This window comes from Aptenodytes patagonicus, chromosome 5 (genome assembly GCF_965638725.1).
Source record: "Aptenodytes patagonicus chromosome 5, bAptPat1.pri.cur, whole genome shotgun sequence".
In the NCBI taxonomy this organism is placed as follows: domain Eukaryota; kingdom Metazoa; phylum Chordata; class Aves; order Sphenisciformes; family Spheniscidae; genus Aptenodytes; species Aptenodytes patagonicus.
Window position 1 is genome coordinate 76699826 of NC_134953.1, and position 110111 is coordinate 76809936.

At 40.8% G+C, this 110111-nt stretch overlaps 2 protein-coding genes and 1 long non-coding RNA gene across 6 annotated transcripts; 1 reads left to right on the plus strand and 2 right to left on the minus strand.

Annotated features, from left to right (window-relative positions):
• Nucleotides 1-26368: 26368 nt before the first annotated feature.
• On the minus strand, nucleotides 26369-32001 carry LOC143160202 (uncharacterized). The gene is made up of 2 exons (XR_012995349.1): nucleotides 31932-32001; nucleotides 26369-31546 (listed from the first exon to the last, which is right to left on the minus strand). It is a non-coding gene; the product is annotated as an uncharacterized LOC143160202 (long non-coding RNA).
• A 74-nt stretch (nucleotides 32002-32075) lies between these two features.
• Nucleotides 32076-68470, plus strand: ABCD3 (ATP binding cassette subfamily D member 3). Of its 2 annotated transcripts, none has more exons than XM_076337778.1 (23): nucleotides 32076-32237; nucleotides 46415-46451; nucleotides 48588-48689; nucleotides 50296-50384; nucleotides 51292-51361; nucleotides 52203-52300; nucleotides 53523-53646; nucleotides 54626-54682; nucleotides 55881-56023; nucleotides 56391-56460; nucleotides 56916-56985; nucleotides 57110-57207; nucleotides 57286-57377; nucleotides 57928-58016; nucleotides 58093-58165; nucleotides 59242-59305; nucleotides 59711-59788; nucleotides 59882-59947; nucleotides 60050-60139; nucleotides 60365-60484; nucleotides 60931-61035; nucleotides 62421-62477; nucleotides 63246-68470. In XM_076337778.1, exons 1-23 carry the CDS (start codon nucleotides 32122-32124, stop codon nucleotides 63321-63323), a joined length of 1986 nt encoding a protein of 661 aa, XP_076193893.1. In that variant the 5' UTR covers nucleotides 32076-32121; the 3' UTR covers nucleotides 63324-68470. The 2 variants fall into 2 exon arrangements, with proteins under 2 accessions (XP_076193893.1, XP_076193894.1); XM_076337779.1 differs by having other exon boundaries at nucleotides 48591-48689.
• Nucleotides 68471-76855: 8385 nt separating this feature from the next.
• F3 (coagulation factor III, tissue factor) lies at nucleotides 76856-83851 on the minus strand. Of its 3 annotated transcripts, XR_012995350.1 has the most exons (7): nucleotides 83740-83851; nucleotides 82390-82504; nucleotides 80110-80294; nucleotides 79522-79703; nucleotides 79237-79396; nucleotides 79058-79129; nucleotides 77992-78058 (listed from the first exon to the last, which is right to left on the minus strand). XR_012995350.1 is itself a non-coding variant. In XM_076337781.1 (6 exons), the coding sequence occupies exons 1-6, from the start codon at nucleotides 83813-83815 to the stop codon at nucleotides 77919-77921; spliced, it is 855 nt and encodes a 284-aa protein (XP_076193896.1). In that variant the 5' UTR covers nucleotides 83816-83851; the 3' UTR covers nucleotides 76856-77918. The 3 variants fall into 3 exon arrangements, 2 of the variants coding, with proteins under 2 accessions (XP_076193896.1, XP_076193895.1); XM_076337781.1 differs by lacking the exon at nucleotides 79058-79129 and having other exon boundaries at nucleotides 76856-78058; nucleotides 83743-83851; XM_076337780.1 differs by lacking the exon at nucleotides 79058-79129 and having other exon boundaries at nucleotides 76856-78058.
• Nucleotides 83852-110111: the final 26260 nt, after the last annotated feature.

Consider the following 110111-nt stretch of genomic DNA (forward strand, 5'->3'; position numbering starts at 1 on the left):
CATCCAACACGATAGTTTGCTTGCAACGAACAATCAGTTCGCTCAATGAACGATCAGTTATTAGGCAAATAGTGAAGACCGGGGAAATAAAAATAGTACAGTGTCTCAACAATGTATTCTCCAAGAATAGACACCAAAATCAAATTTGTTTTCATTAAAAATGCTGAATTTTCCTGTGAGCAGCCACTGAAATCTCTAACTCATTAAGAGCCACTTGTGTGATTCTTTTAACAGGGTTTTTTTTTTCCTGATAGAGCATGTGTACACAGTGAAATAAAAGCTATAGCACATCTCTTCTACAAAAAAAACCCAAAAGCCAAAAATCTATGGAGTAAACTCTGAGTGCCTGCTTCTCCCTTCTCAGTGTTCAACAGTACTTTACTCACACAAAAGTCCCTGTGAAATGCAAGGAGAAGCCTGCCTGATGAAAGCTGCTCTACACTGCAGCTTTCAATCGCTGTTAAGAAACATTTCTAGGTAGCAGCGTTAACGTAACTAGAACTGGGAAAGCGACATCTCTTAAGAAATCAGTTCCAAAATACTGTCTCTATTCTATGTAGCTGCAGAAGTGCCAAACATTCTAGACTAGTTGGAAGACATAAATTATGAGTCTACAACTTACTGCGAGCAGTAAGAGTTCAGTACAGAGCTGGGTGTTTGTTACTATTGTTAACTGCCATGTCAACAAGGAAGCAACAGCTGAGAAGGGAACCCAATTCTAGCCACACACTGAGCATCACTATAAACAAAATTAAACAAATCACTTCAAGGCGTAACTTGGTAGAAGTTTCCACCTTCTGCTTACATTCCAGCGAGCAGAGTTCTGCTCTCAAGAAGCATTTCCATAAACCATTTCTTTCCAAGAATCTTATATACAGGCTCCTGTGAAAGGCCAACATCATTTGTATATCAGAAAACAGTTCAAGACTCAGGTCCTGTTGAAGGAAATAATGTGACATTTTTGGTAAAACAAAACCTTGCCCACAGCTACATTTTAAGTTTTAATGAACAGTCAATGAAGAACAGCTGGAACTCAAACCTGAAAATTATTTGTATGAAGTCTGAGAAAACTCAGAAAATTGTTCCCCCAGCCCCGTTGCATCTACTGCTGGTTTATAAAAGAATTTCTTTTTTCTCTCATGAGATCTCCATTTTGGCTGTAAGAAATGCCACCCACCTACCTGAGAACCCATCAAGATACCCGGATTCACACGCACTTCCTAGAACATCCTACATTTCAGCCGGTGCACCAAACGCCCTTAGGGGAGCTACGTGGGTGAAACTGCAGCAGCCACTACGTGCTGGAATGAACCTCCAGAGCCAACTGATAGAGAACAGAAACACCCCATCTCCTGCAGACATGCTTCTCACCCAGGGATCAGCCACCTCTCTCTTCTCAGTCCTGATCTTCAAGGCAGACTACTAAACACTTCAAAAGATGAGCAAGGGAAATGAAATTCATAGCTTTAGCAGGTATTAAAACCCATATTTTTTGTTTAATGGCTCATTACAATTCACCCCCAAAATAATCCTTCCATGTTTTTTAACATGATGAGCGAGGCCCCTCTCTTTTCTATAGGAGATAATCGCTTAATCACCTCTCCCCCACTAATAGTCCTCTTCTCCACTTATCTCTCCTCTATTTCACAATTATTGACTGGTTTTTTGCTCAGATGATCTAGCTGATATTTAGCCTAATGCAGAGCAGTTATTCTCAAACCTGATGCCCCCAAACTTGTTGGCTTTTTCTTTTCAGTTACATCAACCGATCTAATTTAAAACTCTCCCCGGTCTTTCCTCCTTTTCTGTAACATCCTGCCCTACTCAGGATGAGCTACATACCCTCATAAACTATTCCCCAAAAATGATGCAAGGCTGGAAGCGTGCTGTGAGAAATGCAACCGGACACAGGACAACTCCGTTTGCTAATCCTCCAGGGAAAAGGATCGCCACTGGCACGGGCAGCACCCCGTTTCCTAACTTTTAACAAGCAGTTTCTTGAAAAACTTCCACCTTAACGAGCAATTGCCAGGGAGGACAGTGGGTGGTGAGGAATGAGAGGAAAGACTGCACGGAGGAAACAACTTCCAGAACCTTCGCAGCTTGCCAAACGCAGTATTAACCAACAGTAATTACGGCACAGGGACCTGCTGCTTTGGGAGCCGGGAGGCCTGAAGCTAACCACCCCGGCTCAGTTAGCCCCACCTGCCGTACCGGTACCAGCTGGATTTAAGGGAGAGAAAGCCCAACAATTAAGGGTTAGAAGGGAAACAGGCTGTTTCTAGAGGGGACAGGAGGTTTGGCTGGGAACTGCTTGTAGGTGGTATCTTGCCAAAGGCTGTCAGCTGGGCTGTTGGTTTGATGTGCTCTGGGTAGGAGGGTTACTGCCTGCCAGCTGAGGGAGAGGTGGTGATCAAAGCTGTCAGTGCTGGATTTGCCTTGCCAGAGAAGGGGGTTGCGAGGTAGCTTCTGTCGGCTTTGTGTTTTGAATTAAGGGTTGGAAGTAGATTATAAGATACAGAGGCAGTGTTACCCAGTTTCTGGAAGTCCTCCGGATGCCAGGCCTGCGGGGTGCTGGGGGGGGGCTCCTGCTGTCGCCGGGTTTCTTTGTCGCTGCTCTGGAGCATGCCAAAATCCTTCTGAAAGCGCTGACCATTGCTGCTCTCAGCTGTAAAGCAAAAATTCCTTTATCTGTTCTTGACGGTTTTTAGTAGCTTAAGTGTTTGATAAATCAGATGAAAAACAAAAAAAATGTGTGACTAGACACTTTTCCTTCCCTCCATTTGCATAATTACTAACACAACAGTAAGTCAATTCAAATGTAGCAAATAAAACCCCTAATCCTCTATAGTTTCGTAACTATTGTTAGAGAAAAATGGAGTCTAAGTTAAAAATACTTTGCTGGAGAGAACAGTGTATTTCAGGTTGGGAGAGCAGGTAAGGTCCTTAAGTAGCAATCAAATGCACCACACGTGATTAAGCGGTTGCTACCTCCAGATCTATCCTTTTGCCTCTTCCTTCCTTCTCCTGCCTCTGATGTTGTGGCATGATTGTCCAAATCCAGTCCTGACAAAATAATCCAGGTTAAAAGAATCCCTGTGGTTAAAGGTCTTGCAGTTCACTGGGTTGATTTTGCCGAGAGAGCGAGCACGGCTTGCCTCGATGCTGGCGAACCTAAGCGTAATAGTTTGTGATGGGGTGGGGAGTTGCAACCTCACAACCCGCTTTAGGTGAAGCTGGAATCATTTTCCTTATTGTGGCTTAGGGTTTTCTGTGCTAGTCTCACAGACTCTATTTGGCTTCCATATGCAGTTTTGTTGCCAGGGATCATATTTTTATATTGGAGCCTAGACAAATAAGAGAGAGACTCAGCTAAAGATCAGCACCGTTGATACCTCAGCTGGTGTACAGTTTGTGCAGGAAGAAACTGTTTTATATTCAGTTTTTATGCCAATATATCTGTTTCAGGTACAATGATGCATGTTTTCTGTTGTTTTTTTTTTTCCCCCCACCTTAGGAGGGGGGGAAAAAAAAGGAAAAGGAAAAAAAAAAAAAAGAAGAGTTAAACCAAAACTATTCCTAGCTGCTTGCAATTATATAGGCAAAAACCTGCCTTATACTGCACTCGTAACAAGATATGTTATTCTCAGTATAGGTATCCTGATAAGAGTGTAAGTGATCCTTGTTCAATGGGTGTAGTTAAAGAATAAAGATGGCTGATAGCAGCTAGTGAGGACAATTGAGCTTATCATGGTGAATTTGAAGCATAGTGACCATGTGTGCTGTTATAACAATATATCTGAACCGCGGTTAGGGGACTGCTTAGTTATAGAGGAGGGAAAGGTGATGAACTGTGTTCTCCTGTGCATGACTAATGGCCAGTATTTGATACTTCAGGACCAAAAAGGCCTGGAAAATACAGGTTATTCTCATCATTACAGGGCAAGGTATACTTTACCCTTACTATAGCTCATAGGTAATTAAGCTCTATGCTAAAGTAGATCGATCTGATCATTCTGCTTTCTAACTACAGAGGCAGCATCTGACCATAATATTACCAAGGCTAGGAAAACATAATCCAGCTGTAACGTATGGCTGATCTGAAGTTTTACTGAATTTCATACGCTGGTCACATTACCCGAGGAAGTATTTTTTGTACGAGGAGCTCATTCAGTGGTTTTCATCTTTATAACTTGAATATCTCAGCCAAGTTCTTTCCATCATCTTCTTACCAAATTAAGTATTACAGTCTGCTTTGTGCTACAGTAGTCTTAATATTCTGTATTAATTTAGGTCTTTAAAATGACATCCCACTTTATTGAACACTGGTGAATATATATGCTAGAGGGTATCACATTAATAAAGTTGCTACAGTGATTACCATGTCTTCATAGGTTTTGAAAGTACAGTTCTATTCCCTGTCTCTTTTGGTGTTAGTGAATTCAGATCAATATCCTGAGGCAATATTGTCATGAGGATTCGGTAGCATATAACTAGATTAGCGACAAAGGTGAGCCTCAGGAGAGAGCTCTACTCCTAGTCCTGCGTAACAATTTACATAATTTGTCGGTGGTGTTTCTCATCTAAAAAAATCTGCTCGCTTCTGTCAATGATAATTATGAATGCCTCTTGATCATGAATATGAGCTTCAGACAGAGCTTCTGGGAGAGGACTCGCTACTCTAACTTTCTTATTTTACACGATCAACATTCTGTACTGGGCCAGGGACTGAGCTTTTTCACCCATCGGTATTTCCTTTCTTTCAAAGTATTGGATCTTCACTCAAGTGATATAATTACAAACAGAGGAAAGAAACATCTGTCATGCAGTTGTGAGACTTGTCAATGTGAACAGATCTGGCATAAATACATGCAAGTAGAAAAGATACAGGCAGGGGCCCTTTAAAGGGCGAGAAAGTTACTAAACACCTCTTAAATATCTTTGAGTATGCTAATCCCTGAACTACCATACAAAAACTTCAGTAAAAATAGTGAATTCTGTTCAGTTTCTGATGAAACGGTTGTAGATGCCTGGTCCCGAGGGACGACTCCTGAGCTGATCTCGGCTGTGAACCTTCCCGCAGCCTAGGTGGAGCGCCTAAATTCCTGAAGGGGATTTCCTACTGACCTTAATGGCTCTTTGCTCGGGGCACAGGTTTTTCAGCTGCGCTATAATGATGCTCCTAAATCTTCCCATTCACAATACAGGGAGCGTAGGTGCCTAATGCAGGATTCCCTGCAGGCCACGGGCTGGGACACCAAGCGTTATAGCCCATCAGTCTCTCTCTGGACTTGGCCCAGCAGTTGCTAATCCAACACCAACAGTGGTTTGTCTGTTTTGTTTTGTTCCCTGTTTTTGCTTTAAATAGTAATGATGAATCTGATTAGCTGCAAGACAGCAGATGCTATTGTAATGTAAGATGCGAGTAACAGATGTGAGAACAGACTCTGGCCTTGGTTTAAATGACATATGTTATTTATTATTATTTAAGATTTTCTTGTGCAATGGAAACCAGGTTTTCTGCTCTTCGAGAAACTCCTTACTGAATAATATGTACAAAATCAGGACCATTATTATTTTATGCATATATATAAATCTGAGAAAATAAAATTGCTGTATCTGAAAGAGCAGTATATATTTTTGAAATATGATACTGATCACAGAAGGGTTAAGTGATAAGCTAATAGAACTGATCTATTTCTGTCATCTCACCTAGGTAAAATAATCCAATGTGATACTTACGATTAAAGGTCAAGAAAGGAAGTGTGTAAAGCTCTGTTACTTTTGGTTATGTATATGGCATTAAAAATACAGAGTACAATTCACTACATTGAAAACCACAGTATTTTAACAATTTTATTCTGACAAAAGCCGCAAGTGGCTTGCACTTACTCATAGCTATTAGAAAGGAGTTTAGTTTCAGCAAATATTATTTTATAAATCTGTAGCCCTAATGAGATATTCGAATTATATATAAATAGAAAACTGCAGTATTAAATAAACAAGTAGGGGCTGGGTTATTTATTCTTACGTCCAAGTTGTCGCTGGTTCATTGGCACCTTAGCAGTATGGACCTGCGTTTGATAACAGCGTGAATGAGAGATCGAAGTTGACAGCTTTGCAAATCTAGTGAACGGAAAGGCCGCTGATGTCGCCTGAGCTATGGCAGAATGCACTCTGACTGGAGTCGCTCCTCAGCTTCCTCCTGTGAATTAACTTGTCTTGGTAGGAACGAACACGGGGGGATTCCCTGTGAGTACCCCAGCTTGCCCCGTGATTCAGAAAGACGGTGGTCCCCGCGTATGATGGGATGCCTCTGCGAGGAGACTCGGACCACGTCAGCTCAAGATGACTGCAGATAGAGTCCTTTTGCTTTGGCAGACACTGCTGGTAGCGGCTCTGGGAAGAGGAGTCTGAGTAGGTACAAGCCTACAGAGGGGCAAATTCCATTCTCCTAGAACCAGAGGTCTTTACCGAGGGCAGGCCACAAACCTGGCTGGTTCCTTCCTTGTCACCCTGATACCGCTTTGCGGAGCGGCTTTGGAAACCATCCTCTCCAGCCAGCCAGCCTCCAATTCAACATTTAGCCATGAAGCAGCATATAATCAAGAAAGCAACACTGGCAATCTTCTTTAGCGTAGGAATGTGACTCCAGCGCTGATGGAGCATTTGCCGTCTAATTTCAGTAACTTCTTCCAACCAATAGAAAAATCTCGGAGGCAGGCTTGGCTGCCAAACATTACAGGCTTTGAAGTCTGCTGGCAGGTAAAAGCTGCATGTCAGTGACCTACAAAAACATCAAAAGGTATGTCAGGGAATGCTGTTGCAAGGGCTGGAAGCTGGAAATCTAAAAGAAAATCCTCAAGATAATATTAAAGGACTTCAAAGGTAGGAGATACGTAGAAAATCAGCAACCCTGGTCCAAATCAGACAACGAACCAAAAATTTTCTCTGACTTGAGTAGAAGTTGGAAAGGAAATAAAAGGGAGAACTATGTACTGCTTTTTATGGTCACGTGTACATGTACTGTGCAAGCAACGGCTGTCTTGTCTTCAGGGTGTGTATATCAGTACGCTCAGAATATAGATATATACAGTTAATGCCTCAAAAGGAAACTAATAATTGATATCCATTTTGCATATCCAATTGCATATCTAAAGGTGCTGTATAGTATTTTTTTTATAACATAGTTTATCACAGTGTCGCGAGTGTGTAATGGTGAAAGACACCATCATTAAAGACGAGGTCCTTCACATAACCTGCCAGAATCCAAATGTGGGACCTAAAAGACTCAAAGTGAAGGCAATAATGTAGGACATTTACTCAGCTATGGATTAATCTCAATAGTATACGGCTTTTTATAATCCCTGGTACTTTATCTCTTAAGTAAGGATTTTTCAGCAATAAAAACCTAACATGAGACCATAAATTTTATGTAGAAGGGGCTTTGGAACTGGAAATAGGCAATGCTTCAAAATAAGAATGACCAGGCTGGGTAAGACCAAGAATCCAGTAAGACCAGTATCCTGCTTCTTATAATAGCTGTGAATGGATGCTTAAGGAAGATATGGAACACTGCACAGGAATATATAACACTTTCCCTGAGCTGCCAGCTGTTTGCAGCAGAGAAACTTCCTGAGCCAAACATGATTTCTGTATATCTGGTAATTCTCAGTGAATTCCTCTCCCGTGAACTTGTGTAGTTCTCTCCTGAAACTAAACTTCTAGCAAACACAACATCCTGTAGCAGGCAGTTCCCAGCTTTACAAACAGACACTGTGAAGAATTACTCCGTCCTCCCACCCCCCAAGTTTTGACATCTGAGAGTCACAGCTACTGCACCGAGATTCAGACCGGGTTTCTGAATCCGGCTCCTGCCACAAAACCTGTTCTGTGAAGACAGGCTCTATCGGAACGGGTCCTCCATCAAGGCCATTGTGCAATGAATGAAACAAATCGGAAAGGAGAAGGAAATAGCAGCAGCATATGATCTTGAACATCAAAACGACCATGTGAGGACACTTTCAGAATGCATTATAGCACACTTTGTGTGTGCTCTGTGTGGTTTACCGTGGTGCCAGAGTGCACAGGGCTGTAGTTAAAATTCCATTGATATTTTTTTTTCTTTTTTGTGAAGTTCTGTTTTCAATTTTCAGTGTGTAGCAGTGTTACCAAATACGGGAGAGGCTGCTACCACTCTGGACTTGTATCACTGCCTATGCACTGGGGATGCATAACAGAAACAGATTACTTTTTTTAATTTTTTTTTTTTTAAATTCCAGTGGTGAGCACTGATTCCCTGCAGCCTTCAGCGGAGACGGAGAAGCTTACAGGCAGGTGGTACAGCAGATCAGAATTTTCCTGCTTTTCATCCATACAATTAAAAAAAAAAAAAAAAAAAAGCTGTGAGAAGGAATGCTGTTGAATATATCAGATACAGTAAGAAGGGTTAAGCTGTTCAGATCACCTGCTGCAGATGTAACATAAACCTTTTTTTTTTTTTCTCCCCCCTTCTCCAGGAGGAAAATAAACAGTTCCCTTGTCCCTAGGGTGGTAGCAAGCCCCAACAAGGAAAAGCAGGACACATTCCTTCCTTCCTTCCTTTATAACTAGTCACTGAATTGCTCCCAACACATTCCAGATCTGGTAGGATAGCTTAATTGTTTTCACCTGGAGGCCACTGCCTGAATTCCTGTCAGTTAATATAACACCTATGGAGCGAGGCACCACAATTTCTTTCTGATGAAAGTGGGTTGCGGGCCCAGTCCCATGGTCATGAGCAGTTTCATGCAGTTCATTTGCGTATGAAGATTTATGGGTTTCCTGGGTGTAACTGTGTCTATAAAAGTTTGAGTCTGTAAGCGTCATCAAACGTAATTCCTCCCTAAAAACTTAGAACAGGTATATGAAAGATGAAGAACTGTTTATCGTAATAAGTTGTGGTTATGAGTGAAATTTTTAATTGCTTCCTTTACAATGAAAGGTCTGTATGGAGAAGGGAATGCTGCTGGTTTGCTTTCACTGGTGGTGAAATAAGGAAATTTCCGTACCAATTCATGACCAGGTGTGCAGTGTTATTCCATAAGGCAGCTGAAATTTTGCAAAGCTATTCAGACAATAATTCTTGTCACAGAACGTTATCAACCAGTACTCTGGGTCATAATTCCCCATTTCTGTAGTTCACAGATAGCCTTCACACAGAATGTCAAAAGGAGTCCCAAGATTCAAATCCTAAATCAGTAGTAAACCAGCAAGTTTATACCTTTTTCCAAACAAGTAGCTAGACAATTACACTAGAAAAATAAAAAATATTTAAGCCTACGGACTCAAAGTGACTTGTCATTGTTATGTACTTGTTCTATTCCTACCATCGTTTATGAGGTATTTTGTAATAAGCTTTGAAATCTTGCCTGTGTTGCCTGATTCTGTTCCAAGTGAAGCGAAATGTTAATGTTGTTACAGATAAAGACTCTGGAATAGCACTGGAAACAGTTGCTTCCTAGAAAACATTCTGACGGTTTGGTGAGGCATCAGGGAGTCCCACTAGACAGCATCTTACCCCAATATTGCACAGATAGCCAGAATAAGTTTCAACATAGACCAGTGATGGCTCTTTATTCATAATTCCACTGCAGAAATCAAAATACGGTAAGTAAGACCAGCAGGCCTCTAAGGCTTGAAAACCATGGTAAACGTGACTCTAAAAGAAGTAAAAATGTGCAAGACCGCAACCAGGATGATAAGCAACAGAGTGAGAACAGTAACAATTCCGTTTTTACCCATGTTTACTGATTTATAGATTTTATTGAGTGGAATAATGATTTAATGTAAGGCTTCTGACAACCAAATGAGAGAATTACGTAAGTGGGAGACAAGTACAGAGGGGAATGACAAAAAAATTTCTGAGTAAGGAAAGGCATCTGTTTTACCAATGCTATCCCGATATACCCCCAAGTGTTAACCTAACCTAAACTAGACTGAAAGCTTATATAAACCAGAGCTTTGAATTCCCATGGATAAAGAAACAAATACTGCTTTTTGAAAACTGCATATAGTTAGCATATGTTGTATACTCTTGTATATATCCTGTATCAACAAGTCTGTGTTTTGGGTTGTGTTCGGAGATACTGGAAGCTATAGCTCCCAGTCCTGTAGCTGCTTGTGATTAATTTCAGAACAAACCTGAGAGACAGAGGGGTCTTAAACATGTAGAGGGCTCCTACTAGAGTGAAATTAATGGTATCATTTTCTCCTTAAGCTCAAAAGATTACGTTCTGTGGCAAACAACAAAAAGCAGCTGACAATGTTAGTCACTTTTATTTTTACAGATCACTCTCTGGATACTCACATCAACTATTTCAGTTATATAGGCATTCTTAGGAACTTTTTTTTTCCCTTTATGTAAAGAACCTTAACATACCACAGGAAAGGGACGGAATACCTGTTTCTCAAGTGTCTTGTGCAAATATGCTTCTTCATTGCTCCCATAACTACCGAAACATTACCCGAACTAGACCAACAGTGACTTAGACTGGTTTAACTACTATGACAGCAGAAGGAACACGGTCATTAAATACACCTTTGGTAAATTAAACGAAAAATTAAGAGATCTGTCGATTATGAGCTCCGTAGTTGCACTACTAACATAATACAGGCTGCCCAGGGAAGTGGTGGAGTCCCCATCCCTGGAGGTATTTAAAAGACGTGTAGATGAGGTGCTTAGGGACATGGTTTAGTGGGCATGGTGGTGTTGGGTTGACGGTTGGACTCGATGATCTTAGAGGTCTTTTCCAACCTCAATGATTCTATGATTCTATGATTCTATGATTTCTGCACAATGTGTTTTACAGATAGTCGATAAAATCGAAGTTATGAAGGCAAAGAGGGCTACGCTGTTTCACCAGCAATAAGCCCCTACTGTACAGACGTTCCCTTCGCCCGCAGTTAGTCCACAGAGTCACCTCTAATTCACGCGTGAGATTCGGGAATCGAGATGAGATGGATACAGCTCAAGAAAATAACAAACCGAACCGTAGGATTGAAATTATCTGTCAAGATTACAGCAAATACAGATATTGCCCGCCGTTAAGTGTATAATATTGGCGTGGATTATTTCCTTTTAGCATTGGCTTTTTCAGAACGTTAATGTAAATGGCAGCCGAGGGCTTTGCAACTCTAACCTTACGGCACCATCCCGTGGCACGCTTGGTAATTGCACGACTCTCGACTGCTCTTCCAGCTGCTGCTTGACGGGCCGTGACTTTTCCACGGTGAGTGGCCCCCACTCCCTAACAGTGGTGGAGCAGAGGGTAGGTCCGAGCTTTAGTTTCACGTCTCTTTCTGCGGCTAAGTATCACATCGGCCACTCGAGCCGAGCGCTACCTTATCCGTGGGAAAGTGGTTTGAAGGGAAGGGAGTTTTCCCTGCTATCCGAAAATCGATTCAAATATGCTCCTCGACCCGTGGCTCGTATGGTTCACACAAATAAAATATAGAATTGGGAGAGGTGTGTTTGAAGAAGAAAAACTCCAATTGGATGGGCTGAAAATCTTCCGTCCCCAAATCCCGAAACAAACTAGAATAAGAAGACTGCGGGACTGGTTCCGTGGGAAATATTTCAAATAAATATATAAAGTCAGGGTGGTGTATGATTGGCAATACAGTATCTGACTGTATAAAGGAGGGAGAGGACGGAAGTGATTCATGTCTGAAAAGTCCCTGAATTTGACCCGAGTTGTCTCCAATAATTTAAAGCATGTAGCGAAGCGGTGAATAATCAGACGTAAAAGTAGACGAGATTGTATTGGATTTAGCTGGTTTTTTTTTTTCAAAAATAACATGATTTTCTAGGCAAAGACAATGTCACACACTTTATTCAAGTGAATATTAATTAAACACGTTATATGGTGCCACGCAGAAATTTATTAATGAAGCTGGCAAAGTTGATAATTTTTATAAGGATTATAATACAGGCAAGGAACTGGCTAAAAGCGGTAAGGTACTGAATGATTTTTGAACGGTGAATCCAGCTGGAAGAAAGCTATTAGATTTTAATATAGTCATTAGTGACCTGACATAACTGTTATCAGTGCTCTGTTGACAAAAAAATTAGAAGGTATCATTAATATTATGCCGAAAAACCTGGCTGATCCCAAGAAATGGAGGCATGAAACAGAATGAAATTCCACAACACAAACTATAACAACATCATACTTCTGAAGAATAATAGCAAAGAATGTGCTATAAGGAGAACACAATATTTGGAAATAGCAAACCAGATTGATCGAGTTTATACAGGGTGATGACAAGTGTGATACAGTTGTAAAAACTTCAGGATTTACTTACCACCTGAGGTATCTCCTGCAGAAATAGGAGTGACACTGGTAAGACTTTAAAATGCAATATTCAAGTAAATCAGTGTGCAGAGAAGGCACACATCACTGGCACATGTGCAGAAACGACTGCTGAGGCGACCAAGGGAAGAAAAACAAAGGCTGAGTGAGATTAGACGTGATTGTTGCATATAAATACGTTAACCAGGTAAACACCGAGGAGGGAGATCTGCTAAAGCGAAAGGGCAATGATGATGAAGAACAAACCAGTATGAACTGCCAATTTATAAATTAAGATTAGAATTTAGGAGAAAGATCCGAACCTAGAGGAGTGAGTTTCTAGAACAGATTTCCAATTGGAACATGGGAACAAAATCTTCAGTGGTGAATCTAAACAAAAGAAACGAGGTGATACAGTGCCTCCAATAACAAGAACTGGACTTGATCCACGTCTCTTCCAGGTCTATATTCTTATACTGTTATTCTGAAGATTAATTCATCATGCCTTTTTGCAAATATGACCCCAGAATGTGAATTTATTAGCTTTACACTATTTGTGTTCTAGCCGCCAATTGACTAGAAAACTTCTGAGGAGAAACCCCGACCTATACAGCATGATATCATGCATAGCACCACTCTCTCCAGCGTTAACCTTGAACAAACTGTCCTTCGGGAAATGTTGTTGAGTCTTCTATAAGCTGTCAGCCCAGCCTTACCTGTGGTGGATCAGGTATTTCCCAGATGATCCTATCAACTGGAGACTGGTTGGATGTGTTAATTTATTAGAGCCAGCTAGGAAGAAGCTGAATGCTACCTTCAAAAGGTAAGAACGTAGTTAAATAAGATATCTACACTGGAATGGCTATACAGTGAATGGTCACAAGCATAGTGCAATTTCTGGTTTTATGGCGTAGGTTGATTGAGAGTTTTGTGCTACTACTAGGTTCTTGTTTGCATTAATATTGCCTTGGAAAAGCAAACAAACAAACAAACCGAACGGAATATGTAAAGAGCTAGTTTGGCTTCCCAACCCAAGAATTCACTACCATGTATACAGTCATTTTGAGATCTTTTTCAGAACACTGTTTTTATTAATTACTATCTTGGAGGAAAACTAGAGCTATTGTATTTTGGTTGGGTGTTAGTCAAAGTATTTCTTGCTGTTGGAGAAGACTACGTAGCTTTAAAGCAAACCTTAGAGCACTTTAATCCTTATTCTCACGTTTGCTCCACTTTTCTATTAGTTCTCTTGCAATTTGTTGCTATTTTATTTTAGCTCAGGAATTCTGAAAACAGCAAATTCCAAGAGCACAAGTGAAAATATCCTCAAAATGTTAGGACTATGTTCACTGTGGGATTGCATTTTGCATTCAAAAGGAAGATTATGAACCTAGAATTTTTGGAGAAGAACCTTAACATTAGTTTGGATCATTATCCAAAAGTTTGGAAGATGAGCTAAATTTTATTGAACCAGTGAGGTATTGCTTATGTCGCCACAACTGAAGTGAATAAGGTTGGAGTCTAAGACTTGCTACTGTGAATGGGAGGTCCCATTATCCACCTCTAGAACTTCTCAGGAACGACCGTTATGACTTGGAATTACATTTGTAGGAACCTCCCCCCTTTTCTCTTTCCTCCTTCCCTAGACTTTTCTTGCTTGTTTTAACCTTTTCTTCTGAGATTTCGATTACTGCTTCGCTTCTCTCCTTCATCCAAGGTAAGAGTCAGTGCTCTGCTTTCCCTAAGATCCTATGTTAGTCAGGCATGTAATCTGTTCCGCACAGATATTCTCTTCCCAGCAGCAGAGAGAGAACAGGCTATGGTTGTGCTACATTGCTACACAAGCCTTATTTCCGTTACAAACAAAAGCTTCGGATTTTCCTTACTGAGAAGATCTTGGAAAAAGTAGAGACATATGTTTCTTAAGATGTGAAGGTCCCTCTGTAATTGGAACAATTGCTTTAAGCTGTGAGACGGCCCAGAAGATGCGCCTGTTGACCATCCATCTGAGAAACGGCAATTTCAATGGTGCCTGAAGTAAACTCTGCAAAATGTGCCTGCAAGAACTACTCCGTACTTGCGTGTCTTGATCCCTTGCCTGCTTTTAGCAATTTTATTCATCCTCCTCTTCTGCGGGACTACAGGGCTTCTTGGACTGAAAGGTATTTCAACAATACAGTCCGGACAACATAACTGCTCTGCTTCTCATTTACCCTGGTAGTCATATGAGTCAAGCCCTATGATTTACAATTTCAGATTACAAAAGTAAATATATAATAAGCTTGAAGATTAGGGCACAGGTGTTTCTGAAGGTCAAATGTGTGGCACAACTAAGTTTAGGAAAAGAATTAGGAGGATTAAGTTTACATTTCCTTTTATCATAGGATCATAGAATCATTGAGGTTGGAAAAGACCTCTAAGATCATCGAGTCCAACCATCGACCCAACACCACCATGCCCACTAAACCATGTCCCTAAGTGCTGCATCTACACGTCTTTTAAATACCTCCAGGGATGGGGACTCAACCACTTCCCTGGGCAGCCTGGTCCAATGTTTAACCACTCTTTCAATAAAGAAATTTTTCCTTACATCCAATCTAAACCTCCCCTGGTGCAACTTGAGGCCATTTCCTCTCGTCCTGTCGCTTGTTACTTGGGAGAAGAGACCGACCCCCACCTCGCTACAACCTCCTTTCAGGTAGTTGTAGAGAGCGATGAGGTCTCCCCTCAGCCTCCTTTTCTCCAGGCTAAACAACCCCAGTTCCCTCAGCCGCTCCTCATCAGACTTGTTCTCCAGACCCCTCACCAGCCTCGTTGCCCTTCTCTGGACACGCTCCAGCACCTCGACGTCCTTCTTGTAGTGAGGGGCCCAAAACTGAACACAGTATTCGAGCCTGTGCAGCCTCACCAGTGCCGAGTACAGGGGCACGATCACTTCCCTACTCCTGCTGGCCACACTAGTTCTGATACAGGCCAGGATGCCATTGGCCTTCTTGGCCGCCTGGGCACACTGCCGGCTTGCTTAGTTACAATACACAACTATTAAAGGTTTGGTCCATACTTAGTATTTGGTTACTTCTGCTGCCTGTTTATGCTATTCCCATCAAGTTAGTGTGAGATAAACTAGCGTGTGAACATTCAGTGCATTAACTAAGCTGTGATAATAACATGGAAACATGTCTTTACTTGTGGTAAAAACTCACTCTCATCTTATTTCAGATAACAGGGCCATTGGCAGTTGACATTTGACTTGGAATGACGTAATTTGGACGATTATTTACTTAATAGTTAAACTGCGTATCTTCCATTTATATATTCTGCATTAAGATGGACTGTGTGGGTTCAGTCTTGCTGAGCTGGAGCAAAGAATCCTGCCCTACCTTACAAACTGTGCCCTGCCTTATAAACTGTGCCTTGGCTGGCAGGCAGAGAGGATGAGCTTCCAGCTGTGGCTTAGGGCGTAGGTCTATGTAGGAAGGAACAGAGAATTTTTCTCACGTTGGTTAGAGACATGCAACTTTATGCCTTAAGGCTGAAGAGTAATATGATTTTTTTCCTTCTGCTAGAATGGGATAAAACTTCACTCTTTATTTTTTCCTATGAAAGAGAGATTAATTTATTTTCTGTACCAAAAAAGGAAGAAGTGTGTATATGTATCAGTGCACTTATATATACACACACATATGTATATTTGCATACCTACAGAAACTTTCACCATTTTTTTCTAAAACATGTAAAACACTGGCCTGTATAGCATGAGGGCAACTGTCCTGATGGGTATCACATTTGGACAGTTATGTACATTATATTCCCTGATGAATTCAGGTTCAAATTTTAATTTCCAGTGGACATGAGCTATACTAGAAAGCCCCAGAAGCAGTATCTTTGCATGCTGAACAAGTTAAAAGGTGTTTAACTGCAAGTACTGTCTTGAGTACTAGCAATTTAAATAACTTCTCCTAGTGATCTGGCTTTAAATGTGCTATTTATCAGCAGTATCACAAACCATTAGTAGTCGCAAGATGTAATATTAGTAAATTAGTAGCAAAAATTATTAGTAGCAGATATTAGTAGCAATATGTAATATTAGTAGTAGTAGTAGTAATAGTAATAACATGTAGTAGTAACAACCTTTCTTGGGAAAAAAAAAAAAAGTAGTAGAACACCAGCAGTCTCTTTCTATGTATGTTCATGGAGAGGAGCTTCATATTTCTTTAAAACTTTACTGTTTTCTTCACATTCTTCAGGGGTCTGCTTTCTGCCTCCTCCTCTGCTGTTATTGATCCTATGCTTATTTAACAAAAGCCTACTCGTTTCACGTTTCTGAATTTTATTCATTAAATTACACATTTTGTTACCTATTCTACTATATATTAGGAACGTATCTCTTCCTGCCTGTTCCATGCGACTGAGAGGTTTACCGTGTTAATGACCTTGTTTCCCTGGCCTTTTTCATTCCTCACATTCCATACCATCTTTGCTGAAGACCATCTGGATGATCCTGGAGGTACTGTTTTTTATGATTCTATGATCTTTAATCAACGCTGAGATCTAAAGTCTCTCTCGGTTTCCTCAATCAAATTTCAAGATCCACCACTTCTGTACCTTCTGTACAGTTCTACTGCATTCCCTATTTTCTCAGCACTAGACAAGCGTCAGCCGTTCACGACTTGCACCTTTCCCTGTTGCTTCCTACTCTGTTACCAATGCATTTCCTTTCAAAACTGTGAGTAAATTCAAATGCTTTGAGAGAGGAAGAAGGCAACTAGATCCTATCTACTGGAAGACTTTTGGATCCAAAGATTACAGATCTAAACCAACATCTCAATTATGACAACTACTGGAAGCCAGTGCATGCACTAGTGAAACACCTTTTTGCAGAAAATGTTGCTAAGTAAAGTACCTGCGTTCTGCACGTGTGTCTTCTGGAATAGTCCCAAATAAGTCTGCCACAAAAGTGGTCTAAAACTGCCCAAGAAACCTGAATTAAGGCTGTATCAGGATGCAACCTTTAATTATATGGCTTCATACGTTTTTACCACGGTACTGCTGCCTCATTCAGTGAGTAGACAGTTATTTAGTATTCATTTGTAATATAAAATCAATTTGTAATTAGTATCTAGCACGAGACTTCAATGAACACCGTCAAAATATGATACAGAATTTAAAAAAAATTATTAAATGCTAAGTATTTTAAAAAATACTATGTTTAAAGAAAGCACCTAACTGCAACCACTTTGTAACAGAGAACACTTCTGCAAATACCTCTCTGTGATATCTCGTGATAAGTATTCTGAAAATGGGAAAAATGCAATTATAGGCCAACTTTGAATGTGTTAGATAACTTACACAGAGGCAGCATCCTACAGTGATTCTGTGGCAGAGTTAAAGTGGTCGTTCAGATTATCTTATCAGCATGTATCTGCCTGAGCCATAGAACTGCCATTTTGCTTCCATCGTCACCTGCCTCATACGCTGTGTCTCAAAATTTTTGTAATGTATGACAGAGCAGGCTTGTAGGCAGCAGCCTACTTTCTTATACAATCATAATCCAGTACAGGTTCATGCACGAACTGCACCTGAACTCCCTGTCAAATGGTTCTCCTACCACGTTTCTCCCATCTCCTCCACCATAAATTGCCAGCTCAGGTACCACAGGCTCCTGGTCCAGCCAGTTCCATCTCACACCTTCTCATTAGATTTAAATTGCCCTCTTTCAACCTTTTTCTTCTCCAGTCAATTAGCTCTAAATCCCTCCTTTTTGTTTTCCTCATTAGCTCTGAGTGTCACCCTCCTGTTTTGCAACACGCATCCAGTCTGCTTTTCTTGCCTAATCATTTAATTCCCTCCCAATACCAGAATCATTGTTCAGCCTGTCTAATCTCCTTGCTCAACTGGTCTCTAGGTCCTCCTTCCACTGGCTTCCTGACCCAAGGTGGCTCAGCCTCCTTTCCTAAATACTGTCTTGCTAAGCCACTCCAGTTTCTGTAGCCCTTCTTCTCTGTTTTCTTGTCAAGCCATTGATTTTTCTTCCGCTCTCAATCTTGCCTCATCCTAATGCATTCCTTTCATCCCTTATCTGGTTTTATCCCCCTGCGTTCAGACCAGTGGGATCATTCTTAAAGCCAAAAACTGTTACCTGTGCTCAGTCCCCATGCCTAGCTGCATTTTGGTATAAAACAGCCATTACAGGAAAAGCCTTTGAGCTTGCATAGTACTTGATCAACGGCTGACTGCTTAGTCCGTACGGAGGAAGGTTGCAGAGACTTGGATAATATGATCTGTAAGGAAAATGATTGCATGGTTGCTTTACAGGGTGATGCAGTTCGCTTAGCAGCAGGAACCGTGAGGGACCTGAACATACCGAATGATGGAATCTCCAGCCCTGTTGGTAGCCCAAAGCCAAGAATTGTTACAGAAGGCATACAAATCTATTTTTCGAAAGTCAATAATTTGGCAGTGTGAAGGCACAAGTGAAAAACTTATTCAATAATGCTACATGGATATCATATATGACCTGTTATTAGTGTCTAAGAGCAGACCATTAGGATCCTAGGATGTTCAGTGTCTCTGACACGGTTCATCAGAAGGGCTGCTATAATAATTACCAACTTGTGAAACAATGGGTGGAGATAGGACTTTAATTTTGGAAACCCACTTCAAGATACCACATTGATCCTCCACCTTCTATATTTCTTCAGCTGGTGAGTGTGTAGCAAAATGGTAATTGAGTCTGAATGTTAATGAATGCAAAGTATTGCATACAGAGGAGAAATTCTCATTCTACTTTAATTCTCAAGAAAAATCTGAACTACATTGACTCAAAAAAATGATTAAGAAATACCATACTTGCCAAGGATAGAAGTTTAATGTGTAAAAAGTACTAAATAGTTTAAAAGTCCCTGTAGGGAGAGGAAGTAGGAGACGGTAATTTCCAGGAATATGCCAACAGGGAGAAGAGTTCCTCGGAGTCTAAAAATTGGACCCTCACTACTGATCTTTCACGATGATTAACTAAGAAAATAGATCTGCACACAGAATGTATTAAAATCCTTGTTCTATTATATTAGCATCCTTTCTACATTACTGTCCTGGTTTTGGCTGGGATAGAGTTAATTTTCTTCCTAGTAGCTGGCACAGTGCTGTGTTTTGGATTTAGGATGAGAACAATGTTGATAACACACCGATGGTTTAGTTGTTGCTGAGCAGTGCTGACACTAGTCAAGGACTTTTCAGCTTCTCATGCCCTGCCAGCGAGAAGCTGGGAGGGGGCACAGCCTGACCCAAACTGGCCAAAGGGACATTCCATACCATATGACGTCATGCTCAGTATATAAACCGGGGGGAGTTGGCCGGGGGGCAGGGACCGCTGCTTGGGAACTGGCTGGGCATCGGCCGGCGGGTGGTGAGCAATTGCACTGTGCATCACTTATTTTGTATATTCTTTTATCATTATTATTATTATTATTATTATTATTATTATTATTATTATTATTATTATTTTCCCTTCCTTTTCTGTCCTATTAACCTGTCTTTATCTCAACCCATGAATTTTACTTTTTTTCCCCCGATTCTTTCCCCCATCCCACTGAGGGGGGAAGCGAGCGAAGGGCTGTGCGGTGCTTAGCTGCCTGCCGGGTTAAACCACAACAGTCCTTTTGGCACCCAACGCGGGGCACGAAGGGTTGAGATAACGACAGATCTGACCAGAGCGTGTTAAGGCAAATTTGTTATAAGCATGCATTATATTGGTTTAATAGTCGCTGGTCACAACGTTGATTTATTTGCTCTCACAGTTGTCGTGCTTGCTCTCAGAGCTGTGTTCTGTAACACCTTACTTGCTGCGTGTGTTCCCTGTTGTGCTGTTTGTCACCGCTGGGAGCCGGATCAAGGATATCATTTTGCTGCACTGTGTAACACTACTGGTTTATGATATAATTATTGGTTGTGAGACTAATCTGGTATTTGTACTCAGCATTGCCGTCACCTCCGTACCTCGGGAGCCACCTCTCGGAAACTATTAATAACTACACTCTTTGCCTTTTCTCCTCGAGGAACCAATCTATTGGGAAGATGGGGCGGGGTAGGGGGCCTTTCCCCACTCCTTCACCTTCCCTTTCTCCTCCAGGGTAGTTACAACAGCTCTTGAGAATTTTGAATATCCTTGGGATGTTCAAACCAGCATGTTCCTATTGCTCTGTCTCCTGAATGTGGTTCAGGTCTTGTTTAAGGAGAAACCATTATTTAAGAATACCACCCGGAGATCTACCCCCACGACAGGCACCGCAGCTACTCCAACCCCGGCGACAGGCACTGTGGCTGAACCAGAGAACCAGCCCGTGCCGGTATCAGTCGCCCCTACACACAAGAAGAAATACACAAGAAAATCAGCTCATTTAGTAAGGGATGAAGATGAACCAGGGCCATCACGAGAACAGGAGGAGGAAGAGGCAGAACCCATGAATGAGATGGTAACCACCTGATCCCTGTCCCTGAGTGAGCTGCGAGAGATGCAAAAAGATTTCAGTCGTCATGCGGGTGAGCACATTGTCACCTGGCTGCTCAGATGCTGGGATAATGGGGCCAGTAGCCTGGAATTAGAGGGTAGGGAGGCCAAGCAGCTGGGATCCCTTCCCAGGGAAGGGGGCACTGACAAAGTGATTGGAAAAGGGGAACAAGCCCTCGGCCTCTGGAGGTGACTCCTGTCAGGTGTGAAGGAAAGGTATCTCTTCAAGGAAGATGTTATGTGTCACCCAGGCAAGTGGACCACCATGGAGAGTGGAGGTATCCAGTACCTGAGGGAATTAGCTGTGCTGGAGGTGATTTATGATGACCTGAACAATGAGCAGTTATCCAAAGATCCAGATGAAGTCAGGTGCACACGCCCCATGTGGCAGAAGTTTGTACGGAGCGCACCATCATCATATGCCAACTGATTGGCAGTGATGACCTGGAAAGACGGAGGGGGACAAACGGTGGATGAATTGGCTGGCCAACTCCGGCAATATGAAGAAAGTCTCTCTCCCTCCCTACGGGCCTGCGTCTCGGCTGTGGAAAAACTGTCCGAAAAACTGTCCCGGGAGTTCCAGCAACTCAAAGAGGTTATGTCCTACTCCCCACCTGTACGGACCAGTATCTCAGCTATTAGGAGTAAGCGTCCCTCTGCTCCAGAGAGAGGATATAGTGGATACACATCACGGGCCACCCTGTGGTTTTACCTGTGTGACCACGGAGAGGACATGAGGAAGTGGGAAGGAAAATCTACCTCGACCCTAGAGGCACAGGGACGTTGAGTTGTAAGGAAAAACAATCACAACAGGGGGGTTTTCAGGAAAATTGCTGCTCCAGTTTCCAGTGAGCAGTTCCCCAGACAGAGTAGAAGGGCTGATTTTACTTCCAATCTTAATAAAGGGACTTTTGATTCGCATTTACAAGAAGTGAGTAACGAATACTATGACCAGGACTAAAGAGGCCCTGCCTCCAGCCAGGGGGAGGAAAGGGACAACCAGGTTTAGTGGGCTGTGTGGATTCGGTGGCCTGGCACATCAGACCCACAGGGGTATAAGGCTCTAGTGGACACCGGTGCACAGTGTACCCTAATGCCATCAAGCTATATAGGGGCAGAACCCATCTGTATTTCTGGAGTGACGGGAGGATCCCAGCAGATAACTATTGGAGGCTGAAGTGAGCCTAACTGGGAATGAGTGGCAGAAGCACCCCAGTGTGACTGGCCCAGAGGCTCCGTGCATCCTTGGCATAGACTACCTCAGGAGAGGGTATTTCAAGGACCCAAAAGGGTACCGGTGGGCTTTTGGTATAGCTGCCTTGGAGACGGAGAAGATTAAACAGCTGTCTACCTTGCCTGGTCTCTCGGAGGATCCTCCTGTTATGGGGTTGCTGAGGGTCAGAGAACAACGGGTGCCAATTGCTCCCACAATGGTACATTGGCAGCAATATCGCACCAACCGAGACTCCCTGATTCCCATCCATAAGCTGATTCGTCGACTGGAGAGCCAAGGAGTGATCAGCAAGACCCGCTCACCCTTTAACAGTCCCATATGGCCAGTGCGGAAGTCTAATGGAGAGTGGAGACTAACAGCAGACTATCGTGGCCTGAACGAAGTCATGCTGCTGCTGAGTGCTGCTGTGCCGGACATGCTAGAACTTCAATACGAACTGGAGTCAAAGGCAGCCAAGTGGCATGCCACAACTGATATTGCCAACGTGTTTTTCTCAATCCCTCTGGCAGCAGAGTGCAGGCCACAGTTTGCTTTCACGTGGAGGGGTATCCAGTACACCTGGAACCGACTGCCCCAGGGGTGGAAACACAGCCCTACCATTTACCATGGACTGATCCAGACTGCACTGGAACAGGGTGAAGCTCTGGAACACCTGCAATACATTGATGACATTGTTGTATGGGGCAACACAGCAGAAGAAGATTTTGAGAAAGGGAAGGAAATAGTCCAAATCCTGCTGAAGGCTGGTTTTGCCATAAAACAAAGTAAGGTCAAGGGACCTGCACAGGAGATCCAGTTTTTAGGAATAAAATGGCAAGATGGACGTCGTCAGATCCCCATGGATGTGATCAACAAAATAACAGCCATGTCTCCACCAACTAGCAAAAAAGAAACACAAGCTTTCTTAGGCGTCGTGGGTTTTTGGAGAATGCACATTCCAAATTACAGTCTGATTGTAAACCCTCTCTATCAAGTGACCCGGAAGAAGAACGATTTCAAATGGGGCCCTGAGCAACGACAAGCTTTTGAACAAATTAAAGAGGAGATAGTTCATGCAGCAGCCCTTGGGCCAGTCTGGACAGGACAAGATATAAAAAATGTGCTCTACACTGCAGCTGGGGAGAATGGCCCTGCCTGGAGCCTCTGGCAGAAAGCACCTGGCGAGACTCGAGGGTTTTGGAGTCGGGGATACAGAGGATCCGAGGCCCGCTATAGTCTAACTGAGAAAGAGATATTGGTAGCATATGAAGGGGTTCGAGCTGCTTCAGAAGTGATCGGCACTGAAGCACAGCTCCTCCTGGCACCCCGACTGCCGGTGCTGGGCTGGATGTTCAAATGGAGGGTGCCCTCTACGCATCATGCAATTGATGCTACGTGGAGTAAGTGGGTCACACTGATCACACAACGGGCTCAAATAGGAAACCCCAGTCGTCCAGGAATCCTGGAAGTGATCATGGACTGGCCAGAAGGCAAAGATTTTTATTGCCAGAGGAGGAGGTGACGTGTGCTGAAGAGGCCCCAATGTATAATAAACTACCAGAAAATGAGAAGCAATATGCCGTGTTCACTGATGGGTCCTGTCATCTTGTGGGAAAGCATTGGAGTTAGAAGGCTGCTGTATGGAGTCCTACATGACAAGTTACAGAAACTGCTGAAGGAGAAGGTGAATCGAGTCAGTTTGCAGAGGTGAAAGCCATCCAGCTGGCTTTAGATATTGCTGACCGAGAAAAGTGGCCAGTGCTCTATCTCTATACTGACTCACGGATGGTGGCAAATGCCCTGTGGGGATGGTTGCAGCAATGGAAGCAGAGCAATTGGCAGCGCAGAGGCAAACCCATCTGGGCTGCCGCATTGTGGCAAGATATTGCTGCCTGGGTAGAGAACCTGGTTGTCAAAGTACATCACGTAGATGCTCACGTACCCAGAGTCAGGCCACTGAAGAACATCAAAACAACCAGTGGGTGGATCAGGCTGCTAAGATTGAAGTGGCTCAGGTGGATCTGGACCGGCAACATAAGGGTGAATTATTTATAGCTTGGTGGGCCCATGACACCTCAGGTCACCAAGGAAGAGATGCAACATACAGACGGGCTCGTGATCGAGGGGTGGACTTGGCCATGGACACTATTGCGCAGGTTATCCATGAATGTGAAACATGTGCTGCAATTAAACAGGCCAAGCGGTTAAAGCCCCTCTGGTATGGAGGACGATGGCTGAAATATAAATATGGGGAGGCCTGGCAGATCGATTATATCACACTCCCACAAACCCGCCAAGGCAAGCGCCACGTGCTTACAATGGTGGAGGCAACCACCGGATGGCTGGAAACATATCCCGTGCCCCATGCCACCGCCCGGAACACTATCCTGGGCCTTGAAAAGCAAGTCCTATGGCGACATGGCACCCCAGAAAGAATTGAGTCAGACAATGGGACTCATTTCCGAAACAACCTCATAAACACTTGGGCCAAGGATCATGGCATTGAGTGGGTGTATCACATCCCCTGTCATGCACCAGCCTCCGGGAAAATCAAACGATGCAATGGACTGTTAAAGACTCCACTGAGAGCCATGGGTGGTGGGACGTTCAAACATTGGGGGACACATTTAGCAAAGGCCACCTGGTCAGTCAACACTCGGGGATCTGCCAATCGAGCAGGCCCTGCCCAGTCAAAACTTTTACGTACTGTAGAAGGGGATAAAGTCCCTGTAGTGCATGTAAAAAATATGCTGGGGAAGGCAGTCTGGGTTATTCCTGCCTCGGGCAAAGGCAAACCCATTTGTGGAATTGCTTTTGCTCAGGGACCTGGGTGCACTTGGTGGGTGATGCGGGAGGATGGGGAAGTCCAATGCGTACCTCAAGGGGATTTGATTTTGGGTGAGAATAGCCAATGAATTAAATTGTATGATGTTAATTGCTATATTACACTGTATATCATCATTTTTATGGTGGCTATATGCCTTATCAACAGTATTATGGTAGGAATCACCTAGATTAATGAAGAATGAACTTTGATGAAACTCAGCAAAGTGCAGTCATGATAGAACTGGACAAGCGCAGCGATAATGGAACCAGAACTGGCTTCAGCATGCAGCAATCCAACACCACACACCACCTCTCCTGCCCTGAATGACTGTTATGACAGATGGAGCCCAAAGTCACGGACGAAATGAACTCAACGAACGTTTTAGAGGGATGGCCCATAGACTAAGGGAATGATATCTGTGTGTATGTATCAAAATACAGGAAAGGCGGTGGTGATTAATTTGGATGTGTTGGAAAGTGTGGGACCTGGGCATGAGGTAGATGGCATACAATAAGGGGTGGATACTGTCCTGGTTTTGGCTGGGATAGAGTTAATTTTCTTCCTAGTAGCTGGTACAGTGCTGTGGTTTGGATTTAGGATGAGAACAATGTTGATAACACACCGATGTTTTAGTTGTTGCTGAGCAGTGCTGACACTAGTCAAGGACTTTTCAGCTCCCCATGCTCTACCAACTGAGAAGGCTGGAGGGGCACAAGAAGCTGGGAGGGGGCACAGCCAAACTGGCCAAAGAAACATTCCATACCATGTGCCGTCACGCTCAGCACATAAACTGGGGAAAGCTGGCCGGGGGGGCCGCTGCTCGGGGACTGGCTGGGCATCGGTCAGCGGGTGGTGAGCAATTGTACTGTGCATCACCTATTTTGTGTGTTCTTTTTTCATTATTATTATTACTATTATTTTCCCTTCCTTTTCTGTCCTACTAAACTGTCTTTATCTCAACCCACGAATTTTAGGGTTTTTCTTCCTGATTCTCTCCCCCATCCCACTGCGGGGGGGAAGTGAGTGAATGTCTGTGTGGTGTTTAGCTGCCTGCCGGGTTAAACCACAACAATTACCAATGTTAAAAACAAATTATACTTTGTGTAGAGAACACATCATCATAATATGTATTTGTGGCCATAGTTTCTGGAAAACAGAAAGATGGGTCTGATGAAATTGTTATGATTTAAACCTAATGTCTGATACCTCTTGACCAAGTATGAGAGAGGGATATGACTTTTTTTGAGCAGTTATAACAATTCAAGCTTCATCACCTGGAATAAGAAGGAACCATAGCACAAATGGTGATGATGACACAGTTTTTCAAAAGTTATGTCTCTCTTGTATAAGCTAGTCTCTGCCAAATTCGAGTCTGCATTGCAAAGCATGGCAATAAAGCACAGTGACCTAAAAGCTTAGGTCATTTTCTTAATACATTGAAAGTAATTTATTTTTCCATTGCTTCATTCTCAGAAATAATTGGACCACACTGGCATGACATCTTTTATTAAAGAAATTAACATCCAAGCTGAGGCAGAAAATTTCTGCCAACTTTCAGTTTGCATCATTATAAATCAGCAAAATATAAACAGCTGAAAAGCACTACTTATAGAGGAATTGTGGGGCAATCTCCCTAAAAGAATAACAGCTCTACCTAGGAAACAGGAATTAGTTGTAAACCTGTTTGAAATGCCTTTGTTTAAATTACTGAATTCAGATATCAAACTTGACACCTTGACTTTGCAAAGATCCATTATACTGTTCATGAATGCCTTTTCAGTAAACTGTGCCTTAAAAACTTCCTTCAGTTTTTTCACTATTTGATGAAAAAGGGTTTTAACCAAGTACTATTGTAAGTACGATAGGAAGTTAACATCTATGACTTCTTGTCTTCTATTTTATGTATCTAATAAAACATAAAACAATACAATATTTGAGATCAGCTAAAAATAAATGTTGAGCAGTGAAATACCTTGGCTTTCAGATCACCGAAAGGTGTCAAGATCAAACTGAGCTGTCATTCACTTCAGGAAAAAAACTGAACAAGCTAAACAGGAACATTTAGTTTCAGTTACCATTTTTCTACCCACTCACCTAATCCAAACAAGGTAGGCAAGTGAAGCACCAAATGCTAACTGACACTGTCTGTTAAGAAATGCAGAGTACTGCATTTTGGAGGAAAAGTCTAATTCTGTATTTATTTCACACAGATTGTCCAACGATATTGACTTACGAAAGGAGTATCAGCATTTTAAGCATCAGTATGGACAGCTCAGTGAAGACATCTTTCTGTAAAACAGTCAAAACCAGAAACCAGCTAACAGGAAAAGCCAATGAAAACAGTAAGTAAAATAAAATGGAATTCTTGCTACAAATCAGTGGTTTGCTCTCACCTGAAATATTAGGTGCATTTTCTGGACCAGCAGAATATGAGTAATTATAATACTTAATGACAACAAAAATTAGGATGGATGTCAAGCACCGTACTTTAGAACTAAGAGCGTAAATGTTTGAAATTAGACTAAGATCCAGTATGAAAGCAGATGTGTGGAGTCTACACTGTCTTTCAGAGTATCTGATGCTATCCATGTACAGACAGGAGACCAGATAATTTGTGAGTCTGATCTAATAATGGTAATTCCTATGTACTTCCACATTTTCACCTGGACTTTCAAATTTATGAGCTGTGCTTATAAAAAATGATCTGTCGTCTTGTATTTTGGAAAGGCATGAGGTATTAAGTTGAGGTAAGAGTTGTTTTTATAGACGATAGATCACAGTCACATTAAAAAAACAGGTGTAAGCAAAAAATACGGTCAGAAATCAAGGAAATGCAGAAAGTAGACTTGTGTGTAGGAATTAAGCTCTTGCGGGTTATGGTCTCAATTAATAAAGGTTAGGACAAGTACTCCTATCCCCGTACAGTGGGGAAGTAAGGCAGTAATGGCACAGAAAGTTTGCAAGCGTCAATATGTTTAAAAGCCAATGCTCTGTACATCCTAAGCTTTCTAAGCATTTTTTTTCTCTACGCCCCTTATCTTCTTCTCCCCACATTATTCCCAAATTTTACTTTCTGCTCAGAAAGAGCACCTTCCCACATCTTAAGTTCCCGTAACATCCCAATCAGCTGAAGGGCATGCAAAAGGTGGGTATGAAAAGGGCAAGAACAAGAAGAGCAAACAGGAGACACAAAGAAATGGAAGCATGTCTTCTCTCTCTGTTCTGCAGATCAAAGAGATTTTATGTCCATTTCAATTTCACCCTGTAGGCCCCACTCTGAAGTTCAAACCTGTGTTATAATCAGCCTACGTTTCATGGAAGCGGAGGCTTACGGGTTTTGAGCGGCTGATACCATATCCACATTACTTCACCCACACTGGAGTTTCAAGTTGTATGAAGTGACTAAACATATAATGGTTCCCTTTGGTTGATATTAGCTGTATCGATGAGGCTGTCATTGGGAATAGTCCGTGTCATTATCCATATACACACATACACACATATATGAACTGATACATAATTAAATGTAGCTCGACTTCAGATGTATAATTTCCTTCGGTTGAAAATCAAGCAACAAACTAATACCCTGGTATAGCACTTCAGCAGAATGACAAAACCTTATCACTTAACGCTGATGACTGCATTAATAGAGCAGTTCATTAATTTCCCTGCAAACCATGCCAAATTCTACAACTAAGAGATATACCTAAGAGGTAACACAGATTTCCCAAAAGAGACCACATCAATCCCTGGAACTGTCATGCTTGCTCCACTAGTTATTAAGTTTTCAAATATCATAGTACTTTACTAACATTAAACAAGTGAACAATCTTACTGAATTTATATGGACTTAAAAATTAAGCAAGTGCAAGGCTACAGAATGGAGACCAGCACTATACAAATTACCTTCAAATTTAACTAACGTACATGGTTACAGTGTCATGATCTTACAGCTTACCTCAAGTTACATAAATTAATCTCATTCTTCTGCCATGTTTCACAACATTTGTAAATTGCTCTCCCTGATATTAATGTTTGTTACATTGGACCTACAATAAACAACATGATTTTTCATTTAATTATTAGATGATATGTTGTTCTCAGGATATAGTTGGGTGTTGTATGCCAAGTGCCAACAGCAAATAATACAGGTTTTTCCTGTTCTGAGAGAAACCAAATCAGAGCATCTTCTTATTTGTTAACCTGGACTCCATTTAAAAAAATGTATTCACATACTATTAGTGGGACAAAATATTCACTCCATAACAATTTCTTATATTCCTGACTTTGACTCACTCCTTAAAACTCAGCTGGCTAAAATCAAGATTGGCTGAGGACATGACTTGAGAATCTGAACTCTTCAGCAATTTTATTACTACTTTTTATTAAGCAGACTTTTTTTTTTTTAAGTTGTGAAATTGAAGAACTGCTTAGGCAGATACTGCTGCTTAACACTTCAGACACGGGACCATAGCCTAACACGTGCTGTTATGAGGTCTCCTGATGTCCATTATAGGGTGTTAAGGCTTCACTAGTAAATATGCCACCTTCTTCCTACAGGCTTCAGTCTTCCAGATTGCACTTTCTCATTTAAATAGCTTGCTTTCTATGGATGTTCTCACATAGCTAGTAAGAAGTTTGAACCATACCACGGACCGTATTAAAAGCACAGCTGTCAATTTGATCTTGTTTCTTCAGAGAAGCTACACACACTATTATTAATACAGGTGACAGGCGTGGTACTCTTTGCTTTGTTTTCTTCCAAGCTACCTTTCCACCTCTAGCTTTTACATTTGAGATACATTTGAATTAATGTTGCTGTTATTTGCTACCTTGGAAAACTCTCCCAGTTGACTTGTACCAAGAATACCAAGAAAACAAAACGGCTCCACTGTATAAAGTATTGAAATGCAGCAGATCTCAAATTACAGAACAAAAGGAGCTTTTGTCACAAAAACATTTGATCAGTGTGGGTGATTTTATCAAGGATACGCTTAGCCATGAGTGTTGTTGGAAACTGATGAAATAACGGATCAATAAAAACCTCATGTTTTGAACTAAGTGCCCATTTATTAATCATGCTAACAAAGTTATTCTGAAAAAAAGCAACATTCAAGAGCGGAGGCAGCAGAAGAAACAGTGGAGGACTGGATGCACGAGACAAGTTTCTTAGAAGATGATAGGTGTATGTGAAATTATTTAAGGACAAGTTAGACAAGAAATGAAACGTAATAGGACACGGTATTGGCTAGCCTTAAAAAGTGGGATAAGGACACTGCAGAAGACAAACATAGCAGAACACAAGTCATGCAGTCATGCAAACAACAAAGGTCAGCGTGGCCCAAATAGATGGACAATGTATGTAAACAAAGTTAGGCTATGTTAGATAGCTAGCTCTGTGGAAGGGTACAACCAACCTAAGCTTGGGAGGGAAGAGGACTTGTAAAGAAACGCGTAGCGATATCGCAGCGCTCTTGATCTCTGCACAGATTGAGATTAAAAGTAGCAGAAAACCTGTACTTTAAAGATTCAGTAAACCTGAAAACTTGTAGAAATTTTCATTTTTGTAATGATCTGAATATAAGCAGTTTACTTTGATGAAGAAACTACCTCTTTTTAGGTTCTTATATTTACCTACTGCCAAAGTATCTAAGATTTAAAAAACCAAGGTATTTTTACAAACATTCATTTTATAAAACAAGATTACTTTATTAATGCTGTGTGATTCTGCTGTGTATTTTTCTTGAGGATCAGAAACACTTTAAATAGTTTTTTTTTTTTTTTTCCCCAAAACACCAATGTACAGCAGATATTTTAAAGCAGGGAGATTACTGATTTGTCCAAGGTCACGGAACAAGTGCCAGAGAACTAGACTCAGTAGTCCTGACTCTAGTGCTCTAGAAAATGTGAACAATTTGGTGTTTTGAGACTCCAGCTTTTACATCAAAACATAAACTTGCCCCAGAATGCCTGATGATACCAAAGACGGGGAGCGAGAAAGAAAAGTGTACGTGGTGACTCACAATGAAGACACAGAGATTACTTCTCATCAAACCGCAGCTTCAGCCCTGCTACTCCAGGCAGACATATTTGAAAGGAACAGGAACACTCGATAAATGGACTGACCTATGCGCACACTCTTATACTACAATAACAAAAGCACAACATTCAAAGGTATTCAAGTGTTTTTAAAGGCCTGCATGAAAACCTTTTTTTAGGCTAAAAATAGATACATTGATTCTAAACGCATTTTGATCTGCATTTAAGTTTGACCAGCGAAATTGTTTTGTCATGTCAGTGTTAACCACTGCACCAATACAGGCTTTAAATACATAACCGACCAGTTCCTGTAGAAAGTACAGCCGCTTCATACACAATGCCAGGTGTCTTTCTGAGGGACGTGACCACAGGGGAAGGTCCAGTGTAAATAGTTACGCTGGCATGGGTGTTTTTGCTGGGATAGCTCGACTCGGCGAACTGTCACTAACTCTGCTGGAAGAAGCACCTGTGCGAGCGTAGCTGGTTCTGTGGGAGAAGGCTGGCTGGTACCTCCGGCTGTACCCGGCGCAGCTCTGCCCGCGACGGGGATTGTTTTCCTGGACTTACACAGGTGACAACTCCTTCCACCCTCTGCCTGAAAGTCCTCTGTGGCAGCTCCTCTCACGGCCCTAAAAAAAAAAAAAAAGGAGACAGCGTGGCAAAACTTACATCGAAGTCTCTCTTAAAGGTTTATTTGGTCTACCGTCGCCACGCTGATGCGGCATTCGTAATTCACTCAGAAATCACGCTGCACACCCCGCACAACGACCCCCCGTGGAAGCGAGCGGCCGGAGCCCCACACGGCAGGAGGTGCCAAGCCGAAGATGCCAGAGAAAATTAAAACGTAAGCTGAGGCCGCGGCGCCGGCGGGGCGCGGGGGAAGGCCCGACCTCCAGGCGAGGACAGCCGGCGGCAGGCCCGGCCCCGCTGGCGCAGGAGGAAACGCCCCTTCCATTTCGCCCGCCGCGGGGGCGCGCCCGCTGGCGTGGGAGATGGGGAAGGAGCGGTAATTACCGTCGCCGCCGTTGCACAACCTGCCCGCGCCGTCGCTCCCCAGGCGAAGCCCGGCGCGGCGTGCTGCCGGCTGTCCCGCCGGCGGAGGCGAGGCCGGGTGGGCGCCGCCCCCCTCCCGGCATTCCCTGCGCCCGTTCGGCTGGCCTCGGCTCCGCTCGGCTCGGCTGGGCTCCGCGGCTGCACTCGCGCCATGGCCGCCTACAGCAAGTACCTCACCGTGCGCCACTCCGCCATCGCCGGCGCCACCGCCGCCGCCTGCGCGCTCCTCTGCCTGCTCAACAAGCGGCGGGCGGCGGCCCAGCACGGGTGAGCGGGGAGGGCCGGGGGCCAGGCCTGGGGTGCGCGGGGCGGGAGGGGCGCCGGGGGCTGAGCCGCAGTGCGAGCGCTGGGAGGCCGAGGCAAGCGGGAGCTGTGGTCGCCCTCCTCGGCTCTCGGCCTGACGGAGGGGCAGCCCGCGTCCCTGCTGTTACGGGGCGCTGCTGCCGACACCCTCCTCCCGGGGAGGTGGTCCCTGTGGAGAGGGGCCGGGCTGCTTCCCCCTCCGGCCTCCCCTGAGGCGCAGTCGATGCCGCTCTTGCGAGTGTCCAACCGCCGCCACCTCGTTACTCCAATTATATTAGTTTTCTCCATTTTCCTGACTGTGAGCTAATATTAACGAACAGTTGACTCCTAGGGATGTCCTAGGACGCCCTATCTGCATAGGCAAATAATGGACCCCAGCTGTTGTTTTAATGCTGCCGTGTGGCAATAAGGTACACGGATCACAATTTCAGAGAGGTACCATCTGGTTACGTTGCCTGTGAGGATGCCTTGCTGGCATACGTGTGCTAGGCTGTGTATTTGTTAATCGCCTGTGAAGCACTTGGGTACCATAAAGTGTGGCAGATGAAGAATATACCTCAGACTCAATCCTTTCATGATTCGAGTGTATGTGTGGCTCTAGATTATTGACCGTAAGCTAAAGACCCGGTATGTTACAGTAGTACAGTTAGATACCGTGTAGCTGCTACAAACTTACCCTGGTGCTAGATCTCGATGGTGAAATGGACTTACTTAACAGACTTAAGTAATACCATACCTGCGATTAAGCAACAATCCAGTTTTATTTTACCTAATTCCTTTCATACACGTGGTATCTTCAAGGGCTGCTTCATGAAGTTAGGTAACTTTGTCATACAACATGTCAGAAATTGATATACTGCTAACAATTCATGCATTTGCTACCTTACGTTGTTTGCATGAGAGTAGAAACAAGATCCCAAACTGTTGCTGAGAGTTGCTCTTCTATCAAACTCCTAGGGAGGGATGATATTTTTCAGGTATCTCTGCTTAATTTAGTGAAACACTGTTGGAAAAAAGGAGAAAAGCTATATAGAAAGGCATAGAAATGGTGAGCTGTGAGAGTTACTGACTGCAGTGCAAGATTTTCACGCTTAATGCATTATAATGGTGTTTGTAAGAAAGACTAGGCTATACAAATGTTCTGGGAGCATCTACGTTTTAATTCAGATCAAGAGTATTCTTTTAAAGTGAGTCTCCCAGTTGTCCACACCTACCTCGCTCTGCCTTTATTGAGGAGTGATCTTGGAGCACGCAAACGAGATTACATGAGGATCGGAGCACATCTTCAACTGTAAATGCAAGTCCAGTGTAGTTCTGAAGTGCATTTAGTATATTCCCACTACTAGTAGCATACATTTGACAGGAGCAGGCTAGAACTTGTCCAGAGTAATCTTCCTATCCCTGAAATAAATATAATGTGGGTCCTGGGTTGTCCCCATAAACTGTTTTGCTTGCACATCTTCTGATGTTGCTGTGCAGGACTTGACAATGGCAATGCATCTATTAGCCTGAGAGTCAATATACTGAAAGTGTGAGCCTTAATGCTGAAGACTATATTTGGAATGCGTCCTTCCTGTATGAATCTTGATTTTCCTAGGTATAGTGTTAAAAATCTGAGGCATTCGTATGTATTAGGTGAACCAAACACTATTACAAGACGAGTGAGAATTGGAAAGTGGAGATAATTTATGAATTATGTTCCAGCTAATTCAGCAGTTGAATGGAGTTGAAATAGCCTGAGCTAATCCGTCCCTTTTCCTCTATCTGTACTGCAGTCTTTCTGATACCTCATCCTTTGCTGCTGTAATCTTCCTCTCTCAAGCCATTTTGCATTCTCAAATCTATTAGAAATGCAGTTGCTAAAATAAGTACCATGCTTGCAAAATTGATTGTTCCACTTGTGCCTATGTGTTGCTTTACGCTTTTGAGTCCCTCCACAGCTTAGGTCTTATTTACTCCTGGTACTGTATTGTGGCCATAGATTCCAGACTCTTAACATCCAACATTCAGTTGTTTCAATAATAGCTGTGCCGCTGCTTGAATGCTATTTTTGAGCGTGGTTTTTGCCCACTGGTCTTCGTTCTTGTCTCCATGTTTCCCCGTGAGGCAAACCTTGCCAGGAGCCTTACAGAATGCTACCTATCTAGACTAGGCAGTAGGTAAGCTACATTGCCTATACCACCAGCCTTAGACAAAGCATCCAGGTATTACCATTGCCTCATCCTCCTTTCGTTTCATTAGTTCATTTATCATTCATTTCTTAATGCTTTGTTGCTAATGTAAATTATAGCATACTTTTGGAAAGGATTGTCATTGTGCCAAATCTTTATGTATTCCAGCATAGTTGTGGTAGTATATGATGCTGACATATAATAACAAGTGGCAAACCTTTGTGCAGTAACGATAAAAATCTCCAGGGCCTAGTGTGCCCTCTAATTTCTGTGTTGTATTTCTCTCTGCCTGTTTGGGAAGAGGGAGAAGTTGGGAGGGTACGGCTGTCCTGAATTTATTTAGTTATTCCTGTGGAGAAGAATTTCACTTGCAGTCTAGGTAGTCTGGAAGAGGCGTGGTAGTGCATTTCCTGCTTGAGGTTAACTGAGTGAAGTGTGTGAGGAACAGTGGTTATTTAGTTTTATGTGTGTGAATTCCTGTGTTCACCTTGGTATATCATGCCTGAAGATGTTGTGTCATGTTAGTGTGAGATGAATTTCAGCTTCTTGAGTTCTGGAAGGTGAAATTCTAGTGTTGAGCTCCCTAAGGGCAAAGGTGAATGTTGCAGACTTGAATATAAACAGCAAAACACTGGCCTTAACATTCAAGTGAACCATGGAAGTGTTCTAGCGCAACTGTAAACTTTACCTGCAAAACTTATTCTTTCCTCACATAGTTTATTTAAGAATACACACTTAAGTATTTATGCTTAGCATATCTTATTTTGAACATAAAGTATGTATATTATATCATGTTTTCCTGGAATAACTGTCTGTTTTCTGTTTTATTTTGTGTGCTTTTTTTTTTTTTAGTTTTTGCTGGAATGTCAGCAATAGTTCAGTATCACTGCTGGCCAAAGTTGAAAAGTAAAATAACATATAAATTAAAAAATCTTCTTCTAGCAAATCAAATGTGTTTGAATGTGCAATAAAAAAGTTATCTTAGACTTTTCATGTTGTGTGTGTTACTTTTGATATAGAATAATCAGTTATAGAAATGATAACAGGAAGGAAAGAAGAGGCAACTTTCACCTACTTTGCTGCTGCCAGACAATAGGGGCAAGGTCCAGTACAACTCATATCAAGTAGTAATGTATGAATAATTAAGCTGTATGTGTTATGCTAACCTACCTTAGTAGGTCAAAGATCACTTAATTAGTGCTAACTGGATTAGTCACAGATGTTCTTCCGTAAGAGCTATTACATCACTCATCAGTTTTGAAGGATTGAGAGGTGGTATTGCTTGCACTTCAGAATATATTTTAACCACAACTTTCTAAAATCCTCCAAAGTAGAACAACATAGAGCTGTTTGCTTATAGTAACCTGTTAGTATTCCACGTTACTTCCTTGGAGTAAAGTGCGGAAAGAAAAATGCACTGTTTTTCTATTCGAGTTGCTGTCCTCAAGAAGTCTGTTTCCTTGGAAAAACTTCATTTCTTCTTGGGAGGGGGGGAAGTTGTTATATGTAAATGCAGTTATGACTTCAGTTGTAGTATTTGGGGTTTTTAGAATCATAAGAAGTTGTCTTGTTTGAAAGACTACATTATCCTGGGTATATGATACAGGAAAAACCAATCATGACTTTAATCCATCATGAGCTGTTTCTGCAAATGGAATTCCATGACTCCAGCACTGATGATCAGTGTCTGACAGTTGAAAATGTCACCTCCATTTAGAGAAATGACTCATAAATCTGTTTTAAAGACCAGTGGTTCTGGTTTTTTTTTTTTTCACTATTGAATATTGGAGAAAGATTTATAGAGTGGAAAAATGAAGGAAAACCAGCCGGTCAGGTCAATGTTCTTTGTACTTTGTCCCCCATCAGTTAAAATCAAGAAAAAAGTTTAATGCCCGAGACTTTGTCACTGAGCAAGGTCTGAAAAGACTGATTTTTTTGAAAATTTTTTTTTCAAGTAATAAAAAGTATTGAAATAAAACTTTGAACTAATCTTTACTATTTTCCTAAATGATGTTTTGTACTGTAATACAAGCACCGTCTGGTTGTGTGCAAACACAAAAGACAAATGTTTCTCTTTTAACAGCTGCTGTTACTAGGGTATAGCAGTTTGTTGCTATGAATTACTATTTTAATTGAACACAGATGGTCTCAACCTTACTGACAATGCTTGGGTGGGGATTGTAGTTCATATTTTGTGCCATATTTAAAAAAAAAAAAAAAGGCCAAAACTGTTGAAATGCTGAGACCCTCTTCACACCCCCTGCCCCTCAACCTTTACATTTCTGCTTTTCCCGTTTGGTTCACCTAAACATAGTAGTTCTTTAAACAAAGATACTAAACCCACATTAAATATAAACACTCAAAAAGATGGTAAATGCTGAAATAGGGTTATACAGTATGGGATAGTCAAAGGAAAAAAATAATGTACAACATACGTAAAATAAAATGAAGTTTTATGTGTTACCTTTCACCCACAAAAATCTAATCCCATGTCTGTTTTATGAGCTTTGGCTTGAATATTAGACATTACTGCCTCAAACAAGAAGCAGCAGAATATGCTTAAGATTTGATTGCTTCAGAAATAAAACCTTAAGGGGTGTTACATAAAGGAGCTGGATATTGTCTGTTATCCCTCTAGTGAGAATTGTTCCTGAATATCCATGTAGTTTAATATAAAGTACTTGCACAAGTGGAGAATGAACTTGGATTACTTTCAGAAAGAAGGTATTTAACTCATACAGCTTTCTGCTGGAAGAAGGGACTGAAAGGAGATAGAAGGTAATTAGGGTAAAGAGTTTGGAACTGCAAGATTAGGGAAAGGGAAGAAACAGAATGGAGTTAATAGGAAGGAATTTGTAATATATGGAAAGGTGACAAAATAAACTTTAGAATCCGCTCCTAGACACAGTGGCCTTTCCTATGGCCCAGCCATGTCCATTAGCATCTGAGAGGATATTAGGTTATGGACATTTAATTTTGTATAAATTGAACTTCTGAAACCCAAATGTTCGGCATCCCTCCTGTGGAGAGAAAAATACATTGTTCTTCCCCTACGTGTGCTTGGGGCTTTAGAGGTTAAACATGGCTAAATCAAGGGGAAAGGCTCACTTGAGTTGGGAGGTCAACAGAGTTGTTGACACAGTGTATATCAAATAGGGTTTTACACAGTTCATCTTAGGTGACGCACGACCTATGCACTTGCCTGTCACTGGGCTTCTCAGCCTTTTTCTTCTGGCAGAGTGGAAGTAGATGTTCTGCTTAGTCATCGGCTAGACTCCCCGTGAACCTACAGTTTGGAAGTAATTGATACAAGTACAATCAGAAGTGATAGACACGTGTTCAAACAGTTGGAGGAGCTTTCAAATATAACACAGGAGTTTAAACATAGCAAGTGGCAGTTGTAACTTGAAGCAAGTCATGCATTTTTATTCTGTTTTTGTGTATTTAGGATGTTACTCTCTTTTCTTAGTTTGCCTCATTTCTTTAGGTTCTGAAGATGTTTGGGTGAGCCTTGCTAGTGTACTTTGCATGAAGGGACCTGTTCTAGTTGGAGTCCCCCCTGCCTGTTTGACAAGAAGGGTGAAATTACATTGCTGCAGATTAATAGACTGCTTCCACGTATGTAGAAGCTTTAGGAGGGAACCTGTGCTGCTTTGTGAAAAGGTGGCCAGTGTCAAAAAACCTCCGAACACCTCTCTACACAACTACATTGAAGTAGGTTTATCCAGAATGTGAATGTGACTGTTCAGTCCACTACTTGCTGTATGTGCACTAGCATTAAAAAAAAAAAAAAAAAAAGACAAAATGTACAGATAGGATTACTAGAAAATGCATCTAAAATCCAATCTTGTAGAAAAATCTGCCTGGGGCTCAGAAAATCTGTCTTCAGCTGGAGGGTGTGGAGGCAGGAGAAACCAGATGACTCAGTCCTACTCCTAGCATTCAGACTGCCTTTGTTTTGGGCCCGGGTAGTTAATTAGTGGTTTCTCTCTTATTAAGTTGCATAAAATGATTGCTGTCTAAGCCAAAATCTAGTGTAAGTGTGTGTGACACTGTGAAACTATTTTCTTTTTTCACTTTGCAGGGAACTAGCTAGAAGTCTTTTTCCACTGTTACCCATGAGGGAGATCTACAGCCACAGCTCAGGCCAGAGCACAAGCTTACCAAAAAACTAATAGCTCTAAGGTTTTTCTTTACATGTTACTTTGTTATCGAGATGCAGGCTTCTACTGAAACTTAGAATTTCCTATACAACAGTTCTGCCTTGTTGCCACCTTCTCAAATGTTTGTAGAAACTTTTTGAGCTTTAGCAATGCAGAGCAACTCAGAGCCCCTGCTTGCAGTGACATAGATGTCTGTGACCTTCTCAAGAGTCCCCTTCTTGGTTGCCTGAATGCATTCCCCTTACATTATTTTTGGTTATGCTGCAACTAGCCACCAACCTAGAGCCAAGAAAATTGTGCTCTTGGTTTCTGTTTGTGCTCAGGGTGTACTGTATAAATGGGCATGCTTTTGGACTGTGCCCAGGCTTCTGAGTAAGGTTGCTGCCCTTGACCTGAAATAACTGTACTGTTGCTCTCTGTTCCTCTGTGTGGGGTATGCAATATGAAGCTGTGTCTACCAATGAGCGTGCTATGAGTGACGCTATACTTTTCTCATTATAGCTGTTATTTCTTCACACTGTAACAAGGTATGCTGTTGCATTCCATCTTCAGTCATTTGAATTGTATCCTGTCTTTACAATGTCACAGTAGTATCTTGACTGCAAAACTGACCTGAAAACTGCACAAATAATCGTGAACTATTACAAAATCATTTATCTTGTGTGTTTTTTTTTTTAAACCTGTGAAAATTGCCCAGTGCCATTCTAGAATGTAGGGTCTGCAAAATACAAATACAAAGGTTGCTTAGAGGTAACAACCCTTTGAAAAGCTCTACTTATCCCTAAAACAGATATTCTTCCTTTGCACTGTGTTGGGCAGAAGCTGGTCATCCTACTTTACAGGAGGAAGGTAGCATGACCTGAAATTTGTAGCTTTTTTTGCACTTAAGCACAACGTAACATTTTCCAACCCTTATTTCCTCTTCACCTGTCATTAAACTGGAAGTCTTGCTTATCTCTCTCTTCATCTGCAGTTCCCTGTTGTTATGCTTAGATCGGTGTAGATTGTTTCCACTGAACTTTGTTCTGGAAGGAGACAGGTATTTCTAGAGACAGTAATCCTTTAACTTTTTCCTGTTTGCTAATAAATACCACAGAACGAGTATTGCCGAGAACTTTCAGTAACTAGACTCAACGGCCTCTTGAAGTGATTTGAGAAACTGGGAAAAGCCTTTCTTCTTCAGTAGTGTTGAGAATGATCCTTTCTGAGTAACTACCAGTCGCATGTTTCTTTAGAGAGAATAGCTTCTCTGGTATGGAAATAGAGTTAAACCCAAAGACTGAGTGCTGTGACCAACACTTATTTGGAGACTGAAATTGCGTGGTATTATCATCAATTTTTCTGCCTCCCCCCTGTGCTACGCTGCTGCCCTCGAAGTAGGATCAGCTGCCAAATGCCTGTACAGAGTCCTGAAACTCTTTATTAGTTTCTTTAAAAATTCTTGCTGGTTTTGGCTGATCATGTTTCTCGGTGTTGGGGAAAGGTGTTTTGTTCTATTGCCTACTGTCTATTGGGTAAGTACTTGCCTATTTGCTTATCTTTAGTGAGTTGCTATTCAGTTACCATGCATGGATGAATGAAAAGTTTTTGGTGTAGTTGTGTCATCCCAGTACTGCTGATACCTTTCTTCACTTGTTGCATGTATGCTTGCTGTAAAAGCTCTGTGCAGTTAAATAGTGGGTAGCAGGCTACATCTGAGATGCTGCTTTTCCTGAAACTTCTTCAGGTGATACATGTCCCATTACATCTCTAGCCTGTGCGTGTTTTTTAAAAAAAAAAAAAAAAAATCACAGAATGATTTAGGATAGAAGGCACCTCGAGGTCACTTAATCCAAGTGTCTGCTCAAAGCAGGATCCACATTGAATTCAGACCAGGTTGTTGAGGGCATTGTGCAGTCAGATCTTGAAAACATCCAGTGACAGATTCCACGGTCTTTGGACAACTTGTTACAATGCTCTGTTATTGTAATAGTGGGGTTTTTTTTTAATTTTTTTTTCCTTATATCCAGTTAGAAACTCCCCGATTCAGTTCATGACTGTTGTCTCTCTTTCTTCTGCCATCTGCACATGTAAAGAGTCTGGCTGTGTCTCCTCAGTGGCCTCTTAGGTAATGGAAAGCTGCTATTAGGTTCTCCCAATGCCACCTTTTCTCCAGGATGATCAAGCCCTCTTCCCTCAGCTTCTCCTTATAGGGCTAGTGCTCCACCCTCCTGACCACCATGATGGCCCTCTGCTGTACCTGCTCAAGTTTATCAATATATTATTTTGTACTGGGGGTCCAAAACTGATCATAGTACTCCTTGTCATAAATGGTAACCTTGATAAGGAGAGTCTAAGATGGTGCTGTAGTTAAAAGTGGCTTTTCATGTACGCCTGTTGTAGTCACTGAAGGGTTAGTTTGATTTGAGTCTGACTTTAAACATCATGAACATAGAGGATCATTTTGAAAGAATGCTTTGTTTTGTTTAGCATGAAGGTAGCAGTCAGAGGAAACACCATGAAAATTGATGTAGATTAAACTCATGCTGATCTTTATATTTTGTTACCATGGATGGTCGTGGTGGATGAAAGTTGGGGTTTTTTAATTACTATTATTTTAATAGGACTAAATCTTTATAGAAGCTCCTTCTCTCCCCATCCCCAGTATAGAGGAAGGTTTTTACAGAATTACTTAGTCTAGGTATTCTGGAAGTTTATTCCGTAGATAGCTCATCTGAATCAAAAGTACTTTGTATCTCATTCTACGTGATTTGTTCTTGGCTTTGTCATCCGCATTGCTGCGGGGGGGTTGCTGCATCAACCATGGTGATCTATGGATGAAGTTCTGCCTTTGAAAATAGAACTTGACTAATTGATTGCTTTAAAATTTAAGCCTGACACTGTGGAAGTTTGGAGAAAGACTTGACTACTGTACTAGTAGTACCTGCTGAATACAAGCAGAGAGATGTCGTGGTTTAACCTCAGCTGGCAACTGAGCACCACACAGCTGCTCGCTCACTCTCCACCCCCCGCCCCCAGTGAGATGGGGAGAGAATTGGAAGAGTAAAAGTGAGAAAACGCATGGGTTGAGATAAGAACAGTTTAATAATTAAAAAAAAAAAAAAGGAAAAAAAAAATAGAATATACAAAGCAAGTGATGCACAGTGCAATTGCTCACCACCCGCTGACCGATGCCCAGCCAGTCCCCGAGCAGCGGCCCCCCCGGCCAGCTTTCCCCAGTTTATGTACTGAGCGTGACGTCCCATGGTATGGAATGTCCCTTTGGCCAGTTGGGGTCAGCTGTCCTGGCTGTGCCCCCTCCCAGCTTCTTGTGCCCCTCCAGCCTGCTCAGTCGGTAGAGCATGGGGAGCTGAAAAGTCCTTGACTAGTGTAAGCACTGCTCAACAACAACTAAAACATCGTTGTGTTATCAACATTGTTCTCATCCTAAATCCAAAACACAGCACTGTGCCAGCTACTAGGAAGAAAATTAACTCTATCCCAGCCGAAACCAGGACAGATGTATATAATTAAGATTTTTAATGCTTCCATAGAAAAAAGTAAAGAAACTATGCAGAAACACTTTTTAAGTGCTGTTTCGTCTTGGAATATTCTGTGTTCCTATCCTTAACCAAAACTATTCCTATCCAAATCAATAGATTTGGCTCAGTGCTAGAAATATTTTAGTACCATAATTTTTCTTACATTTTTCCTACATATTGTCTGGGTAACCCTTCTCAAAAACCTCACCATCACCACCCCTCCTTGTCTGTGAGGGCATGAAGGAAGCTCAAAAGTCTGCCCATTACCTACTTGCTACTTAATGAAGTCTGTTATTTCGTTACTGTATTGGCAGGTCTTTTTTCATAACTCCCTAGCAGTAAACTTAGTTTCAGTCAAGCATCTTCCATGTGGAAAAACTGAAAAGCAAGCAGACAGTGGAGATGTTATAGTAAGTTAAGTAATTCTGCTACACAACTCTGTATTCTATGGGTACAGTAAGAGTTTGGAAGAAAGCTAGCTTTTTTTATTTCTACAGGTTTTAATATTTCAGAGAAAAATCAGAGCGGTTCAATTTTGACTAAATGTTACTGTATTAATTTGTGCTTGACTCATGCTTTCAAAATATTCTGTCCATGCATAAATTGTCATGGTTCAGTTTAAAATCACATTATTATTTTTAAGCTGCAAAGTTAGGCATTCATAAGTTCAATGAATGATAATAATAATTTACTTTCCTGGATGAGATTGTTTTATGGTGTATGCCAGACTTTTTTTTTCTTGCCATGAAGTCATCTTTTGAATATTTGTTCTTGTAGTTGTCTTTTGTCACCGTACCTTTTTTTTTTGGTCGCCTAAAGCAAGGTTCTGTATTCTCTTAGTATCTGTAATGTAACTATTGAATTCTTTTTGATAAAATCTAATGCCTCAGGGTTGCTCATGGCTGGAAGTTAAAAAGCAATCCAAATCCAGGGAAGGGCAGGAGAAAAATCTCAGGACTTTCTGATATAGAAGGAAAAGGGGAGAAATGCATGGTGAACGGTCACTGCACCGTTCTGACTTCGAGGTAGAGAGGAACAGGAATGTGTTCCCTGTGGGACACATTTCACATCACTGCTGAATCCAGTGCTACTCCCATTCAAACAGTCTGGAAGTTGTTTTTACTTTGGGGTCTTTCATTGTCCCAGCCAGTCCAGCTTCAGCCTTGATACATACGCTCAGGGAAGGGTTTCATTGTGAGTACCTTGTGATGAAGTGAGTACCTTGTGATGAAGTGAGAGTAACTACACTAAAGATCAAAAGCAGAGCTCTTCTGCAATGTGATAGTAGCTGCCTGAATTGTAGTAATATTGATTGAATAAGCATGTGATGAATTGTACTGACCCGAGCTGTATCATAGCTGTTACCCCACCACATCACCACGTCAAGAATCAGTAGCACTTGAGCTTCAAGGCACTCCTATGATAATAAAAAGCACAGTTTAACTCCAACTGGAGGGCGATACGTGTGGATAAGGTAATCACTAAAGTTAACATTGCAGTAAAAGGCAGCCTTATGTTTCTATTCCACACCATCCTTACACTGTGCTGCTCAACGATGGCCCCTATACCAGAGGAGTCGTTTGCAGTAGAGAATTTGGACGGCATGTAGCTCTTACCTTCCTTCACCAGTAAGGCTTGGGATGCTCCAGCATTAAGTAAATGAGAGGTCTGGAATAATAGAGAGCTTGAATCTATTCCAAATGGTAAAGCTCTCTGCTGTAACCAGATAGTCTTGTTGTATTCTTGCTGACTAATTGAGGGTGTTATTTAGTCTTTAAACTCAATCAGAATGCAACCACAATTCTCAAAAAAAACTCTACAATGGTATGATGGAGTCCGGAGTAGTGCCAGTAGGTATTGGACTGAAAAAATGAGACTCTTGAGAAGGAAAAGTTCTGCAGTAATGGGCCTGTGGAAGTTTTATTCTAGGCAGAACTATAGCACAGCCTTTTGTTGCAAGTAAAATGGTTTTACTTGTTAAATAACAATGGATTTTTTTTTTTTTTTAATAGCAAGAGCAACATTTTTGGAGCTATGTAGCCACATTTATTTTTCTGCTTCTAGATAATCCGTACTTCATTATTTCCTTTCTTATTGAAGTATTAGTCTTGTTTTGAGCTTGCATTAATTTTTTTTAGAAAAAGAGAACAAAACACTGTTAAAGCTCTCTTCATTAGGTTTTGAATTTACAAATGCTTAATTTTTATCTTAAACTTTATAAACAGAAATTCTACTTAAATTCTACTTCACAGTTAAATTTAAGATCACTGTTTCTGAACAGTCCTTTCTCTTTAATGGATAATCAGTTTCAGCTACTGAATTTCTCCCAACAGCTACTGTAGGAAAAAATGTATGAATAAATACATCAAAGGTATTCAACTGCCAGAATAATTCTGGGCCTCATCTTCTTAATATATTACTATTTTAATGTATTCACTTCTGATCCTTTTAAAGCTGAAATAGTTGCATATTATGAGTGTTGTGAATTCAAACATTGGCAGGCCTTGAAACAACAAAGCTAGGCGTTATTATAGCATATCTGGAAGAGCAGCATACTTTCATTTTGCATTACTGCAAATCATGAATCATCTAAGGAAATACCCACATAGTTTGATCACAACTTACCCCTAAGAATACTACTTTTCCCCTAATCCCAAACCAGATGTGATGGGACTGATCCATACACAAGGACACTTTTTAAAAAACAGGTGAATCTTTTGTACTTTGAAAAATTACAAGATGTATTAAGAAGTTTCTTCTACCAGCAATGCATTGCGCCTAGTCACCAGAATGTAGTCTCTAACTAGATTGTTTCTTAGACTTTGCACGCTGTTACCATTTCCACAGACGTACTTCCATCATGGCCTGATTAAGTGTTACATCTCTTCTGAACTTCTATGAAGTTATTTCTCCCCCAGTCTGCCCTCTGCCGCCCTTCATGTTCTTTGTTCTGTCTTTTGCACAAGTAGTCTTACAAGATTTTTATCTTCTCCTCTCAGGCTTCTGTCTCACCATTACCTTTAATTAAGTTCTTGTTAAACTGGCATCTCTCCCTTCTCACTTGCATGGTCTCCTCCTTCCCTTCTTTTCTCATTCTTCTGCTACCTTGCCTTTTCCTCTCATAATAATTAAGTAATTTCTCTTCATTGGTCAGTGACATTCATAGATCTTTCTAATCATCACAGATTAAAATAGGCATGGTTTCATCCTAGATATTTTCTTTGCAGAGTTTTAAAGCACAAGTCTGAAATGATGCTGTTGATAAAGTTGTGGGATAACTGGTTGTGTGGCAGTTTTGATGTTGTAGGCAGAAGGAGCAGTGCCTTTCATAGTTTCTGCTTCCCTGTAATTTCCTAGGTGCTGTCTTGAAAGTGTACGAATATTGTAGTTCTGAGGCAGCCTGCTCTCAATGTTTTAGTATGATGGTTGAGAAATGGTAGGTTACAATTTAACATGGTTATCTGTCACTTTTCAACTACATAAACGCATAAGCTCTCCCAACAGCTTCATGTGCTTCTCTGATGCTTGAATGTTCAGAAAGGAAGACAAACAAACTATAACTCTCTTATATGTCAGCTTGCCTTTCTTAAAAGGAGAGGAAGAAGAATAGGATTGTACTTTTGAATGTTTGTTTAGCACTAGTTGATAAATGTTTTTCCCCTAACTGTTCTGTAAAATGCAGGGGAAGGAAAAAGGACAGAATAAAAACTAGCTCCCCTTCTAATGCACACCTTTGCAGGAACTTGGTTTCACAGGATCTGACTTTTTTTCCCCTGCAGTGCATGTTTATGAACAAATAATCTTTGTATATAGTAAAATGTGTTATTTGAAAGTCAAATATAATGCAAAACAAATCTGTTTGGCTTACGTAGATAGTGCGAAACATCAAAGTTGGGTTGCTTGGGTTGCTGAATCTGCGTTCATGTAGTTTTCATTTGTGGTCAGTGGAACCATGTAGCCATGCTTGTGAAGTGTATGTTGGAAACATAAAAACACTAGGAGTTTATGGTACAGAAGCCAAAGTAAAGCAAAACTTGGAGATGAAAAAGGGAGACTTAGTTTCTCTACATGAAACTGAATGCTGGAAGGAGTAAAGTTTCATTGAAATAGCATAAAAGCAACACGTAAGTTTGACATAAAAGGTAGCCCTCTTGTGAAGACACTGTACTGCTTTGAAAGAAATCGATAGGGATATAACCCCAAGCTTTCCTTGTTGTCTTTTTTGTGTAGAGATCAAGACAAAGATATGTGTGTTAATAACAAGAAAAATATTTTTTCCTCTACAGTAAAAGAAGTGGAAAACAAGCGTTGCAGAGCAATGAGGTAATTCTTTCTTCATGTAATATATTTTTAATAATTGGAAATAATACTGATAGGTTTTTTTTAACTTTAAGTCCTGTGATTATAGTTTTATTTTGGACGGAATGGTGGCTATGTGCACCTGGTGCACATGTGGCTTGAATGATACTTTCAGACTTGCGCTGGTGAAACAAATGGAAGAATCGGGTTAATCACATATGGCTGAAGTTTGGCTGCATAATGATATGTGCTTGATGTGTACGTGTACTTTTTCATCTCTCTGTGCCTTATGAATGTTTAAGGACTAGTGTTGTAAGTCTGGCTGTAGGCATAGCAACAAACAGATGCCTTTAGATTTGGTATGACGTGTATTTGCTTTTTATTTAAAAGAAAAAAGTATGGAACAAGATGTAGAGTCTGACCGTTTCTAAAAGGTACTTCAGACTTCTGGTTGGAGGTTTGGCATTTCCCTGGTCTTCTGTGTGTCTGTTAATTCATTTATTTGGAAAGTATATATTATAGCCCTTTAAGTCAAGTTTTTTGTTTCATATTCAAATAAAATACAACAGTTAGCCCAAAGGGCAGAGCCCATGATTAGAAATATTGGGTCATATGATGGTACAAATAGATGACTATTCCACGTACTTCCATCTTTGCTGAAAACTTAAGAAAAGGCTGGATAAATACAAAGGTGTATGCAAGCATCGTGTTAACTTCTAGCCAGACCTTGACTGCACTATCTGCCATAAACACTTGTATTTTGCATAGCTATACCTATTTGTAAAAGTCTTAACTAGCCTTCTCTTATTCCTACCCATCTTGCATATAATTATATTGAATGAGGAATTAACAGTCTAAGGAAAAAAAAACCTCTGGGAAAGAAGATACTGGGATTAATGTAAGTGCAACACAAAAGTAGAAATGGGGAAGAGATGAATAGAAGGGAAGAACAGGTTCAGCTCAGACATCAAATATGTTTAGTCAGGTACTCCTAGAAATTTCGCACATCAAACATTGTGTTTGTCATTTCTATTGCAGAAAAGCAATAACATGTGTAGGGTCATGCTTCGTTAGGCCTGGACAGTAGTCTTTAGTTGTTGAGATTGCTTGAATTTTTGTGTAAATAATTTTTAATTGAAACATTTTTATCATCTACCATATAGCATCCTATCTGGCTAGAATTTTTATCCGTAGCTTGTGTTCACACAGTTTTTTGAAAAGGACAGGACTACAATTGACTTCATCCTATGAAAAACAGGTGTAGGCTTATTCACAGCGCATTCAGAGTAAATTTGTGTTTGCTGGGGCTCAGAGCTTGTGCTTGTTGTCCATCATGTTGCATATGTAAACAGTAAGTGAAGAGATTAAGTTGGGCTCTTGGTGCAAGTTTCTGTGGTTTAATCGTCCTCAGAAATAAAAAAATAGTGCTTGATAGGGTTGTCTGAGTTGATTAATGGTGAATCATAGGCTACTTTCTTTGTCTTCCCTATCCTGTCTCCCTAGTTTTTTCTTTCAGGTTTCCTGCCTGGTTATATGGAGTAAACAAATGCAACTGACCCAAATAAAAGGTGTTTGGGTATAGGAGGGGTTTTAAGTCTGGTAGATTTAGCTTGCTAGGAGTGTGTCGCACCGTTTTTTAGAAGTAAACAAATAACAAATTCTGGTTTCACTTGGAGCAAGTTTGGGCTGTACAGTCAAGGAGTTTAAACCTTTGATGGTCTAGACAAATGATGGAAGGCATCTTTAAAAATACTGGCTGATGGTGTCTTCTAGAGACAAGCAATGTTAAGAGATGGCAGACTGCATTATAACTTGTAATTGGATGTTTTAATGCTATGGTCTGCATTGTTTGTTTATCACTTCTAATATAGATTTGAAATAAATATTATTTTCTATCATGGCAGCTACTTCCTATTGCAATTTGTTTTGATAGCTTAGTTCTCTTACTTAGGATTTCTGTTAGCTGTGAGGGCATATGCTCCCGATTCGTACATTTCATTTAACTTGTGTGAGCAAGTCTTAAATTGGAGGGAAATATTGCAAATGCTGCAAAAGGAAGGTAGCTGTAAATAACTTGGATAGGGAAAATATCACATCAACATTTAAATAATACGTTGCCAAAAAATCTCACTTTTCTCGTTTTGCTTGTTCTATGTGAAGCAGAAAGAGGGGAAGAAGGAGCGAGCAATGGTGGACAGAGTGTTTATTGCAAGAATATGTCGAATCCTGAAAATAATGGTCCCTAGAACACTTTGTAAAGAGGTAAGCATTGCCTGCAGTAACAAATAAAAATGAACATTTTGGAGTCAAGTTTTCTTTCGTAATTACATTGGAATTTAAACAAAAACATATACCTTACTTGAATAGGACTAAATTGTACTACATGTTTTAAAATAGCAACATATTAATATAAAAATCTACATGTATGTTCAGTTGTTAGATCATTAAAAAGTTGCATTCTGGTTTCAATTACAAGATAAGCCATTTACTGTCAGGTAGTAACTACTGTCTGTAGCATATCTTTTAAAAGGGCACCCAGGCTTTGTTTGATTTGATGCAAGGTAGTACACTTCTCTGTGCAGATGCTTCCTATTTTTAAATAGCATGCTGTTCATCCATAATTTTGCTTTTGTAACTTATATCTAGGCCAACCCTTATTAGACGGTGAATTTGTCAAAAAAACTTGTTAGCATCATTTCAGGAAAGCTATGCAGCAAGATAAAATTGCCTCAGCATCTTTCTCATGCTTTCCAGAACATTTAAGTTTTTTTTTTTTTTAAAAGAGTGTTAGTTGAGGTCAGAACTTAAGTGTTGGACTGTAATATATTAGAACTTCCAACATACATCAGGCACAAGAGCAATGAATTCCAGTGTACAGAATGTAAAGCAAGCATGGCAGCCAGCTAGCCTGGATGAACAGGGACATTTGACAGCTCATTCACAAAAGGGAGGTACACAGAAGGTAGTATCATGGATGGGAATGCCTCTGAAAGAGCTGACAGAGCTGGCATCCATCAACTTCAAAAGGTCATGGCCATCAGAAGAGGTTACTGATGATCCCCAAAAAATCCAAGCATCACTCCCATCTTCAAAAACGAGTATACTGGAAGCTACAGGCTGGTCACCCTCACCGTGTTCCTACTAAGGCTGTGAGCAAATCCTCCTGGAAGCTAACTCCGGCCACATGAAGGATAAAAAGGTGATTGCAAACAGCCAGCCTGGGTTTATGAATAGCAGATCATGCCTTACTAACCTGATTGCTTTCAGTGATGAGATGACTGGCTGTGTGGATAAGGGAAGAACGGAGGATGTTGAATACTTCGATTTTAGCAAGGCCTTGAGACTAAGGTCTCCCCTAGTACTCTCATAGCCAAACTGAATTGGCTGCGTGACTGGACAATGAGGTGGATGGAAAACTGGCTGGTCTGTTGGGCTTAAAGTTTTTTGATCAATGGTACAAGATCTGTGTGGTGACTGGTTACTAGTGGCCCTGTTTTGAGGGAGGAGTTGAAGTACGTGACCTTCAGAGGTCCCTTGCAACCTATATGACCCATGCTTATGGCACAAAAGTGTCTCAGAATAGCAGTAACTTCTTTATCCCTGCAATACTCCATCTTATAAGATGTGTCCAGTATATGTATCAACCAAATACACCTTTTTAAAAGACAAACTTTCTTCATAAAAATGTAATCAGAATTCTATTAAAAATACTGTATGCGAATGTGTTTCCTGCAAAGTAAGCAAATACTGCATTAGCTGGGGGCAGCAGGGTAATACTTTTCTGCTAGATACGGTTGGACCACTTAACTAGAAAAAAGTGGTGAATTTTATCCATTGTTTAACTTTTACACTTTTATTTTTGTACTAGACAGGTTATTTGCTGCTTATTGCTGTGATGCTGGTAGTCCGCACATACTGTGATATTTGGATGATTCAAAATGGAACAGTCATTGAAAGGTAGCTATGAACTTGTTGTTTTTAAACATTCTTTCTTGTGTTTAACAGGGAAAGTAATCTGTCAGAACACGTATTCAGACGCTTTATAGCTTGCTTATTTATATGAAACAGTTCGAAAACTGGTATAGTTGCAATTTTTTGTGGAGGGGGGATCCCTGTATTTTTTGAAAGAAAAAAAATAATTTTTAATCAACTGTTTTTCTGCTGTGGACACAATTTTATTTTTTTAACCAAAATTTACTTATTAAATGCTTTTCAGTTCTTTTGGTCACATTTTGTACACTGAAGACTAAATCTTATGGTGATCTGAATGTCTAAGAGGGCACTTCAGAATAGTGGCATAGTGATTCTGTGGCATAGACTCAGACATGTTGTTTGGATATTAGGACTGTTCTTCCTACTGAGCTGTTTGCTCTTTAGATTGATAAACACAATGCTTTCGGTCATAAAGTTTTAGAAAGTGTTTTCTAGACCTCTGATTATTCTTGTTGCACTTGTTGCTAACTGAAGCAAGTCAGAATTTGTCTTGAAGTGTAATTCACAATGATACTGTATTTCAGGAGAGACTTTCAGTGCTTTGTAGAATGGAAGGACTGCTTTGCTTCTCTCTTGTGAGAATCTATGAAAGCAAAGAATGAAAGGAACTGGTATTCTGTGACCGTGAATTTCTGAGCCCTTAATGCAGGCAGTTACTGCAGGAGCAGAAGGGAAATAATTACTTAGTCTGTCACTTACCACTTAACTTACAGAAGTCTGTCATGCTTGATCCTACAGCTGATACTACAGGTTTCCACGATGATTTTTTTTTTCTCTGTGTGGTCCACTGAGAATTGGTCCACTTAAGACATGCTAGTTTATACTTTCTTGTTTCTCTTGTAACTAACGCTTAGCTGATGGTCCTTTACAGCGCTATCATTGGCCGCAGCAGAAAAGATTTCAAGAAATACTTGTTTAACTTCATCGCCGCAATGCCTGCTGTAAGTGCTTTTCTTGTGCCAGCCTTTTAGTAGAACATATTTTAAATGTAAATTAAGAATTTGAGGAAAAGATCTCAAATGAGCATCTTAAAACCCATGGAAATTAGTTGTTTTACGTGCAGGTCTGTATTAAGACACACTTCATTTTCTGGCTCCACTGTGTGGGAGACATTACCAGCATGTTTCCCTATTGATTGCAACCATTTTTATGACAGATACATTTAGGCTTTCAGGTTGGTTTTGTTGATGGCAATTTTGACTGATAGCTTAACGTGCCATCTGTAGGACTGCGCAGTAACATCTTACGGATTGGATGACGTTTCAACATTATAGGTGTGGGACTCTTGGCACCATTGAAGATGATTTCTTCCTAGTCTTTAATTTTTATACTTCTTACAGCTTCTTCTGAGATTTGTTACATGTTTTTCCATCTCTGACCTGCACCAGATAGAAATAATTGTTACTACCGAATAGATAACGTACCTGGTTTACAACAGATTTAAAAGCGAATTGATCAATTTCAGGTACTGAGTGTCAAATGATGGCTCTTTTCTAGAGCTTATGAGAAGAGCTGAAGATATGCTATATGAACATAGTTTTATATTAAACCTTTTGATGTGGTGAGATCCACTGGGAACTGGGGTTTTCAAAAATGTAGACAGAAACCTAATTAGCGGTCTTGCAGACGCTATATGGTTGGTCTTAGGTGTGTTTAATAGTATTATTGACTTCAAGGGGAGAATTCACCTGTTCTAAAGTGTTTGCACAATCTATGCTGCAGGCTGATCTAAGTATATTAAATCTTGTTAGCTGAATATTGAAATACCATCTCTTGTTTTAGATCTCTTTAGTGAATAACTTCCTGAAGTATGGTCTAAATGAATTGAAACTTTGCTTCCGAGTAAGGCTTACCAGATACCTCTACGAGGAATATCTTAAGTAAGTAACACCTTGTTAACGTCTAAGGGTTTTAAAAACTGTCCTGGTTTTGTCTGGGATAGAGTTAATTTTCTTCCTAGTAGCTGGTACAGTGCTGTGTTTTGGATTTAGGATGAGAACAATGTTGATAACACAACGATGTTTTAGTTGTTGCTGAGCAGTGCTTACACTAGTCAAGGACATTTCAGCTCCCCATACTCTACCGACTGAGCAGGCTGGAGGTGCACAAGAAGCTGGGAGGGGGCACAGCCAGGACAGCTGACCCCAACTGGCCAAAGGGACATTCCATACCATGGGACGTCATGCTCAGTACATAAACTGGGGAAAGGTGGCCGGGGGGGGCCGCTGCTCGGGGGCTGGCTGGGCATTGGTCAGCAGGTGGTGAGCAATTGCACTGTGCATCACTTGCTTTGTATATTCTATTATTTTTTTTCTTTTTTGTTTTTTTTTTTTTTAATTATTAAACTGTTCTTATCTCAACCCACGCGTTTTCTCACTTTTACTCTTCCGATTCTCTCCCCCATCCCACCGGGGCAGGAGGAGAGTGAGCGAGCGGCTGGGTGGTGCTCAGTTGCCGGCTGAGGTTAAACTACAACAAAAGCTAAATTGATTAAAATCAAACCAAATCATTTTAAGTACATAGTAAGAAGGTAGCAAGGTGCTTAATAGGTTAGGTGTACTGTTTAGAAAAGGCTTTTGGTTGCAGTTAACTTGCAGTTAAGGATAAGCTTATCCGGGTTGTATATGGCACAGGTACAAAGACAGCAAAGTTGGCTCAATTAGGAAAAACAATAACGCACTGTACTGCTTCCATTACTGGGTCAGCTCCCAAAGTACTTCAGTTGCTTTCATATAGGGCTAGTCATGCATCCAATTCAGTCTGCAGGATTAACTTGAGTAGCTGCTTATGTCCTTCTGCACTGGATTTTGGTTGTCAGGTGTGCTGATGCAGAGTTTGTGAGGGTTTTCTAACTCTAAGTGCAGTAGTAGTGCATAGAGCAGCATGGGCCTGAGCTTCAACTAAGACATCCTAGAGCCTAAACAGTTCTGCGGGATTTAATGTGGATCTGATCAGGCAGAAGCACAAGCTATGTTGACTCCATACAGTCATTAAATGTTTGCACTACTTTCCATCTCAGTTGTAGGAAGCAGGGGGGTTCCAGTTGTTTGAGATCCCGGGTAATTAATTTTCTTCTGTCACTTAGCTATTGTTTTGTTTCAGAGCTTATACGTACTACAAAATGGGAAATCTGGACAACAGAATAGCTAATCCAGATCAACTCCTTACACAGGATGTGGAAAAATTCTGTAACAGTGTAGTGGACCTGTACTCGAACCTTAGCAAGGTAAGTCTTTTCAGAGAGAACTTTGAGTAATAGGTGTGGACGTTTAGGATGTGATGTCAGAGCTCAAAACAATTGCTTGCATTTGTATGTGTATTGCTTGGAGTATGGTGCTAAAAAAATTGTTTATGATATTGTTTCACACTCTCTGTGGTTTCCATGACCTCTGCTAAAGCACTGTTGTGGATTGTTACAATTTGTATTAAACTTTCTTTTAAAGAACTTACCACATTCTTTTGCAGATGAGCAGTGATGAGTATGCTTTCTCAGCTAGTTAGGTTTCAGAAGAAAACCAATGGCTAGCTTTTAGTTACATACGAATATTATTTTGGGTAGGGAGGTGTGGTTGAATAAGCATTTCCCTCTGTTTCTGGTGTAAATTTTAGGGGGTTTAGGTAATGAAGTAGAATGCTATTGAAATTTTTAGAGTAATTTTTTTTTCTGATGCTATGTTGTTCATACAAGCAGAAGTATAAAGCAGAATACAAGTTGATTGTTCAAACCTTCTAGCTGCAAAACCTGTAGTTCAGCTGCTCTAGCTTTGAGAGTGTGTACGGAACAGAATGCTTGCAAATTGGAATGTTGTTTCTGTCAGGTACATAGCCAACTATATGGCATTATTCTGCTCAGTATTTCTCATGATTACTTCAGTTAAGAAGTAATCACGGGGTCTAGTCCAACTTTGCTTAGTAAGTAGAGTGTTATTACAGACCTAAAATAGTGAAGTACTTTTTTATACAGTATGTACTTTATCTGAAGGTCATGATGCTTTTATGTTCAGTTCTTGAGTGAATGCTTTCAGGAAAATGTCATGTGGCTGAGATTCCTTTTATTTTAGCATTTAGCTTGTATAATAGGTTAACTAGTGTTGTGCTTTTAATGCAGAGCTATAACTGTTCTTGGGGTGGTTGGTGGTTTCTGGACCATTTTATATTCAAGTTATGTTGGTGTTCTAATGCTTTTTTCTATGCTTCTCTTGCAGCCCTTCTTGGATATAGTTTTGTATATCTTCAAGCTAACAAGTGCAATAGGAGCTCAGGTAAATTGAGTGGTGTTTTTAGCATTATAAGCAAACCTTCCCTTCTTTGGTTATAGCCTTGTACCTATTTGGAGTCTGAGGAAAACTAGATGTTAATTATAGATTCACACGTTATTTGAAGGGAGGTACTGAAAATATGCTTTTATACTTAATGTTTTGTATGCTTTAATGTTCCCGATCTTGAGGCAAGCAAAATAAAACCCAGAATTTGCAGGCATTCGATCAACTATTTTCTTCTAGCAGTTACTTGGGAATCCCATTTAGTACAGTACCCTTCTGGCTGCTTTTATCTTGCGTGACTTCCGTTTAAGGGAGAGAATAAGTTTTCTGTTTCTTTGCAGCCTCTCTAAAGGGGACCCATTCCTTGCATTGAGCTGTATGACCGTTATATTCTTCTCCCCCCACCCCCCCAAGGTGAATCATTACAGAAATAATTCTTCAGCTTAGTAAAATGATACGATAATAAAAATGTTCAGGCTTTGACAAGAAGTAGCTCTGGGACACGTGACGTAGATTTTGTAGAAACAGACTGCAGTAAGGCTTAGGTGAACTTAGGTATTTTTCCAGTCTCGGATGTCTTTGCATTGCTCTCTGTAATACTTAGTTATTATAGGCAGCTTGTGCCAAATTCAGTTTATGCCTTGGTTTTATGCCATGCCACACTTCAGTAATACCGAAGCATGCTCTTTGGGATCCCTGGTCCATTGCAGCTTAGGATCCAGAAGAATAAGAGGTCCCCACCAGGACTGCTTGAGAGAAGCAGGAAATGTGTTGGAGATGTATAGATCAAAGAAGGGAATGGGATTGAAATATTGACTGCTATGACAATGTAGCAAATAGAGAGAAAAAGAAGTAGGTAGAAATGAAGGAGAGGAAATGAGAAAGGACCAGGAAATTATTAATGAAATAAGCTAAGACAGTGGAACATGGAGATTGCAGTGGGTGATGATAAAAGCGTGAGTAGAAGGCTGGGATGGGAAGGGCATCTGGGGACAGAGAATTAGTAAAATTAGTAAAGCAGTATCTACAGCACAAAAGAAAGGAACATGATGGAAATGGCAAGAGTAATTGAATTGGTAACGTAGACACATGGGAGGTGAGAATCAAGGGATTCATGCTTTCTGGGCATTTTGGATACAGGTGTTGCAATCTGAGACCATCTAATTGGTAAGCTTTTATTCTTTTTTGGTATTCACAGGGTCCAGCTAGCATGATGGCGTACTTGATTATTTCGGGGTTTTTCCTTACACGTTTAAGGAGACCAATTGGCAAGATGACTATTATAGAACAAAAATATGAAGGGGAGTATAGATACGTCAACTCACGGCTTATTACAAACAGGTACAGATTTACTTGGATGGCAGGATATAAGTGACAAAGTAATACTGTAGTGTAAATGGAAGCTGTATGTTAAAATATATGTGGAAAGTCTGATGCTATCAGTTCTGAGCAAGGTGTTTGCATCTTTATGCAGATTATTAAATAATTTGTATGTGCGTTATATTCCTAATTCAAAAGACAAACTGTAGCTGGGGTATAATAAGCTTATGTTCTACTGTTGTGAAAAAGTACAAACTCTTATTTCATAAGGTAACTGAAAGAACTATATTCCTGTGTTTGATGGCTGACTTTTTCAAAGACTGTCTTTAACAAAATGAAGTTGCTTTCTTTGTGAGTTGTTTGTTGTTGTTGTTTTTTTTTTTTTTAGTGAAGAAATTGCTTTTTATAATGGAAACTTGAGAGAAAAACAGACTATTCACAAAACCTTCCGTAAACTGGTAAGGCTTCTTTTATCTTTTAAAACATTTTAAGCAAAACTTCAATTAATTTTATCATGGTGATTCTTGACATATATTAATGTAAACTGAATTATAGTGGCTTGGTGTTTATGCTGCTACAGTCATGAGACTTAAAAATAAAGTAGTAGGCTATAAGCAGAACACAAGTTTCTGATAGAATGGTCTTCCTCTTGCCACTTCCCTCCTTTTCACCCACCACAATTACTGTTCTCTCACCGCTTAGTTTCGCGTGTAGGTTGTTTTGATCTAGAGCGCAAGTCTTTGCCAGCAGGGACACTTGTGCAGTGCTTCTCACAGTTAGGTGACGGATGTTGTTGAGGTATTTGTGACTTACTGAAAAATAGCTGTATTTGGAATCAAATTCTGTAAAATAATAAAAGATAGTAAAACAGGTATTGATATAGTTTGACCTTTTTTCTTCTGTAACTTACCAGGTGGAACACTTGCATAATTTCATCCTGTTCCGGTTCTCTATGGGTTTCATTGATACTATCATTGCCAAATGTAAGTGTTTGCCCAGTGCTAATGGACTGCTATAAATAACAGTGTTAAACATTTTACATGAGAAGTCTCTTTTTTCTTGTTGCTTCAATTAATGTGTAGCTTAATATTTACTCTTAAACTGCAGACCTTGCCACTGTGGTTGGTTACCTGGTTGTTAGTCGTCCATTTTTGAACCTGGCTGATCCTCGTCATCAGAATAGTACTCATGCAGAACTTTTGGAGGTAAATAGAACAGAATTAAAACAATTTCCTGAATTTAAGTTTTATTAGTCCACACAAAGAAACTTTCTTCTACTCTAGGATTACTACCAAAGCGGAAGAATGTTACTGAGAATGTCTCAAGCTTTGGGCAGAATAGTGCTAGCAGGCCGTGAAATGACAAGATTGGCTGGGTAAGCTTAATAGTGGTTGTGTAAAATAGCCTTTCTTAAAGTTATGTTGTTGCTGTTACTCATCTGATTTTAAGAAACTGACTGTAGAATTAAAACAAAATGAGCTTATGTACTTTGCTCATTGCAGCACCCTAAAAATCTAGAAATTAAAAGCATTTTATGCTGAAAACGTATTTGAAGATGTGCTGTGTGTCCATTAGTAATTTCATATCTGAATAGTAGCAGCATACAGTTTGAATATTTAATTGAAAAGACATTGTCAAATGCTCGTAAATCAATTATGTATTGATTATTTACCAAACTGTTTTTTTTTTTTTTACATCTTACGAAGAAAAGTTACCACATATTTGGCTATTACAGGAAAAGGTTCTTGTAAATATTGTGCATATTGGACAACCTCAGTGCAACTCTAAAATGTAAACATTCTGTTTCTATGCTGGGTTGAGTAACTTTGTCATTTTGACAGTTTAATAGAGTACTCATTAGAGCTTCTATGGGTTTCTAAAAATTCTGGAGATTAATTACTTATAGTTCTTTTTTTTTTTTTTAGCTTCACAGCTCGAATTACAGAATTAATGCAGGTTCTGAAGGACTTGAATAGTGGCAAATATCAGCGTACTATGGTGTCACAAGAAAAAGGTAGATGTGACATAATATGAAATATGTGCATCTCTGTGTAGTGCTCCAGTCTCTAATACTTTTTTCTTAATTTAAGATGCAGATAAAAAGCAAGTTTTGCCTTTGATACCTGGATCTGGAGAAATTATCAACACTGATAACCTTATCAAGTATGTTTACAAAATTTCCATAACTTCAGTATTTTTAACGTAGTCTGGCTTTTAAGTCTTTCCCTCTACCACTATTAATAGCGATTTTAATACATATTATTACAACATGCAATTCCTGTTGTGCTATAGTTTATGTACAAATAATTCCACCTCACTCCCACTCAGCATTTCTATTCTGTAAGTCAATCCTTGTCCTCCCATGTTAGCAGAAGACATAATACGCTGTCTGGACTTAGCCTTTTTGGTAACATTTCCTGCTGTCCTTTGGAATATGACTTCCCAGACCGTTTTGTTAACACTTTATCAAATTTCCTCTCAGAAATATGTTGGTTACAGATTTTATTCCATGATGTAATTCAGCTGTAAAAATCAGGGGCAAGTCTGTATTCAGTTTCAAAATACTTGCTTGTATTTCTGTATGCTTGGACAGTTCATTGATGTACTCAAGTAGCAGTCAGTTCCTCAGTTCTTTGCAGTCTGAGGAACGTAGTATTGACATAGTAGTACTACTTAAAGGCATAAAGTAAAGCCAGTTAAGAGATTAAATAGCCTCAATCTGGTCAATGTGGGAAGCACACAGTAGAGCAGAGGGGAGGGAAGAGGGAAAGGAGAAGGGAGATGATAGAGCATTTTTATTATGGGAAAAAAAAAAAGCAAGGGGGAGGTGAGCAGAGAATTCATTCACTGTGTATCCTAGAACTAATGGGATACAATTCCGCTAGCAGGTTTAAAATGAAGTGCATCCTTAAATACAGGTTTATATGCACAAGATGTTTTGGAGACCAAAGGCTTAGAAGAATTCAGAAAACAAATATATGAAGGAAAAAAAAACAACCCTATAGATGTTTGTTTAACATTAAGGTATCTCTTTTGGTTGAAGAACTTCCTTAGCTGTTAATAGTTGGAAACTGGGACAGTGTACTGAATGAAGTACTGCTGAAGTCTTGCCCTATTCCTTAAATCTCTGAGTAAGCATGTAGTATTAGCTGCTTTTAGGCAACTGGTTTTGGTTTTTTTTGTTTGTTTGTTTGTTCATTTTTGTTTCATTTTGTTTTTTAATGTTGCGATACAAATAGGTTTGATCATGTTCCGTTGGTGACACCTAATGGAGATATTTTGATTGAAGACCTTAACTTTGAGGTAAGTTTTTTTTAATATCATAGAAAACTATATTAATATAAATTTTTTAAAGTGAAGATTGTAATTTCAGAGGTAATCTGATTTATTAAAAAATGTGCAAACAAAAATGGAGAGGTGCTTATATGGTATGCTTAAATTTGAACAAAATCATCATGTTTAAAAAAAAAGGCAGTAAGATATTTAAAAAAAAAATGTTTTTATTGTTACAAGTGTGTTTTCTTCCACCTGCAGTTGGTGCTAAACTAGTTGGGGGAAAAAAAGTACTTATTGGTGGAAATTACCCATTGTAATGTCAGAAAGTACTGTGTACAAGCCTATGAGGATACCACCTTGTCTCATTGTTTGTAGAAGCTTTCAACAGTATTTTCTCACTACCCTTTTAAGGTGTTGGCTTTGCACTTCTAGGTTCGATCTGGTGCAAATGTTCTGATTTGTGGGCCAAATGGGTGTGGGAAGAGCTCACTTTTTCGTGTTCTTGGTGAGGTAAGGGAACTCTTCTAAATAAACAGGGGAGAACCCAAAGCACTGTTGTAATTGGACTTTTTTGGTCAAGTTTAAACCTTTTTCTTGTTGCAGTTGTGGCCTTTGTTTGGTGGGCGTTTAACAAAACCTGTAAGAGGAAAGTTGTTCTATGTTCCTCAGGTGAGGCCAAGTACTTTAATTGACAACAGTGTTCTCTTTCTTCCTACTTTGACTATGTTTAGAAATATTTGGCATACCTTTTTGTTTCTAACTGTATCTCAGAGACCGTATATGACTCTTGGAACGCTCAGAGATCAAGTTATATATCCAGATACTTTGGAAGATCAGAGAAAGAAAGGGATTTCTGACCAGGTAATGATAATTAGTTTATTAACCCTTTGTCTTGCTTAAGATGAGTCATGCTTCAGATTTAAAAATACCGTAATTGCTATTAAAACCACTGGATTTAGTTTGTTTTTAATATTTATCAGGGTTGATAGTACACCAGTATAATAGTATAACCCTTTATAACCTTTTTGAATCATTTCTTTATTAAGTTCACTTAAGCTCTTTTTGTCATTCCTGTTTCAATAAAAGGTGCTGAAGGAGTACTTGGATAATGTCCAGCTGGGTCAAATCTTGGAACGTGAAGGAGGCTGGGATAGTGTTCAGGATTGGATGGATGTACTCAGCGGGGGAGAAAAACAGAGAATGGCAGTATGTCTCAAAAGCATAAATGCTTAACAAATAGTGGACATAAGTTGAAAATGTAATCTGAATTATAAGCGTTTTTTTTTTTATGAAATATTAATATTTTACTTAAAGAAGAAACCCCCAAAATGTGTAATACCTGAATACTGAGAAAACAACATAAAATAGTGCCTATTGTACTCAAAACTTAATAGGAAATATTGACCTTTTACCATACCTTACATTTTGATTTTATAAACAGAAGTTCTAAAAGAATTGTTTTATTAAAAAAAAAAAAAAAAAAAGGAAAGATAATATACAGCTCTTGGATTTTCAGGCTTCAGTGGGTGCCAACTTAAAAGAAATTCCCTTGCCACAGTAAATTTTTGGACACTAATTCTTAGTTTAACTTCTAACACTGAACTATTGGTTGCAGTTCTGTTTCCACAGTAGCTTTTTGGTTTGCATTCCAGATGGCAAGGTTATTTTATCATAAGCCTCAGTTTGCAATTCTGGATGAATGTACCAGTGCTGTTAGCGTTGATGTAGAAGGCTACATTTACAGCCACTGCCGAAAGGTGAGATCTTTGTTTCTAGAATTATACCTCTGTATGTTAACAGGAAACTTAAAATGATACAAGGTGCACTCTTCCTTATGTCTAGTGCAGGTTACCAACAAAAAAAAAAATCTTAGAAGGGCATGCAAGGACCCTTTATGCACACTAGAATTCAATAATTGTTTTGTAGTCTTAAGACAATTTAGATGTACATGCGGCCTCTGTATATCAGAGAACTCTTAACTGGTAAGTAACCTTACTTTTCCAGCTAAACTCCTAGAATGTCAAGTGAAGATCAAATAATCTAAAATTTTATACTTTTTTGTTGTTCGAGAGGTTTCTTTTGGCCTGGGCAACAGAAGTGAAAGGCTGGAAATTAACATTTCCATCTATTTTGAGATATGAAAAGCCAAGCACTCTAGGAAAACAGGATGATACTAAATAGTTTTCTTTTTCCTTTCCCTCTTATACTCACTTTTTCAGATCCTATGTAGTGCCATGTAAAATACCAATAAGATTCAATTTCACATCCCTAGCCTGGGAAAGAATGGGCTTGAAATAACATTAATTATTGAGTAACAATATTCTCAGAATGGTAATGGAGCAAAGCTGTGCATCCACTGAAATATGTGCTTGAAACTTGAAGTGGGAACTTAAGGAGCCTTCTGTGGTAGTAAATTGATGCTAGATGAGGACTCTGCAGAAGAATGGACTTGATTTCTTGAACTTATTTTACCACATTACTATCAATACCCTGACATTTTTCTAAGTCTGTTTTGCATATACTTACTCTGTTATTCTGTTAACTTGAATGTTCATTTGTACTTTTAGAGTTACTGTTGCCAAGTGGCTATTGCATGTTACTGACAAATAGAATTCCTGGTTAAGCTGTCCTTGCAGAAAGAAAAACAATAATGTTACCCTGTTTTATCATCAGAGCCATTTTGTCCTTTAATTGGTGCTACCGTTAGGGATGCATAATTAACTGAGTTGCAAGGAAACAGAGGAAGATTATTCACCTTCAAATTGTCACTTTAAGTTTATAATTCATTAATAGCTTTTGTTGTTTTGACTTTTTTTGCTGTTAAAGTAGACTTCCTTTAATCACGAGGTTTGTTGTTTTACCTGCCTCCTACCTTACTGCCTTTGCCCAGTTCATTCTACATTTTGCCAAATCATTAGGAGCAAAAGAATGGTGAAATCGATTAAAAAAGATAAATCCCTCCTACTTTTTTTTTTACTGCAAAATCTTGTATTAAGGCTACATAGGCATACTGTTAATAATAGAGTCTGGAAGTTTGTGTTTATGAATTTAAGCTCTTCAGCTGATATCATACTGAAAAATAAGTAACACCTAATCCATGAGAAAAATTAACTGCTTTATTGTGTGTATTTTCTTCATGTAGGTTGGCATCACTCTCTTCACTGTCTCCCACAGAAAGTCACTCTGGAAACATCATGATGTATGTAGTCTTTGCTTTTGCTAAGGATACCTGTAGGTGGCAGGGGTTTTGTCAATTTAATAGAAAATCAAACACCTTTACAATTCAAGGTGTTCTCATTTTACATACTAATAGGTCATGTTCTGTTTTTTTTAAAAAAGGTTTTACTTTCATGATCCAGTTGCACTATTTGAAATATTCTTACGCTTTTAGTTACGAAGGGAAAAGTAACCAAAAATCCTTAAATGTGTCTGTAAAAGTAGCCTCAAAAATACGAAAGGCTCACTAGATACTTAAGCCTTCTTTCTTAGCCTCAACCCCCCCCCTTGAACCAGAATCCAGTAAACAGCGTGGAGTTTTTGCTTTCAAGATGCCTAATATATCTACGCATAAAAAAAGTTCATCTCTAATACATGGACTTCTTTTCTTCCAAACTAAGATTTTACTGTTGTTACTATTTTTTATGCAGACAGACTGTATGTGTGGGGAAAATACTGAATTAATACACAGGGATGAATGTGTACCTTAAGTATATTGTCACAAAACCCAAGATAGCAGTGTTAAGTCTAGGTGTGACCACTAGCAGACTGATGGATGATATGAACAAAAGCAGTTTAACTCTTTTTCCAGAGGCAATTGAATTTAATGAAACATGAGGTGGGAGAAGCTTACCCTCTGGCTAGCTGAGTTTAAGATTTTGCATTAGGACTACTTCAAAATATAATTTATTTAGCATTTATGGATCTGGTAATTTTTAGGTGGTTGATAACTTACCTTCTTTTATTTCAGTTTTACTTGCATATGGATGGCAGAGGAAACTACGAGTTCAAGAAAATAACTGAAGACACAGTTGAATTTGGATCTTAAAGTCATGAACTGAACTGCTACAGAGACTGATGATTACAGGAAGTGTGTAGACTGGCAGACGTTGTACAATAAAACTACTTGGCTTGTTTTTTAAACAAATTAACTAGGATAACCCAAAACAAGCTGTTAAGCGTTTATATTATGTAGGATATTGCTAATTGTGTATATGTTGGTTTAATTATTGATATGTACTAAGAATGTCCTTATTCTTGTGGTTTAAAAACCTGCCTAAATTAAATTGGGCTTAAATCAGTGTAACCTGATTCATCCTGGGATGCAAACCATTTGAAATCAGCTGATTTGACTTTTGTAGACCTTCTTTCCCTTCGGTGAAAAGCCCTGTTAAAATTAGGGTTGCTACCTCTCTCGTTCCTGCAAAGCAGTCTTGGATTTTTGCTCTGTTCTATGCATATTTCTGAGTTATCTCACACGGTGCAGGACATTCTCCCGTCTTCAGATCTGTGCCCTGTTAAATGAAAGAGCCTTTTCCTTGACCAAGCCTTGTGATGTAGCCAATATGCCCTTGCTGATAAAGGATGGACTGAACCTAAAAGACAAAACTAATTCCTTCTGCTACAGAAATTAAGCTTGTTCTTTGCTGGGTTTTGGATTCTCTTTAACATCTGTCTGTCCATGCAATTCTCTCTGCTGCTCCACAGTCCCATTCTTTCCCAGTTTAGCAAGAGCTTCATCTATCCCTCACCCCAGCTGCCCTTTTTCTGTCGGAGAAATGCTATGGTAATGAAGAGTTGAGAGGAGGCTGAGGGAGGAAAGGACTGACCAAAAAAAAGAAAAAGGGAAAAGAAAAGTGATGTTCCTTGTATCAAACAATCTTGTGCATGTTTTCAGCTCTGAAGAAATGAATGGCTCCCACAAGTAGAAACAGACACAAGAATGTGGGTCCAATCATTCTTCTCTTGAAATCAGTAGGGGTCAGAATGGACTCAAAAATGTTAATCTGTGAAATAGCAGACTGTTGTCTGTCCTGTGTGCGTTCAGTCCTGCAATACAGCAGTTGCTTTTTCCAAGTTCCTCTTTTTCTCCCTCTTCAAAAAATCAGATCTGATGGTTTTAGCCACCCTTCAGATCTGAGTTTGAAAGTAAGTGATAATGGTACTTCCTGTTTGGTCTTCTGGGCTGTGAAGCCTAAAATGATGCTTTCATCCTTCACATTTATTCTCTTATTTGTCATGAGGTTTCTTGATTTCTGATACAAATTATTCCCCAGTGATTCTCGCTATTGTCTAAGGATCTCTAGTCCCTGTTGGTTTTCTTGTTCCAGCTGCCAAATCCCCTTGAAGAAACCAAACTCTTTAAAGAGTTTACTGTAATGGGTTTTTCCATACAAATAATTACTGTGGTTGCCATACGACTTTGACAAACATAAATGCAGCAAGGTGATTTTTGTGATCAGGGAGTAGGAAGGTATAACTCAAACTGAATCGCTGTTTAGGCTTTAAAACAAAAATTTACAATACCTGTTGTACAGAGAAGGTCTAGTAGTTTTTTTAGTGTTCCATATAAGGTAGAGTATAGGAATGCACTACATGAAGGCATGCATAAAATATGCAATAAACCTGTTCTCTGTGCGTCTTTTATCAAGGGTTTAGACTAAAAACAAAAACAGCTTTTTATAAAATGGATATGTACTTGGATGTTAATTTTTACCCAATTTGATTAGTCATCATCTTTCACGTTGAAATTGCTACCTGTTAATATTTTTCCTTTTATCATAGTTCTTGCCCATACCTGTCAGTACTACTGTTCTTTCGTAGTACTCAAACGCAAACAGCTATCCTGGTATAAGAATCTGGTGACTACAGTAGATTCATAGTATAATGCATCGATGAAAATCAAAAAAGCCTCTCTGAAGTGTAGCATATTCAAGAGAATAAGGTAACAGAATACATTTTTGTGCTTGGTCCACAAGAAGGCAAATAGGTGTCTCACTTTACTAATTTTTTTTCTGTTCATTCAGATTCTCACATCAGCCATAACTAGCAGGTAGCAGCATGCTGTGTGTGAGGTGGTAGTCTTTTTTTTTTTTTAATTGTAACCATGAAAATAGGGATGCCAGATGGCTATTCTTTTTTTTTTGTGAAAGTTCTCAGCACAAATGCAACTTCTTTTGGAAGGGATGTTTTAGTAGCCTTTCAGAGAGACAAAGGAAAAAAAAAAATCTCTAAAATGAGAAAGTTGCTATTATCCTTGTGACTAGGGCAGACTTTGCAGTGGAGTAGTGAACTTGGAATACTTTAGTGTATTTTTAACACTGACAAGCAAAACCACACACAGCACGCTTATATAGCACCCCAGCAGCCAATCCCAAGGTACTTTACAATTCAGTTGGTTAGTAACAGGTTTTTGTGTGATCTCAGATTTATTTTAAAAACTAAAACCAAAAAAATTAAAAATCCAACTCCATAAGCAAGGAGGAATAGGTTTGCCTTTAGATGCCATGAAGTTCATTGAAACTGAGGATGCTAGTATCTCCTTAGGGCCAGGACTTAGTGTTTCTAAATATACTGGAAGGAAAGAAAAATATTCTTCTGCGCTTGATTGTAAGAGAGGCTTATAAAGAAAGTATAAAAAAGAATGATGTTTTAGAATGATATTCTTAAAAGGCCTTACATTAAAGTATTTTGAGATAGACTTGGTCTAATGAAAGATTGTAAAAAATCTAATGAAAACGATCCAAGTCTCAGTTCTGTTGCAGAATTGCACTGTGATACTGTATTTTAGCTGTTAGGTCTTTTTAATAGCACAAGTTGGAAGTTTGTAAATTGGAATTCTGAGCTATCTTAGTAAGACAAAGTACTGATGAATGTTTTCAGTCTCAAACTGTTGGTGCTTTGAAGATGGTACTGGTAATAGTCAGGTGGCTGCATTTCAACAGTGGTGGGAAACATTCCTGTGTGTAAATACTGTAAAGTGCTTTGGAGGGGGAAACGGCGCTATATAAATGTAAGACATTAAGTGCCTCTGAAATAATAATAAATCTAAAGATAAAATATATCTAGGCTTTTTATGTTTCTTGATGATGTGATTAGGAATTTTGTAACAATACAGTGAATGCATACTCAACAAATCTCACGTTACTTCATGAGCCGATTGACTTGTGTTCAGCTTATAAAGTCCATAGTACTGTCCGAAATTCACCCCGGCATCGGCCAGATGATGCCATCCAGTTGTAGGCTTAACAAAAAACATGAGCTCAGTACTTGAAGATATGTACTTAGAGCAATTGGATTACAGGTGCATTAATCTGTTTTAAGTCTGCACTGATTCTGACCTCTCCCCTCTCTCCTTTGTCCACTGGCCACTTCTTTTCCCTTCAAGGTTATTGAGTTTTAGAAGGGTGTGGGCCTGAATAAGGTTAACATAATATCAGTACTTAATGTGGTAATTCTTTTGAGTGCTCCTTATTCTTTGTACTTTGAGGAAAACAGGATAATCACTCTCCACCTTTATTGTATTTGTGATTTTTTAAATGTTTTTCTTTGCTGTGGTAGACATACCAGCTGTCAGGATACTTGAAACTCAGAAGCGTTAGAGTGAAACCAAGATATGCTTGAATGAACTGATTTTAAGGGTCTTCTCCTGTGATCAGTGTTTTCTAATGCTAATTAGTAGTAATTTTTCCTTCTCTTAGCTGAGATTAGTTGTGCAACAAGTGTATTTGTGTAGCATTCTTAGAGCTACACAAGCTCTCAGAGCTCTAAAGGGTAGAGCTCCCTTTGAAAGGAAATTCCTCGACCAAGGATGCAGTCTAAATGTCAAAGTGTCATTCAACTTAGCTGATGAGCTGCAGAGAAAAAAAGGAACTTCTGTGTTGTGGATGTGATATTTAATACTTTAATATTTAGAGTAGTGTGAAGTCTGTTACTTGTTCAACTCTGGGCTCTCGGCTACCCAGTTCATTCCAAATGCTTGGTTTGTACGCTTCAACACTTTAATTCTTCCTTATGTAGAGGAAAAACATCAGTTCCTGGAACGGTAGGACTAAAACCATGGAGCAACAAATTCAAACTCCTTTTGAAGGATCAATCCACCATCTTTTGAGGAGGTTCGGTAGCCTTGGTGCAGCTTAATAAATGAATGTTTAATAAAGCTCCAGACAGCTCTCCCCTCTCAGCAAAAATTAAGCTTTCTTGACGAAGACTATGTTGTTTTGGGAGGTGATGGTGCTTTCTACAGGACTAGCATGAGACTGGAAAAAACCTGCAAGGTGAACAGAACATCGCTGTGAACCTTGTCATCTTCCATCCCAAGTGCAAAGCACGCTTCACTGCATAATGGAGATATTTTTTTTTTTTTCTTGCCAAAAAAAAAAAACCCCAGCAGGAAACGTGCACAAACATCCAACCTACCTCTGAGCCTTGTACTTCTGGGAAAAGTTGGCAGAGTAAGCTACGTCCTAAGCAGTACGCATGTTGCAGGGATGTTTCTTGCCCAAATGTGGCACAGATAGAGTGGAGTAGACAACGCCCTGCTGGACAGCCCAAACATGAGATTACTTTAGCACCATTTGAAAGTGACTTGCGCTGTAAGAAAATTCGGGGTGTACTGCCCCTTCATCAGCTCTGTACTGTATACTAGAGAAGATGACTAGTGAGAAACAAAGCAGGATGCAGTGCTACCATGACAGCTTTTTAATTAAATCGCATCTGGTATTGACAACTTAAATGACTTATTATGCTTCTGCAGAATAGGGAGTTCAATCTTCATGTTTCTTAAATCTATAAAGAAGAAATATCCTGTTGATTAGGACTGGAGAGAAAGAACCAATTTAGTGACTCTTCCACAGGATTCAGCTCTTTGCAGACTCGACAGATACCAGTGTGCCACCTAATCTTTGGTGTTCTGAAGTGGTCTAGAAATGTGAGAAAACATTAAGATGTCCTGTCATCAAGACAGGAGTTAAAAATCCAGTATTAAAATTTATCTATAATTGTCATACATACTATGAGATGTCATAGAAACGTCCATGATAATGATCACCTGAAATCCAACTGTGAAAAATAGTAGGGGGAAAAAGTTAACCGTGGTTTTATAGAAAAAGTAAACTGCAACTTTTATCTGTCAAGAAGAAAATCACCAGTGTGCAAGTTCAAATTTCTGCTTATAAAGCTGCTGTTCAAAACACTTATTTCTATGTGTAATGTATTTGCTTCCTTATTAGGTGTAGATACCAGTTGGTTTGCGCCGTCCTTTTCGTGAGCGTGGAAAGAGGTTTCTTGGATTTATGAGTCAGTGATGTGCAGCTGTTCGGGGAGGAGGTTGGTTGGTTTTCCCTTCACACGTTGTGGTTCCAGGCTCTTGCTACTGCTGTGGGCGCAGTCAGATTTTTATTAACGATGCCTTAAACTTCGCCTGGAAGTTTAGAATGGCTGTGCACATCACAGGTTTGTGATATATTTGTTTGCATCATAATACGTTTGTTTGTATGTTCTGACGAAACTCATCCCGTCGCGTGCATTCAAACATAAGATGAAACTGGTTTCGTCTTGAAACAGAAATATAGCCAAGCTAGGTTACTGTGAAAGCGATTTTTCTTTTACGTTAAAACCCTAGAAACAAGTGATCTTCAACGTTGCTCCACCACCTTTGAACTGCCGCATCAGTTTCTTTCCTTGTATGCAAAAGCAGAGCCAGATGACAAGCAGCCTGGAACTTCACAGACAGAAGCTGTCTTAAGGGAATAATTTGAAAAATATGACAGAATTCAGGGTTTAAATAGAAATAATATGACTAAACATCTGGTGAAATTCCATGGGGATTGACTTTGGAAACCGAAGACATTTTGCCAGTAATCCTGCGAGGAATGCAACAGTGCAAGAATAATCATCGAGCTGGCATTTTAAAAATAGGAGAGAAGGGGAGCTTTGGCACTCCACTTCTGTGGAATATATCTTCTACAAACCAGGCTTAACAATCACAATCTCTCTCGCACTGGTTAGAAACCTCACTCTTAGTGACCCTTGGCAAGTCTGAACTGTAAAATTCAATACAATGGCTTTTACTGGCCAAAGGAGCTCTTGTGCCGTAGTGCCCAGCCCCGTTCCCCGCTCTGCTTGTCCACAAACCAACATCCTTATTCCCCACCCGTCCCTCGTTCTGGGAAACAAGTGGCACCCACGCGTGATGCTGCACCAGAATAGAACAGAACTGGAAAAATGAGGTCAATGCTGTCTGGACAAAGCTAAGACTGCCGAGATTGGTTTGCTTGGGTAGAAATAGAGAGCTACACGGCTGAGCAAGTTTTCTGCATTAAGATAACTTTAGAGCTTGGCACTAATCACAGCTAATTTTTTTAAGCTTGATTACAGAAAATTTGGGGAATACTGCTCCGGAAAAGACACTCCACGTATGCAATTGAGGAGACATTCTATGTAACCAAATATACCCTTTATTTCCTTAGACTGAATGGCTTAGTGCAAGCAGGTGCTAAAAACCATTTGACTAATTTTAATCATTGTGAATCATGTCAAGGTAGGCAGTGTGAGGATGCTCCCCAAAATAAGCTAGCCTTTATTTACTTACTTTATTGTGGTATTCTAGTGGGGGAATGCATTGGCACAAAAGCAACAGAGCTAAAACCAGCTGCTAATGTGACAGACTTGGTGAAACACTGAAAGCTAACGAAGCATCTATAGAGGGGCTGATAAGCTAATGTATTTGGGAAAATAATGGTTAAAAAGAAAGGCGTGTGTGCTGGAGGCTTCTTAAAACTCGGATGCAGTCTTAGCATGTCGCAACAGGATTTATCTGGAAAGCCAGGAGCCAGTAGCAAATTTCTTTTGAGCTTAGTAAGGAATTAAGGGCTAAGGTCAAATCTACACATTGACATTCTTGTCTTTTTTAACCCACAGATACTAACTAGATAATAAAAAAATTAAAGCAGATTGTAGGGTAGTTGTATTTACAATAGTCCTAAGCAGAGAATTTTGAAAAGGCTGCATGAGGTTAGTGCTTCAATACTCGCAAAAAATCTCTTCAGGCTTAGCGTGTTACCTCTGTAAACTTCCTCTGAGGCACTGGGGTGCATCATGCCGGTGCGATAGAAGGTACTGGAGTAGGTGGGGCTGATACACGGGAACTCTTACTGTCTACGCCATGTATTTTATCGTCCCTGAGGTTGTTAAGTGACCCGCCTGAGAGACGCGGTACCCTCACCTGGGACCTGTTTCAATTTCTAGTGCCTGTGCCTCTAGAGTGGAAGGTCATTCCCTCAAAAGCCTTGTTTTGGGTTGCTTTTTTGAGGCAAGCTCAGCAGAACTCAAAGCACGTAAAGCCCAAAACAACCCCTGTTAACAAACGCGGCTGCGTCCCAGCTATTCCTACCCGTGCCTCGCCGCTGGACGGAGAGCGTGTTATCACAGTTCCAAACACAGCTTGTACTTCAACGTAACTTACTGGGCTTTTACAGCTCAACTTACGCCATGTGCAGTAGTAACGCATTTTCCAGTGCTCCTCGAAGACTTCAGTCCCTTCTCTGAGGTTCTCGGTCCATTCTTCTACGGGTTAAAAGGGCAGCGAGAGGAATCTGTTTTCTGTTTGAAGCATACCGAGGAGAGAAAGTCTGATAAGAAGCTTAACATTCAATGTGAAAATCTCCTAATTCTGAACTGCTCCTGAGTTTTCTGAGACTAAAGGGGAACTTTTTCAGGAGAAAGGAGTATGGTTTTGTGCGAGCTTTAACACCATCACGCAAACAATGAGTAAATAAGTACTTGTTGCCACCTGCGGGATTGTTAACCGGGGCCTTGTTTCCAGCAGTGCTTGAAAACTGGACAAGACAAGGTATGTCATAACCCAAGATCCCTGGAGAACCTGGCAGAGGGAAACACGGACTGAATGGAAGACGGGGAGGGTGTTCAGGGGGAGAGAGCTGCTCCCCCCCTTCCTATCGGATCTCATTGAGCTGTTCAAACTGTCTGTTGCTCTTCGCTATTAGGAAAGAGAAGACGTAACAAATTTTACATGTCCTTTTCCTTCAAATTTTGGTGAGATCTGGATTCAAACCGGGTATCGGTGTACTAGCCATTTAGGAAAATGTGGATTGTTAGCATGCTGATTATGCCTTTTTTTGCCACTTGGGGTCACCTTTTCTAGTCACATGAAACACAATACCAGACACGCAGTTGCGGAATTAATGCCGTAGAGATGGCTCACAGAGTCTAAGTTGTATATGCAGTGCTACCGTTCCGACGTAGCAGCGTGAAGAGCAAAGGAGGAACGGATCTGCGGCGTTCGTGGTTCCACTGCTATAGCGATAGCTGCAGCGGTGACGGAGGACGGTGTGGTTGCACCCTTGATGCTCTATGGAAGCAAACGATCATGTTATGAATGAAGTGGAAAGATGGGAAATCAGATTGAGTATCATCTCTGTGGAGACGGACGTATTTGGTGTGAACGGATGGTAAAGTATGAAGGCAGCAGAGGGAAAACCTTCTGTGTTAATCAAGGATGAGCTCTTTAAAAAAAAAAAAAGAAAACACACACCAAAACCCCCACCTTTTTCCCAGGAATAATGAGTACTTTTTATGGGAGTAGGTTTTAAAATCTCCCTTGTCATTCTAGCTCTTTCATTACACCAGCTTTTTAATTGAGTTATGTGATTACTGAAGAACTGATTAAAAAATTACCATGTGATCTCATTGGGAAAATATTTCTCTATTCAGAGGAAGGAGGTTTTTAATTAAACCTCTTTTGATGAAATAGTTTTGTGAATATAACAATGTCTGAGTACTTTGCTATTTAAATATTTCTTGAAGTAATAAGGCAGAAAATTGAAAATAAAAATAGAAGAAAATGCATCAGAGAGGATAACTGAGATCTGAAACTGCGAATGTTCTTTGAGTTCAGATTAATAACTTCATTGCTAGTTAAAGAAGCCACTAAAAACTGCAAATGTTCTTTGAGTTCAGATTAATAACTTCATTGCTAGTTAAAGAAGCCACTAAAAACATTAATATTTAAATGTAATTAGGCGCACTGAGAAATGCACTCAGAGCAGTGCTAGCGAATGTTCTGGAAGTTATTGATCCAATGACGGTGACTAAGGGAAGCTAGAGAATAAAAAAATGCTGCCATGCTATTAATATATTCTTGATTGTTGATTAAGGGATATATATTTATTCAGGTGCTATGTTTTCATTTAAATGAGATCTGACCCAGCTGTTTGCAGAAATGAGACAGCGGGTTCATCTCTGGGGCAGAACAGGTAATGGAAATGAGGAGGGGACAGGGAAGAGGAATGGAAACATCGACAAAGGAGCCAGGGGAAGCAAGGAGCAGAAACGTGAGCTTCTTGCAGGAGCAAATCGCTGAAGCACGTCACTAACGGGGCACAAATTTTGACAAGATGAGAAACAGGCACCATCCCTGCACTCGGACATACGAGGTCGGACCTGGCTGTAAAAGCCCCGGAGGCAGTCAACGTGGCTGTGTCTTTATTCCCAGGTACTGGCAGGTTTTACTGGAAGAAATCACCGCTGAGGCACATCTTCGCAGGAACTTGCCTAATTCAGCTACAGTTAGAGGCTGAGGAATTACAGGGAAAGATGTTCCTTCTGGGTCCTTTCGGGGGATGCTGAAATGGGCTGAATGAGAGCCCGTGCCAGAAGCAGCAGCAGGATCTCACTAGGGGGAAGATTTCTCACCGTAAGGTGGAAGGAAGAGGAGATTTGCAGCGCATCTGTCCTGGTCCTTATGCCCTGAGCTTTTGTAAGCGTCCTGCTGTAGAGCACCGGAGGACACGCACCAGCAAGTGAGGGAAGGGCAGCTTTCTGTGGCAGTTTCCCTTTGTTAAGGGACTGGGCGTACTGTGCGAGGGAGCATACGCCATGGCGCCTAACGCCACACCTAATGGTTGTGGAAAGATTTTCAGCTGGCCAGTTCCTGCTTCTGTCCTGTCTGGCAGGTTGTTCTTTTTTGTTTTTTCTGTCTTCCTCAAACATGAATACCAGGTCTTCTCTCTCCCTCAGTGACAAACATACGACTATAGAAAGGGTGGTTATTTGTACGTGGATAAATACCGCGTAATTCGAAGGCTACTCGACTGACTCTTGGGTCTGGTACTGTCAAAAGCCCACTCATTCCTGTGTATTTCAAGGTTCTGAAACTGTGAGGCAATCACTACTAACCTGCAAAATAATCAGCGTTACAAAACTGAACGAGGAAGGTAATCTATCACAGCTATTTATTCTCACTTAATGCAGAAACGCTTTGTCCTGAGTGGCCACATAACTAGTGATCCGAGTTAAGCTTATAATCACATTCTTATCATTACATGCCTCTCAGCAGCAGCCTTCTCCCAGTGGAGAGCTGAGTCTGCTAGAAATAGATTAGCTAAGTTGTTTGCGGCCGTACCTATCATATATACATTTATGGAGTCCTGTACAGTTGTTCATTTTAAGTAATGGCAGTAATTTCATTGTCTGTAATGCTGTTAGGGCCGGCAGAAAAGTAGCAGAACAGTATCAGCCTTTATTCACTCTCGTGAAGAAGAAGAATGTGGTTTTAAAGCAGTACTACAAAACGAAAGTGGCTTATTACAGTGTGCAATGTTACATGTTCATTTGTATGAGAGACACAAGTACGGTGTCAGGGAACTGTGCAAATATTTTTATCCACTTGAAATGTCCAGATGGAGGTTGGTGACGGGTGGCGTCCCGCAGGGGTCTGTATTGGGACCGGTCCTGTTTAATATCTTCATCAATGACATAGACAGCGGGATCGAGCGCACCCTCAGCAAGTTGGCAGATGACACCAAGCTGAGTGGTGCGGTCGACACGCCAGAGGGACGGGATGCCATCCAGAGGGACCTGGACAAGCTGGAGAAGTGGACCCGTGTGAACCTCATGAGGTTCAACAAGGCCAAGTGCAAGGTCCTGCACCTGGGTCGGGGCAACCCCCGGTATCAATACAGGCTGGGGGATGAAGGGATTGAGAGCAGCCCTGCCGAGAAGGACTTGGGGGTACTGGTGGATGAAAAGCTGGACATGAGGCAGCAATGTGCGCTCACAGCCCAGAAGGCCAATCGTCTCCTGGGCTGCATCCAAAGCAGCGTGGCCAGCAGGTCGAGGGAGGGGATTCTGCCCCTCTGCTCTGCTCTGCTGAGACCCCACCTGGAGCACTGCGTCCAGCTCTGGAGCCCTCAGCATGAGAAAGACATGGACCTGTTGGAGCAGGTCCAGAAGAGGGCCACGAAAATGATCAGGGGGATGGAACACCTCTGCTATGAAGAAAGGCTGAGAGAGTTGGGGTTGTTCAGCCTGGAGAGGAGAAGGCTCTGGGGAGACCTTATTGCAGCCTGGCAGTACTTAAAGGGGGCTTATAAAAAAGATGGGGACAGACTTTTTAGCAGGGCCTGTTGCGACAGGACAAGGGGGAATGGCTTTAAACTGAAAGGGGGGTAGATTTAGCCTAGAGATAAGGAAGGAATTTTTTACGCTGAGGGTGGTGAAGCACTGGCCCAGGTTGCCCAGAGAGGTGGTGGATGCCCCATCCCTGGAAACATTCCAGGCCAGGTTGGACGGGGCTCTGAGCAACCTGATCCAGTTGAAGATGTCCCTGCCCACGGCAGGGGGGTTGGACTAGATGACCTTGAGAGGTCCCTTCCAACCCAAACTATTCTGTGATTCTGTGATTCTATGAAATAGCTGGATACCTTTTTCTGCAACAGAGGACAAGGAGCAAAGCAGAACAGGGGTCTCAGGAGCATCGGTAGGAACACGCTTGCTTGGAGAAACCTGCTTAGAAGATAAGCCAGGGAACTTAGGTGCATAGGAAAAGCCTTCCCTTTCTCATATCGATTCCCTGGATGGCTGGCTCCATCTTAAATTGGTACCGTGCCAAAGTGGCCACGTGTGGTGTAGGTAGGATCTAGTCTTTCTTCCTAGTGACAATACCTTCATTCAGCAACTCCTTTTGCCAACCCTGACACTCTGAGAAAGTTAAATCTCTGCATGAAACATTTTGTGTGGGCTCAGTATGCTGACCCAAGGGATAATAATTCCGGAAGTTTGCCATAAAAAGCCTCTTTCTCAACTGTCTCCACTAACAGCAAAAAAACTCTTTGAAATAGGCTCTGTGAGCCCCGTGACTGGTTACTCAGCATCGTCAGATGATAACGTACTGCAGCTAGGGAACAGGAGCGCTTCAGGTTTCCAGAACCTGTGCAGTAGTGGGTCACTCTCATGCCATTTAAGGCACTTGTTCGCATTTCTATGGGTGTTCTTTCTTTCTTTCTATAAAAACAACCTTCATATTCAGAACAAACCAAAAATCTCTTAAGTAATGAAGCACGTCGCTTAGGGACACGGTTTAGTGGGCATGGTGGTGGTGGGTTGACGGTTGGACTCGATGACCTTAGGGGTCTTTTCCAACCTCAATGATTCTATGATTCTATGACTCTATGTTTTATAACATCATTCTATGTAGCTTACAACAATCAACTGCATAGTCTAGTTTAGGTTACAACATCGCAATTTTTACAGGCTTTCCTTTTCCTCTGAGCTCTTCCCTTTTCTGAGCTTGGCACTGAATGAAGCTGAGGAAGCAGAACAGCACAGGGAAGGGAAGTAATGATGACAGCCTTGGAATGTTTTTAAATTTACTCCCACAAGCTCTCATATTTTTGATTGCTGTTGTAAGATTCCTCTTCCACGCAAGGAAATGCATTAAGCATTTATTGCACAATATTAAGTAAACGGGGGTTTTTTTGGGGAGGGGGCGGGGATAGTGATGGTTGTTTTCTTCCCTCTGTAAAAAAGGGAATTAAAGAACAAGGAAAACCCCCATAAACCACACTCACACGTCCACAGGAGTCTTAATCCATACGAAGAAGGTATCTATAATACAGTAGGGATGAAAAACATAAAATACAATTCTGTAAAAAGTGGTCGATTGGGATATTAATTTTATATGATGTTATTCCTTCTCATAAATGCAACGGACATCTTCTTTCAAGACATGTATAAAGCTTTGAGATATACAGCCAATTAGTGCCAACTACGAGACGTTTTTTTTTTTTCCCCATTCTCTCGATTGTTCGGTTTGGTTTGGTTTTTTGTGCCTATCACCATCGTTAGCAGCAGATACCAACATTAGTTACAGCAGTTCTCATCTCTGGGCCAGGCCCCGTAATGCCTTGAATGAACATTAGTACCACAAGCAGTACAGGCACCACTGTGGGAATCCCTACGTGATACATCCAGAGGCGTCTACTATACTTGCCATTAGAACGAGAAGCTGTGAATGCAAACACTGAATAACCGCTCACGTAAGCGGACAGCTGAAAAGCAGCTCGGGACTCTTCAAAACCTTTCATCAGTTTCGTGAACTGCGGCATCTCATATTTTTATCCTCACAGGTAGCAGGTGCCCCGGTTAGTCTATTTTGCAGAGTCCTGCTTAGACTCCTGGCAGCTTGCCTACACTGCTGCCGCAAGATAAGTTTCCTAAATGTATTTTTAATTTAGTTCTGGAAAGAATGCTGTACTTCATTTAAAAAAGGAAAAGAAAGTCTTATTTTCCCAGTCACCTTTATTTCACTAGAAAAGTATAAATTACCATCATAAATACAGATATCACCAGTATAAAAATTAGATTCTCATTTATAAAATAAATATTAAAATAGTCAAAGCAACAGGTACCTCCAAATCCCATCACCAAGATGATTTGAATCTATACCGCATAAACTATTCATTTCACCAACTGTTTAATTAAAAATAATGTTCAACATGCAGTAAATACTGCTACCTACTCAGTCCTTGCATGAAGTGAGTTACTACTGACTCAAAAACTGCAAGGTATTTGTTCTGACACTTACTTGGAACCATCACACTACCCTGTCTGTATAACTCTAGGCGTGGTGTAAAGCCGATACGCTTTCCAGATGGATAGCAGCTACCTACTTCAAGAGTGTTCCTTACAAGTCGCCGGTACAGTAGTTTCAGTTTGTTTGCCTTTAACTGTCTGTATCCGAAGAGAAACAGACCGAGTTAATTTTATCCAAGAAGTGCAGAAATAATAGTAGCATCTTTGTCACGTCTGAACTAACAGATCATTTCACCAGTTAGTAATGTTAAAAGGAAGTCAGATAAATACAGGTTTTGTTTCACAGAAACAGAAAGATGTTCCTTTCACTTAGGTAAAGGACACATATTTGTCAAGAGTAGTGTTTTTTTCCCCTCACAAGTACCATAAATCTTCTGGCTCAGTAAGGCCATACTTTCAGAATGGCTGTACCTGGTCGAGTCAAAGGGCCATCTAGTTCAGAATCCTGTTTCAGACAGGACAACAGAAGGAGCTTGGGAAGAGTATAGGAGCAGGGTTAGGATATTGGAACAGATGACCAGAACGCTCTCCCAGCCTCTGGCCCCCAGTGACGCAGGGGCTTCCCGATACCTGGATTTTTCATCTGTGACTGTCTAACGGATTTTTGAATCCAGATATATTTTGGGCTTCGGAATTCCTGTATCAGAAAGGCTAAAAGGCTCCACCCCATTACCCAATTTATGTTTTTTGCTGTGGTTTGTTGTTTTTTTTTTCCTTTGGAACTGCCACTAGTGTCCACAATAATTTTTCCTTAGACACCATTAAGCGGTTCCTTTTCTCTTGCAGCTTTTGCTTTCTGGCGTTTACACAGGATCACTGATAGGACAATGGCAAGAGTGATGATCGCAATTGCTATCACCGCTACGATGATAAAGACTTCTGCTCCATATTCTGTAGGGGATGAAAAAAATCCAAGATTCAGTTATCAGAGGCCATAATGTCACAGTGCTACAAACCCTTAGAACCCACTGCACTGAACTAAAAAATGCTTTCTGTATTTTACAGTATCACAGAAGTGGAGTGACCACCTCAGTGTGAACTGAACTCATTTTAACGTGAATTTGTTGAACTGAGGTAAAGCTTTATTTCACCTGGCTCACACTAGGTTTTAACATAGTTTAGTTAGTGCACTAAAATACCATGCTACCACCACAAGAATAAGTCAAACCATTCCCCCTACCCCTGCATTATTTCTGTGAAACTAAGTCCAAGTGGAAATTTATTCTAGGTTAGAAGCTAGAAAACACCAACAGAAGAGATTTCTATTCAAGTTGTAATTTACTAGAATTCAACTATTGTGATAAACAAAAATATATATCTAGATAAGAAAGTTAATTTGAGAGAGTTAATTTGCCAATTTTAGAAGAGCTTTTCCACTTAGAGTGCAAATATTCTTATCTGGTGGAGAAGAAAGATACAGTCCAGCAATGTGATATCATTTAATAAATATCGACGGCTTTATATCGAAGGAAGTGTTACTCAGATTGTTTGTCTGGAATTAGACTGGCTGATTCACTGACCACTCATGATCTTATTTACCAGTAAAGAAGTCACTCTGCCACCTCTGACCTTGTAATGTAACATAAAGAAAGTCTTAGTCTCATCTGCTTTTGAGATAATAACTAAAGTTCAGTTCAAACTGCAAGTCAATGGATATATAGGTTTCCAGCACTCCTATGTTTTAGAGCTAATCCTTCAAGCACTTACTATCGGACCAGTTATTGGAAGGATCTGAGGAAAACAATCAGAAAACAAAAAAACGAAGCTGAAGGCTAGGGATGAGATCTGAAACCTCAGTGACCAGTCAACTCAGACAATTTAAAACTAATCAAAACAGTTCAGCAAAACCCTAAAAGCAACTCCAACTAGATAAAGAAGGTGGACTCTTACTTAACGTGAGTTCTTCCCGTGACTTTCCATGTTCAATCTGTGTTCTCTCACTTATACAGTAAATAGTTTATTCTGTAAGAGGCATCATAATTTAAAGAGGTATAAAAATATACTCAGAATCGAAGTGTCTTTTTGTTAGAATGCTCTAGACTGTATGACGAACTGCACCAGATACCTACCATCTAAGATGGTTCTTCCTACGCTGGTACAAAGCACCATGCTGTCTTGACCGTTACGGTTTTCTCTGCGGGAGGGAATGACTCCCTGTATGTAGAAGCAATAGTTCTTTGTGCTGTCAACGCTTACTTCAAATTTACGGCTTTTTGTTGTTGCAGCTTTCTGTAAAGGAAAGAAAATACTTCAAGAAAGTGTTCTCTGCAAAAGCGTTAGCTCTGAAGGTAGCACAGAAATTGTGTAGCTATAACCCAGCTACAGAATATGTAAAAAGTGGAGTTAGACCTTACCTTTCCAGAACTTTGATCTTTCCAGTAATAGAGTTTGTATTCCAGGTCATCTTGGAAAATATCTCGAATACTTCGAAAGCTTCCATTAGGAAAGGTATATGGTGTAAGTGGATCTTGGAACACAACATTCAGTTTGGAACCTTTCTGTGTGTAATTCTGTATCTCCGGTTTTCCGAGAACAGCTAAACAAGCATTTTTGGAATTAAAAAACTGACATCATCTTTTCTACACAACATGCTCTTTTTTCTTCCTCCCTCCACTCCCTTCCCTCCTCAAATCTATTATAAGTTTACAGAGCCAAAGTAATACAGTGAAATCCTGAATTATTAACAAATATCTTCATCTAGTACACAATGTTAATAAAATGGCCTACTCGCTGCAGTGAGAAACAGATGGTAACTAAAATCTTACACACTCCCCTACAACAGGGAAAGCTTTATGCCTGAATGTCGTCTTCTCAGATATCGGTATGGCTACTGTAAGAATCTATAGGAAAAACCTTTAGGCCCAATCTAAACCTTGTTTAAGTCGGTGGAAGTAATCTTGAAAGGAAGTTTATGGTAAGATTTAATCGGCAATCCGACTTACTCTGGCTATAAGGTGTAAATTTTTCAGAGACTGCAAAAGGTGGTTCTTCGAAGTTATCCATCCCCGAGGACGTTACAGACAGTATGTGTGCTGTATAGGTCTCTTTTACGTTCCTGAGCACATCAGTAACATCGCACTCTGTTTCTGCTGTCAATATGCATTTTTTTTTGGTGTCAGTTGTCTGTCTGAAAAGAGCGAGAAAGAAGCGTCAACACTTTCCAACCAGACTTTTACATATTTAGATATGTTAAAAAGCATTTTTCCCCCCTCAAACTGTATAGATTTCCCTCATCCAGTGGAACAGTCTTGCAGGTGCACCAGGCTGAACAGGAGAAGAAAAAACCCTCAAAACCCACTATCCCGTACAGCTGTATTTCACAATTCAAAGTAGAATCAAGTAAATCAAATATGACCCCTATTAATTATAGAAATATGTTATTGGATACATATATGAATTAAAAATTCAATCTTTTATATGAACTGAATGGAAACCACAAGTAGTTCTGACTTTGGATTTTTCTGCAGTTGACTTATTTAAAAAACCGTAAGATGCATAAATCACTTTGAAAGTGATGCACCTGAAAACTATTGCCTTAAGAAACATCAGTTGTCCTAGGAAGCTCTGTTGACACCAATATTAACTGTTTAATGTGACAACGTCGTCTCCTCATATATGTCACTTGTTTTTGCATCTACGCAGGTGCAAATGTCACTAAGAACCAGACAGTAGCAGCAATTTTCGTTGCAGAATTACAGTTAAAAAATATTGACAAAAAGCATGATCCGTGCACTTCTCTTGATTTTTAAATGATAGAAAGCAGGTCCATTTACTTGAGAAATAATAATGAAACCAGGAAGAAAGTGTTAATTCCCCATTTTCCTTCCTAATAAGAAGGAATGCAAAAACAGATTAGATATTACTGCTTCAATTCTTTTCCCTGTTTTTGCTGGTGAACTAAAGAAAAGAAAAATTGTGTGATCTCAGCCGAAAGAGCAAGAGTGCTGACTGTTTGGATATTAACATGGGAGTTTTCCCCCAAGTAGGTCAAGTTTTATTTAAGAGTCGCCTGAACTCCCTTCTCACTTCACCAGATTTCTTGTGGTGTCACAGATCAGTTAGTGATAGTGTCCTAGAGGTGCCTTGAAAGGGGACAGAGGAGATTTGATCTTTGTGATCAAACAAACGTACTCCGTAAATGTACTTAGACAAGAAAGCAAACATTTAAGCACACTTCATCCATAAGAGCAACTTGTCTAAAGAAGTGTCTCCGTATCAGAACGACACCTGACTCTATACTGAATCGTGGGCAAACAGACTTCAACTTTTTGCAAGCACAAATGGCTGGAAAGAAACTCCAGATTCGTAAATTTAATAAAATTCATTCTGCTAGGGTGTATTTTTAAGTCTATTAATTTAATCACTCCCTTAAAGAATGAAAGAGCATGTTAAGCCATCGCACTGGTATTTCATCCATTAGTCATGAGAAAGCTCTCATTTCTAGGCCGCTTTTACAGACAGTAGAAACTACAGTACCATATTTTCATTAATAGGTAGGAGAGCTGATGATGCAGTTTCCCTTTAGGGCATGTTTAATAATGGTCTATGAATTAATAGAATGAATCTGAGCTAAGAACAGCACAGATTTATTACCGAACTTCATGGAAGTTTTTGTGCAGTATTGAAAGAGGTGTTAGACTCTTCACATAAGCCGGCTACTTTTTATGTCCACAATATTTCATAGCTTACATAAAACACGATGACAGAGGAAGTCTCGACAGAGGTAGACGAACAAAGGTAGTTTTTAGTATTACCCAGCAAGACACATTATTCATTTACTGTGATTCACCGGTTAGAATAAAATGCAGACTATTTATCAGACACCTCCCAAGACTAAAGACAAAAGACTCAGTCCCAGACACCCTGACAGACATAAAAAGGTGACGTTCCACCTAATACATGGTATGTCAGATTGAGTGTCAACTTCTTCAGAGTATCTCGGCCTCGACCTCCGGTGCAGCTGGCCTGCACCGAACCCCAGAACTGGAATACTGATCTAAAGCTCAACTCTCTGTTTCTGAAGTGGGCAAAACCAGAAGCCTGAATCAGATATTCTTATAGTTGGATATAAAGAAGTATTAACAGCTGGGTTGGCAATTTTCCTAAATGCTCACGTTTGGGCTCTTTTCTTGTTACAGTCAGTCTCAGACACATTCAAACACACAACATTTATATCTTCTTCAGTTGCCATTAATGGGCACACCTTGGTGTTATCTACTTACCCGTGTATTTCTACTGTATAGGAGTAACCTGATGGTTTTGGTTGCCACTGTAGTATAGTTTTAAAATTGATTGAAGACCAAGTTATATTAACTGCTGTTGGTAGTTCTGGATTGCCTTTAAATACAGAAAAGAGTGCCATCAGTCATATTATATGTAATTCCTGGGCCCCTGCACTCACCGTTTAGTTAAATTAAGCAGTTGCTGTTAATTGCTACTTGGAAAAGTTCTTTTTGGGGGGGAGGGAAAGGCTCTGTCCTGCCCTCTGGGCTCAGGAATGTGTCCTGGCAGAACCGAGAAACACAAGAAGAAAATTATTTTCCCGCCTGTAACTCCTAGGTTGGCGAGGTAACTTATTTGGAGGTCTGTCTAACGCGTCCTTTTTGATCCAAGACCTCTGAAGAAGCTACAAAAGCTTGAAGATTTATTACCGAACTTCATGGAAGTTTTTGTGTAGTATTGAAAGAGGTGTTAGACTCTTCACATAAGCCGGCTACTTTTTATGTCCACAATATTTCATAGCTGATATATCCACATAAGTACATATCCACAATATCTAATGAGAACGTCCAAGCACCGAACAAGAACGTCCAAGCACCGAATAAATGCGGTGTAGTTCAAAATCATTCCTGGCTGTATCTGCTGCAGAAGGCATTAGCTCGTAGCTTCCCCGCTTACTTATTTTGGGAAGATAAAGTCTTTAAAAATCAGTGGTTGCCCTACACGCTCGCATCTGAGAACGGCGACCCCCTGACAAGCAGAAGGGAGGCCGCGGCAACCTGCGAGCCCGCCGCCCCGGCGGACGCCACGACTGCTTTGGGGAACTGCCTGGGAGGAAGCTGGAGCGGAAAACCCCTCGCAATCTCTGGAACCTCTGGAAATCAAGGGTTGCACTGAGCGATACCCTAATTATTTTCTAAATACCACCTTCTCTGCCTCTCCGACAAGCTCGGAACTGGGGACGAGGGAAAGAAACCTTGCAGATCACCTCTTGTTACAGTAGGTCAGCAGCTGCGTGCAACTGCCGGCTCCCGAGACACCCCCCTGCTCCCCAGCACCGACCCGGCTGTGGGCATTAAGGATCTACCCCCCCCCCCCGAGACGAAACCAGCCCTTGGCGACCCGAGCGCTCCCGCCGTCCGGGTGCTGAAGCGGAGCGGGGTCGGAGCCGGGGCCCGCCACAGCCCGCAGGCCAGTGCCGCTCTCCCCCCGCCACAGCCGCCGGCGCGGGGCGGCTCTCCTCGGGGTCCGGCGTCTCTCTGTCAGAGGGACCGAGCCCCGCCGTCTGTCCCGTCCCGCCCGAGCCAGCGGTCCGCCCTCCCCCCCCCCCCCCCGGGCCCGCCGGTACCCACCGGCGGCGGCGGCGGCCAGGCGCCAGAGCAGGGCGCTCAGCAGCAGAGCCCGTCCTCCGGCGACGGCTCGCAGCATCCTCGGGGGATCGATCCGGCGGGGTCCCGGGCAGGCTGAGCGCGGTGAGCTGCCGACGGGGCGGGAAGCGCCGGCTTATATCCGTGGGAGGAGAGGCGGGGACTGCGGTCGCCTCGCCCGCGGGGCAGCCCGGCGAGGAAGGCGGTGGGAGCGGCGGGGGCTGGGTGGCCGGCCCGGACGGGGTCATGGGGAACGGGAGCGGGGCTGGCGCAAGCGCTCAGGCATCTCCGGGTTGAGCAAGCGGAGGAGGGGATCTTCAAGGAAACCGGCATTACTGCGAGGAAAGGGGCACTGAGGGAAGGGGCGGCATGTCCCCCGGGCGGCCCCAGCCCCGGCCCCGTGTCCCCGGGCGCAGGCCCACCTGGAGGTGCCAAGCACACCTGGAGGCGCCCGCAGGCCGCGTCTCCCCTCCTTCTCGCTGTCCCCACACGCTTGTGCCACCCCTCGCTCCCTGGCCGTAGGGTGGGATATTGGTGAGACTGGGCAACACTTGACAACGGGCTTCAACCACTGCAAGCCTTTGGCTGGCTGTCAAGGGCGAGGGGTGCTAGCACCACACCGGCTGGGAAATGGCGGCTCTGGAGGGCAGCTGGTCCTGCAGAAGTGGTGCTGGGTTAATTAACTTAGAGCCTGTAAATTCCGAAGGGCTAAATATGTCGCTTCTTGCCTCACCGTACAAAACGTTTGACGCAACTGTTGAGCTAGCTCGCATCCTCTATTCTCCCGCTGCGTGCACACGCAAACCTCAGCCCTGTCAAGGCTCACCTGTCCTACTAGACAGCAAATAAGGTTCAAGCGTTCAGGGATTTGTACCTCACCTCTCCCATTACCGGGGACCTGTTAACCCTTTTCCTACAAGCTTACATGGGAAAGGTATGCCATTTTCACAGGTAACAGGGAATCTGTCTCTGACAGGTGGTTTTCTGAATCTCAGCCTGCAGCCTTTGCGGCAGGCTGCCTGGCCTCTCTGGTGGATATATTGCTCTTTCTCACCGTGCTGCCTTTCTGAGCACTTAAGCCAAGCTTTTGGAGCCGGGGGTTTGCGTGCTGTGCTTTGGTCTAATACTGAAGCTCTAGAGGGAGCTGTGTTCGCACTTAGCTCATGAACCTCCTGCGGGGAACCTGTGTAATTAAGGGGGATAGATGCATTTTACAGCGTTAAGCTGACTCTCCTTTTTATTTTGATGCTGATTTGTACGATGTTTTATACCTGGAAGATATAGGTAGGAGGAGAAGACTAATGGGGAATTTTCATATTTAATTGCCTTTAATTTTCATGAGTGACACATACTTAGATGCAAGCAATCAGTTCTGTCTCATAATGAGAATAAATGCATATTGACGCAACTACAATATCCGTTTCAACCAGAGTCTGCATCAGAATTCATATAGTGTGTTCCGAGGTGCACTGAAACCCTGGATTTTTAAATTACCAGCATACCTTCATTAAAATCCAGCCATACACCTTCTAATTTTCCTGCCTTGTTTTTGATCAAATTTCAGCGCTGTCTCTATGCAGCTGTATGTCAGCATTACATCAGCCAAAAAGCTCGCATGCTTTTAACTTTGTGTAGAATACACGTCTTGTGTGACTAGATTTTCAAGATTGTGACCTTATAAGATCACAGTTGATTTCCGGAGGGCTTTCCAAAGGGAAGCAATACTCACTTGTTTAAAGAAAAGAGGCACTTCTTACATAAAACTTTAAATCACCTTTAGCCTCTAAGTCCAGTTAACGTCCTTGTAGTTCAGTCACAAAAGATGGAAAGCGGGTCAGCGGTGGTTTCCTGTTTTTATGGAGATGATCTCAGTATCCCCTTCTCCTGCCCGTCCCTCTCACTCCCACCTCTTCTGTCGTGACCTCCCGTACTTGAGATAGGCGGGGAACCCACCAGACCCTGTCCAGGCTAACCAGCTTGACCAGTGTCACCTTATTCCAATTTCCAGCAAGATATTCCAGTGTTCACTAACGCTAGGCTTTTAGATGCCCTGCTCCGTGCTGCGGCATAAGGGCAGGAGGCCACCAGGTTACCAGAGTGGTGGGAAGCAGAGCCTGAGCAAAAGGGTGTGCGTGGATCGAGCAGTCAAGCAGGGCTTGGGGGGCGTTGTGTGGTCGGAGGAAACAGGGTAACTTTACCAAGCTAGCCATTCTGAGGGAAGGAAGCTGAAGGGAAAATTTGAAAGCTGGGGGGAAAGACAGCATGCCAAGGGGACAGCGTAGCTGGATCAGGTTGGCAGGGGAAGGACAAGGGAAGAAGCACTGAGGTAAGGAACTGCCGCTGCCGCCGCCTCTGCTCTTCTTTCTCCTCTTTCACCAAGTCTCGGTGCAGATTTGACCGAAGAATGAGAACTGCTCAGCACTGCCTGACTCCAGGAGCCGACCGATGTGGCAGAGGAGAGGAACCCCGCGCTGCCTGACATGTGCTGATGCCTCTGAGCTGGAAGTCTGCTCAGCAGCTAGTGACTTAACTGTGACATTCTGGTCACATTTCCTGCCCCCTTCAGTGGTATTTCAACAGCTCATTTAGGACAGAAAATTTTCCCCCTGTTTCAAATATATGTTGCTACGTGCAGGCAAGCATTATGCTGACTTAGAGCTCCGGCTCTTTGTCCAGAAATTTAGAGTTTGGCTCCAATAGTGGAATGTCAAAATGTAAGCATCGACTCTGTACATGTCTCTAACCAATTTAGTCACCCTCTGCTCATTTTATAGTCAGCAGAGAAAAATTTCATTCCTAAGGTGAAATCCATTTTTTCCTAGTATAGGCATCTAAAGCAAGTCAGATTCATCTGTTTAAACATTGAAATAAATGGGACATTTCTATTGACGGAGGCCAGGATCTTACTGTGACTTTTTAGACTATGTGGGAGACACGCAAGAGCGCAAGCCTGGCTGCATGCTTTAGGTTAGGAGATGACCTCTTCTGCTCTGTGACTTCTTCACTCTGGTGAACTTAGTGGAATCAAGGTTATTCACCATTGGGAAGGTTTGCCAGATGACGAGCAGATTCTACAGCTTTTCATTCCTTGATAAGTATACCATGGAACCAATCCACACATTGATTATGGGGAAGGTGAGGAGAAAAGCGAAACTAAACCTGTGAAACTCCAGTTTTTTGAAAGAGATGCTGTATTTACTTTTATCGTATGATCTGCCAGATCTCTAAACTGGTTATCTTAGAGAGAGCTACAAAATAATTTCTTGCTTAGGAAAGCAATTTCAACATTGTGTTTTCTGTACTATCGTATATAATTGTTGACATTGAAGTGGAATGCCTCAGGTGACATCAGTAACAGATCGGTCTCCTTATGCTAATAGTTTTGCAAGATTGTGAGTAAAATTTTGTAATACTTATTAATGTTTTGAAATTTTGTAGTGCTATAAACATTCATCATTCCATGCTAACATAAAAGTCAGCAATATTGTCATGCCCAGTAGTGTAAAATTTACTTGTGTGAGTAAGATTTGAAATCCCTGGGAGCTTTTTCCAAAATGAAATTGCTCCTGATATTTCTCCTTTCGCTTGGCTTTTCAGATCTTTGTTTAATTTGTCTCAGTGACCCGTATGATTGAGTAATTAATTTACTTATACAATTAATTATATTTCATTAGATAAAACAGAAGTTTAGGGAGCGATCTCTGACTTGGTACCTGCTTCTATAAATATCTTAGCATTTATCTTGCAGAGCTGCTGTATCAAATACTGTGTTATAAATGGATACACAGACTCGGAAATACCACTGCCTTTTAAACATTGTGTTTTAGCAGTACTAGAATTAATATCTTTGGTAAGCGAAACAGTTTTGTCAGGTATAATATATCTGTGTGTAGTGCTGGTAAATAGGCTGGGAAATTCAGTAACATACACTGCGTGTACCTGGCATAGGTCTTTGTTCTTTCAATCTTTTCCAGTTCCAATCAACTTTCCAAAAGGAAAACGCCCTTCAAAAGTCTTGAAATGAGAGCGAGTTTACATCAGCACTTTCTGCCTGTGCATGTAAATGCCTTAAAATAACCAATTAATTTAGATTATATACATCCTGTGGCTTGTATTGCGCCCATTTTATGCATAGGGAGGAAACTCTATTCACCCGGCTCTTCTACAGATATGCCGAAAGTCTGTGGTGAAGTCAGGAATGTACAATGTCGTGATTTTATACTAATTTCTGTTCTTGTGTCATAATCACAGGATTATGCTTTCTTTTGTTTTTTAAGCAAAGAAAAATTTCTACCTATGGAAAGTCTCTAGTGAAGACAAAGGAAAAATATAGACAATTAAATTCCGTATGTAGTTACTCCGTAAATCTTTAAAAGCGAACTCGTTCGTACTGATGTTCCGCACCAAGGTCTGGAGGGTGGGTGTGAGAACTAGTGTGGAGCTCATTAGATACACGCACTGGTCAAAAGTTACTCCGGTCACCGAGCGATTCTGCAGTGCGCCCTGATTATTGCTGGCCTATTTTTATAGCTGCTAAAGAGCTGCGTCTTCCCTAATTGTAATGTGAATTGTAGGTGGCGATTACGCCAATGAACATCAAGTCAGAAAAAGTAAAGAGACTACGAGCAGAGCTTATATGAAAATGGCTTTATTGACAAAACTTGTATAACGGTATTTGTAATTAAGAGGGTTTGTGTAACGTTGTAAAATTGGTTACCGAGTCCCCTTTTTGATGCACAGAAACTGAGTTAGTGCAATTTGACTGACCCCTGTGGTAAGCAATGTCATTGAACTAGTGTAATGGAGTGAAGAATCAACTTTTATAGCTAAAAGTGGTTGTGTTTGTTCCTGAAGTCTCCACACCAATCGCAGTCCCAGTGTGGTAAATTCTTCGTGCATCTCTGATTTTCTTATTACCTAAACTACTAGAAATTATTCTATGATTCTTAAACTACCTTGTGATTTTATAAAATCACATGTAGCTTAACTGAAAATAACAAAGTTGCGCTGGGATAGAGCTAGTTTAAAATTTAAATCCGGGTCTGACATTAATGGGACTTTCTTTCACTTGTTGAAAAAAAAAACGAATAAGCAAAACTGATACAAAAATTGAAATCAGCAAAAGAGATTTCTTACAGGGGAATCACGTGTACAATATGAATTTCTCATTGATATTAGAAATCCCGAAGCAAATCTTTGTATGGTTTTCTGATACTCTGCCTTCAAAATTCATTTTGTTACCACGTTAGTCATACACACATCCCCCCTCTTATCATGCGGATACTTTAAAAACAGACAGTAGCGAAAGAACAAATCTGGGGGGAGATTTTGGGTCTGGATTGGCTCTGGGACCCAGTGTGGAAACGACGCCTGCTCGGGAGGCAGGGAGGCGTCGCAGGGAGGGAGGCTTTGAGCCTTTCCCACACTGAAAATTCTTGTCGACATTGCTTTGGTGTTAACTCCAAATTGCTGGCTGCTTCCCTATTTCTTACTCACAGAATGATGTGTGATGCATTTATTACCCTTTTCAAAATATTGTTTCGCAGCATTGTTTCTTAAAAAGGAATTTGAATTACAGGTTTGTGTACGTTTAATTGCTGCTATCTTCAGGGATGCCTCGGGGTAAATAAGGCTGTGCAAAGGAAAATTTAAACTACTCTTTGCTTGGTTTGACGCATGAAAGACTTTTCAGAAAGTGAGTGGCTCTAGCAATACCACAGGTGTGTTGTCAGGAGTGGTAAGGCACTGCTGTACACAGCTGTGTTTATTTACTAGCGGCGCCCTCCTGCTAGAGGGCAAGTGATTCTAAGTAGTCTTAAGTGTCACTGAAGCACAACAGGAACTATGGAGATAGACACGGAATTGTATCGATTCCTTCTGTGCCTAGATGCTTTTGGCTAGCCAAACCAAACTGTCATGCGGTTGAATCTGTTGTCTGACACTGATGCTGTCTGTCTTCCCTTTGTTCCAGGTGTTCCACCACAACTGTGACGTAGCCTCTTAGAGTAATTCCTTTACCCCAGAATATCTTAATTACATAAAATCATAGAATCATGGAATCATTAAGGTTGGAAAAGACCTCTAAGATCATCGAGTCCAACCGCCGACCCAGTCGACCCAAAATAATCTTGCAGTTCCTATGCATCTCTCTCGTAAGATTTCTTTTTCACAAATGGTGCTAGACACAAGTGCAACTACCAGACCTTATTGACGTAGGTTTTCTTCCCGTGCCTGAGTTTGCGAGGAAGTGGCCAAACTGAAAAAAACCCACGCAATGGAAGTATTACGTGACAATAAAACCTGTTTAAAAGGAGGCATGTACATTAATGGTAGCATCTTTTTTCGTACTGAATCCAGTCTCGGCTCATGACTTTTTAATTAACTGAAATAAATTAGTTTTACTAGGCAGTTATTTATAACTGTTAGTAAAAATTGTTTCCCTTCCTCACCAGTTGTTAAAAAATGCTGACTTTTTAATATTAGATGTGGCATATGTAACTTCTCGGTGAAGGTAGTGCTAGTCGAATTCAGTGTTCTTTAAAAATATTTGGAGTGAGCATGCCTTGAAGGTTACGCAATTAGGTGGGTAAAATAAACAAAGCTTCTATTTGAACAAATGGGCTCCCTAGGCTGTTATTAAACCCATTCTTAGGAACTATGAGAGAGGAAAAGGTAAACAGTACTCTGTTTGACTTGGCCATTATAATGTTTAATCTCTTGTAATACAGCTTTCTTTTTTGGAGTCATTTGATACAACATTCTGTGCTAAAGCTAAGCAGCAAAATTAAATTGAGAGTTTCTTTAATAGCCTGCATCTCTGTTCTTTGACATTACATTACTTTGTTGCCGCTGCCTTTATTGCTGACTTGGGGGTGGGTAGATTAAAGATAATTGGAGAATGGAATCAGCTCAGCTATAGGAGAATAGTTCTGGATTTGGTAATCGGACGGATTTAGCCTGCTACGCCCGTGTAGCTCATCTGTTGTACAGGCCAGGAGACTTTATTCTGAAATGATTTCTCCACTTCCCAAATCTGCTTATGCGCATCACACCCAAGGAGAGTCAATGAGCTTATCAAACATAGGTTTGACTTTTAAAAATATAACAAAAGTTCCCGTTTAGCACTGGAGTACATAGGGAACTTTTTCACTATCATGTACTTTGAATTACAGTCTGTGCACCAATAATGACGTTAGGTAGGTATGGCTTTGCTTCTCCGGCTTCAGACGGTAGATTGCTGTGTCCTTTCAGGCATCTTCCTCTTCCACCACAGCACCGCATTTTTGTCCTTCCTGAAGGACATCATTAGTTAAGTAGCGTTGCACACTGCAGTTTGTATGTTACTATAGCTCACTACAAGACTCGGCACGGATTGTCTCCTTGATTGGAGGCAGCCGTTAAAAGTCCGAAAGTGTTCTGTACAATGGGAAAGGGCGGATTTGTAATGATTGTCACGTATCAGTCACAGTACAGTCTTTATTTTGACCTTTCTACGTTTGTATTGCAATTATTTTAGTGAACGCCTTTATTATTGTAATCACTGGAATTTAATATCCTTGTGTTTCTCTTTTCCTCAGAAAATGGAGCATGCCAATGGTAGCTAGAATTGTGCTTCATAAAACATTAGTTACTCTATGTGATTAAAGAAAGGTTTTTGTTTAGGGATTTTGAAAATAAATAATGGTACGTTGTTCAGAAAAATACAACTGAAGTCATATCTTACTCTTTAATAAAATCACAATGGAAAGAACACTATCCAAACACTACGTGTATTATCTATTTAACTCGACATAATTGCTCACAATTTACTGAATAATTAAATATCACTGTAAAGTGACATTATTTTAAAAAAAAGATACAATAATGTAAATCAGACATAATATTTACTGAAATTAGTGCATTTGTGCCCCCAGTGTCAGAGTTGAAATTTTATTTTAAAGGAACAAAGAAAATATTGAAAGACTTAAATGGCTAATGCAGCGCCATTGGTTTGAGCTCAGAGTTCATCATCATGACAAGAAAGAGTGAATTTTACCTTCCAGATGCTGTGAGTGAAAGAAGGATTTGAGTCTTGCTGTTCTCTGATGTCAGTTAGTATTGACAAAATACTGGCAGAGACCATGACACTTATTAGATGTTCTCTGCTGCTTCAGGTTATTTGTCAGCTCAAATCATAGAGGTCAGCGTAAAGATCTTAAAACTTTGGCCCTGCCAAAAAAAACTAGGCAAAGGGAGGGACATCGCTGTTGCTAATCAGCTTCTTAGCTGTCCAGTATAAAGGGAGAGAAACATCTTAGATCTGATCTAAGGAGAAGGTCTGAAGTGGTTTTCTTGAATATCTATACACTGGTCGTTACTGACATACTCATTCTCTGTATTTGAACGTCATAAACAATTTTTAACTCAGGCAGTTTAAGGACAAGATGGTCACAGCATAAACTGGTACGAACGAAGGCATTACGTGCCTGCGTGTGGAGCAATCCTCCTGTAGCGGCCAGCACCCAGACGCATTCTTTCACCATACCAGAGGGCTAACAGAGTGCACTGCTGCTGACCTGTGTGAATCGATTTAGGGGTTAGTAAAGAAGGGGTGAGGGGAAACTTCCAGGAATGAGTATTTAGCTAGAAAAGCTGTGTGGTTTGTAGCTAGTGCTGAATCTTGAACCCGGAAAGTCTCAAGGATTTTAAAACAACTGTGTCATTATATTTTGTATTTTAATGCGTTAGGAGTCAAGTTAGGGACTCCTGTAAAGCCAAAATGCTGGCATTCCAAACTGTTAACTTTGACACGTAGCTGTTTGATTAGCTGTGTTTGGAGCTTGAGCGTATTTGAATGGAATGTAAAGTACACAGAGGAAATACGTTCTTAGGTTGAATGTTTTCCTTAGAACAAAGAAAAACTAAAAATGAATAACATCATTGTCAGTCTGAATTTCAAATGCTTTTGCTCATAAAGAATGTGTACTTCCAGATTATTCTATTAACAGCTAGAGATAGCCTACGTTTTTAAGTTTGAAAAACTGATTTTACTTGAGTCCAGCTATGGTTGTTCTTTCCCTATGACATTTAACTTCAAAATAACATCAGATCAGTTTTTGTTTCCTAGTATCAGTCTCCATCATCTAAACCACACTGGGTCATACTGACTCCTGCTGATACCAGCAGGAACATCTTGGACTATGTATCTCTTCCCCTACCTCCTAATTTGGTTCCCTCTGATTTAAACAGTGTGGTTGGTATCTGAGCGATACAACAATTGTTAGTATAGGAGGAAAAGTACCTTTGCTATAAAGAGAAAATACTCCTTGGCTATCTAAGACATCTAGACAGTCAAAACCATCCCCCTGTAAACTTCCAATTACGAACTTGGGCTCCCCACTGCTTTGGTGAACTAGTAGGGGCAGGTCCCCAGGTAAGTGGAGACTTGGAAGTACTATCGCCTAGGTCTTTTCCAAATGCTGCATACTCTAGCACTTTAAAGGGTTTTATAAACTCAAAAATAACTTGCATTTAGGCAAAAATCAGAACTACGCACTCTTTAAATAGGATAATGCAGAATAAGACAGAAGAGAAATGAAAGTGCATGTTAAATTAAAGTTCTCTACTCATTCTTTCCTGCAAAACACAGTCCTGTCCTCTAGGCTTGCACTTTTCCCCACAATCTTTCCTGGGTTGCAATAAACTTGACAGAGTCCCTTAAGGCCCCTAGAAAAAGCTTTTTTTTAAACTCAGTTTGGAGACTTGGCTGTATGGTCGCTCCCTGATCTTCTCAGCAGTCTCCTGTACTCGGCTTTTATTGCAGGCTCCTCCTTGCTATGCCTCCCACTCATTCTTTTTCTCCCTTTCTTTTTAGCAGAATATAACATACAAGACACAATAAACTGCAAACAAACAAATGAGATAGCATCTATTGCACCATTAAAACAGATTGCAGTTCTGCAATACAGATTACTTTGTAAGAAGAATTCTAAAATTACCTCAAATGCTACAGGCCCTGAATTTTGTGGCTAATCATTAGTTTATACGCATTTGCTTATCTTTCCCTGTGGGCCATTTGAACCAAAGACTTGTCAGTTCTTAAATAGGTAAGTACCACAATCAAATGATGTGAATTGTCGCCTCATAACTCCCACAGACTTGGCAAAAGGCTTTCAGACTTTTCCAAGTTTATAAAGCAGGGTCTTAGGACTTATTCTAATACTGGCACAAATACATCTAAAATTCCCATTAAGATGGGAATAAGAAGGGACAAAGTTCTGAAGAAAAACTGTTTTTCATCTCCAGAATGTGATAACCTCAGGGGAGTGTTATCTGTAGAATCCTTGTAAGCGGTTGTCCATCTTGGACACTGGTGAATGATAGAAGACACTAATGAAATCAGCTGAGCTGTAGGTAACGCGCGTCTGAAGTCTAGCTTTCCACATAACCGCTCTTACTTGACGTGCAGCATACACCTGCACCAGTCAGCTGGTCAGCTTAGTTAACCTACCTCTCGAAGTAGGTTAACTACTTCGAGAACGAATACCGTGATGTGGAATAAGAGCATGCAGAAGGGGAAAAGCACACATTTTCCAGGTCCTCCCTATGAAGAAACAGCCCTTAAACATTTTCTACGTCTGGGATTCATGTCCTAGAAGAGTTAGAGTTTGAGTATTGCCTATAGGTACACAGCTGAACAAAGTGTTTGTTGAGAACCGGGTTCTCCTGAACAGGACGCACAGAAGACATCCCTTCAAAAGAAAGGTCTAATCATCACCACAACCCAGAAGTTATAGTGAGTAGGACAAACTGTAGTATTCTCCTAAGGCCTCTAAGTTACAATTGTTGTTACTGTGCAGTACTTCTTCATTTCCAAAATAGCTTCTAAATCACCATATAGCAAGTTATTTACTAGGTCTGGTTAAAAAAAACCCCAAAACCAAATGCAGCATTTTCTATCATCACATTTGACTTGAATGGCATTCAACATGCTTTTCATGTAACAAAAGGGCCCCTCACTACAAGAAGGATGTTGAGGTGCTGGAGCGTGTCCAGAGAAGGGCAACGAGGCTGGTGAGGGGTCTGGAGAACAAGTCTGATGAGGAGCGGCTGAGGGAACTGGGGTTGTTTAGCCTGGAGAAAAGGAGGCTGAGGGGAGACCTCATCGCTCTCTACAACTCCCTGAAAGGAGGTTGTAGCGAGGTGGGGGTCGGTCTCTTCTCCCAGGTAACAAGCGATAGGACGAGAGGAAACAGCCTCAAGTTGCGCCAGGGGAGGTTTAGATTGGATGTGAGGAAAAATGTCTTTACTGAAGGAGTGGTTAAACATTGGACCAGGCTGCCCAGGGAAGTGGTGGAGTCCCCATCCCTGGAGGTATTTAAAAGACGTGTAGATGAGGCACTTAGGGACATGGTTTAGTGGGCCTGGTGGTGTTGGGTCGACGGTTGGACTCGATGATCTTAGAGGTCTTTTCCACCCTCAATGATTCTATGATTCTATGATTCTATGAAAGTGCAGTTGAATTCAAAATGCATGACAGAGGCATAAGAATTTCAGAAACATGACGCTTATCAACTTGAGAAATAAGTTTATGAATCCATAAGTCCTTGAGTGGTGCTCATGAAAATAAAATGGGATTTCGTACTTATGTAGTGAAGTCCAGTTCATTAAAAAAATAGCCGCACTTCAGCAGATACAGGGCGCACTGTTTGAGAAGAGGGTTGAAAACAGGCCTGCTTGACTCATAAGTCTCCTCTTCGAGCTGCCCAGATACCAAATAACCCTAACGTTCAAAGAGCACGCAAAGCGGGTATAGCCTTCCCCTGCTATTCAGTGCAATTGCTACTTGTTATTCACTTTGGCTTTTGAGGAGAGGACATAAAAAGAGGGAAGCAAATAGGACAAGGTTGTGTCTGATAATGATGCAGAAGCATGCTTACCTTCACGCAGGTGTGTAGATACAGCACGGTATACCTCATGCTGAATCACGTACATGTATGTCCAGCAGTTAATCTTGTTGCAGGTAGTTCCCATTTTCTAGTGCAAGTCCTATATGCAGGGAGAAAACCTGACTGTCCCAACTTGCATAGTTTCTGCACAGATGCCTTTGTGCCGATAAAGGTCAGGGCGTACGTTGAGTATCAATTCAATAACAACTCCCTGCACTAGCAGCACTTTAGGTTTTGATAGATATGGAAAGATTTGGAAAGATTTAGCTCGATATGTGTAGCTTTGCCTTTCCTTGTGGATAATCTGTAGCATCTATGATCTATGCTGATCTTTTCCTTTGTCAAATACAATATTGTGCCATATTGCAAGACATTGAAGGCAGATAACAGCGATCAGTTAGCAGTCCCAAGAAGAGTAAAATAGACTGTGGGCCTGCTGTTGCAGTCCTTGATAGCGTTTCCATTTTCCCACGCTGGGGTTTTTTTTTTTCATGATCAGCCCTGATAAATTTTCCTGAAATGCTGTAGAAAAAAGAAGCATATCTTTCTAGATCACCCGATTCCAATCGTAAATATTACTTTATTTTGTTAGTAACTTGGTTGGAGTTTTAAGAGCTTCAAAGTCTTGCAATTAAAACGTAAAATCTGGCTAGGCAAACAAAATCTTGAACTGCATTTTTCAAATATTTCACAGGATCCTTTCCTCCCTCTCTCCTCTTATTCTGAGAGGCATGCTTGGCATAGGCACTTCTTGACATACAGCAGAGGCTTGGGCTGAGATTGTGTCACCTTGGAATTTTAAAATCTCAGGAGGACTTTGAACCCAAGGTGTTACCTTTTCAAACACATAGTACTGCCAGGCAGAGACAGCCATTCAGTGGGGGAGGTGGAATTCCAGTAAGAGGCCAGAATTGGCTGGATTTCAGCTTCCAAACTCTTTTGATACCGTCTTTGAACTCTTATTGCACAATTCTGCTTCTCTCCAGACTTGCTATCTTGTGTCAAGTCTAAGCCTATGTCCCCAGAATCTGAAAGGTTGTCTCCAATCCTTCTGTTCCTCTGTCTTAAATATTTCTGATTACTTTATAGATTCCTGTCCAAAACCCAAACTCATTCAAAGTTCAGTGTTTATTCTTTGTTACTTTGTTTGAAAAGACTGACTGAATTAATTGGGAAGTCATGTGTAGTGGTGTGCCAAATACACAACTAACAGTTTTGATTCTGTAACGAGGTTTTTGGATTAAGCATGCACTGAGAATTTCCTCTTTCATTGCTTGCGCTAATTCCTAAACTTCCGTATGATAAGGATTGTGATACTTCCATTTTCTAGGAAAGAAAGGAGGTAGCGCTAGGAACTGGAACACAGACACTTTCTGAATATAAATATGGGCTGCTTTGCCCATGAATTGACTAATGCATTGCTCAACGATTCATTTGAACCAGGAATCTGACAAACCAAAAATACTAGACTCACAAAAGCTTTTATGTGCTACTTGAGAGAAAGGATGGAGGCAGACGCTTTCTTGGTCTTGGACTTGGTGGCATAGAAGAAATTAGAAGTCAAAAGAAACTAACAGAAGTACACAGGGAACACATTTTCTTGCTGCCAGGAAAGAAACAGGCAAATTTTGTTCTGCCTCTTCGGTTATTTTGCCAGTGATCAGCAGCGTAGACTCCCATTTGAGAAAGGCAGGCAGGGGACCAGCTTTTATTAGTCTCTTTTGCCATCTCTCCTTTCTTTGCCACCTGTAACTTGCATTCATAACTTGCCCTAATTTAATTCTGAAAGAAAAGTCTGTTATTTAAAAAGGAATGTTGCAGATAAAAACGCTGTTAAGTTAAACTGACACTCTAGTTAGTGCCCATAATAGCTCTACATTTTGCCTTGATCAGTTGGCAAATACGGCTTGTGTTCCACACGTTTCCATAGTTGTTGCTCAGCAACTAATTCCCCTATTAGTTGTGTTTTTAATTGCCTTCACCCAGCTGGGTTCTCCAGCTCCTTTCAGGTCTGTTCCACCAACTCTCCCAGTTCTCTGTCAGCATAGAAGTGGAAAGTAACAGATACTGTTATGTACAATGGAGATAGAATTAACATTAGATTGTTTTTGTATCCTTAACTTTATTTTTCCTTCAGAACAGTAGTTCCAGGTGAATTTTTTTACAGTAATTTGCTTTCAGACACAGGGGTAATTAATATAAGAAAAAAAAAAATGCCAAATATATATTAATTACATCTGTTCTTAACTTCTTTTTTCCTGTATAGCTTACTTGTGCCAGATAAGTGAACTGACCTGTAACAGCAAGGCTGGAATATGCAGACAACTATACAGAAAGCCTTTGGCCAGGAAAGTTACACAAGTCTAACTATATTAGCAAAAATTTTCGGCATAAATCCAGCTTCACAGTCAAAATATTTATCTGTCCAGAGACTTCATTTTCTCTTCATGACATTTTTTAATTGCAAAAAATACATTTGATTTGGATATACCCAGAGACTCAACTCCAGCTTTATAAGTATTTTTGTCATTGCTCTTGGAATTATTACAAAAAGTATAACGGCTTTTTTGGTTTTATCTTCTTTCAAGTGTCTTTAATTTGAATATGAGTGACCCAATCCTTTACTGATTTCCCTTCAACAGTGCTTTCAGAAGAAAGACAGCAAATTAAAGTCAGTTGCTTCCGTCCTACTTCAGGTTCAGAAATTTTCCTTCTACACTGCTAGCTGAATGCTAAAGCGTGTACTACTGAGGCAGATCAAAAGTTACCTTCCATTCCTGAAGAAGCATAAATTCTCTCTAGATCTGAGGGAGATTGTCAGAAGATTTTTCAATTACAACCTAGGTTTATAATTTGAAGGTATGTGGCTCATAACAAGTTTGAACCTGGGGAACTTGGAATTGAGTTTTAAATCACCTACTTCTAATTCATTTGCATTTATTTGTAATCTTTATGTAGTTGTGCAACTCTGTTAAAAGGACACGTATTCTAATCTTGCTTACACTGGCTATATGACAGCTTAAGCTTTGTGGAATTAATGTGATGATGGAAAGGAGAGGAAAATCAGGTTCAAGGTATACGAGATTTAGCCATGCGTGTGAGACCTGCATCTGTCAGCAATAATATCTGCCTCATTAGCAGGCTGAAAACATACATACATGGATTTTGTTTTCTTCTTAAGACCAGTACCTCTCTGCAAAGGAACCATCAGCTAATGATACCTTCTGACAGCCAGCTCAGCGGATACCACAGCAATTCAGGTTTAAAACTGCAAACAAAACTTCCCTACTTATGTCCACAGTTAAATTCTTAGAGCGTGATAATTTCCAGGTATGAAATAGCTACACTGCCGACTGTTAACCGTTGTGGGGTGACAGGGTATGACCACACAGCACGGACCGTGTGTTGCGGACTCTCTAAGCCTCACGTTGTCTAGTGTGTCTCTGTGATGTGATAAAAATGCATGCATCCACCCGTGCATTTTCACTTTTGCCACCACCAGCAGGGATGCACTGCTACTAGCAAAAAGGAAGGAATCTTTAGGTCTCATTTAATATGGGCTGAGCTACGAGTCTGCATTTACTTTGTGGTAGAACCTGGTCCAAGGAGCAGCTCTTTTCCATTTCCCGAGTGGGTACCTCTATTAAGACAGAGAGCAATGAGATATTGCGAAATGCCATTTTCAGCTTGACAGATGAGCTTTGTGCAAAACATCTATTTCAAATGTTGTGATATTGATACTCTGAAATTCTACAGCACATATTTTAATGTATTTGAAGAACCAAATGATCTTGCTTTATCGTTCTCAGACTCTAGCCACACTAGTAATCAGCGCCAGAACTATGTGCTAGGTTTTTGTTTCAAAACTCTGATGTTTTTCCTTTCCATTTGGTCTCTTTATTTGAGGCCAACTGAACTTTTCCTTCTTGTGCTTTTTTTGGAGCAGAAATGTCGCTTGATATGTTTCCTCACGTGCAGCAGCAGGTGAAAAGTCTATGAGAGGGACAGATACAGGGTTTCTGAAGAAGCACAGGACATGACATCAGAAAGGGGGAAGCCTGGAGACTGTAGCTTTTCAGCACATTAGGACACTTTTTGTCATGTCCTAATGCAATGCTGGATCCTAATTTAAACTGATCTATGTTAAATGCCTGTTACCATTCCCTCTTGTAATCAACGTGCTCTCAGAAGCACTAGTGCTTATGCAAACTGTCTATTACTAAGTTTTGAATAAGAAATTTGCAATTTTGATTCTGTAGTGTCATACACCCACTTTTTAATGTGTAGACGGCTATACAGGATGCGAGGCACAGACGGAACGGGCCTGGTTTTATTAGTGCCTGTGCACATTAGTAAAAAACTAAATCCAGCTAATTCCATTTGGACTGTGTTATTTTTTGGTCTTCCCAGCAAAATGGCATTTCCTCCAGGACCAGCTTTTGCACTAAGGCTCACTGTTGTGGTTTCAAAGGATCAGCTTTGTAAAGAAGTTTCAGTTATTTACTAACTGAAAGGAGATGACCAGTACGCCCGTAGAAGATACATTGTATGTTTGCAATTCTAGAACGTAGGCTTATACCATAGATTTATCCCGCTTATTTCAGTCTTCCGTTGTAGAGTGAGGTGCATGCCTAATATGACGACTGAAATGGAATTATTTTATTTACCTAAAGCAGGAATTCTTGACAGATGTGCAATGGGAATTTCAGAGTGTTGTGATTTTGTTTTTTTTTTTAAATAGCTTAGAAGTCGTGCATCAACGTGTACCAGGTTACAGTCAGCCCCAGTGTTTCTTATGGTAAATAATGGATTATTTGTTATATACTAGATATATTAATTAAATATTTGTCGAACTTAATACTTCTTAAAGAAGTAATCTATCTTTGGCAGAGACTGCAATGTCACCAGATAGACAAGGTTCCGAAGCAATATTGTTGGTCTTTAATACACAAAGGATTTTACTGGTAAAAGCTGGGCCTCTGTGAGGCCATGGAGACCAGGTTAGATGCAAAATCTCGCTGCTCAGAGTTACAAAGTTTTGAGCTAATCAATCTACAGGCACTGGCATGGATTAGCAAACCACACTCTGGCTAAACAAAGGAAGAAGTTCTTTCAAGTCGGAGGAATGATAATAGCGTTGTAGGAAAAGAACCTTCCCTGTCAGCCGTTTAGGTCAGCTGCTGCCCCAAGAGTTGGCAAGACCAGCTGAAGCCACTAATGCTTCTCTGAGGAGAAGCTTGATAAATTCAGTTACTGCAACAGAAGAAAAATGAGAGTGTCAGGAGGTTTCAATTAAAGACAATATCCTCGGTGTAGCAGCAGTTCAGTTGTGAAAACAGTTGTCCCGTGAGCCAGATAAAACATGGTAAGGGGTGAGGAGGAAGTAGGACTGTGGGTTTTTTGTTTGTTTGGGCTTATTTGGTAGAAAGGCGGGCAGAAGCTGTTCTCCTTGCCTGTCCCAAACAGGCTTCTAAGAGAAGAATCATTCCATGTTTTGTAAGGGCTTGGCTGGGAATACTTCAAAGACTCAGAAGGAAGCGGTGTATTTAAAAGGGACCTTCGCAGTTTAGACTTTGTAATTCATGGCAAACGAGGTCAGTCAGTGGGACTCTATGATCAGTTGTACTATTGCTCTGTACTTATTTTGGTTTACTTTGGAAAGGGGCAGGAGGGATTCTGGTCTCTGCAGAATCTGAAATGTGTTTTGCTTAAGAAATAATAGGAGTTATATCAGATGGCTAATTTATAGAAGCACTGGATGTGCTGAAGCGTGAGCTGTAGAAAAATGCTAGATGTCTAAATGACAAACCATGTTAATCTGTCCTAGAGCTGTAACGTCACAGAAAAATATTAGCTTTGACACAGGCTAAAATCACTGCACTCGTATAGTAATCTTTTCTTTGTGCTTACCGTTATGCTTTTGTAAAACAACGATTTTCAAGATCCATTCTTTCTCAGTACAGGTCTGCTATAACAGAATAACCGTAATATATAAAGATTTCGGTCACAAACACCTAGGATTTTTTTCCCCTCCTTGTATCAGAACCATGTGAAACAGAAAGGAAAAGGTGCTGTTTTGTTACTTGAATGTTTTATTTTCAGCTATCTCCAAAATCCTTTCACAGCTCTCCCCACCAATAGGCAATATTCTGGCCTGTTAATAGGTCAGAATAATTTTTCCTGTGCTTGTCCTACAATAACTGTATGAAGTCATAGATTTTTCTCTAGCTTTCTGTCTTTCAGGTAATGTAGTCAGTGCCTCTATAAAAACATAATTGCTCCTGGCTATAGGATTTCCTTAGGCTTCTACTTTAGATGAAACGATCTTATAGTACTTACCCAGTAATAATTGTCTTCAATTTCTCTCCTTTATTTCTGCTAGTACTTTCTCCAAGTAATTCCACTACCATTTTTGGGATTTATTATTTTTTAAGTGTCTTTATTACTTTGTTTTTCTCTAGTCATCGCATAGCGCTAAATTTTAACTCTGCTGTCAGTCGTACTTCTTGAGGACATCTGTAGTAGTTCCTGAAAGCCCTTTGACAAATGTGGTGTTCTGGGGGCATTTGTGACTAAGCTGTAGACTAAGGAACCTAACTATATTGTTCCCAAGTAGTACGCGCTGTCGGCTGACCATTCCTACCGCTATGGCATGCTGCGGTACTGCATAACGGTGGTAAATTTTCTTAGCTCCGAATCTGCACTGCTTTTCACTTTTTTTTTTCTTTTTCTTTGTATGGAACGCCTATCCTATATTCTTCCTTTAGATGTCCACTAGCGCTCTCCCCACCTTCAATTTACAGTTAAAAAGCTAGGGCTCAGTTGTGTCAGTAAAAGGTTTCTTGCTTCGCTGAGTAAAATGTCACAAACTTAAATTCAGTGATAACTTCAAATGTTTCACTGTAATAGGAAATAACTTCAACCAATACTGCATTTATAGGGCTTTTGTTGACTTCTGATAAATCTAAATGTTATCTAGGCTAACTTGCATCCTGAGTGACATTTGAAGTTCTAATCTTGGCAGGTTGATAAAATTGAAAACAAAAATGATGTATTTGTAGTCAGTAGATTGTGGCCAGTTGACCCAAGTGGGATCAAAGTAGGCTGAAGCCCAAGGGATTGCTGATCACCTGAAATAAAATGCTAAAGCACTATGAGCTCAAAAGAATGAGCTCGTACCTCCCTGCTGTAACAAAACAAATAGACCAAGAGGAAACGTTCCACCTTAGTAAGGTATGAGAAATTTTATTTACTTAATGTAATGCTGATTGGGGTTCACAACCTCCGTACACTTCTGGGTGTGTACTGTTATAATAAATGCACGCATTCCACTCAAGAGATTAAAAGCTCTTGGCACTAATAAAGAAAATGATCGAGATAGTATTTATTGCTTAATGACACTTGTTTGCCTGTGCTGCATCTGCTTATAGACACTGCCGTGCCCTTCAGTGACAATTGCAACAGACCATTTGAGAGGTAAGCCTGGGTGGGTACACAGGGGAAGTTTCTCTCTAGTCTTGTTTCATGACTTGCATAAGGACATGTCGCAAAGCGTAATGTGGGGACTCAAGAACACCTTTTTTTTTCTTCCAGTGAGCCAATAGTAACGTATTCTAGACAGCCTAGGGCTTGTCAAATCCATGTGCCCCAGCCCTCCTCATCTTGGGGGACAGGGTGAGAACTAAGGACTAGTTTCACAGCCGCAAAAAGGCCGTGAAATTTATGAATATTATGCAGCTATAATAGATGGTGCAGTGACAACTGCTTGGTAAAATGCAGCTGAGTCACACCTTCAACACAGACCTCTGTGTAAACTGTACAGTCTAGCCCAAAATATCCGGCTGCAGTTTGCTGGCTTAGATTCACTCTGAGTTTTGTTCCCTGGTGGTTGGTTTGTCGTGCAGTTCTCTCTCCATCTCTTTCCCTCTCTTTCTTCAGAATTATGTATTTTGTTGCTTGTATTGGCAGCGATCTCCATGGTTAGTGGTATGGTTTACTCTGTGTTGTTTTTTCTCTTAAGTACTGCAATTGCTATAGCTGGTCATGTGTGTGCCCTTCCTCAGAACTATTTTTTCCGTGGGGAGGAAGATAAGGGCATATTATGACTCTAAAAGCCTATCTCCTGTTTGGTTTTCTTACACATCTTCTACTGGTAATTCAGATTAACCACAGTAGATACTGTTTAGCTAGTTTCATAGTGGTATGCAAATATAAGGAGTCATACCTGCTTATATACCAAATAATCATGGGGATTTTGTGGTTATCAGCCTTTTATAGTCATGGGAGATGGAATAAATTTTTTTTTTTAATATAGCTTTCAGATTAGTCATGCAGCAAGTAAAAAGTGAAGTAACCAAGTATCTCACCTCTCCTTAAGGTACTTGAGAGAGCCTGTTGCTGTGGTAGATAAAGAGAAAACCAACGAATCAGATGTCTGCTGAATCATTGGAATTGCAACAAAGGATGGTCAAAAGGGGTAATCAGAACTTGTCCTGAAATAGACTTCTGCGGCAGCAATCCAAAACTTAACCAGGATAATCGTAATGAAAAAGGGCTTAATGTAATCCTGCTGTTGATTTAACTCCTAATTTACACTGTGCCTTTCTCTGCAGTACCTAGTGAATTACCTTTTGCGTTCAAGTATCTTCCTGTCAAAAGATTATTCAATGTAGCCTAACTATGATCACAGCTGCCAAAGTTTACTGATGGTAGTACTTCAAAGACACATATTGGAAGAACTCTAACAAATAAGAGTTTGTTATTATACCACTTTTCCCTTGATTTTGAATTTCATTTTAATCCTGTGTACACTTTCCCTAAAAGCTTTGACAAAAAGGCGACAGTAAGTATACTTGCTATGACTGTAAGCTAGCAATGAATATGCTGTTTTACTGGGATGTATATCAAAAAAGTTGGAACATGGAGCTGTGGGGATTTTGACGCTATTGCAGATGCCGAATCATGTAATCTTTCATAAAATGCTTAATTTCATGAGGAACGCTTGGTTTTTGTTTTGGTTTTTTTTTTTCTCCCACTATAGGACTGTTCTAAAGTGTGATTACTCTAATAGCTACTCAATTCCTTCCAGAATCAGCCTAAAAGTACTGGTAGTCACCTTGCACTCATTTGTTCTTTTTCTCAAATTTGGTTTTAACCTGAATAACTCTTTCCCTCGTTTTTGTTTTTCCTCTGTGCACTTATGTACAGAGATCATAGCTTGGGTGTCTTCATGTGTTACTTTAAACAAGCTAAGCTGTCTGATGTCTTTCTGTCAGACGGGATCTCTGTTCCCCTGATCGAACTACTACCTCCTTTTTGCACTTGTGGAACCTTCAATTCTCCTTTCATTAACGTGGGTGACCAGTATTTTTCCAATAACCCAGGTGAAGACTTGCACAAAGCCGCTAATACTTCTCTGCTGGAAATAACTCTTCTGGTACAACATAGGGTCGCATGTATCTCATGCAGACTGGCAACAGCCCGATAGCCATAGTGTCTGATTGCCATTCCGTGATTAGTTAATATCCCAGGGCTTTTTCATCCTACAGTTTTCTTCCTATAAGGCCCTATTTTATGACAGAAGATTTTGGGGGTTTGGTGGTGCAGGGTTAATTAAACCTCTGGGTTTTTTGGTTTTTTCCTTCTGTCTACTCTAAAACCTTACAAAATATTAAGGTAGGACTTAATGGCCGGTACTTGTCAATTTACCATTTTATGTAGACATAGTGAGACTAGTGACCCAGGAGATTTGCTAACATTATTAAAAAAAAGTGCGAGAGATATTAGTTCACTTTATCATAATTTTTTTTTTTTAAACTTGCTTGCCATACATTACCTAAACTCAGATCAACAGTTCTAGAGTCAAAAGCCAGTGTTTCTGATGAGGTAACTGTAACATAAAGAACATAAAACTTAGTGACCACTTACGATCTAATTTGGGTATCTTTAATAGCTGTTCAAATACGGTGGCTACTTTGAATGAAAAATGAAGAATGAATATGTGTTGAAAGTGAAGTGGAACAGGGGGAATATGAGTAACAATGCTGAATTTACCTCGGTTATGAGGATAAGAGGATATTCACGTGGCTTATCTTCATACTTTTAACTTTCAATACTGAGATTAGGAGCTTCAGTTTCATCTCACCCCCCTTTTCAGTCAGTGGAGATAGAACAGGTCTTGCTCTGAATGGCCCTCCAGAGTAGCCCAACCTAATATTAATGGTTATATGGGGAGAGGAAAGAGAGTAGCCTCATAATTTAGGCTAAATTATGCTAATTAATCTAAATATACACACTTTTGTTCAATCCGCTTGTTTGTACTGCAATATTGACTTTATTTGTAATGTAAGGCAGGGCAGACCAGGGAGTGAGGTATGATTTCTATTCTTTGTGTGCAGTTCCACAAACTCAGCTAGACCTGTGAGGCATGTAGAAAAAAGAGTGTGATAAGAATTCAGAAGTTTGGTCTGAAGCTTTCAATGTCAAAATTCAAATACCTGTGTCCTTTATGAAATAGCTGCATCGTATCTACAGCCAAGAAATAAATTATTCAGGTAAGAAAGAGATGAAAAGATGCTATCACTACATGGCCAATCTTCATAAATTACTGAAACTTTCTCAGAGTTACAGGTATTTTAGAGAAGTTTCTATCCTTATCTTCTCCTAGAATGTCCGTAGGAATTACCTGGCAAGCAGACAGAACATAACTTGAAAACATTTGAAACTAAAATGGATTGGTTCTTCAATCTTAGAATTTGCAGTTTGCAATCTGCCATCAGTATGAAAATTACATCAATTCAGAAACGAGGGAGAGAGAACAACTGCAAGAGGTTCCAGGAAGCTTGCAGGAAGCAGGGGAAACAGCTCTTGCTTTGTTTGTGATGACATGACACTGTGAGCTTGGTCGTTTTGCAGAGGAATTTGTTTAACTCTGGAGTCTTTTCAATTCAGGCGGTGAGGAATACATGCTAGAAGACGATTTCTTTACTACTGCTATCAACTGGCTTTAGTTACTACTTTGAAAAGCACCGTGGAAGTACTTATTGAAATTATTTTGCAGGCGGTGTAGGTAGACTATTGCTGCAAGACGCAGTCTGCTGCAAGGGCACTTGTTATACGCGGAAGACTATACTGTAAATGGTATGCTTCATTGCCTAACAATGAGGAGAGAAGATGCAGAGAAGACATAAAATTTCACTGACTCCTCGGTCTTGGAATACAGTGAGAAAGGTGAGATAGTGGTAAAAAGTCAAGTGAAGTAGAAATGGGGCTTTGGATGTGACTATGTGTGTTAAGTGATGTTTCTAATACTGAACGGGGTTAAGTGTGGCACGTCACATGCAGCCACTGTCTAATGAGCACAGTGGGCACAGGATAGAGGAGACAAAGCTAGAGGACTTAGCAACTGAACAAAACACTGCTCAGCTGCTGAACCTGTGACCCTGCAGCTCACGTTGGACAATGTTATTTTAGTGACCAAATGTGGCAAAGAGAGAGCGCTGTTCAAATATTTAAATTGCAAATGTCAAGATTTTTTTTTTTTTAAACTCTCTACTGACCTTGGAAGGGGGAAGGTTCAGTCAGAGAGGTTAGTATGCCTGTAATGTTCATCAAATTTTCCTCTATTTAAAAAATCTGAAGTCCTAGAAGTTCTTTTCTAAATTGTTTTTAAGAATATGTAAGCGAATACATATAGCAACTTCATGATTTTCCAAATGAAAATAGTAATACTGCTGAAGTGATACGCTAATCCTCCGATTCCTTTATTTGGAATTAGAAAATGAGTTCTTACACCTAGTGTAAATGGTGCAACTGCATACATAAATACTAAGGTAATAATGATATTGCCTGTGAGCACCGAGAATGCTTCCTTTGTGGTTAGCTTTCCAAGACAAAACTGAAAAGAATAATTTACTTTCCTGGAATGGTCATTCCAGAAAATGGTGTCACAGGGATGGCCAGGGCAGTGGAGTCACATCTCTGAGCAGAAGGACTGTCAGCTTGATGCATGGCTTTCTAAACGGGGAAATTTGCACAATTTCCTCAGAAACATGCAAACGTGTTTTCATTTAAATATCATTCTTCTACTATCAGTGTTCTGTCATATAAAAACAATACATGTACAAATATTTTGAAACTGGGGAAAGTCTCACAGTTTCAGAACATCACCAGATCCAAAAAAAAACATACAATCTAAAGCCATAGATGGTTATTTTCCCATGTAATCATAGAATCATTGAGGTTGGAAAAGACCTCTAAGATCATCGAGTCCAACCGTCGACCCAACACCACCACCCACTAAACCATGTCCCTAAGGGCCTCATCTACTCGTCTTTTAAATACCTCCAGGGATGGGGACTCCACCACTTCCCTGGGCAGCCTGGTCCAATGTTTCACCACTCTTTCAGTAAAGACATTTTTCCTTACATCCAATCTAAACCTCCCCTGCCGCAACTTGAGGCCATTTCCTCTCGTCCTATCGCTTGTTACTTGGGAGAAGAGACTGACACCACCTCGCTACAACCTCCTTTCAGGGAGTTGTAGAGAGCGATGAGGTCTCCCCTCAGCCTCCTTTTCTCCAGGCTAAACAACCCCAGTTCCCTCAGCCGCTCCTCATCAGACTTGTTCTCCAGAGCCCTCACCAGCCTCGTTGCCCTTCTCTGGACACGCTCCAGCACCTCGACGTCCTTCTTGTAGTGAGGGGCCCCAAACTGAACACAGTATTCGAGGTGCGGCCTCACCAGTGCCGAGTACAGGGGCACGATCACTTCCCTGCTCCTGCTGGCCACACTAGTTCTGATACAGGCCAGGATGCCATTGGCCTTCTTGGCCGCCTGGGCACACTGCCGGCTCATGTTCAGCCGGCTGTCGACCAATGATCACCTTGATCCTCAGATGAACTGAATTCATGTTAATTCCATTATCTTCAGCAGTTATACAACTTCACATGAGCTGAAAATTTAATCTAACATGTTAAATTTTAAATGGCTCTAAAATTTTAAAACTGTTCTCTAGTTGTGTAGTCCTTTGAAGTACTTGTTATTAAACCATTCACTTTTCGGCCATTCTTTCTCTTTAGCCCTTTCCAGACTCGACTGTTTCAAACACTCGTAATTGGTGATGCTAATATATAAAGTAAGACTATAAGGAAAAATACTAAAAAATGTTTAAATCCAAAAGCACTAAGCATTTTAGTAAGAGAAATAAGTCTATTTACCTGCAAGTGAACCCCTGGATATTAAATGGAGCAGCTGAAAAATAATTGTGTTAAGAACTTTTAGCCTTCCGCTACATAGATCTGTTCCATAAATATTTAAGAGTAAGGCACAAATGATGTACAAATGCTGTGCAGCAAGTATTTTTTTTAGCCCAGACTGACATGATGATACACAAATGCTGTGCAGAAGGTTTCTATGGTATTTTCTTTAGTGGATAGGTTGGGCAGAAACCCAAACGGGGTCAGTAAAAAGCCAATGCCCGCCAAGCCTGGTTTTGGTTTTCCCCCTGTTTTTCCGTGATTCGTGCTGAGGCTATCATCTCTATGTAAAGCTTGGAAAGCTTCTCTTGGGCCACAGGAATTCCCCTGGCTGAGGCACCCGCAGCTTCTACAAACTAGAACAGAATGCTGTAAACACAACAGCACCAAACCCAATTGTCACTGTTCTGTTTTCTGTCCCCGGGTCTTTCACAGGGCTAAGCAGCTGTTGGCATGTGGCACAGGCCTTTGAACGCATGCAGGAGAGCCTCATGAGGGGTTTTGAGGAAGCCTGTGCCGTGTCTCCTGTTCTCCCGCTAATGTTGTGTGACCCCTCTCTGAATGGGGGGGGGGGGGGGGGGGATGCAATATTCACTGTATATTGCACAGTCCTGCCCCAGCAAGTGTTAAATAGCCATTTTGAATATAATGCCAAGCTTTAGCGCTGCTGGAAGAGATCCTTGCTTCCCTTCATGGCTCACATGCTGTTAGCGGTGGCAGGAGCCAGAGGAGGAAACATGCAGCAGAGCTGGGCCAGACATGCAGCACCAACAGGCAGAGTGCTATAGGAGGGGAGGTGAGATGGGGTGATAAAAGGGGAGGCTGTCCTGGTGAGGGGATGGGCTGGGGGAGAGTCCTGTACTGTGGTCTGGAGAGAAGGAAGAGCAGGAGGAAGGTGTTGGGAGGCAGCAAGGTCTCAAGACCACAACCATCTCCACCACAGTTACATAGTTCATTGTTGACTCTAGGACAATACCTAGACTCCAGCCTTGTGAAGCTCTGTTAACCTGTATCATTCCCCTGACAACTCCTAGCGCACCCCAAAGACCCCATTTACTGCACCAAGACTGTTCAAACTTGACTAGTCCTTCACTGATTCATTCTTGGAACCTTCTTTGCTGCCACTGCAAAGTTGAATGTTGCCTTTCATCCTTGAGGCCATAAAAGTCATTTTG

Bases quoted from the DNA above. Each gene is read 5' to 3' on its own strand.
- ABCD3 (XM_076337778.1), top strand. From the start codon at position 32,122: ATGGCCGCCTACAGCAAGTACCTCACCGTGCGCCACTCCGCCATCGCC. The intron at 53,647-54,625 runs GTAAGTCTTTTC...CTTCTCTTGCAG, and splicing joins TGTACTCGAACCTTAGCAAG to CCCTTCTTGGATATAGTTTT. The intron at 57,208-57,285 runs GTAAATAGAACA...CTTCTACTCTAG, and splicing joins CTCATGCAGAACTTTTGGAG to GATTACTACCAAAGCGGAAG.
- F3 (XM_076337780.1), bottom strand. From the start codon at position 83,815: ATGCTGCGAGCCGTCGCCGGAGGACGGGCTCTGCTGCTGAGCGCCCTG. The intron at 82,505-83,739 runs GTGGGTACCGGC...CTGTATTTAAAG, and splicing joins CCTGGCCGCCGCCGCCGCCG to GCAATCCAGAACTACCAACA. The intron at 80,295-82,389 runs GTAAGTAGATAA...CGCTCTTTTCAG, and splicing joins TATACAGTAGAAATACACGG to ACAGACAACTGACACCAAAA.